At 42.8% G+C, this 104,840-nt stretch overlaps 1 protein-coding gene across 1 annotated transcript; it reads left to right on the top strand.

The window, feature by feature from the left end:
- The first annotated feature begins 17,071 nt into the window (after positions 1 to 17,071).
- On the top strand, positions 17,072 to 96,339 carry IBSP (integrin binding sialoprotein). Its single transcript, XM_069745725.1, has 7 exons — positions 17,072 to 17,181; positions 18,619 to 18,677; positions 19,806 to 19,856; positions 32,326 to 32,406; positions 46,509 to 46,550; positions 92,852 to 92,995; positions 95,263 to 96,339. Exons 2-7 carry the CDS (start codon positions 18,624 to 18,626, stop codon positions 95,653 to 95,655), a joined length of 765 nt encoding a protein of 254 aa, XP_069601826.1. The 5' UTR covers positions 17,072 to 17,181; positions 18,619 to 18,623; the 3' UTR covers positions 95,656 to 96,339.
- Positions 96,340 to 104,840: the final 8,501 nt, after the last annotated feature.

The following is a 104,840-nucleotide window of genomic DNA, read 5'->3' as shown; positions in this document are numbered from 1 at the left end:
ATCACCGACACTGGACCCAGGAACTACCAACATTTAATAGCAGCCCCAGAACCAAAGAGAGGCAAAGTATCTTAACCCTGACCTGACCAGGACGGAGCCAGAACCACCCTGTCGTGAGTCATGACACAATGGTCTGATGAAACCAAAGTAGAACTGTTTGGTAGAAACAAAACTTGTGTTTGGAGGAGACAGAATGCTGAATTGCATCCAAAGAACACCATACCTACTTTGAAGCATAGGGGGGGGGGGGCAACATCATGCTTTGGGGCTGTTTCTCTGCAAAGGGACCAGGACGACTGTTCCATGTACATGAAAGAATGAATGGGGCCATGTATCGTGATATTTTGAGTGCAAACCTCCTTCCATCAGCAAGGGCATTGCAGGTGAAACATGGATGGGTCTATCAGCATGATAATGATCCGAAGCACACCACCAGGGCAACGAAGGAGTGGCTTCGTACGAAGCATATGAAAGTCATGGAGTGGCCTGGACAGTCTCCAGATCTCAACCCAATAGAAAACCTTTGGAGGGAGTTGAAAGTCTGTGTTGACCAGCAACAGGCAACAAACATCACTGCTCTAGAGGAGATCTGCATGGAGGAATGAGCCAACATACCACCAACAGTGTGTGCCAACATTGTGAAGACTTACAGAAAACGTTTGACCTTTGTCATTGTCAACAAAGGATATATAACAAAATATTGAGATGAACTTTTGTTATAATAACCAAATACTTATTTTCCAACATAATTTGCAAAATAAATCTTGCCAAATCAGACAAGGTAATTTTCTGGATTTGTTTTATCATTCTGACTCTCACAGTTTTGGCCTACCTATGATGTCAATTACAGGCCTCTCTCACCTTTTTAAGTGGGAGAACTTGCACAATTGCTCGCTGACTAAATACTTTTTTCCCCACTGTATACACTTGGTCTAATGGCACGTGTTGCTTTTTATGACGTCATATGAATCGGTGTTATTATCATTTCTTGTAAGCAACCTTAAATCTACTCTTAGGCTACTTTACATAGGCTCATATCATATATTTTCCTCAACTGTGATTCTTGTCTCCCTTTTTGTCATGTAATCTTATAACCCCGCTTTTTGGATGACAGTGCATATGTGCCGACATTTTAGCAATTTAAATTCTACTCTCAGAGATCGACAACAGCATTTAAATGATTAAATAGCAGTTATCTGAGCTAGCTTCAGCCCTGCTGTTACAGGCACATGTTGGCAGTGTAACAAAGCTGGCATATACAGAGTATGGTGCTGGCTCAGTTCCTGAGCCTGTTCCATACACCCACCACGACCATATGACATAATTTTGGTAAATGTGGTTAGAAAGGGGTAATTTTGTATACCATAAAGTAATCATATGATATATGTTGTATTTCAGCAACTATGTAAGAAATACAGAGATTGTACAGGAAATGTTGCTGCTGGTAAGCTTGCAAAACTCTAATGATGAGTTCTCCTGACTGTTCTTCATAGGCCAGCATAACTGAGTGCTGATTTGATGACTATACCAAAAAGCTAATTAACCTTGAGTTTTTTGGGAAAGTAGCCTAGTGAGTCATGTCATGCCAGGAAGCAAAGAATTAGAATGATTAGTTTGTACAATGTGAAATATAACAATGCTTACAACAACCCGGTGGGATTGGTTAATCAAAGGATGACACAGAGTTTAAATTTGCACTCTTACCTGCAATAACTCTGCAGATATCTGGCACTGTGAGCAGAGCGAGTGCTGCCTATAGCACTGAATGATCAGGTATCCTATATCTGTAAAATATTTCTCATTCTAAAATACATTAATTGTACATTTTTCTTATTGGATGAGGTTATGACAAATTGTAAGATTTTATACATACATTTCATATAAACGTACATTTAGAAGACAATGCTTACATGTTAAGGGGTTTTCCATCATACTAAGTGATAGTATATATAGTACAGTAGGTACAGAAAGTATTCAGACATCTTTAAATTTTTAACTCTTTGTTTCATTGCAGCCACTTGGTAAATTCCAAAAAGTTATTTTTTTTCTCATTAATGTATACTCTGCACACGATGTTGACTGAAAAAAACAGAAATGTAGAAAAAGCACCCTCTCAAGCTAGTACAGTCATGAGTCTTCTTGGGCATGATGCAACAAGTTTTCCACACCTGGATTTGGGGATCCTCTGCCATTCTTCCTTGCAGATCCTCTCCAGTTTCTTCAGGTTGGATGGTGAACGCTGGTGGACAGCCATTTTCTTGTCTCTCCAGAGATGCTCAATTGGGTTTAGGTCAGGGCTCTGGCTGGGCCAGTCAAGAATGGTCACAGAGTTGTTCTGAACCCACTCCTTTGTTATTTTAGCTGTGTGCTTAGGGTCATTGTCTTGTTTGAAGATGAACCTTCGGCCAAGTCTGAGGTCAAGAGCACTCTGGAATAGGTTTTCATCCAGGATATCTCTGTACTTGGCCACATTCATGTTTCCTTCAATGGCAGCCAGTCGTCCTGTCCCTGCAGCTGAAAAACACAACCATAACATGATACTACCACCACCATGTTTCACTGTTAGGATTGTATTGGGCAGGTGATGAGCAGTGCCTGTTTTTTTCCACACATACCGCATAGAATTATCACCAAAAAGGTCTATCTTCGTCTCATGAGACCAGAGAATCTTATTTCTCATAGTTGGGGAATCCTTCATGTGTTTTTTTTTTAGCAAACTCTATGCGGGCTGTCATATGTCTTGCACTAAGGAGACACTTCCATCGGGCCACTCTGCTATAAAGGTCTGACTGGTAGAGGTCTGCAGTGTAAGTTGACTTTGTGGAACTTTCTCCCAACTCCCTACTGCATCTCTGGAGCTCAGCCACAGTGATCTTGGGGTTCTTCTTTATCTCTCTCACCAAGGCTCTTCTTCCATGATTGCTCAGTTTGGCTGGACAGCCAGGTCTAGGAAGACTTCTGGTGGTCCCAAACTTCTTCCATTTAAGGATTATGGAGGCCACTTTGATCTTAGGAGCCTTGAGTACTGCAGAAATTATTTTGTAACCTTGGCCAGATCTGTGCCTTGCCACAATTCTGTCTCTGAGCTCCTTGGCAAGTTCTTTTGACCTCATTATCTTCATTTGGTCTGACATGCACTGTGAGCTGTGAGGTCTTATATAGACAGGTTGTGCCTTTCCAAATCAAGTCTTATAAGTTTAATTAAACACAGCTGAACTCCAATGAAGGAGTAGAACCATCTCAAGGAGGACCACAAGGAAATGGACAGCATGTTACTTAAATATGAGTGTCTGAGCAAAGGATCTGAATACTTATAACCATGTGATATTTCAGTTTTTATTTTTTAATAAATATGCAAAAAGTTCTACATTCCTGTTTCCTTTCAGTCAAGATGGGGTGCAGAGTGTAGATTAATGAGAAATGCATGAACTTTTTTGAATTTACTAAATGGCTGCAATGAAACAAACAGTGAAAAATTTAAAGGGGTTTGAATACTTTCCGTACCCACTGTATATCAGGGGTGTCAAACTGCAATCCTCAAGGGCTGCAAACAGGTCATGTTTTTAGGATTTCCTTGTACTGCACAGGTGATAATTTAATCACCTACACACATAATGATTACAGCACCTTGTGCAAAGCTAAGGAAATCTTGAAAACACGCATGGTTTGCGGCCCTTGAGGAATGCAGTTTGACACCCCTGCTGTATATAATATACCATCACTCTCCGATTAGAAGGAGGTTCTAGTACAAAGGTTCCCATCAATCCTGAAGATAAAAGGGCCACAGCGCTGATTTAGAGCTGGTATCTGACCAGGTTACATAATATTTTAAAGAGCAATAGTAAAGGGAACAGTTGTAATTAAAATACTAAAAAATTAACTTAAACCTACATTGAAAAAAAATAAATCACATATTCCATTGTGGGATACCACAACAGAAACAGAAGTGAGGAGAAGGGAGAAGATATTAAAAAGTAATACATTTATTGAAACAAAATGTTAAAAGTAATACAAGACATTTAACATGGGGAAGGAAAAAGAAAAGGGAAGGAGGGGGTTTAAACCACCAGACTAGAGAAAACGAAACTGCACTATACCATAAAGGGTTTAAACAAATGAACCCAGTGACAATATGATGGTAGTACTAGTTCAAAAGTAGAGCAAGCTAGATATCCTAATCAAAAATAGATATCAATATAGGACAAGGTATGACCCCCGGAGGCATAAAGGTATCCTATTAATGGGTTAAATAACCAGGCACAAGGTGAGTATATGTCTATCCAAGGTACAAGGCAAGGCAAAGACCTGCTAATGTACTGGTGAATACTCCCACAATAAGGTGCAACGAAGGAAAAACTGCCAAAATAAGGATAAACCGCACCTGCACTATCATCTGCACTAGATACCACTGCATCTGATCTGTACCACAGGTAATTTATTCCCTGGCAATTTATCCTTATTTTGGCAGTTTTTCCTTCGTTGAACCTTATTGTGGGAGTATTCACCAGTACATTAGCAGGTCTTTGCCTTGTCTTGTACCTTGGATAGACATATACTCACCTTGTGCCTGGTTATTTAACCCATTAATAGGATACCTTTATGCCTCCGGGGGTCATACCTTGTCCTATATTGATATCTATTTTTGATTAGGATATCTAGCTTGCTCTACTTTTGAACTAGTACTACCATCATATTGTCACTGGGTTCATTTGTTTAAACCCTTTATGGTATAGTGCAGTTTCGTTTTCTCTAGTCTGGTGGTTTAAACCCCCTCCTTCCCTTTTCTTTTTCCTTCCCCATGTTAAATGTCTTGTATTACTTTTAATATTTTGTTTCAATAAATTTGTTACTTTTTAATATCTTCTCCCTTCTCCTCACTTCTGTTTCTGTTGTGGTATCCCACAATGGAATATGTGATTTATTTGAATTTTTGAAGTGACTTATAGCCTGTGTCTCTATAAGGACTATGGGAATATTAAACCTACATTGGCAGAACCACTGAGCCTAGTGATTGGCTGCAGCTATCTTTAATGCTGTAGTTGTAATGTCACCGCTGCAGACTGTAAATATAGACTAGAGCAACTGTAGATAGACAACTCTGGAGCAAGGGAAAGTAGGTTTGGTTTAATTTGTTGTTTTCATTCTCGAATCTCTACTACTCTATGAATTAAAAAAAAAGCCCTGGCAACCCCTTTAAAAATATTGTAAAAATTGATATATTATTTAATTTGTTTTCATAAAGCTCTTTAGTCTAAATATTTTTGAACTTTAACATGGATTTAGCCAGAAATATGCATTTTGCTTTGTTTCCAAATGACCAAGCATCCCTGGTACTTTTCCAGCACGTAAAGACCTGCCATCTTGACTCCAAAATCCCTCAAATAGAATTTACCTGAGATGTTGACAATACCATGATTTTCTATTGCAAAGTCTCTTTTTTCCCATTAGCAATGTGTTATGTTCCTAGTAACAGAAAAATAATGGACCTGCTACATCAAAGTTTTTACACGTTTATTATGGCATAAAAAGCTTTGAAATGTCACCTAATTTTTGTGCAACTGGCAGTTGAGCTAAAATTATGCAACTTTTGATGTTCTCATGCCATTTACCCCCAGATCCTAAAAATTGAGCAAAGCTGGGTTGGGAGAGCATAGCAACTACTTCTCATTAAATTCGTTACGAGCTGCATCATTCTATGTGCCACAAATATTACTCCAGCAGTTCATGAAGCAGGAGCATTTGACTCCAGCCCATCTTCTCATCAAGACTGGTGTCAGCAATGCCGGTCTTGATGAATCTGGCCCAAGGTTTTTCTTTCGTGCAAATCTGGAATTTGCAGTAGTTCGGACTGAATCTTTCTTGTTTAAGTGTTTTATTGAACTTTTAATATTTTTCAACAACGCTTTAAACTTTATTATTATAATCAGCGTAATAGTATGACATATAGGGAAAGGGAATGGGAAGGGTATAAGGAACAGAAAACATAGACAGATCTAAGACTAGTTATAAAGTAGTAATTGGCATCAAGTCTGTCTCTTTGTCATTAACTTTTATACTTCCATATTAAGAACTATATACAAAAAAAGAATCTATAACTCTAAAGAACATGGTGTCAGTTAGTCAGAGTTTTGGTATATGGTGTTCCATGTGCTCCATTTTCTATCATACTTATGCAAACAATCATTTGCAATAGAAAATTTTAGGTCAAGTGTGTTGTGCATTTTCAGCTTCTCCACAACGTCAGAGAGCTTTGGTATCTCAGTAAGAGGTGTATTATTACATATCTAGTTGAGTGATGAATGTCTTCCATATCTAAGGAGAAAAGGTTATTTGTGGAGAGAGAACAAAATCTCCATTAATAAGGTTACCAATGTATTTAGAAATCTCGTTCCATAGGCCAGTGAGTTTTGGGCATGTCCAAAAGACATGCAACAGATCTTTCCTACTTCCACATCCTCTCCAGCATAGCAGAGACGAGTCAGCTTTGAAGTGTGCGATTCTAGATGGGGTAAGGTACCATCTGGTCAGTAGCTTATAATACGTTTCATGCAGAGGTACTGAGATGTTTGAAGAGTATGAGTATTTTATAGCTTTTTCCCATTTTTTCTGTGTTGCATTAAAATGGATATCTCTCTCCCATCTGAGTATGTATCGTTTTTTTTGTGAATTCTTTATCTTTGTTAAAGGAGTTATAAATGAATTTTGTGCTCCAAAAGAAATTATGAGTCGTGTTATTAAGAAGAAGATGGACAGTCTCAGAAGTTAACGGAGCTTTGTCAATACATTTTTTTTAGGTAATCTTTGATCATATAAAGTTGCATGAAATCCGCAGATGGGATGTTACTTTTTTTTTTTTAATATCGGAGAAAGTTTTCAACTTATCATTTGTAACCAAGTCTCCCAGTTTACGAATGCCGTTGATTGACCAATTTTCCGATATGGAAATTCCAAAGATGGCAGTAATCAGTGTTAGGACTGAATCTTTCTAATCCAACTGAAACAATTGTTTTTGTGAACCTTTTGGAAAACAGTATCCATCCATGGTAGCTACTTTCAGCTTCAAAATGTTGTCGCTTCGTTGTTGAGGTCGAAATGTAGCCAGGGAAAATGATCCCACCATAGTTGGACAACTTAAACTTTGTTAGAAATTCAGAGAAGGCTTGTTAAAGGGTCGACATTGACTTGTAGGATTGCTACCTTCCAATAGGTGGCCCTAAAGTTCTAGTTCTGTTCTTTTCTGAAGAGACAATTTGCATAAATAGCATATTTCCTAGAGGAGCATTGCGGATTTAAGTCTCCTCATCTCAGCATGCTTAGCATGTCAATCTCCACAAGAATAGAATGATACTTCTTGGATATCGGTCGGATGCCTCTCACACAGCCAAATCAGATCTCCACTTTGCACTGACGAGGGGCAGTACACCGAAACACAGTGTCTGCAAATTGAGATTCTGGTTTGGCTATTATCCTAAGTCATGTGACAAGGCTCGTTAAAGAGTGGACATTGACTTGTAGGATTGCTACCTTCTAATAGGTGGCACTAAATGTCATGAAGTGACTGTCCTGGCGTGACACGACCCTACGGGTGGTCGGTCACAAAATGGCGAAACACACACCCTATCGCCCTGCGATAGGGAGCGGGGGAAATGGACACCTTCTGAACTCTCCTAAGGATGTGCCCTAATCTTCCTGACATCCCTATACAGGTTCTTTCAACCTGTCGCCTAGGTGGATACCTCAGCCCTCACTCGCCCTGAGTAGGGAATTGGCAGGTGAGAGCACTGGTCTCACCGCTGCACTAATACAACACAGTGGAAGTTACACAACAAAGGGACAAAGAAACAATAACACCACACTTAGCTTTTTCTGCTGCAATGCACCGAACAGCAGAGGAAGGCACCAGATAAGAATATAGCTGAAGAACAACAGCACTCAGCAAGCTCCTTTTCCAGCAAGGTTGGTATCCAAAGGACCTGTATAACCAACAGTCAGCTGATGCATCAAGTCACCTTTTGAAGGATTATGGGAGTGGTCACCAACATAAGCTGACCCAGCAGTAATGCAAAGCAATTCAGTATCACCAGCGGCCACCGGGGAGGAAAACTGCATTAACCTCAGATGACCTGGAAGGAAAAAATGTTTTAATCTGAGGGAAACCAGATCTGCCACAGATCCAAACCTGGATCGTGACACTAGAGTTCTAGTTCTCGTCCTCTCTGAAAAGACAATTTGCATAATTAGCATATTTCCCAGAGGAGCATTGCAGCTTTAAGTCTCCTCATCTCGGCATGCTTAGCATGTCAATCTCCGCAAGGAGAAAACGATACTTCTTGGGATTTAGAAATTCAGAGCAATGGACCAAGTCATCCAGTTCTGAATAGATTTTATTATAGTTACATATTAACATTTGAAGACTTGTGGAGACCTATATTTTTACTTATGCTTTTTTCTGATGTAAAAATAAGATCAGATATATTAAGAATGAAGAACATGTATTTCAAAGACTTTACGATTATGCCAAGTGGGCATGCAATTTGTGGCATTGCTCTATAGTAGTTTTGACAGTACCACACACATAGTTGTTGTTGTTTTCTATTTCCAAGGATAGCCCCAGTAATTATAGACTTCTCTGTACCAGTTCTTAAAGTGACAGAAGTTCAACTTCACTATGCACACTTTGTCCAGATTTTGACCAGTGAAACACACAGAAGATGTGGTAAAAACATCTTTAATTCCATGACTAAAGAAAAAATGGAAAATGAAAAGCTTTATGACTCTGAATATTGGGTTGCAATCATTTTATCTGTAAGAAAAATACTTGCATTGTAATAAAAACACTGATTAAAATGAATGGATGGTATAAAATACTATTATAAAAGTGCTGTATTATTCTTCCTTCCCCAAAAAATTTTCAGCTCTGTGCACTTCGGCATCAGGTCAGCGGGGCTGATGATGTCAAATTTGCTGGATTAATTAATAGAGTTATAGGCATCCAATAATGATACCACTGAAAAATAGAACTCTTCTTACTAAAGAAAGTTGACAGAAAAATGAATGGTTCTTTCAAATCAAATCAAATTTGGGTCTTGAACTCCCAAAATAGGCCAATCCTGAATGGGTTAAAGAGGGATAACATTCTGTACAAGTTACTTCATAAAGTGTTCTCTTTTTCTTTAACACAACCATAGTCGTTTTAATTGTATAAAGATATTTATGTTTAGCTGCTCTAGGCACTTTTAGCAGTCACGTCCCTTACTGGAAAGTCAGACAAAGGGTATGTGCACACTAAGTCTATGTCAAGCAGTTTGGCTCTGGAGCTCGCTAAAAAAGAACAAAATAAATGCTAAAAAGAATAAACACATACACTGGAGTGTAAAAATGACTTTACAATGTTCAGTGCTTTGAGCTTCTTTTAATAGCTTCAGGTTTCCAAAGCCATTGACTGCAATGTCAGGTTAGCCCCCGGAAAATACAATTGTGTCATATGAAACTGTCATTCCCAGTATGTCTGTAACAATGGTAAGTGGATGATGACGTTTTTTGTTGTCATATCAGCCATCACCAGGAACCACTGTACTGATGAGACTCAGGCGATAGCACTCTTAACCCCTTCACAACATTTAACGTAACTTTACATCATAGTTGAGAAAGCGTTTCATCAAAATGCCTTAAATTTACATCTCAGTTGGCACACGAGCAGTGCCCTCATGATCGCCGCCAAGAGCTCAACTTAAGTGAAAGCTGAGGCTCAGCTAATTTTCTTCTCTTTCAGGTCGGGTTGGGGACAGGTCAGTTTGGGGCAGATATACAGCATTATAGAATCCTATATCAGCTCTGAAAGGTGATGGCCGTATCTCTTATTGGCCAAATCTGATGACAAGTTCCCTTTAAGTTCTGTAAGAATTGCAGGATAGCATAGGAAAAAAGGATCCTAACAAAAACATAAAACATATGTATGTTTTACTGTGATTAATATGCATTTTACATATATTTTTTTCAGATTCTAGCTTGAAAAATGAGAATCTTTATCTTTTATGGATACATTTTGGGGTTCACTTTTGCATCTCCGGTAAGTAACGCATAAATAAACATTGTCTTTTTATTTCCAAGATTTTTGACAAATTGGACAAACAAAGCATTTTGCACATTTAGATCGGTACCCTGCATTTAAGAGCATTTGCTACCAAATTTCTTCTTTTCTGTATAGGACTATAATATTATTTTAGATGCTTAAACTGCAGTTATAATAGTTATAATATACAATATACAATGTAGATAATCTAGCAAAACAAAGTTCTGCCCCTGTTCATTCCTCTCTTTCACCAGACACAAGTCAACTCTTTTGAATCATTCACTTGAAGGGGTCATCCCTTTTAGAAAATCTTGGTACCCTGGAGACATTTTTTATAAAAAAGAACCCCAAACCACACTTTACTCACCGTCTCAAAGTTCAGCTCTGAGTCCCTGTTACTGCTCTTGGTGTCACTGCGCCAGGGTAGCAGCCAATCACCGAGTTTATCAGCTCTACTGCTGAAGATTGAATGCCCTGGTAATTGCCTGTTGCACTGTTGATGGGATGTCAGCGCTGCGTTCAATATTTGACACAGGGAGAATCAGCAGAGACCCAACATCAGTCCCCTTGGATGGCGAGTAAGGGCGTGGGTTTTTTTTTGTTTATCAAACTGTGTACAAGGACCAAGATTTTTTCAAAAGGGATAACCCCTTTAATGTACAGAAAGTAACTAAAAACTGAAAAATGACTCAAGGAGACATTAATAAAGTAATGGATGTGATGTAATTGAATATCCACAAGAGAGTATATCATTAACTAATATTCCTTGCACCCCAAAAATGGTGGCAGATAAACTTTAAGAGTTTGTGAAAACTGCTGCATAACAGATTGGTGCTGTATACAGTATCAGACTGGGGTGCCAAGGGTCCACCAGTAACCAACTCCAGGGCACCACTTTTCAATTACATGCAAATGTAAAATGATCCTCAGTCACAAATTTGTAAAACAATGAACGGGGTAGATCATTGAATGAATCAGATACTGCCTTTGTCTGTACATAGTGATTCAATTACATTGTGCCAAGCACTGCTCATATGAGAGGGTGGTGGCCCACTCCTGCACAGGGGCCCACCGGAGAATACTCATGTTCTCCTGTGTGCCAGTCCAAGCCTGACTGTATAAATATGTAATTTGGAAAACATAGCCTGTTACGTGTCCATAATCTACCTCCATCTAGCTCTACAGTATTGTATGCTATATTATGGAATATTCTCCCTTCGAAGCACTGAATTCAGTGCCTAAACATCTGTCTAAAAGAACCATTTTCCATCAAAACATATTAAGAATTCTGAAATAATGTGCTATAGATATTCTACTTGGCAATATTTTAGTGTCTTTATGATAAATTCTATACATAAAAACTTATTTTTAAGATCACAAGATTTCCAAAATGTAAAGAAGGCCTGAAAAGGATCGACAATGCTGACAAAAATGGAGCTCACCAAGAAGAAACTGCGTGCAAAGAAGTACAGTTACATACTGCAGAGATACTAAAAATTACTCCCAAAATACAGTCAACACTAAATTACACTGGTGTGCAAGGAAAATTAAATGAGACAAGGATTAAAAAACAGACTTCAAGCAATGAGATGCACAGGAATTCCATGATAAAGTATCGACATAGAAGAGATCTGAGTCAACTGATACAAAAACATCCAAAAAGGAAAACTGGAGGAAAGAAACAAAGGCCACAGAAAACCAATAAAATAATTCAAAGTCATAATCTTTACAATAAATCAAGAAAGCTAAAAGTAAATGACATGTTAAAACACAAACTAGAAAAAGGAACCATCGTAAAACAATTACAGAAAAGAAGTAACAACTTTGAAGACATCACCAATGAGATTCCTTACCATTCTCCAGACATTTCCTATGATTGGGACATGCAAGAAGACTTCAATAATGACCCAGAAGAACTGAATGTATCTGCCAGGATAAATAAAAAAACTGAAGATTTCACCTTAGATATAATAAATGAAAATAGTGAGTACACTGACTCTAGGGAATCATATCCTATTAGTTCAAGTGAATCAAGGAACATCTTAGGTTCCTTTGAAATTAACAACCCTATGGAGCCAAATATATCAAATAGTTCAAATGAATTTAGCTACAGTTCTAAATCAGAGGAATCCATCAGTGATGTCAGGTCAGAGGAATCCATCAGTGATGTCAGGTCAGAGGACTTCATCAGTGATGATGTTAGGTCAGAGGACTTCATCAGTGATGTTAGGTCAGAGGAATCCATCAGTGATGTCAGGTCAGAGGACTTCATCAGTGATGTTAGGTCAGAGGACTTCATCAGTGATGTCAGGTCAGAGGACTTCATCAGTGATGTCAGGTCAGAGGACTTCATCAGTGATGTCAGTTATAAGCCAATTATTTTAAAAGAATCTAGTAACTCCCAAGAATCTTCTGAGCTAAATGTTCAAAACGGTCCTATCACTATTCCAGTCTCTGACACCAGGGATGGACTTAGTGAGTCTATGCTTTCAAGTGATTTTTGGAGTCAAGAAAACTCATCTCAAATCAATGGACATGGTGAATCTAGTAATTCATGTGATGCCATTGATTCTAGTTCCAATGAATCCAGTAATTCATGCACTTCTAATGATTCCAATCATTCCACAGAGTCCACTGTATATGATGTGGGGAGCACAGAACACGATAGTTGGTACATAGTAGACACTGTAATTACAGATAACATTGAAGCAAATAAGGTACATACTTGACTTGTTCTCTTAACCATCTCATGGGTGTTACCAATAAGTGGAAGAGGTAGGATCAGAAAACAAAGCTTCAACCACAGCTGTATTGGAGCACAGCACACCAGTTGTTAGATGGTAGAGCAACATTTTGTAAGCCTATACTCATTATATGTATTTTATAACACTGCACTCTATGCATAACATGTATCAATTTCAATAAAAACATCCAATAATGTTTGTCTGCTGCTGAGCTCTTTGCAGTTTACAATTTGTACACATGGGAGTTCATGTTTCTTTTTATAAACTAACTCACTATGAAACAATCTGTGTATGTACTGTAGATAGTATTTGATTTTCTTTCAAATGTTTAAAAGCAATATTCCATTAAAAATCAACTACTGTTTAAACCATGTTTGTTTGTTAATCATATTTATTAAGACATTTTGATTATTTTTATTTTACATTTTCCATGACACAATCTACAAAAAGTTTTGAACTCTTGCAGTTTTTGCTCTAAACACTGAGCCTCACAATAGGCTGACACTTCTGGTTTTGCAGCGATTTATTTCAACATTCATATCATTATCAACACAGGCAGAAACACAATTAAATATACATTATATGGGCAAACATTGGGACGCACGTCTTAATAACTCAATTCAGATTTTTCATTTAGTCTCATTGCTAAAGTTATATAGAATCCAAACCCTAGCCATGCAGTCTGCCTTTACTAGTATATGTGAAAGATTGAGTAGTGTAAAGATCTCATTGAATTAAAGTGAGGTTCTATTATAGGTGACCGCCATTGAGACAAAGCAGTTCATAAAATTTCTTCTCTTGTAAATATTCAACGATCAACTGTGAGTGGCATTGTTGAAAAGTGAAAGCATTAAAGAACCACAGCAAATCAGCCATGAAGTAGTAGATCATGTAAAGTTATAGTGCTGGTCACCCTGTGCTGAAGTGCAAAGTTACCATGGCTCTGCTGACTCAATAACTGCAAGTTTCAAACCTCCTCTGGCATTACCATGAGTTCAAAAAATTGTGTTCTGACAGCTTCGTCACGTGGGTGTCTATAGCTAATCAGCTGCATGCTAACCTTACATTATCAACCACAAAGCATCAGACAGAGTGGAGAAAGCAGGCTGACACTGAACTCTGGAGCAGTGGAAATACAGTATGTTCTGGGTAGTGATGAATCACGATTCTCTTTCTGGCAGTCTGATGGATGAGTCTGTGTTTGGTAAATGCCAGGAGAAGTGGACCTGCCTGACTGCATTGTTTCAACTGTAATTGAGGTAATGATATGGGTTTTATTTTTTAGTTCCAGTGAAGATAAATGTTAATAGTTTAACATTACAAGGCAATTTGGACAATTGTCCCAACTTTGTGGGAACAGTTTGGGAAAGGCCTTTTACTTTTCCAGCATGACTGTGCCTGAGTGTTCAAAGCAAGTCCCATGAAGGCATGGTTGGGTAAGTTTGGTGTGGAATACATTTACTTACAAAGCCTTGACCTGAACCCCATCTATTACCTTTGATATGAACTTGAAAGGATATTGAGAGCCTGTCCTCCTCATCAAACATCAGTTCCTGGCTTCACACACGACATGGTTGCATGATTGGAGAACTAAAATGCAATCAGATAGTATTTAAGGCACCGGTATGGTAAGATAAATGTCAATTTTAGCACTTGTGAAGCCAAATACAATTCAGAAAATATAGAGAATAGCCACTATATAAATAAATTATATGGATCCAGCAAATCTTCAACTTATTGGATTTTAATATATTTTGAATTAACAATAAACATATTGTTAGGTGTCGAGTTCCCACCTCTGCACAGGGGGAATCTCGAACCATCTCTGCAGCGGTCTCCCATTCTTCTCCAGCCACAGTGGAGTCTGCTCAGCGGAGACGTCGGTCCCAGCGTCTTGCTCAGTCTCACTCGTCTCACTCAGTCTCACTAGGGTTACTGCTGCTTTTCCAGCTTCTGCCATTGAAGCCAGTGCTGGGCAGCAGCGAGCAGACACTTCTGGGACTAAGTCCTACTTTGCACACACTGAGCATGCCCAGGGCAAGATCTCTCAGTGGAGATCTAGGGTCACATGCTCAGGTACTGCAGCGACTTCCATTGGTCCTTCTCACGGAAGGTCCTGTAGGTACTAGGACTAAGTTCTGCTTTGCACACTGAGCATGCCCAGGGCAAGATCTCTCAGTGGAGATCTAGGGTCACATGCTCAGGTACTGCAGCAATTCCATTGGTCCTTCTTTGAAAGGTCCTATACGTGCTGCAGCTATTTAAGGCTCGCATGGCCCCATGGCCATGCGCTAGTGTACATTTGTAAACGTGTGTGTTGTGAGTGAAAGTCGCTCTTTAAATAACCCTCCCTATTGGATGACTGCTCGCGGAAGGTGTATGATTGCTATCTAGCTCCTGACTTACCCAACAGCACGTTACACACTAATACAGCATCTAGTTGCTGTGTTCGCCAGTGCGGCGCCATGCGCTTTCACAGCGCTTTCCTGACCCAAGCCTGGGTGGTTAGTGGCGTCCGCCAGTGCGGCACCGCACGCACTCTTGTGCATTCCTTTGTTATTATTTTGGTTACGCTGACACCCCAGTTGCGGTGTCGACCGCAAGTAGTCTACACAGACTCAGATCCGAAGTCTTAGGACTGAGCTCGGAGACTCCTTGCTTGTGCTCTTCTGTGCGGCACTGCGGCCCTGTGACTTAACAGGGTTCGCTTCCTTCACACAGGGTGAAGTTAACCCGTGTGTATTCACATTGTACCGCCATATAGCCATTACAGTTGGAATTTGAGATAACTCTCATTTAACAACAAGTTTAACCTTTAGGTTTGCAAGGCAGCTGAATGAATGGTCTCTAACACAATAAAAGATAATAAAAAAGTCATATGTACTTCAAAATGGCATTAACAAGAATTACAAACCAAAACAATAAAGCCCTCACACAACGTTATAAAAAAAAATGCTGCAGCATGAAAACAATTATTTAAGTAAAGGGAACAATTTTTCAAAAGCTTTCATGCCAGAAAGCTTTGAAAACATGCAAAGTTTATGCACAAGTCAAAGTTGTGTCTAAATCTTGGATCTGTTGGCTTTTTCATGGCAGTCTCTCAAAGCTCTGACAAAATGGTTGGAGCTGGAGAAGGACGGGGGCATGATGGGAGGCATGACAAGCTGTGGCATTCCTTATTCCAGTTATCTCATTCTAGTACCTGAATGGAGTGAAATGTCTGGCATTGCACACAGAGGCGCATGCCACTCATCAGCTGCTCCAGATTCACTTCTGACTCCAGCACACCTCCTCATCAAGAATGATGCAGAAAACGCTGGTCTTGATGAATCAGGCCCAAAGTGTTTGTATTGTACAAAGATTGAAAAACATAAAGGCTATGTAAATTTGTTTTCATCATAATCCTAATGACTCATGGAGAAACACGTATCATGTTGGTTATACTTCGTGGTGAACGCGAGAAATAAAACCAGAAAATAACAATGAAATTACTGTGTCTTCTGCCAGCACAGAAAATTCCTTGTAGGCATACCATGATGTACAATGGTACATTAAATTCATTCTAAAATATCGCCAGTTCAAAATTTATTTTGTCCAACTAAATATAGTACAAGTACTCATATGGATATGCTAAGAGAAAAATATAGTGAATAATGACTTCTGAAAATTATTGACAGGTCCAAATGTACCAAATTCTGTTGTGTCTTTAAGTGGTTAAAGGCAGCCAAGAAAGTTAAACAATAAAGAAAGTAAATGTATTTCAAATTAACATGATTAATTGTGGAGCATTTTTTATATACTGTATATATAGATTTGTCAAAAACTCATATCATATGTAAGGAAACCTACAGCAACAAAATCCAAGTAAAAAATGTATAATACAAAAATAATGTGCTGCTTATATTATTTCTATGAAATGGGCTGTTTGCCTGAGAACCTAAGTATTTAGGTCTCAACATACAATGATAACCATTTTGCAAGCTTGCTTCATAAAAGCTCCTTGCTTAAAAATAGTTTTGGAGGGAAAAAGCTAGATGAAAGGCTTTTTATTGCACTGTACTATACTCTGAAACATCATTATATGTTGGTATTGGTGACCAAACCCTTCCAGTAAACTTAGACCTTCAATTATATGGAACGAAACAAACATGCTGGCATTGTAGGGACGTTTTTCTGTAAACTGTGTGGCCATCGTAAGTGTTGATATTACAGGTTCTTCTGGAGAAAACGCACTTGGTGATGTCATTCCTGTGGTTTGATTGGCTAGAGACAAATAATGAAGGAGTTTATATTGCCACATGTCCAACATACCCGTCAGGCTAAATCTGTGCTCTTCACTCTAAACTTCAGAACATTTTGAAAACGGTAAGAAGGACTTTGTTCCATTTCTAGAATTTATACACTTTTCTTCTATTTGCCTTTTAATCTGCTAGATATTGCATCCTTATATAGATTTTTGCTATTAATTATGTGAGAAAAGCTTAACTATGAGTACATATTTGGATTGAATAGTCTTTGGATACCAAATGTGTCCAACTCTATTGCCTTTCTGCAATGTCTTTCAATGTTTGTCCTTTATAGGGATGTCAAGTTGCTCTATAGACTGAAAACCTTATGTCTAAAAAGTGTTAGCCTTATTTTATTGAACAACTAATGTGTTTGTTACAGCTTTGATGTTTTATGTTATTAAAATTATAATGGACCGTTGAAGAAAAATCTTTGAAGGCTTCTATAGACCAAGGACCATTGGAATACAAACTTCTCATCCCAAGCTAGAGAGCTGGCTATAACTAACATTTTAAGGGGAAATAAACCCAAACTTCAATGAAAGGAATCATGTATGCAATCCATATTGGATAGCCACAATTTTCATTCTAAGGCTGTAGCAAACTTTAGAGTCCTAAAAAAACCTATTATAAAATATAACGTATGCAACCCTATAGGAGCAGGGCTATGAAAATCAAGTGTATCACTACAATGGGGAAACGTATTCCTTCCATCTTATTCTACCAGTATGATTCTTAGCATGTGCATTCTTAATTTTCAGTTCACAATTTAAAAGGTAGTGGATTTCATAATAATTAATCATTACTCTTCTTAGAAAGAAAATAGGTGATACATTTACCCAAAAAAATGTTGTTTAAACTTTTTTTGTGATCACTAACATTAACCAAAAAAGTCACTACTGAAATTAATCTATCGTAAGTAGTGTCTACTATTTATTAATACTGGATATATGAAATTCAATATTGTTTCTAAAGTAAGGTAGCCCCATATCGAAGAATAAAATTGAGCCCATTTGGTGCTGGTTGTCACCATTATTCATCTAACCATCTAAAACTTGATTATTTTTTTTCATTCTCTTTCTCCCGCCATGCTGTTTGGTTTAATGCCCCAGAGCCCTGTTTGCTAATGTTTATTGTCAATGGGGAGATCTCCGTACAGATTCTCACAACCTATGAAAATTAGGGATTCAGGCAGCCTGGACCAGGCCCTGTTTCTCCAAGGAAACAATAGCAGTCACATGTGCTATGCTAAACATGCCACTGTATATGGGATTTCTAAGCAAATTGTGTAACACAATGCGAGTATCTTTTCCATAAAGCCATATACACATTGTGATGCTTCATAATAAATCCTAAAACTCAACAAATGAGTTTCAATAGTCCTTATTAGAATATCAATTTTACAAGGTGGATTTCCAGTTATACTCTAGGAAATATAATGATTTCCCCAAACTGCCTATTTATGTCGTCCGTATCATAATCTTTCCACCCATATGTATTTATGTTCCATTGACAGGAAAAATGAAGGCAGCACTCATATTTATCGTTCTTTGGGGTCTCAGCAATGCATTTTACGTAAGTACTTTTAAGTGGGAAATGATTTATATGGCTGGTGCCATCATTTATCATTACTTAGTTTTAAAAAAAAAAAGAAAAACGAAAATGTGTTATATTACATTCGGGCATTTTACTATTACACTTTTTGCTCAAACTGTTTGGATGTTCTAGGTTAACTTCCCCCTGCTAACAAACCTACTGTCTCTGACATTGCGTTTTTCTTCATTTCATGTGTCCTCCTGAAGCAAAGGGGTAAACATCACTTTTCTGTGCCAAGGGCAGAGTCCAAAATGTTTTATTCGTATTCAGCATCTTACAGTAAATACGTATTTATTTTTTAAAAATAATAACAATATATACTGTGTATATATATATATATAATATTATTATTATTACATATATATTATCTCGAAGTTGATAGTGGATACTGGGTCATGGTGACATCACTCCCCATGAACACTGATGTAATCACACTAGTGAACAAATGTAAAAATGTTTTGTCCTTGATAGGTTTAAAATGCTTTTAGAATATATCATGATCGGCACTGTTTCCAGGAAAAACATACCATACACCAGGGGTGTCAAACTGCATTCCTTGAGGGCTGCAAACAGGTCATGTTTTCAGGATTTCCTTGTACTGCACAGGTGATAATTTCATCACCTACACAAATAATGAGTTGGTGATTAAAGTATCACCTGTGCAGTACAAGGAAATCCTGAAAACATGACCTGTTTGCAGCCCTCGAGGAATGCAGTTTGACACCACTGCCATACACGTTTTTCCAATTTCATTCAGCCCCTTCAAGTTAACTATGCAGTTGCAATTAGAATGATTTCAACCCCCATATTGCAAATATAAAGTTTATTAGCAACATTTACCATCTTTCTGCTGCTATTTAAATTTCACTTATTTCTACGGTTTCTTGCAAACAACATAATGTTTATAGATTTTTTTTTTAATAAACCTAATTTGCCACAGGGGGGAGAGTAATTTTGATTGCAACTGTAGTGGTGATTGGGATTGTAGCGGTAATCTAATTGTTACCCTGCATAAAATGCTCAACTGTATATACAGTAGTTGTAAAGCTGCAAAAATTCTGCAGAAAAAATTAGGTTTCTATGAACAAATTGTTTATTTTTATTAAGATAAACCGTTTCCAAAGAAAATGGAAAGGAGATGATTCTGAAGAAAAAGGGGTAAGCAATTGTTTGTTTGTTTTTCTGAGCTATCATAACATTAATATGTTAATTGTGTTTTGAATCAAACTCATAGAGATGCCTTCATTCCATTAAAGCTAGAACTATATTACGCAGCAAATTGGGGAAGGTAGAGGTACATGTAGTTCCATGTGCAGTACTGTATCTTAGACATTGTTTTATAGTTTAGATCTTCGGTTTGGACAATTGCTATTCACACTGACCTCCCCACCTCACAGTATATACATATATGTACAGCATAGTATATATATATATATATATATATATATATATATATATATACAGTGGGGCAAAAAAGTATTTAGTCAGTCAGCAATAGTGCAAGTTCCACCACTTAAAAAGATGAGAGGCGTCTGTAATTTACATCATAGGTAGACCTCAACTATGGGAGACAAACTGAGAAAAAAAAATCCAGAAAATCACATTGTCTGTTTTTTTATAATTTTTTTTGCATTTTATGGTGGAAAATAAGTATTTGGTCAGAAACAAAATTTCATCTCAATACTTTGTAATATATCCTTTGTTGGCAATGACAGAGGTCAAACGTTTTCTGTAAGTCTTCACAAGGTTGCCACACACTGTTGTTGGTATGTTGGCCCATTCCTCCATGCAGATCTCCTCTAGAGCAGTGATGTTTTTGGCTTTTCGCTTGGCAACACAGACTTTCAACTCCCTCCAAAGGTTTTCTATAGGTTTGAGATCTGGAGACTGGCTAGGCCACTCCAGGACCTTGAAATGCTTCTTACGAAGCCACTCCTTCGTTGCCCTGGCGGTGTGCTTTGGATCATTGTCATGTTGAAAGACCCAGCCACGTTTCATCTTCAATGCCCTTGCTGATGGAAGAAGGTTTGCACTCAAAATCTCACGATACATGGCCCCATTCATTCTTTCATGTACCCGGATCAGTCGTCCTGGCCCCTTTGCAGAGAAACAGCCCCAAAGCATGATGTTTCCACCACCATGCTTTACAGTAGGTATGGTGTTTGATGGATGCAACTCAGTATTCTTTTTCCTCCAAACACGACAAGTTGTGTTTCTACCAAACAGTTCCAGTTTGGTTTCATCAGACCATAGGACATTCTCCCAAAACTCCTCTGGATCATCCAAATGCTCTCTAGCAAACTTCAGACGGGCCCGGACATGTACTGGCTTAAGCAGTGGGACACGTCTGGCACTGCAGGATCTGAGTCCATGGAGGCGTAGTGTGTTACTTATGGTAGGCCTTGTTACATTGGTCCTAGCTCTCTGCAGTTCATTCACTAGGTCCCCCCGCGTGGTTCTGGGATTTTTGCTCACCGTTCTTGTGATCATTCTGACCCCACGGGGTGGGATTTTGCGTGGAGCCCCAGATCGAGGGAGATTATCAGTGGTCTTGTATGACTTCCATTTTCTAATTATTGCTCCCACTGTTGATTTCTTCACTCCAAGCTGGTTGGCTATTGCAGATTCAGTCTTCCCAGCCTGGTGCAGGGCTACAATTTTGTTTCTGGTGTCCTTTGACGGCTCTTTGGTCTTCACCATAGTGGAGTTTGGAGTCAGACTGTTTGAGGGTGTGCAAAGGTGTCTTTTAATACTGATAAGTTTAAACAGGTGCCATTACTACAGGTAATGAGTGGAGGAAAGAGGAGACTCTTAAAGAAGAAGTTACAGGTCTGTGAGAGCCAGAAATCTTGATTGTTTGTTTCTGACCAAATACTTATTTTCCACCATAAAATGCAAAAAAAATGATAAAAAAACAGACAATGTGATTTTCTGGATTTTTTTTTCTCAGTTTGTCTCCCATAGTTGAGGTCTACCTATGATGTAAATTACAGACGCCTGTCATCTTTTTAAGTGGTGGAACTTGCACTATTGCTGACTGACTAAATACTTTTTTGCCCCACTGTATATATATATATCGTATAAGCCGACCCGAGTATAAGCCAACCCCCCTAAATTGCCACAAAAAACTGGGAAAACTTAATGACTCGAGTATAAGCCTAGGGTGGAAAATGCAGCAGCTACTGGTAAATCTAAAAAATAACAATAGATACCAATAAAAGTAAAATTAATTGAGACATCAGTAGTTTAAGTGTTTTTGAATATCCATATTGAATCGGGAGCCCCATATAATGCTCCATACAGTTCATGATGGCCCCATAAGATGCTCCATACAAAATACGCCCCATATAATGCTCCATACAGTTTATGATGAGCTCCATAATATGCTCCATATTAAAATGTGCCCATATAATGCTGCACAAATGCTGATTATGGCCCCATAAGATGCTCCATAGACACATTTGCCCCGTATAATGCTCTACAAATGTGGAATATGGCCCCATAAGATGCTCCATAGAGATATTTGCCAAATATAATGCTGCACATGGCCACATACAGATATTTTCCCCATATAATGCTGCACATGGCCCCATAAGATGCTCCATACAGATATTTGCCAAATATAATGCTGCACATGGCCACATAACATGCTCCATACAGATAATTGCCCCATATAATGCTGCACATGGCCCCATAACATGCTCCATACAGATAATTGCCCCATATAATGCTGCACATGGCCCTATAACATGCTCCATGCAGATATTTGCCCCATATAATGCTGCACATGGCCCCATACAGATATTTGCCCCATATAATGCTGCACATGGCCCCATAAGATGCTCCATACAGATATTTGCCCCATATAATGCTGCACATGGCCCCATAAGATTCTCCATACAGATGTTTGCCCCATATAATGCTGCACATAGCCCCATAACATGCTCCATAAAGATAATTGCCCCATATAATGCTGCACATGGCCCCATAAGATGCTCCATACAGATATTTGCCCCATATAATGTTGCACATGGCCCCATACAGATATTTGCCCCATATAATGCTGCAAATGGCCCCATAAGATGCTCCATACAGATATTTGCCCCATATGCTGTTGCTGCGATTAAAAAAAATCACATACTCCCCTCTCAGGCCCCCAGCACTTGCTATATTCACCTGCTCCCCGTTCCACCGCTGACTGCCGCTGTGTCTTCCGTCCTCTGCACTGATGTTCAGGCAGAGGGCGGCACGCACTAATCACGTCATCACACTCTCTGACCTGAGCATCACTGCGGAAGATGCAGCGGCGCCGACGGTGGAACGGGGAGCAGGTGAATATCGCGCACTACGTTATACTCACCTGCTCCTGGCATGGTCCTTGCATGTCTGTTCCCTGGCATCGGCAGCTTCTTCCTGTAGTGAGCGGTCACATGGTACCACTCATTACAGTAATGAATATACAGCTCCACCGCAATGGGAGTCCATATTCATTACTGTAATGAGCGGTACCATGTGATCGCTCACTGAAGGAAGAAGTTCCCGGCGCCGGGAGGAAAAAACATGCAGGGACCGCACCAGGAGCAGGTGAGTATTATTACACAGCTCCGCTCCCCCTCCTCTGCCGACCCCTGGGTATGACTTGAGTATAACCTGAGAGGGTTACTTTCAGCCCAAAAAAGTGGGCTGAAAATCTCTGTTTATACTCAAGTATATACGGTATATATATTTCTATGTGTATAAATTATATACTCAGCTGGTGAGTGTAAGTTTTGGGAACATCCAATGTATAAGGCCACCACATTAAATCTTCCTATATTATACACCATGTTTCAAATTATTAAGCAAATTATATTTTTCTCGGATTTTCCTAAATGGTCGGTGCAAATGACAGTCAGTCTAATAAAATTCATCACCCGTTAGAGTATACATTGAATTTTATTGGAGAAACCTCCCAATGATAACAGTATCATCTCCAAAATGAATAATAACTCAAAATGCACTGTTCCAAATTATTAGGCACAGAAGAATTTCTAAACATTTGATATGTTTTAAAAAACTGAAAATGCTGATTTGTTGAATTTGCAGCATTAGGAGGTCACATTCACTGAACAAAAAAGCTATTTAACTTCAAAACATCCTAACAAGCCAAGTTACATGTTAAGATAGGACCCTTTCTTTGATATCACCTTCACAATTCTTGCATCCATTGAACTGAATCCATTGAGTATATACATATATACAGTGGGGCAAAAAAGTATTTAGTCAGTCAGCAATAGTGCAAGTTCCACCACTTAAAAAGATGACAGGCGTCTGTAATTTACATCATAGGTAGACCTCAACTATGGGAGACAAACTGAGAAAAAAAAATGCAGAAAATCACATTGTCTGTTTTTTTATCATGTTTTTTGCATATTATGGTGGAAAATAAGTATTTGGTCAGAAACAAACAATCAAGATTTCTGACTCTCACAGACCTGTAACTTCTTCTTTAAGAGTCTCCTCTTTCCACCACTCATTACCTGTAGTAATGGCACCTGTTTAAACTTGTTATCAGTATAAAAAGACAGCTGTGCACACCCTCAAACAATCTGACTCCAAACTCCACTATGGTGAAGACCAAAGAGCTGTCAAAGGACACCAGAAACAAAATTGTAGCCCTGCACCAGGCTGGGAAGACTGAATCTGCAATAGCCAACCAGCTTGGAGTGAAGAAATCAACAGTGGGAGCAATAATTAGAAAATGGAAGACATACAAGACCACTGATAATCTCCCTCGATCTGGGGCTCCACGCAAAATCCCACCCCGTGGGGTCAGAATGATCACAAGAACGGTGAGCAAAAATCCCAGAACCACGCGGGGGGACCTAGTGAATGAACTGCAGAGAGCTGGGACCAATGTAACAAGACCTACCATAAGTAACACACTACGCCACCATGGACTCAGATCCTGCAGTGCCAGACGTGTCCCACTGCTTAAGCCAGTACATGTCCGGGCCCGTCTGAAGTTTGCTAGAGAGCATTTGGATGATCCAGAGGAGTTTTGGGAGAATGTCCTATGGTCTGATGAAACCAAACTGGAACTGTTTGGTAGAAACACAACTTGTCGTGTTTGGAGGAAAAAGAATACTGAGTTGCATCCATCAAACACCATACCTACTGTAAAGCATGGTGGTGGAAACATCATGCTTTGGGGCTGTTTCTCTGCAAAGGGGCCAGGACGACTGATCCCGGTACATGAAAGAATGAATGGGGCCATGTATCGTGAGATTTTGAGTGCAAACCTCCTTCCATCAGCAAGGGCATTGAAGATGAAATGTGGCTGGGTCTTTCAACATGACAATGATCCAAAGCACACCGCCAGGGCAACGAAGGAGTGGCTTCGTAAGAAGCATTTCAAGGTCCTGGAGTGGCCTAGCCAGTCTCCAGATCTCAACCCTATAGAAAACCTTTGGAGGGAGTTGAAAGTCCGTGTTGCCAAGCGAAAAGCCAAAAACATCACTGCTCTAGAGGAGATCTGCATGGAGGAATTGGCCAACATACCAACAACAGTGTGTGACAACCTTGTGAAGACTTACAGAAAACGTTTGACCTCTGTCATTGCCAACAAAGGATATATTACAAAGTATTGAGATGAAATTTTGTTTCTGACCAAATACTTATTTTCCACCATAATGTGCAAATAAAATGTTAAAAAAACAGACAATGTGATTTTCTGGATTTTTTTTTCTCAGCTTGTCTCCCATAGTTGAGGTCTACCTATGATGTAAATTACAGATGCCTCTCAACTTTTTAAGTGGTGGAACTTGCACTATTGCTGACTGACTAAATACTTTTTTGCCCCACTGTATATGTATATATGTATATATATGTATATATACAGGGGTGGATTAAGGGTAGCCAGGGCCCCGGGCTGTTCACACACTGTGGGCCCCCCCGGTCATGTGACGGGGGTCATGTGACGGGGGTCATGTGACGGGGGTCATGTGACGGGGGTCATGATATACCCGAACCAGATTATTCCAGAAAAAGGGCCGGGCCCTACTCTACTGTAACCTATTAAAGGGAACCTGTCACCCCGTTTTTTCAGATTGAGCTATAAATACTGTTAAATAGGGCCTGCGCTGTGCGTTACTATAGTGTATGTAGTGTACCCTGATTCCCCACCTATGCTGAGAAATACATTACCAAAGTCGCCGTTTTCGCCTGTCAATCAGGCTGGTCAGGTCGGGTGGGCGTGTTCACAGCGCTCTTTTCTTCCCCAGCTTTCAGTTGGTGGCGTAGTGGTGTGCGCATGTCCAAGTTCCGAATTCCCTGCGCCCACGTGAAGACACAGCGCGCGATCTGCGCTGTCATCCCTTTCATCGGTGGGGGCGGCCATCTTCCTGGGGCCGCGCGTGCGCAGATGGAGTGCTCTGCTGCACGGGGCTTCAGGAAAATGGCCGCGGGATGCCGCGCGTGCGCACAAGAGATCGCGGCGGCCATTTTCCCAAAGCCGAGTTTGCATCTCGGCTTTGGGAAAATGGCCGCCGCGATCTCTTCTGCGCGTGACAGGTTCCCTTTAAATATTTGTTAAAATCTGCAATACAATTTAGGTATATCTTGACCAATAATATCACATACAAGGAACAAATACCACCGCACCATGACCAGACTACAAATTACAACCACAGTGATCGAATAATATCACATAAAAGGAACAAATACCACCGCACCATGACCAGACCACAAATTACAACCACAGTGATCGAATAATATCACATACAAGGAACAAATACCACCGTACCATGTCAAGACCACACATTACCACTTGGTGACCAAATAGCACATACAAGGAACAAATACCACCGCACCATGTCAAGACCACATATTACCACTTGGTGACCAAATAGCACATACAAGGGACAAATACCACAACACCATTTCCAGACCACATATTACCACCATATAGTGACTAAATACTACAATACTGATCAGTAATAAAATTAAAAAAAAAAACACAATACTATCACCATAAGTGCCAGTATTCACAGGAGATCTGTACTTAGTATGCAGTGTCTGTGTAGAGGTAATACAGTGATCACTGGTGACATTGTACACAGGACCTCTGTATATAGTATACAGTGTATAGTGTCAGTGTATAGGTAACACTGACTCACCAGTGACGTCTCTAGGTGAAGTCCTTCATTTTTCATCCAGCACAGACCGCCATCATTTCTTCCAGCCAGGACTCGTTTCTGCAGGAAATAACACAGTTACCTCGAGCTCCGCTTGCAGAACACATTACATAATTTTTCACAACTTCTAAATTACACCACATGAAGAAAAAAAGGCGATATAGTGTCACTCTGCACAGTAACAGGACCGCCCCCCCCCCATTTAAAACAGTATACTCAAAAAATAAAATAAATACATCACTGCAGTAATAATATCCCTTAATTAGCCCCTATGGTAATAATATTCCCCATCCTGGCCCCGTGTGTCTCATTCCTGGCTCCAGCCATATGTTCTCCCATCCTGCACTCATGAGTATCCATTCTACACCATATGATCTCCCCATCCTGCCCCATCTGTCTCCATCGTATCCATCCTGCCCCATGATCCAATCCTGCCCCATGTCTTTCATTCTACCCTGTATCTCCATTCTGCCCATGCCTCCAGTCCTGCCCCCAGTGTGTCCAGCATATTACCCCCAGTGTGTCCAGCATATTACCCCCAGTGTGTCCAGCAATCTGCCCCAGTATGTCCAGCATATTGCCCCCGCACAGTGTGTCCTGCAATCTGCCCCAGTGTGTCCAGCATATTACCCCCAGTGTGCCCAGCAATCTGCCCCAGTGTCTCCAGCATTGTCCCAGTGTCTCCAGCATTGCCCCAGTGTCTCCAGCAATCTGCCCCACTGTCTCCAGCAATCTGCCCCACTGTCTCCAGCAATCTGCCCCACTGTCTCCAGCATTGCCCCCAGTGTGTCCTCCAGCAATCTGCCCCACTGTCTCCAGCATTGCCCCACTGTCTCCAGCACTGCCCCACTGTCTCCAGCAATCTGCCCCACTGTCTCCAGCAATCTGCCCCACTGTCTCCAGCAATCTGCCCCACTGTCTCCAGCATTGCCCCACTGTCTCCAGCAATCTGCCCCACTGTCTCCAGCAATCTGCCCCAGTGTCTCCAGCATTGCCCCCAGTGTGTCCTCCAGCAATCTGCCCCACTGTCTCCAGCATTGCCCCACTGTCTCCAGCATTGCCCCACTGTCTCCAGCATTGCCCCCACTGTCTCCAGCATTGCCCCCACTGTCTCCAGCATTGCCCCCACTGTCTCCAGCATTGCCCCACTATCTCCAACAATCTGCCCCAGTGTCTCCAGCATTGCCCCAGTGTGTCCTTCAGCATTGCCCCAGTGTGTCCTCCAGCATTGCCCCACTGTCTCCAGCATTGCCCCACTGTCTCCAGCATTGCCCCACTGTCTCCAGCAATCTGCCCCACTGTCTCCAGCAATCTGCCCCACTGTCTCCAGCATTGCCCCAGTGTGTCCTCCAGCATTGCCCCACTGTCTCCAGCATTGCCCCACTGTCTCCAGCAATCTGCCCCACTGTCTCCAGCAATCTGCCCCACTGTCTCCAGCAATCTGCCCCACTGTCTCCAGCATTGCCCCCAGTGTGTCCTCCAGCAATCTGCCCCACTGTCTCCAGCATTGCCCCACTGTCTCCAGCAATCTGCCCCACTGTCTCTAGCAATCTGCCCTAGTGTCTCCAGCATTGGCCCCAGTGTGTCCTCCAGCAATCTGCCCCACTGTCTCCAGCATTGCCCCACTGTCTCCAGCATTGCCCCACTGTCTCCAGCAATCTGCCCCAGTGTCTCCAGCAATCTGCCCCACTGTCTCCTCCAGCAATCTGCCCCACTGTCTCCAGCATTGCCCCACTGTTTCCAACAATCTGCCCCAGTGTCTCCAGCATTGCCCCCAGTGTGTCCTCCAGCAATCTGCCCCACTGTCTCCAGCATTGCCCCACTGTCTCCAGCATTGCCCCACTGTCTCCAACAATCTGCCCCAGTGTCTCCAGCAATCTGCCCCAGTGTCTCCAGCAATCTGCCCCAGTGTCTCCAGCATTGCCCCCAGTGTGTCCTCCAGCAATCTGCCCCACTGTCTCCAGCATTGCCCCACTGTCTCCAGCATTGCCCCACTGTCTCCAGCATTGCCCCACTGTCTCCAACAATCTGCCCCACTGTCTCTAGCAATCTGCCCCAGTGTCTCCAGCATTGCTCCCAGACCAGTGTGTCCTCCAGCAATCTGCCCCAGTGTCTCCAGCATTGCCCCAGTGTGTCCTCCAGCATTGCCCCCCAGTGTGTCCACCGTTAACTGATAAAAAAAACAAAAAAAAAAAACAAACAGTCTCCTCACCTGTCCGCGCTCCAGGCGGTGAGCTCCCTTCAGCAGCGCACACTCGCCGGCGACTGACAATGACGTCAGACGCCGGCGACGTGTGCGCTGCGGCCGACATCAGCTGCCAGCCTCCAATTGGCTGGCGGCTGTTGTTGTTAACTATTGACGTGCGGGCACGTGTCCGCACGTCAATTGAAAACCGCCGCAGCGCCGGAAAGGGCCCGGTGAGCAGATGAGAAGGGGCCCAATGCGGGCCCCCTCTCTCTGCCCACCGGGTACGGCGGGGGCACATAAATGCCGGCGGGCATTCAGACGATTAGCGGAGGGTCAATCTGTGTGGTAGCCCAGGGCCCCCCCAGACCACTGGGCCCTGGGCTACCGCCCATATTGACCCTCTGATAATCCGCCCCTGTATATATATATATATATATATATATATATATATATATAATCTGTGCCACTAACATATATATATATATCTATATATATATATATATAGATATATATATATATATATATATATAGACTGTGCATATGTTTTCACAAATATTTGAGCCCATGAATCCATTATATGTCCACTTTGCAAGGGGGCGAGAAAATCTCGCCATACGGAGGACACATGGATACTTTTTTGAGAAAAAATTGCATCCTTGCACTGCACAAGGATGACTGTTCATGAAACATTTGTGCAATTCTCGTCCATGTTAAACAGACCGATTTTTTTTTTATACACTGTTTGTGATGCCGACCTTATAGACATGCTACTCACATAGAAATGATGAAGAGATGGAAGCAAAATTTTCAACTCATCTCAATTTATTCAGTATCATCTATAAGCACGACATACTGAAATACACACATTTCCACATCACACATGTTGTCATTGAGGTTATTAATGGTTGTCTGAGTAATGTTCTGTTATGCTTATCCATCCTATGATTTCAATAATTCTATAACTTTTCCTTCTCGACTTTGCAATTTTATTATTGAGGAATGTATATATATATATATATATATATATATATATATATATATATATATATATACTGTATATACAGTACAGACTAAACGTTTGGACACACCTTCTCATTTAAAGATTTTTCTGTATTTTCATGACTATGAAAATTGTAAATTCACACTGAAGGCATCAAAACTATGAATTAAGACATGTGGAATTGTATACTTAACAAAAAAGTGTGGAACAACTGAAAATATGTCTTATATTCTAGGTTCTTCAAAGTAGCCACCTTTTGCTTTGATGACTGCTTTGCACACTCTTGGCATTCTCTTGATGAGCTTCAAGAGGTAGTCACCGGAAATGGTTTTCACTTCACAGGTGTGCCCTGTCAGGTTTAATAGGAGGGATTTCTTGCCTTATACAGTCATGGCCAAAAGTATTGACACCCCTGCAATTCTGTCAGATAATACTCATTTTCTTCCTGAAAATGATTGCAAACACAAATTCTTTGGTATTATTATGTTCATTTAATTTGTCTTAAATGAAAAAACACAAAAGAGAATGAAGCAAAAAGCAAAACATTGATCATTTCACACAAAACTCCAAAAATGGGCCAGACAAAAGTATTGGCACCCTCAGCCTAATACTTGGTTGCACAACCTTTAGCCAAAATAACTGCGACCAACCGCTTCCGGTAACCATCAATGAGTTTGTTACAATGATCTGCTGGAATTTTAGACCATTTGGCAAACTGCTCCAGGTCCCTGATATTTGAAGGGTGCCTTCTCCAAACTGCCATTTTTAGATCTCTCCACAGGTGTTCTATGGGATTCAGGTCTGGACCAGTGGAAATCTGTGCTTTGGTCTGATGAGTCCAAATTTGAGATCTTCGGTTCCAACCACCGAGTCTTTTTGCGGAGCTGAACAGGTGAACGGATGGACTCTACATGCCTGGTTCCCACCGTGAAGAATGGAGGAGGAGGTGTGATGGTGCTTTGCTGGTGACACTGTTGGGGATTTATTAAAAAATTGAAGGCATACTGAACCAGCATGGCTACCACAGCATCTTGCAGCGGCATGCTATTACATCCGGTTTGCGTTTCGTTGGACCATCATTTATTTTTCAACAGGACAATGACCCCAAACACACCTCCAGGCTGTGTAAGGGCTATTTGATCAAGAAGGAGAGTGATGGGGTGCTACGCCAGATGACCTGGCTTCCACAGTCACCAGACCTGAACCCAATCGAGATGGTTTGGGGTGAGCTGGACCGCAGAGTGAAGGCAAAAGGGCCAACAAGTGCATCTCTGGGACCTCTTGAAGCTCATCAAGAGAATACCAAGAGTGTGCAAAGCAGTCATCAAAGCAAAAGGTGGCTGCTTCGAAGAACCTAGAATATAATACATATTTTCAGTTGTTTCACACTTTTTTGTTAAGTATATAATTCCACATGTGTTAATTCATAGTTTTGATGCCTTCAGTGTGAATTTACAATTTACACAGTCATGAAAATGCAGAAAAATCTTTAAATGAGAAGGTGTGTCCAAACTTTTGGTCTGTACTGTGTATATATATATATATATATATATATATATATATATATATATATTTATATATATACATATCTACAGTAGCCAGTGAATGTGAGCTTAGCAATAAACAGGAGAAATGTTATTTTTAGACCAGTGGAACAAATGCTGTGAGCGTGGGTATGTGTGGGATCACTGACCATATGTCTTTTGGCAGAGGATGCTTACAATTACATAATTATAGGGAGCACCACATTCACCTCCTGTACTTTGGAAGTCACACAGTGAGTGATCGTTAAGGTGAACACATAGCCCACTAAAGACGTGATAGAGCTTATTTTACAGGCACACAAAATCCATTTTAAAAGCTGAGCCTTTTTTTGATGGAATAGACCTTTATTTGACCCAAACAGTTGCTTAGCCTCCTATATAATTTGTGTAGGTAATATGGTTGGATACATGACCCCTTTTCTCTCCATAGCCTTCTGATGTTTGTATCATTATATTAGAAATGTCATGAATCTGATCTCTGAATGTGACACCAGGTGAACAGTAGAAATGAACCTTTATCGCACCCTCAGTCATACACAGGACACATTTACCAGGAGAATCACCCATTTCGTTTAGATTCAATTATATAGTATTCTCTCCACCATATGATTTACCTACATAAATTAAGGGGCAACATCCCTTTACAAAAGTAAAACATGTACCTTTTAATGTACTATCAAATGAAAAAAATCTTCAACTGTGTTTTTTTTCTGTCCTTCAGGCATCAAGACATAGATATAGCAACAACTTTTTCAGACGTGTGTACTTTCAGGCTCCTCCTAAATACATAACTTATGCTAAGGTAAGAACATGCTCTTCTATTTGTTTAATGTGTCTATTATTCACCACTAGTGTTGAGCCACCTCTCTAGCGTTCGGGTTCGGTTCGTCGAACAGGGATGTGTTCGACGAAACCAATGGCAGGCAAACACAAACACATACAAACACATAGAAAACACATAGAAAACACCTTAAAAGGTGTCCAAAAGCTGACAAACTGCTCAGAAGACACAACAAACACATGGAAAAGTCACAACTACATATAGTCATGCGAAAAGAAAAGAGGTGGAGGAGTAAAAGGAGGAGGAGACAAAGATATAGGCATGTCATGCCCTTCTAAAATCAAGAAAGGCTGGAGTAAAAATCTAAACTCACTCTACCAACTCCCAGACGTCTTGACAAAAAAAATAAGAAAAAAAATATCTTTAGGTAGAATGGTGGCGGGTCCATTCAGAACACTTTCCTTAGAAGATGTAGTGGTACCCCCGTTGGGAGTTGTGCCAAAAAATGAACTCAATGCATTCAGACTAATCCACCATTTGTCATATCAAAGAGGCAGGTCAGTAAACGACAACATCGACGCGGAACCAAGTACAGTACTATGTACTGTACCTCCTTTGACGAGGCAATCAGGCGGGTTAAGAAGATGGTAAGGGGCACCCTAATGGCCAAAACAGACATTGAGGGGGCGTTCCGGTTACTACCTGTACCTCTGAATAGTGTCCTCCCATTGGGCTGCTTCTGTGAAGGAGCATACTACATAGATCGCTGTTTGCCCATGGGGTGCTCCATAACCTGCTCACTATTTGAGGCGTTTAGTTGCTTCCTCGAATGTGTCGTCATGTACGTTTGTAAGGCGGCACATATTATTCATTACCTCAACGACTTGTTATGCCTGTGCCCAAAAGATTCGCCACAGTGTGAAAACATGCGGTAGCCCACCTGTGAGAAGGAGAGAGCTGGAGGGAGAGTGGACACCCCAGAGCCGAGGGGTTAGATTGAGAAAGGAAGAAGGCGGTGTAGCTTGCTTCATGGGTGGGGTACTCTGCTGAGTAGCAGAAATTGCTACTAGGCCCCAAAGCATTTCCTGGGCCAGATGCCATTACAAAATAGTACTTAGGTAAACAGGCGGTGTAGCTTGCTTCATGGGTGGGGTACGTTGTTGAGTAGCACTAAATTCTACTAGGCCCAAACGGATTTCCTGGGTTAGATGCCGTTACAAAATAGTAGTTAGGTAAACAGGCGGTGTAGCTTGCTTTATGGGTGCGGTACGCTGCTGAGTAGCACTAAATTCTACTTGGCCCAAAAGGATTTCCTGGCTAGATGCCGTTACAAAATAGTAGTTAGGTAAACAGGCAGTGTAGCTTGCTTCATGGGTGGGGTACGCTGCTGAGTAGCACTAAATTCTACTAGGCCCAAAAGGATTTCCTGGGCCCGATGCCATTACAAAATAGTAGTTACGTAAACAGGCGGTGTAGCATGCTTCATGGGTGGGGTACGCTGCTGAGTAGCACTAAATTCTACTAGGCCCAAAAGGACTTCCTGGGCTAGATGCCGCTACAAAATAGTAGTTAGGTAAGTAGGCGGTGCAGATTGCTTCATGGGTGAAGTACGCTGCTGAGTAGCACCAAATTCTATTAGGCCCAAAAGGATTTCTTGGGCTAGATGCCATTACAAAATAGTAGTTAGGTAAACAGGTGGTGTAGCTTGCTTCATGGGTGTGGTATGCTGCAGAGTAGCACCAAATTCTACTAGGCCCAGAAGGATTTCCTGGGCCAGAGGCCATTAAAAATAGTACTTAGGTAAACAGGTGGTGGGTGGCTGGGCTACTCTGTTGACTAGCAGACACTGAAGCTTTGGAGCAGACCTCTGAATCCCAGGCCATAGTATGAGTAAACAACTCTGCGGATGACCCCACCCACCTGGAATTGACGATGGCAACGTCATGTAAAACTCAGCAAGGGGACTAAATAAAGAGTCTCCAATTTTTCCAAAAATTCGGCCACAGACACCACTTAAGTGCCATCAATTTCGCCAGAGTTTTTTAAAAGGTTCGTGAGGTGATTTTCAAAAATCATCAAGCTTTTAATCTCCCCAAGATGACACAAGGGTAGAAAAGTCCTTGCGGATCCAGGATTTGTTCATCTTGATGAACATTAGTCTGTCTACATTGTCACTGGACAGCCGCGTGTGCTTATCTGTCAGCACACCACCAGCAGCGATGAACACACGTTCAGCGAGAACGCTGGCTGTGGGGCACGACAAGATCTCCAAGGCATGAGTGGTGAGCTCAGGCCATTTTTCAAGATTGGAAGCCCAAGATGAGCAAGGGTCCAGTTCCACAGTGATGGCATCGATGTTAACTTGGATATACTCTTGTACCATCCTCTCTAGGCATTGGCTGTGCATCAGACTTCTTGTCTCCTGTGGCCTTGCAAAGGATGGTCTAAAAAAATCTTGAAACAATTGGAAAAAATTGCTGTTGCCACCAGATACGATGTTACTGTTACGGTTTGAGTGATGACTCGATAGTCCAACGGTTGGCAAGTTAGAACTCAGAGATTCACTACGTGCACCACTGGTGTTTTGTGGAAAAGCAGATGTTAGATTCTGTAACAGTCTCTGCTGATACTCCTGCATGCGTGAATCCCTTTCTATAGCAGGAATTATTTCGCCAAATTTGCTTTTGTACCGGGGATCTAAGAGTGTGGCAACCCAGTAGTCGGCATTACTTCGGATTCTGACAATCCGAGGGTCGTGTTGCAGGTAGTGCAGCAAGAAGGCACTCATGTGTCTTGCGCATCCAGGAGGACCAAGTCCTTGTTGTCTTGGTGGTGGCGAGGTGAGAATCATGCTTCCTTCGTCTGCCCTCTCCCCCCAACCTCGCACAACAGAAATTTGATCAAGGTCTCCCTCATCTGATGAGTCTTCCATGCCCAGTGCCAGTTCGTCCTCCACTTCTTCCTTGCCTCCTGCACCTTCCTCAACAGTTTGGCTGCTACCATGCGCCCTCGGTAATCCCTCTCCCCCAGCCTCCAATGCCAGCCGCCTTGGTGCTGCCAACCTTCTTGACCTTGGAGATATGATCCCTTCCGCATACGACTCCTCCTGTTCCTCCTCCTCTTGTTCCACCACCTGACTCCGAACACTGTGTAAGGTGTGCTCCAGCATGTAAAACACTGGAATGGTCATGCTGATAATGGCATCATCAGCACTAAACATCTTTGTTGCTATTTCAAAACTGTGCAGAAGGGTGCATAGATCTCTGATCTGAGACCACTCCTGCAGCGTGATTTGCCCCACCTCTTGATCTCGTTGGCCCAGGCTATACGTCATAACGTATTGCACCAGGGCTCGTTGGTGCTGTCACAGTCGCTGCAACATGTGCAGAGTTGAATTCCACCATGTGGGCACATCGCATTTCAGCCAGTGAACTGGAAGGCCCAGCGACTTCTGTAGAGATGCAAGTCGTCGAGCTGCGGGATGCGAACGGTGGAAGTGAGCACACAGCGACTGTGCCCTCTGCAGAAGACCATCTAGTCCGGGATAGTGGGATAAAAATTGCTGGACAACCAGGTTCAAAACGTGAGCCATATAAGGCATGTGTGTGACATTGCCCCAGCGAAGGGCCACACCCAGGTTTGCAGCATTGTCGCACACAGTGCGGAGACAACCATTGATGGAACACGGTCTCCAGAGCTGACCACAACTCCTCAGCTGTGTGACTCACATTTCCCAGACATTTCAATGTAAACACTGCCTGATGCCATTGAACCCTGGTGACAGCATAGTGAGGAGGTGTGCAGGATTCCTTCTGCGCAGTTACAATGCGGGTGGCATTACCAGACAGGCTTTGGGTGCAGGTGGAGTACCGAGAGGAGGTTGTGGAGGCAGAAGCAGTGGAGGGAATTTTAGATACAGAGGATTGACGAGCAACTCGTGGGATGGCAAGACTTGGACAGCAGCCCCTTCTCTTGATGTCGCCGTAGTTACCCAGTGCCCAGTCACCGACACGTAACGCCCCTGTCCCTGTCTACTCATCCAAGTGTCTGTGGTGAAATGCAGAGTTTCTCAAGGAAGCGGTGATGTTGTGTGCGACATGCTGGTGTAGCGCAGGCACAGCTTTCTTTGAGAAGTAGTGGCGACTGGGCATCTGGTACTGGGGCACTGCAACGGACATAAGGTCTCGAAAATTCTCTGTGTCCACCAGGTGGAAAGGCAGCATTTCTGTAGCCAACAGCTTGCAGATGGAGAAATTCAACCACTTAGCTTTGTCATGGCTAGGAGGAAATGGTCTTTTACTTGTCCACATCTGAGGGACTGAGGGCTGGCTGCCGTGCTTAGACGGAGTTGAGTAGGGTGCCCCCGGCAAACTGCTGGTCTGTGAGGAAGGTACAGGCGGAGATGTTATGTTGCCTTGATCAAAATGTGGTGTCGATGTCGGAGAGCGCTCAACACCAGCAGGTGTTTCCACTTGTAAATGTCCTGATGGCCTGCCAATCACACTGGCTGTTGCGGGCAAAGAGGTGGAAGGTCGGCATCCAAAACCATGTGCGACTGCTGTCCCCACAGTCACAGAGGATGAAGAGGATGCAGATGCACTTGATGGGGCAGAGGATGGTTGACCCGGCCCACTAGGCTGCATTGTAACACAGTGAGCTTCCCAATGCAACTTATGCCTCATATCCATGTGACGATTTATGCATGAAGTACTCAAGCTAGTGATTTTTTTGGCCTCTACTGAGATTTTGTTGACCAATCTTACAGACAACATGAGTCGGGTCATCCTTTGCGATGTCAAAAAATGCCCAGGCTATGCAAGGCTTAGAGCCCATGCGACCTGAAGAGCCACCACAACTTCAGGTCTGAGGCACAGTTGGGGTTGAGGATGCAGTTGTTGATGTGCTTCCAGTACTCTGTCTCTGTCCAGGAAGGCGCACCGTTACCTCGTCGTCAGACTCGTCACTAGCTTCCTCCTCCACCTCCTCTGCTGACCTCATGGACTGGTGGACTGGGGGTGGCCAGTAAGTGGGGTCTACAACCTCGTCATCATCATCCTGTGTGTTCTCACACCCGTCGTCCTCAGAGCCAACCTCTTCCTGCCCCGACCGAAAAGTCAAATTTTCGTTCAAATCAGGTATCTCAGTCTCATCATCATCTTCCTCATTGTCTCCACCAACAGGAGTTACAGTTTGGGAACGAGGGTCTACATTATGCTCAGAACCTTCTGCATCTGGGCCTGGATCCGACTCACAAAAATTCTGGGCATCAGTGCAGATCATTTCCTCGTCTGGATTCACAGAAGCTCTGGAGCAGACCTCTGATTCCCAGGCTATAGTATGCGCAAACAGCTCTACAGACTCAACCATGTGTGTTACCCCATGCTCAGATGGGCAGCTGGAGACTTGGGAGCTGTGAGGAAGCAAGTGCGATTGGGGTGACAACTCTGAGGACTGGAGAAGTTGTGATGTTGAAGTTGACATGGAGGAGAGCCCATTTGAACGATTACTTGATATCCGTTCAAGCACCTGCTGTTTTTGTGCCTCATCTGGAATTTTTAGTGATTCTTGTAGCGATGGTCGTAAGAAAGGGATCATATCTGGAGGAAAGAAGGTTTAAGCATAATAACAGACGCGGATTATTTACTGTAAGAGCAGTGAGACTATGGAACTCTCTGCCGTATGATGTTGTAATGAGTGATTCATTACTTAAATTTAAGAGGGGACTGGATACCTTTCTGGAAAAGTATAATGTTACAGGGTATATACACTAGATTCCTTGATAGGGCGTTGATCCAGAGAATTAGTCTGATTGCCGTATGTGGAGTCGGGAAGGAATTTTTTCCCCCAATGTGGAGCTTACTCTTTGCCACATGGGTTTTTTTTGCCTTCCTCTGGATCAACATGTTAGGGCATGTTAGGTTAGGCTATGGGTTGAACTAGATGGACTTAAAGTCTTCCTTCAACCTTAATAACTATGTATATCAGATTGTCCACGAAAAGAAGTAGACATCTTACTTTGGCTGGAAGATGGTTTTTCTTCTGCAGATGTTACTGTTGCTTTACCACCTACCCCACGGACACAACCTTTTTTTCCCTTTCCAACACGCCTATTCCCCTTTCCACCAGCAGAAGGCCTTTTGCCACTCATTTTAGTGCTTAACTAATTGGCAACTCTGTATCTGTAGTTGTTGGCACAACAACCGATGGATGAAAACCGAGCAGAACTGAGTGGCCAAACTGTGGTACTAGGCCCAAAACTATTAACTGGATTAGATGCAGTAAAAATTGAGATACACAGGCGGTGTAGCTAGCTTCACAGGCGGGCTACTTAGATGACTATCAGACAATGCTACTTGCCCAAAAGGATTGGCTGAGCTAGATTACACCAAATGCTGTGACAAACACTGGCACAGCACTGGCACAGACCTGCCTGGCAAACAGTGCTATGAACTGCTGTAACCTACCCTGAAAAGGGCTGATATTACAACTAGTCCCGCCTCCTCCAAACTCCCTAAACCTATCTCTCTGACAACTAGCTCCAAAAAACACTCTTAGTCTGTATAGCGCCCACAGCAGCAGCGGTGCCGTCTAACACTAAGCTGCAGCAGTGAGGAAATGGTGGAGACGGGACAAATGGCTGGTTCTTATATGGCAAGGAAATGTGACATACACAGCCAATGACACATGCCCTTGCTTATGTGCATCACATGCACATTGCTGTGTGTGTGTGCACTGCTTATAGGCTGAGAGACTGCACCGCCCCACTGTAAATGCGGGAAAGAAAACAAAATGGAGATCGGCATTATTTCAGCACAGATCTATCCCCCCCCCACCCACTATACACTGAAACAGTCTATTAACAATGGTAAACAGTTTTAATGTGCAAATCAAGCTAGGCTTTTGGTGAACGAACAGTTATCGAACAGAAACTCGAACAGCCGAATTTTAAGCAAATTGTTCGGGTTTGTCGAACGACTCGGGTGTGCCCAAAACAGATTGAATTTGAAATTGGCGAACAGTTCGACTCGAACACCGCTCATCTCTATTCACCAGTGCTGTCCAATTATTTGCCAAAGCAGAAAACTAGATGAGCACACCGTTGTAGGCATCCATCATCACATACGTTTCTGAGATCTAGAAAGCCCCTCAGCCTAGGCAATTGAGTCCAATATAAGAGAGAAAAAAATGGCCTCTCTGGTAAAATATTGGCAGATTTATTACATTTCCATTAAAAACAGGTCACAAAGAGGACAGTGTTCTGGTGTTGATGCGTTTTGACTTTAGCAGTCTTAGGCTGCGTTTTTAACGCTACGTTTTTAAACGCAAATGTGAAACCAGCCTTAATTGTAACAAAAATGATATTTAACCCCTTAACGACCAGAGGTACTTTTGATTTTGCATGTTCATTTTTTGCTTCCCTTCTTCCCAGAGCCATACATTTTTTTATTTTTGGTCAAAATGGCCATCTGAGGAAAAAATGTAAAGTGCGGAGAAATTGCAAAATAATAATGCAATCCCAAAGTTGTTTTTTGTTTTGCTTTTTTGCTGGGTTCACTAAATGCTAAAACTGACCTGCCATTATGATTCTCCAGGTCATTACGAGTACATAGACACCAAACATGTCTAGGTTGTTTTTTATTTGGTGGTGAAAAAAAATTCCAAAGTTTGTTAAAAAAAATTGCACCATTTCCGAAACCTGTAGCGTCTCCATTTCTCGTGATCTCCGGTTGGGTGAGGGCTAATTTTTTGCTGCCATTTTTAATGATATCATTTTGGTTCAGATATGATCACCCGTTTTAATTTTAATGCAATGTCGGGCGACCAAAAAACGTAATTCTGTTTTGACTTTTTTCTCGCTACGCCGTTTAGTGATCAGGTTAATCCTTGATAGATCGGGTGATTTTGAAAGCGGCGATACCAAATATGTGTATATTTGATTCTTGTTTCATTTTGAATGGGGCGAAAGGGGGGTGATTTTTACTTTTATATTTTTTAATTTTTTTTAATATTTTTAAAAACATTTTTTCACTTTTGGCATGCTTCAATAATCTCCATGGGAGACTAGAAGCTGCTATAACCCTATCTGCTCTGCTACATAGAGGCGATGATCAGATCGCATGTCTGTAGCAGAATTACTCACTTGCTGTGAGCGCCGACCACTGGGCGGCGCTCATAGCAATCTGGTAGTGATAACCTGTTATGACCTGGTGGTTAGGAGCACCCAAAAAGACCTGATGGTTAAACCAACAAAGGACAAGCTCTGGGAAGTGGGAGCTCTGCTGACCGCAACCCCTAATCCTATCACACACACTAGAAATAGCCGTGGAGCGTTCCTGACTCTCCCTAGACGCCGCAAATCAGGGGAGATGGCAGACAAAATTACCCCCTCTTTGAGAATACCCGCCGGCTCAGGAACACCCGGAGAGTCAGGGCATCAGCCTTCACATTCTTAGAGCCCGGAAGGTACGAAACCACAAAATTAAAACGGGAGAAAAACAGCGACCATCGAGCCTGTCTAGGATTCAATCGTTTGGCAGACTCGAGATAAGTCAAATTCTTGTCAACTCCTGAAAAGCCTCTACAGCCGCAGAGGACCAATTGACCACATCAGCACCTTTCTTGGTCAAATCAGTCAACGGTTTAGCCACACTAGAAAAATTAGCGATGAAGCGACGGTAAAAATTAGCAAAGCCCAGGAACTTCTGCAGGCTCTTCACAGATGTCGGCTGAGTCCAATCATAAATGGCCTGAACTTTAACAGGGTCCAGCTCGATAGTAGAAGGAGAAAAAATGAAACCCAAAAATGAAACCTTCTGAACTCCGAAGAGACATTTAGACCCTTTCACAAACAAGGAATTTGCGCGAAGGACCTGGAACACCATTCTGACCTGCTTTACATGAGACTCCCAATCATCCGAAAAGACCAAAATATCATCCAAATATACAATTATGAATCTATCCAGGTACTCTCAGAAGATGTCATGCATAAAGGACTGAAATACAGATGTAGCATTAGAAAGCCCGAATGGCATAACCAGGTACTCAAAATGGCCCTCGGGCGTATTAAATGCTGTTTTCCATTCATCGCCCTGTTTAATACGCACAAGATTATACGCCCCTCGAAGATCTATCTTGGTGAACCAACTAGCCCCCTTAATCCGAGCAAACAAATCAGACAGCAGCGGCAAAGGGTACTGAAATTTGACTGTGATCTTAAGATCCTAAGAAGGCGGTAATCAATACAAGGTCTCAAAGAACCATCCTTCTTGGCCACAAAAAAGAACCCTGCTCCCAATGGTGATGACGACGGGCGAATAAGACCTTTCTCCAAGGATTCCTTTATATAACTCCGCATAGCGGCGTGCTCTGGCACAGATAAATTGAACAGTCAGCCCTTAGGAAACTTACTACCAGGAATCAAATTAATAGCACAATCGCAATCCCTATGAGGAGGTAGGGCACTGGATTTGGGCTCATCAAATACATCCCGGTAATCCGACAAAAATTCAGGGACTTCAGAAGGAGTGGAAGGCGAAATTGACAGCAATGGAACATCACCATGTACCCCTTGACAACCCCAGCTGGACACAGACATAGATTTCCAATCCAATACTAGATTATGGACCTGTAGCCATGGCAACCCCAAAACGACCACATCATGCAGATTATGCAACACCAAAAAGCGAATATCCTCCTGATGTGCAGGAGCCATGCACATGGTCAATTGAGTCCAGTACTGAGGCTTATTCTTGGCCAAAGGCGTAGCATCAATTCCTCTCAATGGAATAGGATACTGCAAGGGCTCCAAGAAAAAACCACAGCGCCTGGCAAACTCCAAGTCCATCAAATTCAGGGCAGCGCCTGAATCCACAAATGCCATAACAGACGACAAAGAGCAAATCAGAGTAACGGACAAAAGAAATTTAGACTGTACCATACCAATGGTGGCAGACCTAGCGAACCGCTTAGTGCGCTTAGGACAATCGGAGATAGCATGAGTGGAGTCACCACAGTAAAAACACAGCCCATTCTGACGTCTGTGTTCTTGCCGCTCAGTTCTGGTCAAAGTCCTATCACATTGCATAGGCTCAGGCCTATGCTCAGAGAATACCGCCAAATGGTGCACAGCTTTGCGCTCCCGCAAGCGCCGATCGATCTGAATGGCCAAGGACATAGACTCATTCAGACCAGCAGGCGTGGGAAATCCCACCATGACATCCTTAAGGGTTTTAGAAAGACCCTTTCTGAAAATTGCCGCCAGGGCACACTCATTCCACTGAGTAAGCACAGACCACTTTCTAAACTTCTGACAATATACCTCCGCTTCATCCTGACCCTGACACAAAGCCAGCAAGATTTTCTCTGCCTGATCCACTGAATTTGGTTCATCATAAAGCAATCCAAGCGCCAGAAAAAAACGCATCTACATCACGCAATTCAGGATCTCCTGGCGCAAGGGAAAATGCCCAGTCTTGAGGGTCACCACGCAACAAAGAAAAAATGATTTTTACTTGTTGAACGGGGTCACCAGAGGAGCGGGGTTTCAAAGCAAGAAACAGTTTACAATTATTTTTGAAATTCAGGAACTTAGATCTATCCCCAGAAAACAAATCTGGAATTGGAATTCTAGGCTCTAACATCGGATTCTGAACCACAAAATCTTGAATATTTTGTACCCTTGCAGTGAGATGATCCACACAAGAGGACAGACCTTGAATGTCCATATCTACACCTGTGTCCTGAACCACCCAGAGGTTAAGGGGAAAAGAAAGACAAAACACACTGCAGAGAAAAAAAAATGGTCTCAGAACTTCTCTTATCCCTCTATTGAGATGCATTAATACTTTGGGTTGGGCCAGCTGTACTGTTATGACCTGGTGGTTAGGAGCACCCGAAAAGACCTGATGGTTAAACCAACAAAGGACAAGCTCTGGGAAGTGGGAGCTCTGCTGACCGCAACCCCTAATCCTATCACACACACTAGAAATAGCGTTCCTGACTCTCCCTAGACGCCTCTTCACAGCCTAAGAGCTAACTAGCCCTAGCGATAGAAAATAAAGCCTACCTTGCCTCAGAGAAATTCCCCAAAGAAAAAGGCAGCCCCCCACATATATTGACTGTGAGTTAGGATGAAAGTCACAAACACAGAAATGAAACAGGTTTCAGCAAAGGGAGGCCAGACTTACTAAACAGACAGAGGATAGGAAAGGTAACTTTGCGGTCAGCACAAAAAACTACAAAAAGACCATGCACAGTGTGCAAAAAGACCTCCGCACCGACTCATGGTGCGGAGGTGCCACTCTGCATCCCAGAGCTTCCAGCTAGCAAAGCAAAATCATGATAGCAAGCTGGACAAGAAAACAAAGAACAAATAATAAACTAGCAAGGACTTAGCTTCTGCTGGAGTAGACAGGACACCCGACAGATCCAAGAGCGAACTGAACCAGTACAAGAACATTGACAGCTGGCATGGAGTAACGATCTGAGTGGAGTTAAATAGAGCAGCCAGCCAAAGAATAAACTACGTCACCTGTGGAAGGAACCTCAGAAGCAGCAGCTCCACTCACAGCCACCAGAGGGAGTCCATGGACAGAACTCGCCGAAGTACCATTCATGACCACAGGAGGGAGTTCGATAACAGAATTCACAACAACAACCATAGAGGTCTCCAGGAGTCCTCTGGTTGTCATGCCAACCCATCGGTGACCCACGATCACATGACGGGGGTCACCGATGGGCGGATTTCCAGTGCGATTGCCAGAAGTGCATGTTAAATGCCACAGTCAGCATATGACAGCAGCATTTAACAGGTTAATAGCCGAGGGTGGATCGCGATTGAAATAGCTGTCATGTGCCGAGAAAGATGTTGGCTCACCGCCGGAGCCCACATCAAAGGGAGGGAGTCCGATATTGGTGTACTATTACACCCGATGTCGCAAAGGGGTTAACCATTGCTAACAACATTGTGGCAGAGTCACTGGAAAATTGCTGCTTGAGGGCGTCTACCCTCAACTATGCACATTCGTTTCCACAGACCATGTGACTGGCCCATTATAGTCAATTGATGACAATGTAGCATTTGTCTGGTTTCATTCATCTGGTCAGTGTTTGGTATAATGGTCTAAAATTATTGGCACTTATCATCTTAAAGGATTCCTGTCAGCAAGTTTTTGTATCCACATTAATATGAACTACGTTAAGTTCCTGTAATGCTGAATAAATTCATAGCTTTGCTCTAGCAATCCATTTCTCCACTTCAGAGAAATCCTAGGCCTTACGGCTCATGCACCTCCCTGTAAATTATAGTGCTTGTGCAAGATTTCGGGCATGGCAGCAGGTCACTGAGAGGATAATGACATGACAGTCAGTGATGAGAGGCCTCGGATGGCGGGGAAAGACAAAGAGGAACTCTAAGTCTATGGCCAATCCACATGCACATGGGATCTCTTTAAAATAGAAACACAAATTGCTAAAATGAAGGTATGGATTTATTCAATAATTCAGTGACATGATATAAATTATATTAGTCTAGGGTACAAAAAGCCGATGACTGGTTCAAATTTCATAGCAAAAAAGGTCATTATCTCATAGGTTTCCTTTATTATTACCTTCTACTGTATGAGCGGTCACGTGGGGCCGCCGATTACAATCATGAATATGCGGCTCCACCTCCCATAGGAAACTCTCCTTCAGGCCCTGGGATCCATCTTAATGTAAAAAATAAAGAATAAAAATAAAAAATATGGCTATTACTCACCCCTCCGAAGGACCCTGGCTGTCACCGCTGCAAGCGTCCGCCTCCGTTCCTGAGAATTGCAGAGAGTGAAGGACCTTCAATGATGTCGCTGTCACCACTCACGTGACCGCTCACCTGACCGCGACGTCATCAAAGGTCCTTCACTCACTACATTCTCAGGAACCGAGGCGGACGCTCGCAGCGGTGACAGCCAGGGTTCGCCGGAGGGGTAAGTATAGCCATATTTTTTATTTTTATTCTTTATTTTTTACATTAATATGGATCCCAGGGCCTGAAGGAGAGTTTCCTCTCCTCCAGACCCTTGGAACCATACGCACCGCACACTCCGATACCGATTTCCGATATCACAAAAATATCGGAACTTGGTATCGGAATTCCGATACAGCAAATATCGGCCGATACCTGATACTTGCAGTATCGGAATGCTCAACACTATTTATAACTCAACCCTGACTTCTCAGCAACTTTGTCCCCGACTTGGAGAGCTTCATGGTGTTTGGTTAGTGGTGCCTCTTCTATGGTGCTGCAGCGTCTGTGGCCTTTCAGAAAAGGTGTGTATATACTGACAGACCATGTGACGCTTAGATTGCACACAGGTGGGCTTCCTCTCACTAAGCATGGAACTTATAAAGGTAATTGCTTGCACCAGAAATTTTTAGGGGGTTCATAGCAAAAGGAGTAAATACATATGCACATGACACATTTTTTATTTGATCCCATAAATTAAATTTATGCCAATACTTTTACAAGCCACTGTATTTGTTATTATCTTCAAAAAATGCATCTAGGCCCTTTTTTAAATCATCAACGGTTTCCAGTGTGACCAGTTCCTGTGGTAGACTGTCTTATAGATTAAGGGCTCGTTCACACGAGTGTATAATGGTCTGTGGAAAAAATCACGACATGCAACAAGTGGCTCCAGAATTGGGATCATGTGCACCCATAAAAGTATATGGGTGTGTGTAAACTTCAAACAGCACCTGAATGTCACCAGAGTGCAATTCGACATCCGTGTACCAGGACAATGGAGAAGATGGACAAATTAAGTTCTCCATCTTCTCCACACCTATGCTCCAAATCTTGCATGCAAGGGAATTGGATCACAGTAAACTGTCAGAGTTTGAGCCGAGTGTCATTGGCATAATCGAGCCGATTTTCTTGCACGAGATAATCTATGCTCGTGTGACCCCAACCTAATATTTCTCATGGTAAAGAAGGTCTGTTTCCTCTGGAGATTGAAACTTTTTTTCTCTTGAAGAAGATCATACCCTCTTATCTTATGAGGGGGTTTACATGAAACTGCTTTTAACCATATTTTTTATATGGGCTATTTTTATAGTTGCACATATTATGATTTATCTTCCAGGCAAGCGATTCTTCAGAAGAAAATGAAGATAGCTCTGACGAGGTATGTGTATGCGATCTATTTTTACTTATTAATGTACAAATATACATGTAAAAATTTATTTTTGTACTAAAAAAATCATTGACAATATTTTCTTTTCATAAAGCAAAGTATTACTGCTCATCACTATAATGAGACCTCTCTCCATAGTTAACATAAAATTACGATTCTAGAGCATTTTTCCAATAATTTTGCATTGAACTGTTCTTCTGTTATTTTGTCCTACAAATTAATAAATGCATTTTCAACTGAGGGTGATGAGTTGGAGGTCTGTCTCTCCACTCTCCGACATGGGCCAACCAGCTCACAGTGGCAGGCTGTGTAAGGCCGGCTTCACACTTGCGAGTTTTACGGACGTAAGAGCGCAGAAACTACGTCCGTAAAACTCGCAAAAAATACGGCACAATTATTCTCTATGCCCCTGCTCCTATCTGCCGTATTTTACTGATCAGTATTATACGGCTTTCTACGGCCGTACAAAATCGCAGCATGCTGCGTTTGTCACCGTACTGCGCAAGAAATACGCCAATGAAAGTCTATGGAAGCGTGAAAAATACGGATTTCACACGGACAAGCAGTGTGACTTGCGAGAAATACGCAGCGCTGTTAGAGAGAAAAGCCGGTAATTCAGTGCGGTGTACAGTAAAATCACACTGACAGCTTACAGTCCAATAGGTAGAATAAATGTGTACACATAGAATAGGTATATATATATATATATGTCAGTGAGACACATATATGTATATATATTAATATTTATTCCAGCGCTATACAGCTTGAAAGCCGGTAATTCAATTACCGGCTTTTTCTTTCTCCTTCCTAAAACCCGACATGATTTGAGACATGGTTTACATACAGTAAACCATGTCTTCTCTCCATTTTTTTTGCAGATTCCATACTACTAATGTCAGTAGTGTGTATCTGCAAAATTTGGCCGTTCTAGCTCTTAAAATAAAGGGTTAAATGGCGGAAAAAATTGGCGTGGGCTCCCGCGCAATTTTCTCCGCCAGAGTAGTAAAGCCAGTGACTGAGGGCAGATATTAATAGCCTGGAGAGGGTCCATGGTTATTGGCCCCCCCCAGCTAAAAATATCTGCCCCCAGCCACCCCAGAAAAGGCACATCTGGAAGATGCGCCTATTCTGGCACTTGGCCACTCTCTTCCCATTCCCGTGTAGCGGTGGGATATGGGGTAATGAAGGGTTAATGCCACCTTGCTATTGTAAGGTGACATTAAGCCTAATTAATAATGGAGAGGCGTCAATTATGACACCTATCCATTATTAATCCAATTGAATGAAAGGGTTAAATAAAACACAAACACATTATTTAAAATTATTTTAATGAAATAAAAACAATGGTTGTTGGAGTATTTTATTCTACGCCCAATCCAATCACTGAAGACCCTCGTTCTGTGAAAGAAAAAACATAATAAACCAACAATATACTTACCCTCCGCAGATCTGTAACGTCCAACGATGTAAATCCTTCTGAAGGGGTTAAAACATTTTGCAGCAAGGAGCTTTGCTAATGCAATGCTACTCCTCGCTGCAAAACCCCGGAGAATGAGTCTAAATATAGATCAATGAGCTATATTTAGCTTCATTTGCGGTGAGGCGCCCTCTGCTGGCTGTTTATAGATCATGGGAACTTGCCTAGAAAGCCTGGGAGCTTTCTAGGAAATTTCCCACGATCTATGAACATCCAGCAGAGGGCGCCTCACCGCAAATGAAGCTAAATATAGCTCATTGATCTATATTTAGACTCATTCCCCGGGGTTTTGCAGCGAGGAGTAGCATTGCATTAGCAAAGCTCCTTGCTGCAAAATGTTTTAACCCCTTCAGAAGGATTTACATCGTTGGACGTTACAGATCTGCGGAGGGTAAGTATATTGTTGGTTTATTATGTTTTTTCTTTCACAGAACGAGGGTCTTCAGTGATTGGATTGGGCGTAGAATAAAATACTCCAACAACCATTGTTTTTATTTCATTAAAATAATTTTAAATAATGTGTTTGTGTTTTATTTAACCCTTTCATTCAATTGGATTAATAATGGATAGGTGTCATAATTGACGCCTCTCCATTATTAATTAGGCTTAATGTCACCTTACAATAGCAAGGTGGCATTAACCCTTCATTACCCCATATCCCACCGCTACACGGGAATGGGAAGAGAGTGGCCAAGTGCCAGAGTAGGCGCATCTTCCAGATGTGCCTTTTCTGGGGTGGCTGGGGGCAGATATTTTTAGCCAGGGGGGGGGGCCAATAACCATGGACCCTCTCCAGGCTATTAATATCTGCCCTCAGTCACTGGCTTTACTACTCTGGCGGAGAAAATTGCGCGGGAGCCCACGCCAATTTTTTCCGCCATTTAACCCTTTATTTTAAGAGCTAGAACGGCCAAATTTTGCAGATACACACTACTGACATTAGTAGTGTGGAATCTGCAAAAAAAAATGGAGAGAAGACATGGTTTACTGTATGTAAACCATGTCTCAAATCATGTCGGGTTTTAAGAAGGAGAAAGAAAAAGCCGGTAATTGAATTACCGGCTTTCAAGCTGTATAGCGCTGGAATAAATATTAATATATATACATATATGTGTCTAATGACATATATATATATATATATATATATATATATATATAGACAGTATATATATATATTTTTTTCTTTTTGGGACACATGGATCATTTCTATAGCGGTATGTTGGTTTTGCAAGCCTGCGAGAAAACCACGCAGTACGGATGCCATACGGATTACATACGGAGGATGCCATGCGCAAAAAACGCTGACACACCCTGCCTACGGAGGAGCTACGGACCACTATTTTCGGGACGTTTCAGCGTATTACGGCCGTAATATACGGACCGTATTTTCATACGCTGAGTGTGAAGCCGGCCTAAAGACGCATCTAACAAGGTGGATGCTAACACCCAGTTGTCAATATATTCATAAACATTCAGGAGGAAACAGAGGAATGGCACAGGCACAGATTAATGAGAAAAATCACTCCCATTGTTGTTTCATGGGAAATTCAAGCATTTGCCAAAACAGACATTTAGTGCTAAAGTAGCAACTATTCTTAGGGCTACATTTCTATTTTGATGTTGCAGAATTTCTGCACCATTTGTGAATCTATTAAGTAAATTAAGTTCATTTAATTTTTTTCACTATGTTTTGTTTGCAATTTTTCCATACATTTTTATTGCGTTTTTGATGCTTTGTTTTTCTGCTTTTTGTTTGTGTGTCATGTATTTTTTTTTTTTAAATTGCTGCTGTTTTTTATTCTTCTGGATATTTGGCAAGATTTTATTGACATAGAGTAATGTGCAGATAACATATGAATGAAGCAGAAACGCACGTGTGTTTTTCACTTGAAGATGTTCTGAATCTAGTGCAAGTCTCATAAAACTCAGCATACCAGCAAGAGAAACTGACATGTGGCAGATCTGAATCTTGCACCACAGATCAGTTTACACTAAGTAAAAAAAAAAAGGAAGCACGGAGGGCATGAGATTTCTATAAATCCCAACCACTTTGAGAGGATGCGTTTTTGACGCAGTGAAAATATAGTGTCAAAAACTGAAAAAAACCTCATACTCATTGTGGGCACATAGTCGTCACTAGTGTTGAGCGATACCTTCTGATATCGGGAAATATCGGATCGGATTGGATTGGACTGATACCCAAAAATATCGGATATCGCCGATACCGATACCGGAAACCAATGCAAGTCAATGGGACACAAATATCGGAATGAAAATAAACCTTTTCTTTCCTTGCACATCCAGTTCCGGAGGGGAGAAGAGTGTGGGCGGTGCGTGGGCAGAGACTGCGTGTCTGTGTGGGATCGTGGAGGGTCTGTGTGGGCCTGCTGGGGTCTGTACGGGCCTCTCAGCAGTCTGTGCAGGCTGCCGGGGATCTGTATGGGCCTCTCGGGGGTCTGTGCGGGCTGTCAGGGGTCTGTGCGGCTTGCCGGGGGTCTGTACGGACCTCTAGGGGGTCTGTGTGGGCCTCTCGGGGGTCTTTGTGTCTGTGTGCAGGCATCGTCCTATGGGACTACAAGTCCCATCGGGCTATGCCTGCTACAATGGCAGTGATTGACACATTAATGGCTTTAAAATAGGGGGACCCCCCAAAAAATGACGAGTAGTCCCCTATATTTTATTGCCAGAAAGGCTACGCAGACAGCTGCGGGCTGATATTCATAGCCTAGAGAAGGGCCATGGATATTGGCCGCCCCTGGCTACAAATACCAGTCCGCAGCTGCCCTAGAAATGGTGCATCTGTAAGAGTTGCCAATTCTGGCACTTAGCCCCTCTCTTCCCACTCCAGTGTAGTGGTGGGCTATGGGGTAATAAGGGGTTAATGTCACCTTGCTATTGTAAGGTGACATTAAGCCGGGTTAATAATGGAGAGGCGTCAATAAGACACCTATCCATTATTAATCCTAGGGTAGTGAAAGAGTTAAAAAAATAAAGACACAGCCAGAAAAATGTATTTTAATATTCTTTATTTAACCATACTTACCATTCTTCAGCGTCTTCAAAAAATGTAAAATAATAAACCGCATACTACCTGTCCGCCGTAGTCCAATTAATAACTAGTGTCCCACGACGATCTCCCCTATAGAACAGTGACATCGGGTGATGTCACTGCTTCATAGGACATTCAGTGACACACTGACAGGAGACAATGACTCCTGCAGTGCATCACTGAGAGGTTACCTTAGTTCAGAGTCTCACTTTATGGAATTTGTTGCGTGGGAAATTTCTCACACAGTAATGCCAAAAGTGGGCAGCACGGTGGCGTAGTGGTTAGCACTGCAGCCTTGCAGCACTGGGGTCCTGGGTTCTAATCCCACCCAGCACAACATCTGCAAAGAGTTTGTATGTTCTCTCTGTGCTTGCATGGGTTTCCTCCGGGCACTCCGGTTTCCCCCCACATTCCAAAGATATACTGATAGGGATTCTAGATTGTGAGCCCCATCGGGGACAGTGATGATAATGTGTGCAAAACTGTAAAGCGCTGCGGAATATGTTAGCGCTATATAAAAAATAAAGATTATTAAGTGAGACTAAGGACTATTTTTTTTACAGCGGCGGAGGAATACAGTGTGGAAGGATACCTTCCCCCGTCATTGTATTCCTGGAACCCCTAGAGAGCGGTCGCATCAGCTGATGCTGCTGTTCTCCACTGGAGATCGTCGTGCGACACTCATGGATTTCTGCGGATCAGGGAGTATATTGGTTGTTTATTTTAATATTTTTTTACAGATGACACTGGCTTCGGGGAACAAAGTGACAAATGATGGTGAGTATGTACTCTATGTTATATGTACTGTATGTCTATATGTATGTATTGTATGTAATGTATGAATGTATTGTATGTAGTATGTTGTACGTTGTATGTATGTATGTAGTATTTATGTATGTAGTATGTATGTAGTATTTATGTTGTTTGTATGTTGTATGTATGTAGTATGTATGTATGTATTATGTTGTATGTAGTATGTATGTAGTATGTATGTAGTATGTTGTATGTAGGGGCTGTGGCACCATCTCTTGAGCTCTGGTAAGTTTCTGCTATTTACTAATATTAGGCCTTAGGACTGCTGTGCATGCTTTTCCTGCTGATCATTAGATTTTGTATATAACAAACTTTGATGTGCCACTGCGGCTTAAAAAGACATCCTGTGAGGTGTAGTGTGCACTCTGGCAGGGACCCAGCTTTGTGTTATTACACCATACTATGATTTATTGGTCTTTTGCCAGTTGCTCAGGAGTGGTGCCATTTTTGATCTTTTGTTTGGCTCATTTCTACCTGTGGGTAATACTTTTTACTAGTATGTTTTTATTCTAATAAAGATTGTTTATATACAGTTCGTTAATACGCCTCAGTCTCTATATGATTTAATCTATGTTTGCGTAGAACGGGGGCATATGTAGGATTGGTTTGGAGGTTACGTTATAATATAACTACTCTAACGATTCTTTCCAATCATGGGAGTACTGTTTTGATTCTTATGTTGTATGTATGTAGTATGTATGTAGTATGTTGTATGTATGTTGTATGTATGTATGTCATATGTAGTATGTATGTAGTATATAGTATGTTGTATGTATGTGTGCATGTATGTATGTATGTGGTATGTATGTAGTATGGATGTTTTTTTTTGTTTTTTTACATTCAACACATTAGCCGGATGATGGGACTACTACTGTCCCATCATTGGCTAGTGTGTCAATCACTGTCATTGTAGCAGGCATAGCCCGATGGGTCTTGTAGTCCCATCGGACGATGCCTACACACAGACACAAAGACCCTGGCAGGCCCACACAGACCCCCGAGAGGCCCGTACAGACCCCCGGCAGGCCGCACAGACCCCCGGGAGGCCCGTACAGACCCCGGCAGGCCGCACAGACCCCCAAGAGGCCTGTACAGACCCCCGGCAGGCTCGCACAGACACGCAGTCTCCGCCATGCACCGCCCACCACCGACATCATTTCAGCAGCCAATCACAGCCATGCCATTAGTTAACATGGCTAACATGCCTAACAGGATGTGCCCACACTTCTTAGGATCCTCATTGGCTGAATAGAATAAAACTGTCTCATTGCATTAGGGGAACTTCCGATTCCGGTATTCGAAATTGTAAAATTATCGGAACTCAGTATCGGAACTCCGATACAGCGAATATCGGCCCATACCCGATATTTACAGTATTGGAATGCTCAACACTAGTCGTCACACATCCTGTTGATTCCTGTACTGGAAAAAACAGTAATGCTGAGATTTGTGGTCCCTGTCCGTATGTCATCCATGAGTATGCGTGCTGTCCATGTGTTTAGAAAACATGCAAAAATCTGTGTTTCTTTCCTCCAACTGAATGAAAGTGCATCAAGTTTTGTCTACTTAAATGTACCTCAGTGTTCACATTATACAATAGTAACTTACGCACAGCGTCGGACTGGAGCACCTTGGGCCCACCAGAGAAAATCATTCTTGGTGCTCACTATGTAGTTACATAGAAATAAATACAAGACCACTAATTATGTGGTAAAACGTGCTAATATCAGCATATAATATAAGGTAGTACACATCTTAATTATGTAGCATGGATCGGGGTAGCCCCCTCATAGAATATAATGTAGCCCCCAAATAGAATATACATAATGTAGCCCCCTCATAGAATATAAAGTAGCCCCCTCATAGAATATAATGCAGCCTCCCTCATGGAATATAATGTAGCCCCCTCACAGAATATTATGCAGCCCCCTCATAGAATATAGTGCAGCCCCCCACAAAATATAATGCAACCCCCTCATAAGGTATAATGCAACCCCCATAGAATATAATGTAGCACCCTCATAGAGTATAATGCAGCCCCCCTCATATAGTATAATGCAGGCCCTCCACAGAATATAATGTAGCCCCCTCAGAGTATACTGTAACCCCCTCATAAGGTATAATGCAGCCCCCCCATAGAATATACTGTAGCCCCCCTCATGGGACATAATGCAGCTTCCCTCATATAGTATGTTGTAGCCCCCCCAAATATATTGTAGCCACCTGAGAGAATAATGCAGCCTCCCTCATAGGGTATAATGCAGCTCCCCTCCACCTCCATCCTTGTCCCCATCACCACTTCTATCATTGCCTTCTCACCCACCACCTTTATCATTGCCCTTTCCACCACCCCCATCATTGCTTTCTCCCCCACCACCCCATCATTCCGCATTCCACTACCTCCATCATTGCCTCCTCCCCCACAACCACCATTGTCCTTTCCACCACTACCATCATTTTCTTTCCACCACTACCATCATTTTCTTTCCACCACAACCGTCATTGCTTTCTCCCACACCACCCACATCATTTCCCATTCCAACACCTCCATCATTGCTTCCCCCCACTATCATCACCATCATTGTCCTTTTCATCACAACCATCATTGACTTCTCCCCTACCACCCCATCATCCTTTACACCACCACCAACATTGCCTTCTCCCCAACCATCCCAATGACGGCTCTCTCTATCACCCACATCATTACCAATTCCCAATACACACACCTCCAATACACACACAGCACCGTACACACAGCACCGCACCACACACATGCACATATAGCACCTCACCGCACCACATACATGCATGCAGGCAGACAGACACCTTACCTCTCCGCACATTCCCCGCAGCTGCAGCCCATCCTGGCAGCATCTTTGTCACTGGCAGTTTCTCTCTGAAACAGCCGCGCTGAATGAAGACATCATCCAGTCGTGCTGTGTCAGACAGGAAGCGCCAGGCAGCAGGCAGGAAGCAGGATGGCATCAGATCCCTGCAGCCCCGCTTCACTTCCAAGCTGCAGGGATCGCTTCCTGCCTGTTGATTGTCCTCAGGGTTAGCTGCCCTGCAGGGGTCCACATCCAGGGCCCTCATGCAGCAGCAACGGCTTTACATGTGGGCTATGTTAGCCTTATCCTGCAGCTAACACTGACTGGTATTAAAGTGAAATGAATACCCACTCCTCTCCACACCCATGGAAGCATGGGGAAGCGTGAATATTAATTTCCCTTTTAGCAGTTGGGACAGGCTCCTGTCTCCAGCTGCTGCTCAGCTGGCATCAGGCAGGCCACAGTGACTCAGGGGCCCCATAGCTGCTGGGTGTTCTGCTATTAGTGACATACCACTGGCTGGGGGCCCCTGGAGCAGTGTGGGCCCTAGGCAGCTGCTGGCCAGTATATCAGCCATCCCAATTCCTGTGAATTTTGCATTGAAAAGTCAAATGGCGCTCCTTCCCTTCCGAGCTCTGCCATGCGCTCAAACTGTGGTTTACCCCCACATATGAGGTATCGGCATACTCAGGACAAATTGTACAACAACTTTTGGGGTCCATTTTCTCCTGTTACCCTTGGTAAAATAAATCAAATTGGAGCTGAAGTAAATTTTGTGTGAAAAAAGTTAAATGTTCATTTTTATTGAAACATTCCAAAAATTCCTGTGAAACACCTGAAGGGTGAATAAACTTCTTGAATGTGGTTTTGAGCACCTTGAAGGGGGCAGTTTTTAGAATGGTGTCACACTTGGTTATTTTCTATCATATAGACCCCTCAAATTGACTTCAAATGAGATGTGGTCCCTAAAAAAAATGGTATTGTAAAAATGAGAAATTGCTGGTCAAAGTTTAACCCTTATGACTCCCTAACAAAAAATTTTGGTTCCACAATTGTGCTGATGTAAAGTAGACATGTGGGAAATGTTACTTACTAAGTAATTTTTGTGACATATCTCTGTGATTTAAGGGCATAAAAATGCGAAATTGGAAAATTGCGAAATTTTCTAAATTTTCGCCAAATTTCCATTTTTTTCACAAATAAATGCAAGTCTTATCGAAGAAATTTTACCACTGTCATGAAGTACAATATGTCACAAGAAAACAGTGTCAGAATCATCAGGATCGGTTGAAGCATTCCAGAGTTATAACCTCATAAAGGGACAGTGGTCAGAATTGTAAAAATTGGCCAGGTCATTAGCATGCAAACCACCCTTGGGGCTTAAGGGGTTAATATCAGTTCACAGCTTTTTGCTTAGCCTTTACTGGTTAGTTTGTAGGAGAACCCCTCAAAAATTGACATGGAGTCCCCCTATAAAGTCAAACCAGCAAAGGCTAGGCAGACAGCTGCGGGCTGATATTAATAACCTGGGAAGGGGCCATGGTTATTGATCCCCACCCAGGCTAAAAACATCAGCTCTCCGTCGCCGCAGATATGGTCCATCTATAAGATTCTAGCACATAGCCTCACTCTTCCCACTTGCCCTGTAACGGTGGCAAGTATGGTTCATATTTGTGGGGTTGATGTCACCTTTGTATTGTCGGGTGACATCATGCCCACAGGTTAGTAATGGAGAGGCGTCTATAAGGCACCTATCCATTACTAACCCCATAGTGATATTGTAGAAAAACACAGACACTCAGAATAAAGTTCTTTATTTGAAATAATCACATAGACTCCTTTATTAAATCTAAATTTACTATAATTACTGAATGCCTAATCCCGGACCCCCTTGTCTCCTGCAACAATCAAAAAATAATAAACCAAGATATAATACTATCCTGTCCAACGTAGTCTACTTAATACCGAGTGTCCCACGGTGATCTCACATGTAGAACAGTCACATCAGGAGATGTGACTGCTCTACCCGGCCTCTGGCGATACACTGACAGGAGATAATTGCTCCTGCCGTGTATCTCTGAGCTGCCATGAGAGTTCACCAGAGATCATCAGCTTCGATGCTCTCACGACACTTCCGCTGTGTGAGAACTTTCTCACGTAGTGGTGCCATAAGTGAGAGCACCGGAGCTGATCAGCTGATGATCCCCGTTGAACTCTCATGGCGGGTCAGTGATACACTGCAGGAGCGATTACATCCTGTCAGTTTATCGCCGGCGGCCAGGTGAGATCGACATGGGACACTCGGTATTAAATGGACTACGGCGGAAAGGTGAGTATATGTTGGTTTATTATTTTTGATTGTTTACAGGAGACACGGGCATCAGGGATTAGCCATTTGGTGAGTATGTATTGTGTATGTGAATATGTAGACACGTGGTCAAAATTGTAGGTACTCCTCGTTAAATGACAGAAAAACCCACAATGGTCACAGAAATAACTTGAATCTGACATAAGTAATACATTAAAATAAAACTCATGAAATAGGCCTGGACAGAAATGATGGTACCCCTAAAAAGAATGTGACAAAAGGGACATGTTAAATCACAGTGTGTAGCATCACAGGTGTCTACAATTTTGGAATAATTGAGTGGGCCTGTATATAGGGCTACAGATACTCATTGTGCTGTTTGATGACATGGTGTGTATCACACTCAACATGGAACAGAGGAAGCGAAAGAAAGAGTTGTCTCAGGAGATTAAAAAGATTCGAAAATTATAGACAAACATGTTAAAGGTAACAGTTATATGACCATCTCCAAGCAGCTTGATGTTCCTGTTACTACAGTTGCACATATTATTCAGAAATTTAAGATCCATGGGACTGTAGCCAACCTCCCTGAACGTGGCCGCAGGAGGAAAATTGATGACAAATCAAAGAGCGACAGAACCAAGCTAGGCCCAAGAATACAAGAAGATCCAAAAATATGACTAACTGAAAAAAAGCGGGTTCCTATATAAAACTAAAATATAACCTTTATTCTATATCAATTAAAAAGAAGGTGCAAACATCTAGTGCTGACAAAGGTGCAAAGTGCATACGTACAACATGAAGACACATATAAAAATATATGAGCATATAACCGCAAAGGAAGATATTATCTAGTATGCAGAAAACACACTAGTATCTTAAACAGAAACAGGCCAGAGACTATGAATCCGTATACCTCTAGATCTCACGTCTCTACTACCACAACTGTTTTACTATGGCAGGATACCGTTCCAGCAGGCTATGTCTATAATCCATTATCAGCCTCTAGATAACTGCTGTTGCAGTGTAGACGTATCCCTACCCAGCGGTATATCACTCTTCCTAATGCTCTGCAAATCGCGGTGACCCTGTTGTCATCCAAATGCCCTCCACTGGCAACATATTGGGGCAAAGACGTATATAGAGTCATATGCGTTTTTTAACCAGTGATACTCATCTGTCTTCTGCTGGTCATGCTTAAGGGACCTGGTGCAGTGTTGAGTATCAGTGGCCCATGGTATCGGTCATTCCACTTCCAACCGCATTATTCCCTGTGGGCTCTTTTTCTTGTACAGTGCTTCCCAACGCGTTTCATATGGATCATACTCATCAGGGGATCATGTCACATATACAAATAATGCGTGAGCATAGAGCTATGGCGGACCCACCGCCGCCTCCTTTTATATGTGGCTACCTGGCGTCTCCTCGTCTCGGGTTTCCGGACGCCGGGCGCCTCACTTCCGGTGTAACCGAAGACTCAGCACCCTGGAACAAGGGGGAATGCAAACTCCGTTCCGGATATCCCGACGTCGGCGCATCATGCCGTAACGTCATATCCGGTGGGCGGGCATAACATGCGTCTCGCCCACAGGACGGCGCCTGCTAGCGCTTAGCGCTTTTTTAGGTGCAAAAAGCAGAGGAAATCCATCTCTCTGACCTCTTCTGTACCTCTATATCCATGAGGGGAAAATCAAAATACCCAGAGGCCTTTGAAAAAGGTGTACATACAGGCTTACACTACCAAAATAAGCTAATGATAACCCCATGGTATGGGGTGTACAGGACCTCGGATTACAGTATGTTTCACCCAGAAAACCATAATAAAATATACATACACAAGTCCAGATGATGGTATAAATCACCACAGAACCGTGTAAATCACAGAAAAATAGAATAAATGACATGACATGCTTAAAAGAAAACCGCAAAAAATATATATGAGGAGAACATACGTAGGCAACACAACGGACCCTCACAGAAAGACAGAACAGGGTGCAGTGTTGTGAATTCTGTGGCTGAGTTCACTTCTGTGGTCACAAGTGGTATTGCAGTCTCTGGGCTTCCTCCCTCAGGTGTTTTGGTGAGCTCGTTGGCTGCCTTGCTATTTAGCTCCACCTGAGTCTGTCTTCCTTGCTCCTTGTCAATGTTCCAGTGTTGGATCTGAGCTACTGCATCTTTCCTTGGGCCTGCTGCTCTGCTAGATAAGTGCTTCTAGTTTGTTTTCTGTTTTTTCTGTCCAGCTTGCTATTAACTTTTTCTGGAAGCTCTGAGAAGCAAAGGGGTGCACCGCCGTGCTGTTAGTTCGGCACGGTGGGTCTTTTTGCCCCTTTGCGTGGTTTTCGTTTTAGGGTTTTTTGTAGACTGCATAGTTCTCTTTGCTATCCTCGCTCTGTCTAGAATATCGGGCCTCACTTTGCTGAATCTATTTCATTCCTACGTTTGTCTTTTCATCTTGCTAACAGTCATTATATGTGGTGGGTACAAAAGATTCAAGATACTATTGATCAGAAATCGATGCTAGAACCAAGAATTCCGATTCCTGATTTGTTTTTTGGTGACAGAACTAAGTTCCTGAGCTTCAGAAATAATTGTAAGCTATTTTTGGCCTTGAAACCTCATTCTTCTGGTAATCCTATTCAACAGGTTTTGATTATTATTTCTTTTTTGCGCGGCGACCCACAGGACTGGGCGTTTTCTCTTGCACCAGGAGATTCTGCATTGAGTAATGTTGATGCATTTTTCCAGGCGCTGGGATTGCTTTACGATGAGCCTAATTCAGTGGATCAAGCTGAGAAAAATCTGCTGGCTTTATGCCAGGGTCAGGATGATGTAGAAGTATATTGTCAGAAATTTAGGAAATTGTCAGTACTCACTCTGTGGAATGAATCTGCACTAGCGGCTTTGTTCAGAAAGGGTCTCTCTGAAGCTCTTAAGGATGTAATGGTGGGATTTCCTATGCCTGCTGGTTTGAATGAGTCTATGTCCTTGGCCATTCAGATCGGTCGTCGCTTGCGCGAGCGTAAATCTGTGCACCATCTGGCGGTATTGTCTGAGAGTAAGCCTGAGCCTATGCAGTGCGACAGGACTATGACTAAAGTAGAACGGCACGAACACAGACGTCTGAACAGACTGTGTTTCTATTGTGGTGATTCTACTCATGCTATTTCTAATTGTCCTAAACGCACTAGGCGGTTCGATAGCTCTGCCGTTATTGGTACTGTACAGTCCAAATTCCTTTTGTCCATTACCTTAATGTGCTCTTTGTCATCATATTCTGTCATGGCGTTTGTGGATTCAGGCGCTGCCCTGAATCTGATGGATTTGGATTATGCTAAACGTTGTGGATTTTTCTTGGAGCCTTTGCGGTGTCCTATTCCGTTGAGAGGAATTGATGCTACACCTTTGGCCAAGAATAAGCCTCAGTACTGGGCCCAGCTGACCATGTGCATGGCTCCTGCACATCAGGAAGTTATTCGCTTTTTGGTACTGCATAATTTGCATGATGTGGTCGTGTTGGGGTTGCCATGGCTACAAACCCATAATCCAGTATTGGATTGGAACTCTATGTCGGTAACCAGCTGGGGTTGTCAGGGAGTACATGGTGATGTTCCATTTTTGTCTATTTCGTCATCCATTCCTTCTGACATCCCAGAGTTCTTGTCGGACTTTCAGGATGTATTTGAAGAGTCCAAGTCTGATGCCCTACCTCCGCATAGGAATTGTGATTGTGCTATCGATTTGATTCCTGGTAGTAAATTCCCTAAGGGTCGTTTATTTAATTTGTCCATACCTGAACACACCGCTATGCGCAGTTATGTGAAGGAGTCCCTGGAGAAGGGACATATTCGCCCATCGTCGTCACCATTGGGAGCAGGGTTCTTTTTTGTAGCCAAGAAGGATGGTTCGCTAAGACCGTGTATTGATTACCGCCTTCTTAATAAGATCACTGTTAAGTTTCAGTATCCCTTGCCATTGATTTCTGACTTGTTTGCTCGGATTAAGGGGGCTAGTTGGTTTACTAAGATTGATCTTCGTGGTGCGTATAATCTGGTGAGAATCAGGCAGGGAGATGAATGGAAAACGGCATTTAATATGCCCGAGGGTCATTTTGAGTATCTGGTGATGCCGTTCGGACTTGCCAATGCTCCATCTGTTTTTCAGTCTTTTATGCTTGACATTTTCCGTGAGTATCTGGATAAATTCTTGATTGTTTACTTGGATGACATTTTGATCTTCTCAGATGATTGGGAGTCTCATGTGAAGCAAGTCAGAATGGTTTTCCAGGTACTGCGTGCTAATTCCTTGTTCGTGAAGGGATCAAAGTGTCTCTTCGGTGTGCAGAAAGTTTCATTTTTGGGGTTCATCTTTTCCCCTTCTACTATCGAGATGGATCCGGTTAAGGTTCAGGCCATCCAGGATTGGACTCAGCCGACATCTCTAAAAAGTCTGCAGAAATTCCTGGGCTTTGCTAATTTTTATCGTCGCTTCATCTGTAATTTTTCTAGCATTGCCAGACCATTGACCGATTTGACCAAGAAGGGTGCTGATTTGGTTAATTGGTCTTCTGCTGCCGTGGAAGCTTTTCAGGAGTTGAAGCGTCGTTTTTGCTGTGCCCCTGTGTTGTGTCAACCTGATGTTTCTCTTCCGTTCCAGGTCGAGGTTGATGCTTCTGAGATTGGTGCAGGGGCGGTTTTGTCACAGAGAGGTTCTGGTTGCTCAGTGTTCAAACCATGTGCTTTCTTTTCCAGGAAATTTTCTGCTGCTGAGCGTAATTATGATGTGGGCAACCGAGAGTTGCTGGCCATGAAGTGGGCATTCGAGGAGTGGCGTCATTGGCTTGAGGGTGCTAAGCATCGCGTGGTGGTTTTGACTGATCATAAGAATCTTACTTATCTTGAGTCTGCCAAGCGCTTGAATCCTAGACAGGCCCGTTGGTCGTTATTTTTTGCTCGTTTTGATTTTGTGATTTCATACCTTCCGGGCTCTAAAAATGTGAAGGCGGATGCTCTGTCTAGGAGTTTTGTGCCCGACTCTCCGGGGTTATCTGAGCCGGCGAGTATCCTCAAGGAAGGAGTCATTGTGTCTGCCATCTCCCCTGATTTGCGGAGAGTGTTGCAGAAATTTCAGGCTAATAAACCTGATCGTTGTCCGGCCGAGAAACTGTTCGTCCCTGATAGGTGGACTAGTAAAGTTATCTCTGAACTTCATTGTTCGGTGCTGGCCGGTCATCCAGGAATCTTTGGTACCAGGGAGTTGGTTGCTAGATCCTTCTGGTGGCCATCTCTGTCACGGGATGTGCGTGCTTTTGTGCAGTCCTGTGGAATTTGTGCTAGGGCTAAGCCCTGCTGTTCACGTGCCAGTGGGTTGCTTTTGCCCTTGCCGGTCCCGAAGAGGCCTTGGACACATATTTCGATGGATTTCATTTCTGACCTTCCCGTTTCTCAAAAAATGTCGGTCATTTGGGTGGTCTGTGATCGCTTTTCTAAAATGGTCCATCTGGTGCCCTTGGTTAAATTGCCTTCCTCCTCTGATTTGGTGCCTTTGTTCTTCCAGCATGTGGTTCGTTTACATGGCATTCCTGAGAATATTGTTTCTGACAGAGGTTCCCAGTTTGTCTCGAGGTTCTGGCGAGCCTTTTGTGGTAGGATGGGCATTGACCTATCTTTTTCCTCGGCCTTCCATCCTCAGACTAATGGCCAGACCGAACGAACCAATCAGACCTTGGAAACATATCTGAGATGTTTTGTTTCCGCTGACCAGGATGATTGGGTGTCATTTTTGCCGTTGGCTGAGTTCGCCCTTAATAATCGGGCCAGCTCGGCTACCTTGGTCTCTCCATTTTTCTGCAATTCTGGGTTCCATCCTCGTTTCTCTTCAGGACAGGTTGAGTCTTCGGACTGTCCTGGTGTGGATTATGTGGTGGACAGGTTGCAGCAGATCTGGACTCAGGTAGTGGACAATTTGACCTTGTCCCAGGAGAAGGCTCAGCTTTTCGCTAATCGCAGACGCCGTGTGGGACCCCGACTTCGTGTTGGGGATCTGGTTTGGTTATCTTCTCGTCATATACCTATGAAGGTTTCCTCTCCTAAATTTAAACCTCGTTTTATTGGTCCGTATAGGATTTCTGAGATTCTCAATCCGGTGTCTTTTCGTCTGACCCTCCCAGACTCCTTTTCCATACATAATGTATTCCATAGGTCGTTGTTGAGGAGATACGTGGCACCTATGGTTCCATCTGTGGAGCCTCCTGCCCCTGTTTTGGTGGAGGGGGAATTGGAGTATATTGTGGAGAAGATTTTGGATTCTCGTGTCTCTAGACGGAAACTCCAGTATCTGGTCAAATGGAAGGGTTATGCTCAGGAAGATAATTCCTGGGTTTTTGCCTCTGATGTCCATGCCCCAGATCTTGTTCGTGCCTTTCATGTGGCTCATCCTGGTCGGCCTGGGGGTTCTGGTGAGGGTTCGGGGACCCCTCCTCAAGGGGGGGGTACTGTTGTGAATTCTGTGGCTGAGTTCACTTCTGTGGTCACAAGTGGTATTGCAGTCTCTGGGCTTCCTCCCTCAGGTGTTTTGGTGAGCTCGTTGGCTGCCTTGCTATTTAGCTCCACCTGAGTCTGTCTTCCTTGCTCCTTGTCAATGTTCCAGTGTTGGATCTGAGCTACTGCATCTTTCCTTGGGCCTGCTGCTCTGCTAGATAAGTGCTTCTAGTTTGTTTTCTGTTTTTTCTGTCCAGCTTGCTATTAACTTTTTCTGGAAGCTCTGAGAAGCAAAGGGGTGCACCGCCGTGCTGTTAGTTCGGCACGGTGGGTCTTTTTGCCCCTTTGCGTGGTTTTCGTTTTAGGGTTTTTTGTAGACTGCATAGTTCTCTTTGCTATCCTCGCTCTGTCTAGAATATCGGGCCTCACTTTGCTGAATCTATTTCATTCCTACGTTTGTCTTTTCATCTTGCTAACAGTCATTATATGTGGGGGGCTGCCTATTCCTTTGGGGTATTTCTCTGAGGTAAGTCAGGCTTGTATTTCTATCTTCAGGCTAGTCAGCTCCTCAGGCAGTGCCGAGTTGCATAGGTAGTTGATAGGCGCAATCCACTGCTGCTTACAGTTGTGTGAGGATAGATCAGGTACTGCGGTCTACAGAGATTCCACGTCTCAGAGCTCGTCCTATTGTTTTTGGTTATTGCCAGATCTCTGTATGTGCGCTGATTACTGCATGCTGTGTTGCCTGATTGCCAGCCATAACAGTGCAGCTAACCAAAATCCCTATGCATACCCTCTCTATTCTGGTCCCTGCCTATCGCGGAGGTTGGCACCCTAGACCTGCGCAGTGGCGCCCCCACTCGACGGCAGCTGCCCCTATTGCTAGGATACCCTATGGACCCCTGTTACTACAGGAAGGAAGAAAAGCCTACGTGGTCATTCAGACCATATGGTGTAGTGGTTTGAAGGCGGAAAATCCACCTACTTTCCCTCTGCAATATATTCCTGTCCCAATCTCCACCTCTCTGAGACTGGTAGACTCTGTCTATACCCATAAATTTAATCATTTTCAGATCACCTTGGTGGATCTTATTGATGTGATTAGCAACCGGGGTAACTCTTTTGTTAATAGTGTCACAGTGGTGTTCTCCGACTCTTCTTCTCAGTTCCCTACTTGTTTTGCCAATATATTCCAGTCTGCAATTACATGTCATTTTATAGATCACTCCCTTCGTTTTGCAGTTTATAAAGTGGTTGACGTGAAAGACCTTCCCTGTTACATTGCTCGTAAATGTTCTGCCTTGTTGTATGGACTGACAGTATTTACAGTCCCCGCATCTGTAGTGTTATGGCTGGTAATTCAGTACCACAATGGACATAGAAGTCAGAGCACATACAGTGATCTGACAATAACCCAAAAACATAGAACGAGCTCTGAGACGTGGGAACTCTGCTGACCGCAATCCCTAATCCTCTCCAACCACACTAGAGGCAGCCGTGGATTGCGCCTAACGCTCCCTATGCAACTCGGCACAGCCTGAGAAACTAGCTAGCCTGAAGATAGAAAATAAGCCTACCTTGCCTCAGAGAAATACCCCAAAGGAAAAGGCAGCCCCCCACATATAATGACTGTGAGTTAAGATGAAAAGACAAATGTAGAGATGAAATAGATTTAGCAAAGTGAGGCCCGACTTTCTGAACAGAGCGAGGATAGGAAAGGTAACTTTGCGGTCAACACAAAACCCTACAAACAACCACGCAAAGGGGGCAAAAAGACCCTCCGTACCGACTAACGGCACAGAGGTACACCCTCTGCGTCCCAGAGCTTCCAGCAAGCAAGAAAAACCAAATAAACAAGCTGGACAGAAAAAACAGCAAACAAAAATAACACAAGAGCAACTTAGCTATGCAGAGCAGCAGGCCACAGGAACGATCCAGGAGGAAGCAAGTCCAATATTAGAACATTGACTGGAGGCCAGGATCAAAGCACTAGGTGGAGTTAAATAGAGCAGCACCTAATGACTTCACCACATCACCTGAGGAAGGAAACTCAGAAGCCGCAGTACCACTCTCCTCCACCAACGGAAGCTCATAGAGAGAATCAGCCGAAGTACCACTTGTGACCACAGGAGGGAGCTCTGCCACAGAATTCACAACAGTACCCCCCCCTTGAGGAGGGGTCACCGAACCCTCACCAGAGCCCCCAGGATGACCAGGATGAGCCATATGAAGGCACGGACAAGATCGGGAGCATGGACATCAGAGGCAAAGACCCAGGAATTATCTTCCTGAGCATAACTCTTCCACTTAACCAGATACTGGAGTTTCCGTCTTGAAACACGAGAATCCAAAATCTTCTCCACAATATACTCCAACTCCCCCTCCACCAAAACCGGGGCAGGAGGATCAACAGATGGAACCATAGGTGCCACGTATCTCCGCAACAATGACCTATGGAATACGTTATGGATGGAAAAAGGATCTGGAAGGGTCAAACGAAAAGACACAGGATTAAGAACCTCAGAAATCCTATACGGACCAATAAAAAGAGGTTTAAACTTAGGAGAGGAAACCTTCATAGGAATATGACGAGAAGACAACCAAACCAAATCCCCAACACGAAGTCAGGGACCCACACAGCGTCTGCGATTAGCAAAATGTTGAGCCTTCTCCTGGGACAAGGTCAAATTGTCCACTACATGAGTCCAAATCTGCTGCAACCTGTCCACCACCGTATCCACACCAGGACAGTCCGAAGACTCAACCTGCCCTGAAGAGAAACGAGGATGGAACCCAGAGTTGCAGAAAAACGGCGAAACCAAGGTAGCCGAGCTGGCCCGATTATTAAAGGGACTCTGTCACCTGAATTTGGCGGGACTGGTTTTGGGTCATATGGGCGGAGTTTTCGGGTGTTTGATTCACCCTTTCCTTACCCGCTGGCTGCATGCTGGCTGCAATATTGGATTGAAGTTCATTCTCTGTCCTCCGTAGTACATGCCTGCGCAAAGCAATCTTGCCTTGTGCAGGCGTGTACTATGGAGGACAGAGAATGAACTTCAATCCAATATTGCAGTCAGCATGCAGCCAGCGGGTAAAGAAAGGGTGAATCAAACACCCAAAAACTCCGCCCATATGACCCAAAACCAGTCCCGCCAAATTCAGGTGACAGGTTCCCTTTAAGGGCGAACTCAGCCAAAGGCAAAAAGGACACCCAGTCATCCTGATCAGCAGAAACAAAGCATCTCAGATATGTTTCCAAGGTCTGATTGGTTCGTTCGGTCTGGCCATTAGTCTGAGGATGGAAAGCCGAGGAAAAAGACAAGTCAATGCCCATCCTTGCACAAAAGGCTCGCCAAAACCTCGAAACAAACTGGGAACCTCTGTCAGAAACGATATTCTCTGGAATGCCATGTAAACAAACCACATGCTGGAAGAACAATGGCACCAAATCAGAGGAGGAAGGTAATTTGGACAAGGGTACTAAATGGACCATCTTAGAGAAGCGATCACAAACCACCCAAATGACTGACATTTTTTGAGAGAAGGGAAGATCTGAAATAAAATCCATAGAGATATGTGTCCAAGGCCTCTTCGGGACCGGCAAGGGCAAAAGCAACCCACTGGCACGAGAACAGCAGGGCTTAGCCCGAGCACAAATCCCACAGGACTGCACAAAAGAACGCACATCCCGCGACAGAGATGGCCACCAAAAGGATCTAGCCACTAACTCTCTGGTACCAAAGATTCCAGGATGACCAGCCAACACCGAACAATGAACCTCAGAGATAACTTTATTCGTCCACCTATCAGGGACAAACAGTTTCTCCGCTGGGCAACGATCAGGTTTATTAGCCTGAAATTTTTGCAGCACCCGCCGCAAATCAGGGGAGATGGCAGACACAATTACTCCCTCTTTGAGAATACCCGCCGGCTCAGATAAACCCGGAGAGTCGGGCACAAAACTCCTAGACAGGGCATCCGCCTTCACATTTTTAGAGCCCGGAAGGTACGAAACCACAAAGTCAAAACGGGCAAAAAACAGCGACCAACGAGCCTGTCTAGGATTCAACCGCTTGGCAGACTCGAGATAAGTCAAGTTCTTATGATCAGTCAAGACCACCACACGATGCTTAGCTCCTTCAAGCCAATGACGCCACTCCTCGAATGCCCACTTCATGGCCAGCAACTCTCGATTGCCAACATCATAATTTCGCTCTGCAGGCGAAAACTTCCTGGAAAAGAAGGCGCATGGTTTCATCACCGAGCAATCAGAACTTCTCTGCGACAAAACAGCCCCTGCTCCAATCTCAGAAGCATCAACCTCGACCTGGAATGGAAGCGAAACATCTGGTTGACACAACACAGGGGCAGAAGAAAACCAACGCTTCAACTCTTGAAAAGCTTCCACAGCAGCAGAAGACCAATTGACCACATCAGCACCCTTCTTGGTCAAATCGGTCAATGGTTTAGCAATACTAGAAAAATTGCAGATGAAGCGATGATAAAAATTAGCAAAGCCCAGGAACTTTTGCAGACTTTTTAGAGATGTCGGCTGAGTCCAATCATGTATGGCTTGGACCTTGACAGGGTCCATCTCGATAGTAGAACGGGAAAAAATGAACCCCAAAAATGAAACCTTCTGAACACCAAAGAGACACTTAGATCCCTTCACAAACAAAGAATTAGCACGCAGGACCTGAAACACCGTTCTGACCTGCTTTACATGAGACTCCCAATCATCCGAGAAGATCAAAACATCATCTAAGTATACAATCAGGAATTTATCCAGGTACTCTCGGAAGATGTCATGCATAGAGGACTGAAACACTGATGGAGCATTGGCAAGTCCGAATGGCATTACTAGATACTCAAAATGACCCTCGGGCGTATTAAATGCAGTTTTCCATTCATCGCCTCGCTTAATACGCACAAGATTATACGCACCACGAAGATCTATCTTGGTGAACCAACTAGCCCCCTTAATCCGAGCAAACAAATCAGATAACAGCGGCAAAGGGTACTGAAATTTAACCGTGATCTTATTTAGAAGGCGGTAATCTATACAAGGTCTCAGCGAACCATCCTTCTTGGCCACAAAAAAGAACCCTGCTCCTAATGGCGACGATGACGGGCGAATATGCCCCTTCTCCAAGGACTCCTTCACATAACTCCGCATAGCGGCGTGCTCAGGCACAGATAAATTAAACAGTCGACCTTTTGGGAATTTACTACCAGGAATCAAATCGATAGCACAATCACAATCCCTATGCGGAGGTAGGGTATCGGACTTGGGCTCATCAAATACATCCCGGTAATCAGACAAGAACTCTGGAACCTCAGAAGGGGTGGATGACGAAATAGACAGAAATGGGACATCACCATGTACCCCCTGACAACCCCAGCTGGATACAGACATGGATTTCCAATCTAATACTGGATTATGGACTTGTAGCCATGGCAACCCCAACACGACCACATCATGCAGATTATGCAACACCAGAAAGCGAATAACCTCCTGATGTGCAGGAGCCATGCACATGGTCAGCTGGGTCCAGTATTGAGGCTTATTCTTGGCCAAAGGCGTAGCATCAATTCCTCTCAATGGAATAGGACACTGCAAGGGCTCCAAGAAAAACCCACAATGCCTAGCATACTCCAAGTCCATCAAATTCAGGGCAGCGCCTGAATCCATAAATGCCATGACAGAATAAGATGACAAAGAGCAGATCAAGGTAACGAACAAAAGAAATTTTGACTGTACCGTACCAATGGTGGCAGACCTAGCGAACCGCTTAGTGCGCTTAAGACAATCAGTGATAGCATGAGTGGAATCACCACAGTAGAAACACAGCCCATTCTGACGTCTGTGTTCTTGCCGTTCAACTCTGGTCAAAGTCCTATCACACTGCATAGGCTCAGGTTTATGCTCAGATAATACCGCCAAATGGTGCACAGATTTACGCTCACGCAAGCTTCGACCGATCTGAATGGCCAAAGACATAGACTCATTCAGACCAGCAGGCATAGGAAATCCCACCATGACATCCTTAAGGGCTTCAGAGAGACCCTTTCTGAAAATAGCTGCGAGCGCACCTTCATTCCATTGAGTGAGTACGGACCACTTTCTAAATTTCTGACAATATACCTCTATCTCATCCTGACCCTGACACAGAGCCAGCAAATTTTTCTCTGCCAGATCCGCTGAATTAGGTTCATCGTACAGCAATCCGAGCGCCAGGAAAAACGCATCAATATTACTTAATGCAGGATCTCCTGGTGCAAGAGAAAATGCCCAGTCCTGAGGGTCGCCACGTAAAAAAGAAATAATGATCCTAACTTGTTGAACTGGGTCACCAGAGGAGCGAGGTTTCAAAGCCAGAAATAGTTTACAATTATTTTTGAAACTCAGAAATTTAGTTCTATCTCCAAAAAACAAATCAGGAATAGGAATTCTTGGTTCTAACATAGAATTCTGAACCACAAAGTCTTGAATATTTTGTACTCTTGCCGTGAGCTGATCCACACATGAAGACAGACCTTTAATGTCCATCGCTACACCTGTGTCCTGAACCACCCAAATATCTAGGGGAAAAAAAAGGCAAAACACAGTGCAGAGAAAAAAAAATGGTCTCAGAACTTCTTTTTTCCCTCTATTGGGAATCATTAGTACTTTTGGCCTCCAGTACTGTTATGGCTGGTAATTCAGTACCACAATGGACATAGAAGTCAGAGCACATACAGTGATCTGACAATAACCCAAAAACATAGAACGAGCTCTGAGACGTGGGAACTCTGCTGACCGCAATCCCTAATCCTCTCCAACCACACTAGAGGCAGCCGTGGATTGCGCCTAACGCTCCCTATGCAACTCGGCACAGCCTGAGAAACTAGCTAGCCTGAAGATAGAAAATAAGCCTACCTTGCCTCAGAGAAATACCCCAAAGGAAAAGGCAGCCCCCCACATATAATGACTGTGAGTTAAGATGAAAAGACAAACGTAGAGATGAAATAGATTTAGCAAAGTGAGACCCGACTTTCTGAATAGAGCGAGGATAGGAAAGGTAACTTTGCGGTCAACACAAAACCCTACAAACAACCACGCAAAGGGGGCAAAAAGACCCTCCGTACCGACTAACGGCATGGAGGTACACCCTCTGCGTCCCAGAGCTTCCAGCAAGCAAGAAAAACCAAATAAACAAGCTGGACAGAAAAAACAGCAAACAAAAATAACACAAGAGCAACTTAGCTATGCAGAGCAGCAGGCCACAGGAACGATCCAGGAGGAAGCAAGTCCAATATTAGAACATTGACTGGAGGCCAGGATCAAAGCACTAGGTGGAGTTAAATAGAGCAGCACCTAACGACTACACCACATCACCTGAGGAAGGAAACTCAGAAGCCGCAGTACCACTCTCCTCCACCAACGGAAGCTCATAGAGAGAATCAGCCGAAGTACCACTTGTGACCACAGGAGGGAGCTCTGCCACAGAATTCACAACACTGTAGCAACCCTTAGTTTTCCCACCTAACCAGGTTGTTTGTGATTGAGGAGGGGCGAAGTGGCTGTGGACCAACCTATCTTTTAGTGAGCGACCTTTTCTGAAAGTGATCTGCGGGGCCGGGGTTAAAATATCCTTAAGATCATTGTCCATCTGTAATATAGACCAGTGTTTCTTTATGATCTCACGTAGGTCCCCCGCCCCGTTTGTGTATTTAGTAATCAGTCTTAGACTGTGTTCGTTTTCTTTTTTAGGGGTAGGTGTCAAAAGATCCCTTCTTGGTTTCTTAAGGGATGACTTAAATGCTTCACTCAAGATCTTATTAGGGTACCCCCTCTCCAGAAACCGCTCCTTTAGGTCTTTTGCCTGCTCTAGATATCTGATATTTTCCGAGCAGTTCTTTCGTATCCGGAGGTATTGGCCCTTGGGTATTCCTCTCTTGAGTGGTATCGGATGGTTAGATTCCCATCTCAAGAGAGAATTTGTTGCCGTGGGTTTCCTGAAGGTGCTTGTTGACAGTTGCTCCTTTTCACCCCTCTCTATCAGAATATCCAAAAAAGGCAATTTTGACCAATTGGACTCGAAGGTAAATTGTAGACCCAGCTCATTGTGGTTCAATTCTCCCACAAAATTGGTGAAGCTCGTTTCATCCCCCTTCCAGATAACAAACACGTCATCAATATACCTTAGCCAAAGTATGACGTTACTCTCAGATGTCATGTTCTCTTTGAAGACGATATTCTCCTCCCACCAGCCCAGGAGCAAATTAGCATAGGAGGGGGCACAAGGGCTCCCCATCGCGGTGCCCCTGAGCTGGTGGAAGTACCTACCGTCATACATGAAATAGTTTTTAGTAAGGCAGGGGCACCGCGATGGGGAGCCCTTGTGCCCCCTGGGTCTACAATTTACCTTCGAGTCCAATTGGTCAAAATTGCCTTTTTTGGATATTCTGATAGAGAGGGGTGAAAAGGGGCAACTGTCAACAAGCACCTTCAGGAAACCCACGGCAACAAATTCTCTCTTGAGATGGGAATCTAACCATCCGATACCACTCAAGAGAGGAATACCCAAGGGCCAATACCTCCGGATACGAAGGAACTGCTCGGATAATATCAGATATCTAGAGCAGGCAAAAGACCTAAAGGAGCGGTTTCTGGAGAGGGGGTACCCTAATAAGATCTTGAGTGAAGCATTTAAGTCATCCCTTAAAAAACCAAGAAGGGATCTTTTGACACCTACCCCTAAAAAAGAAAACGAACACAGTCTAAGACTGATTACTAAATACACAAACGGGGCGGGGGACCTACGTGAGATCATAAAGAAACACTGGTCTATATTACAGATGGACAATGATCTTAAGGATATTTTAACCCCAGCCCCGCAGATTACTTTCAGAAAAGGTCGCTCACTAAAAGATAGGTTGGTCCACAGCCACTTCGCCCCTCCTCAATCACAAACAACTTGGTTAGGTGGGAAAACTAAGGGTTGCTACAGATGCGGGGACTGTAAATACTGTCAGTCCATACAACAAGGCAGAACATTTACGAGCAATGTAACAGGGAAGGTATTTCACGTCAACCACTTTATAAACTGCAAAACGAAGGGAGTGATCTATAAAATGACATGTAATTGCGGACTGGAATATATTGGCAAAACAAGTAGGGAACTGAGAAGAAGAGTCGGAGAACACCACTGTGACACTATTAACAAAAGAGATACCCCGGTTGCTAATCACATCAATAAGATCCACCAAGGTGATCTGAAAATGATTAAATTTATGGGTATAGACAGAGTCTACCAGTCTCAGAGAGGTGGAGATTGGGACAGGAATATATTGCAGGGGGAAAGTAGGTGGATTTTCCGCCTTCAAACCACTACACCATATGGTCTGAATGACCACGTAGGCTTTTCTTCCTTCCTGTAGTAACAGGGGTCCATAGGGTATCCTGGCAATAGGGGCAGCCGCCGTCGAGTGGGGGCGCCACTGCGCAAGTCTAGGGTGCCAACCTCCGCGATAGGCAGGGACCAGAATAGAGAGGGTATGCATAGGGATTTTGGTTAGCTGCACCCTGTTCTGTCTTTCTGTGAGGGTCCGTTGTGTTGCCTACGTATGTTCTCCTCATATATATTTTTTGCGGTTTTCTTTTAAGCATGTCATGTCATTTATTCTATTTTTCTGTGATTTACACGGTTCTGTGGTGATTTATACCATCATCTGGACTTGTGTATGTATATTTTATTATGGTTTTCTGGGTGAAACATACTGTAATCCGAGGTCCTGTACACCCCATACCATGGGGTTATCATTAGCTTATTTTGGTAGTGTAAGCCTGTATGTACACCTTTTTCAAAGGGCTCTGGGGTATTTTGATTTTCCCCTCATGGATATAGAGGTACAGAAGAGGTCAGAGAGATGGATTTCCTCTGCTTTTTGCACCTAAAAAAGCGCTAAGCGCTAGCAGGCGCCGTCCTGTGGGCGAGACGCATGTTATGCCCGCCCACCGGATATGACGTTACGGCATGATGCGCCGACGTCGGGATATCCGGAACGGAGTTTGCGTTCCCCCTTGTTCCAGGGTGCTGAGTCTTCGGTTACACCGGAAGTGAGGCGCCCGGCGTCCGGAAACCCGAGACGAGGAGACGCCAGGTAGCCACATATAAAAGGAGGCGGCGGTGGGTCCGCCATAGCTCTATGCTCACGCATTATTTGTATATGTGACATGATCCCCTGATGAGTATGATCCATATGAAACGCGTTGGGAAGCACTGTACAAGAAAAAGAGCCCACAGGGAATAATGCGGTTGGAAGTGGAATGACCGATACCATGGGCCACTGATACTCAACACTGCACCAGGTCACTTAAGCATGACCAGCAGAAGACAGATGAGTATCACTGGTTAAAAAACGCATATGACTCTATATACGTCTTTGCCCCAATATGTTGCCAGTGGAGGGCATTTGGATGACAACAGGGTCACCGCGGTTTGCAGAGCATTAGGAAGAGTGATATACCGCTGGGTAGGGATACGTCTACACTGCAACAGCAGTTATCTAGAGGCTGATAATGGATTATAGACATAGCCTGCTGGAACGGTATCCTGCCATAGTAAAACAGTTGTGGTAGTAGAGACGTGAGATCTAGAGGTATACGGATTCATAGTCTCTGGCCTGTTTCTGTTTAAGATACTAGTGTGTTTTCTGCATACTAGATAATATCTTCCTTTGCGGTTATATGCTCATATATTTTTATATGTGTCTTCATGTTGTACGTATGCACTTTGCACCTTTGTCAGCACTAGATGTTTGCACCTTCTTCTTAATTGATATAGAATAAAGGTTATATTTTAGTTTTATATAGGAACCCGCTTTTTTTCAGTTAGACAAATCAAAGAGATAGATAAAACGAATGGTAACAAAAGAGCCCAGGAAAACTTCTAAACAGATTAAAGGTGAACTTCAAGCTCAAGGAACTTCAGTGTCAGATGGCACCATCCATCGTTGTATGAGCCAAAGTGGACTTCATGGAAGACGACTAGGAGGACAAGATTATTGAAAAAAATCATAAAAAAGCCAGACTGGAATTCGCCAAACTACATGTTGACAAGCCATAAAGCTTCTGGGAGAATGTCCTATGGACAGATGAGACAAAAATGGAACTTTTTGGCAAGGCACATCAGCTCTATGTTCACAGACGGAAAAATGAAGCATATCAAGAAAAGAACACTGTCCCTACTGTGAAACATTAAGGAGGTGTTCTGGGGTTGCTTTTCTGCTTCAGGCACAGGGTGTCTAGAATCTGTGAGGGGTTCAATGAAATCTCAAGACTATCAAAAGATTCTAGAGAGAAATGTGCTGACCAGTGTCAGAAAGCTTGGTCGCAGTCGCAGGTCATGGGTCTTGCAACAGGATAATGACGTAAAACACACAGCTAAAAACGCACAAGAATGGCTAAGAGGAAAATATTGGACTATTCTGAAGTGGACTTCTATGATCCCTGACCTAAATCCTATTGGGCATCTTTGGAAAGAGCTGAAACATGCCGTCTGGACAACCTTCAAACACAAGACAACTGGAGCAGTTTGCTCTTGAAGAGTGGGTCAAAATACCTGTCGAGAGGTGCCGAAGTCTCATTGAGAGCTACTGGAATCGTTGGATTGCAGTGATTGCCTCAAAAGGTTGTGCAACAAAATATTAAGTTAAGAGTACCATCATTTCTGTCCAGGCCTATTTCATTAGTTTTATTTTATATTTTTTAAATTCTGTGGAAGCATGGTTAAAAGAAGCAATTTATGACTTTCATTTGTTCATTTTCATAGATTTTTAATGTATTACTTTTGTCAGATTCAAGTTATTTCTGTGGCCATTGTAGGTTTTTCTGTCATTAAACGAGGAATACCAACAATTTTGACCTCGTGTGTATGTAATTAAGTAAATGTTTTGATATTTTTTTACAATTGAACACAGGCGCCGGATGATGAGACTATTTTCCCATCATCGGCTCATGCTGTCTCTGTCATATGTGACAAAAGACTTAGCCGGATGGGAGTAGTAGTCCCATCAGATGATGCCTGGGTACACACGTCGCATGGGTAGACACACACAGACAGACACACAGAGACACACTCACATATTCTCCACCCACACACAGAGACACACGCATATACTTTCCACCCACACACAGACGCCGACACCTATTCTCTGCCCACACACAGAGACACACACACACATATTAGTAACATAGTAACATAGTTATTAAGGTTGAAGGAAGACTTTAAGTCCATCTAGTTTAACCCATAGCCTAACCTAACATGCCCTAACATGTTGATCCAGAGGAAGGCAAAAAAACCCATGTGGCAAATAGTAAGCTCCACTTTGGGGAAAAAAATTCCTTCCCGACTCCACATACGGCAATCAGACTAGTTCCCTGGATCAACGCCCTATCAAGGAATCTAGTATATATACCCTGCAACATTATACTTTTCAAGAAAGGTATCCAATCCCCTCTTAAATTTAAGTAATGAATCACTCATTACAACATCATACGGCAGAGAGTTCCATAGTCTCACTGCTCTTACAGTAAAGAACCAAAGTCTGTTATTATGCCTAAACCTTCTTTCCTCCAGACATAGAGGATGCCCCCTTGTTCCTGTCTCAGGTCTATGATTAAAAAGATCATCAGAAAGGTCTTTGTACTGTCCCCTCATATATTTATACATTAAAATAAGATCACCCCTTAGTCTTCGTTTTTCCAAACTAAATAGCCCCAAGTGTAATAACCTATCTTGGTATTGCAGACCCCCCAGTCCTCTAATAACCTTGGTCGCTCTTCTCTTCACCCGCTCCAGTTCAGCTATGTCTTTCTTAAACACCGGAGACCAGAACTGTGCACAGTATTCTAAGTGTGGTCGAACTAGTGACTTGTATAGAGGTAAAATTATGTTCTTCTCATGTGCATCTAGGCCTCTTTTAATGCATCCTATTATTTTATTTGCCTTTGTAGCAGCTGCCTGACACTGGCCACTGAGCATGAGTTTGTCATCCACCCATACACCCAGGTCTTTTTATTGACGGTTTTGCCCAGAGTTTTAGAATTAAGCGCATAGTTATACATCTTATTACTTCTACCCAAGTGCATGACCTTACATTTATCCCCATTAAAGCTCATTTGCCATTTATCAGCCCAAGCTTGTAGTTTACATAAATCATCCTGTAATATAAAATTGTCCTCCTCTGTATTGATTACCCTGCAGAGTTTAGTGTCATCTGCAAATATTGAAATTCCGCTCTGAATGCCCCCTACAAGGTCATTAATAAAGATGTTAAAAAGAAGAGGGCCCAATACTGACCCCTGTGGTACCCCACTGCTAACCGCTACCCAGTCCGAGTGTGCTCCATTAATAACCACCCTTTGTTTCCTATCCCTGAGCCAGCTCTTAACCCACTTACACATATTTTCCCCTCTCCCCATTATTCTCATTTTATGTATCAACCTTTTTGTATGGCACCATATCAAAAGCTTTTAAAAAGTCCATATACACCACGTCCACTGGGTTCCCTTGGTCCAGTCCGGAACTTACCTCTTCATAGAAGTTGATCAGATTAGTCTGACATGAACGGTCCCTAGTAAACCCGTGCTGATACTGGGTCATGAGGTTATTCCTCTTCAGATACTCCAGTATAGCATCCCTTAGAATTCCCTCCAGGATTTTACTCACAGTAGAGGTTAAGCTTACTGGCCTATAATTTCCGAGTTCAGTTTTTGTCCCCTTTTTGAATATTGGCACCACATTTGCTATACGCCAGTCCTGTGGTACAGAGCCTGTTATTATGGAGTCTTTAAAGATTAAAAATAATGGTCTATCAATGACTGTACTTAATTCCTGCAGTACTCAGGGGTGTACTGCCATGGGATTTTCTCATCTTGACTCATCTTGTCTGCCATGGGATTTTCTTGTGTAAATACTGATGAAAAAAGTCATTTAGCATATTGGCTTTTTCATCATATTCTCCGCCCCCACACAGAGACACACACATATTCTCCGCCAACACACTCTTCCTCCTTCTGACATCATTTCCTTTGACAATTTGCAGCATTTTTGGCAGAAAATCTGCAGCAAGTAAGCAGCAAATACGCAAACCTTTTTACACCTGCATTTTTGCTGCAGATTTTATTGACTCAATTGAAGTTAATGAGTCAAAAATGCTGCAAAAATGCAAAAAGAATTGATATGCTGCAGAAAATAAAACGCTGCAAATACGGACTGAAATTTACTGATCTTGTGCACAGCATTTCAGGATTGTCATTGTGTTACCTTGCATAAATATTTCATTGCATTTTTTGGATCATTTCCGTGTGGAAAAAAGCGGATCAAAAATGCATCATGTGCACATAGCCTTATTCTGAGATGTATCACTTTTTTATTTTTCTGCTGATAGTGCTGTATGGCTGCTTGTTTTTTGCGGGGTAAGATAACGTTTTCAGCTATACCATTTCTCTTTGCATTTGTCTTTTCATTGTGTTTTGTTCCACTTTTTTGGGGTGCAGTATGATGAAAAATCATAATTTTGATTTTATTTTACCTTTTTTTTTTCGATGTTCACCGAAGGAGTTAACTTGTGTGACAGTTTTATAAGTCATGTCATTCCGGACACGGGCGATACCAAACGTGCACTTTTTTTGTTTCTTTTTTATCACGTAAAAATATTAATGGGTAAAATACAGTTGTGTGAAAGTGTTTGCCCCTTCCTGATCTCCTATTCTTCCACTTAAATGTTTCAGATCACCAAACAAATGTCAAAATTAGACAAAAATAACATAAGTTAACACAAAAGGCAGTTTTTAAATGAATGTCTTTATCATTAAGGAAAAAAAATCCAAGCCTACAGGTTCCAGTGTGAAAAAGTGATTGCTCTCCCCTCCTAAAACATAAATTAACCCCTAAGGGTATGTTCTCACGGTCAGTAATTGGCAGCGTTTTGGGCGCAGCACATGTCCGCTGCATCCAAAACGCTGCCGGCTTTTCAACACAGGTGAATCTGCTTATGTTCATTAACGTCACATTGGACGGGTGAAATTTATCTTGTGGAGACACACGTCTCCGAAAGATAAATTGACATGCCGCGGTCTGGAAAGACGCCCCACATGTCTGTCTGTGCAGATAAGCAGCGGGCATTGGTGCACACATAGTGGACATGGGATTTCTTGAAATCCCCTCCACTATGCTGTAACATCTGCACGCTGCGGGTTGGACGCTGCAGATGTATGCAGCATCCAACCCGCAGCGTTTACTGACCGTGCAAATTTACTCTTAGAGACCAGGCCAATTTTTTTAAATCTGACCAACGTCACCTTATGTAGCAAAAACTCTGAAATGCTTCAACATATCCCATTGATTGCGAGAATGTTTTTTTGTGACATAGTATACTTTATGATAATGGAAATCTTAGGTTGATATGTTTTGCTTTATTTTATAAAAATATTAGAAATTTGACAAAAATTTTAAAAAATCAGCAATTTTCAAAGTTTGAATGATTATCCCTTTAATCCAGATAGTCATACCACACAAAAACATTAATAAGTGAAATTTCCCTCATGTCTGTTTTACATCAGCACCATTTGTAAAATGTTGTTTTATTTCGTTAGTGTTTTAGAAGGTTTAAAACTGTAGCAGTAATTTTTCATTTTTTTAAGGAAATTTACAAAACTTACTTTTACAGGGAACAATTCAGTTTTAAAGTGACTTTGGGGGTCCTATATATTGGAAATTCCCAAAAGTGATACCATTTAAAAAAACGCATCTCTTAACATGTTCAAAATTGCTCTCAGATAGTTCATTAACCCTGCATGTGCTTTTCAGAAATTAATGCAAAGTAACATAACAAGAATGAAGAAATTTATTTTTACCAACTAAATGTCGCTAGCTTTTGAGCAGGTTACTACAGCCAGGAGACTCTAAGGCCACTATTTGGTTGTGAACTTCCAAGGGAAACATCAGGACCACACAATCATAATCTTAGGGCGCTGATGCGGTTAAAGAGGGAGCCCTCATGCTCTGTTAACCTTTTAGGTACTGTGATCACTATTGACAGCAGCATTTAATGGGTTAAACGGCCAAGGTTAGTGCCAACACTGATTGTGGCTGATGCACCAAGTTGTCAGCTATAGTGTACAGCTGACAGCTGCTGGATTGTCACCTGTATGGGAATGCTAGTCTCTTAAATCTCAGGTCAGTAAAAAGACGCATTGGTGGTCATTAAGGGGTTAACTGTGGTTGATCACATCTTTGGGAAGCTGAGTTCAAAGTCCCTAGCCATACCTGGGCCTAATTATTTGTACATCTGTTTTCAATCAAGAAATCACTTAAATAAAACCTAGCTGACACAGTGAAGTAGACCAAAAGATCCTCAAAAGCTAGACATACCGCAACCCAAAAAAATTCTTGAATAAATGAGAAACAAAGTAAATGAGATCAATCAGTCTAGAAAATGTTCTAAAATCATTTATAAAGCTTTGGGACTCCAGTGAACCACATTAAGAGCCTTTATTCACAAATAGCGAAAACATTGAGCAGTTGTGAGCCTTTCCAGGACTGGCCAGCCAACCAAAATTACCCCAAAAGGATTAATCCAAGAGGTCACAAAAGACCCCACAACAACATTTGGAGAACTGCTGACATCACTTGCCTCAGTTAAGTTCAATGTTCATGACTCCACTATAAGGAGGAGACTGGGCGAAAATGGCCTGAATGGCAGAGTTCCAAGATGAAAACAACTGCTGATCAATAAGAACATAAAGGCTTGTCTAAGTTTTTTCAGAAAACATCTTGATGATCCCCAAGACTTTTGGGAGAATACTCTGTAGACTGACTGTAGGTGATGCACACATGTTGATGATGTCACACAGCCATTTGGCCTTCCATGCGTGCACCACTGTGATGGCTGCAGGCGGTAGTGTTACTGATGGTGTGGGCAGCAGCATCCATGCTCCAATTACACTGGCACCTGTGGGATCCTTATAAATGTAGGATAGGACACTTTCATTTACACCTCCCCTTAAGAAAGCTGCACGCGAAAAGTGCGTCGGGGCCATGCTGGTGGGCTTATACTGAGCCTCCCTTATCATGGGTAAGCAATACTTTACATGATCTATTGGTTTCTGCTCTATTTTATATCTATGATATACAGTATGTTGATATTATTTCCTTTAATATATATCAGCCTAACTACATGGGTACATAGCATATTATTTGTTGCTTTACTTGCTGAATCTACCTCTTGCCCTCCTCTAGTTTTTCCTCCTTTTGTTGGCATATTTGTAAACTGATGGTATTTATCATTTTTTCTAATTTTTCTTTCAACAATTTTTTTTTACTTTTTGGTGGTTTGTGGCTACTCCATTTTTCTCTTGATCAGTATTACAGTTATGTATGTTTTATTCTGAAACACTACAGATTGACAGAGAAAACCTGGGTTTCCCAGTGGACTCAGGCAGGTCCCTGGGGGCTTCTCCCTGCCTGAGTCCACTTACCTAAGGAATTATGCAGATGTCCATGCATCCGAGATTGGCCCCTATCTCCTCCATCTCATGTCCTGATTCTGCACTGAAACATTACAATGAAACCCTGCAAAGTGCCCTGGATGAAACTGCACCTCCTATACATAGAGCAATTCGGCACAGACGGCGACAACCGTGGAACACGCTGCAAACACATTTCATGCAGCGGTGCTCCAGGTGCGCCAAACTTCTGTGGAGAAAATCTAATCTACCTGAAGATTTCATCCATTATAAGTTCATGCTTAAAACATATAACTCTGCCCTTCACCTCTCCAAACAAACCTATTTTAACGTTCTCATCACCTCCCTGTCCAATAACTTTAAGCATCTCTTTGACACTTTGCAGTCCCTACTAAACCAAGGAGTGCAGGCCCCAACTGAGCTGATGATCTGGCCAATTACTTCAAAAAAAAAAATTGACCACATTCGACAGGAAATTATCTCCCAATCCCCTCAGACCATGCACACTCCTCTCTCCCCCACTACATCTCGTTCACTCTCTGACTTTGAACCAGTTACAGAAGAAGTAATCAGGCTCCTTGCATCTTCTCGCCCAACCACTTACACCAGTGACCCCCATTCCATCACGTCCCTTTCCCCGGCTGTCACCTCTCACCTAACAAAAATATTCAACCTTTCTCTCTCTTCCGGTATCTTTCCCTCCTCATTTAAGCATGCCATCATACATCCACTACTTAAAAAACCATCCCTTGATCAAAACTGTGCCACTAATTATAGACCTGTCTCTATTCTTCCCTTCATCTCTAAACTCCTCGAACGCTTGGTCCACTCCCGTCATACCCGCTATCTCTCAGAAAACTCTCTTCTTGACCCTCTTCAATCTGGTTTCTACTCTTTACACTCTACTGAAACTGCCCTCTCTAAAGTCTCTAATGATCTACTAACAGCTAAATCTATTGGTCACTACTCCATGCTAATTCTCTTGGATCTCTCTGCAGCATTCAATACTGTGGATCATCAGCTCCTCCTCACTATGCTCTGCTCCATCGGCCTCAAGGACACCGTTCTCTCCTGGTTCTCCTCCTATCTCTCTGATCGCTCCTTCACTGCATCTTTTGCTGGTTCCTCCTCCTCTCACCTTCCCATTTCTGTTGGGATTCCTCAAGGATCAGTCCTAGGCCCCCTACTCTTCTCTTTGTATACTGCCCCTATTGGACAAACAATCAGTAGATTTGGGTTCCAGTACCATCTCTGTGCTGATGACACTCAATTATACACTTCTGCTCCTGATCTTACGCCTGCCTTTTTTTTTCTTACCGCTGTCGCTAACATCATGTCCTCCCTCTATCTGAAAGTGAACCTGTCAAAAATTGAACTCCTCGTGTTCTCTCCCTCTACTAACCTATCTTTGCCTGACATTGCCATCTCTGTGTGTGGTTCCACCATTACTCCCAAGCAACATGCCAGCTGCTTTATGGTCATACTTGATTCCGAGCTTTCCTTCATCCCCCACATCCGATCATTGGCTCGCTCTTCTTATCTGCATCTCAAAAACATTTCTAGAATTCGCCCTTTTCTGACTTTCAACTCTGCAAAAACTCTTACTGTTTCACTCATTCATTCTTTTCTGGACTATTGTAACTCTCTCCTAAACAGCCTTCCTCTTACCAAATTCTCCCCTCTACAATCTGTCCTGAATGCTGCAGCCAGGATCATATTCCTCACCAACCGTTACACCAATGCCTCTACCCTGTGCCAGTCATTACACTGGCTACCCATCCACTGCAGAATCCAGTGTAAAACTATTACCCTCATTCACAAAGCGCTCCATGGCTCAGCACCACCCTACATCTCCTCCCTGGTCTCAGCCTACCACCCTACCCGTGCCCTCCGTTCTGCTAATGACCTGAGGTTAACATCCTCAATAATCAGAACCTACCACTTTCGTCTCCAAGACTTTTCACGTGCTTCGCCAATTCTTTGGAATGCACTACCCATGTTAATATGATTAATCCCCAATCCCCACAGTTTTAAGTTTTAAGCGTGCCCTAAAAACGCATTGGTTCAGACTGGCTTACCGCCTCAACGCATTAACCTAATTATCCCTGTGTGGCCCATTCATATAAGTTAAACCAAAATCAGGTTCCTCGCATCAAGTCTCATACACTTTATGCAGTTAATAGCCCTCTGTGTCTGTACTGTTACATACTTAGGCTGTTAACTGGTTCATGCAGCTTTACATGAACACCCAATCCTTACACTACGGCTGGTCCGAACAACGAAAGCAATTGTTACCATCCACCTCTCGTGTCTCCCCTTTTTCCTCATAGTTTGTAAGCTTGCGAGCAGGGCCCTCACTCCTCTTGGTATCTGTTTTGAACTGTGATTTTTGTTATGCTGTAATGTCTATTGTCTGTACAAATCCCCTCTCTATTTTGTAAAGCGCTGCGGAATATGTTGGCACTATATAAATAAAATTGTTATTACTATTATCCAAAATCAGATTGCAATGCGCATACTGTCTGCAGCTCTCCCGCTGTAAAGCAGAGCACAGCGGTGACGTCACCGCTGTTACTGCCGGCGCTGACACAGAAAGTGCAGGGAAGCTGACGGCGGGGGACGTGACAGACATCAGAATGTGAGTATGTAGTGTTTTTTTTTTTTTTTACTTTTACAATGGTAACCAGGGTAAATATCGGCTTACTAAGCGCGGCCCTGCACTTAGTAACCCGATGTTTACCCTGGTTACCCGGGTGCTGCAGGGGGACTTCGGCATCGTTGAAGACAGTTTCAACGATGCCGAAGTCATTCCCCTGATCGTTGGTCGCTGGAGAGAGCTATCTGTGTGACAGCTCCCCAGCGACCACACAACGACTTACCAACGATCACGGCCAGGTCGTATCGCTGGTCGTGATCGTTGGTAAGTCGCTTGGTGTAACAGTACCTTTAAGTCTGTCATACAGCACAGCCAATCAGAACCCGCTTTGGGAAGGGTCTGATAAGATAAATGTCAGTCAAGCAATAAAGTAACAGTGTAGCATAACAGTGCAGTATACTGAAGTTGTACTGTGTATTATCAATGCGACCATGAGATAACATTTTAAATTTCCTTTGGGGGACTATTAAATATTGTAAAAAAAAATCCCAGTTCTTCCCCACAAAATAATGTTTTTATCTGGAAAAAATAAATGTAGCTAAAAACATGACATATTTGGTGCGGCTGCATTCACAATAACACGCAGTGTAAAATTATATCATTATTTATCCCAAAACTTTATCATTGCAAAATTAAATGAAAAAACAATGCCATTTTTTTCAGCCTGTCTCACAAAACAAAAAAAAAGTGATTAAAAAAGATTTATGCATTCAAAAATGTTCACGATACAGCACTGTAAACAAAAAATAACTTTATGGCTCTCAGAACATGATGCAAATTAAAAAAATATTTTATAAAAAATTTATTTTCTTGTGCAAAAGAGGTAAAATGTAAAACAAATCACTGTAAATGTCTCTACTCATTTTATAAATTAATATTATTTAATGGCCTTCAGCTTGATCTCGAGCCATGGAGACATGATGAATAAACACTCGCTATGAAGATCCATCTTGTGCATGCCCAGATGGGTCCACCAGGGTCTTCTCTGTTATCACAGGTGCATCTCACAAAATTAGAATATCATCAAAACGTTAATTTATTTCAGTTCTTCAATACAAAAAGTGAAACTCATATATTATATAGAGTCATTACAAACAGAGTGATTTATTTCAAGTGTTTATTTCTGTTAATGTTGATGATTATGGCTTACAGCTAGTGAAAACCCCAAAGTCATCATCTGAGTAAGTTAGAATACTTTATAACACCAGCTTGAAAAAATGATTTTAACCTTCGTCCGGCTGAGTAGGTTCAATTGTAACTATTCCGTTTTAAAATTGCAATAACTTTTTTTTTAAAAGCCGTAGAGGGCTGAAATTTCGTGACATCTCTGCAGTTGTGGTCCAGAATATATTGGCCAAATTTCAATAAAATATATATGAAGGTACAATTGTACCTCTGCAGCCTGTTAACGTTGTAAAATTATGTAGCCTGACGAAGGTTAAAATCCAAATTCTTGGTCTACTGAAATCTATGTTCAGTAAATGCACTTAATACTTGTTTGGGCCTCCTTTAGCATAAATTACTGCATCAATGCGACATGACATGGAGGCGATCAGCCTGTGGCACTGCTGAGGTGTTGTGGAAGCCCAGGTCATGGAAGGACTGTTGTTTTTAGATCAGGTATTCGTACTTTTGTCAGTGTGGAGAGGTGCCAAGTCCTGCTGGAGAATTAAATTTCCATCTCCAAAAAGCTTGTCGGCAGAGGGAAGCATGAAGTGCTCTAAAATTTCCTGGTATACGGCTGCGCTGACTTTGGTCTAGATAAAACACAGTAGACTTAAGGTACCTTCACACATAACGATATTGTTAACGATATCGTTGCTATTTGTGACGTAGCAACGATATCGTTAATGAAATCGTTATGTGTGACAGCGACCAACGATCAGGCCCCTGCTGGGAGATCGTTGGTCGCTGAATAAAGTCCAGAACTTTATTTCGTCGCTGGACTCCTGCTGACATCGCTGGATCGGCGTGTGTGACACCGATCCAGCGATGTCTTCACTGGTAACCAGGGTAAACATTGGGTAACTAAGCGCAGGGCCGCGCTTAGTAACCCGATGTTTACCCTGGTTACCATGCTAAAAGTAAAAAAAAACAAACACTACATACTTACCTACAGCCGTCTGTCCTCCAGCGCTGTGCTCTGCACTCCTCCTGTACTGGCTGTGAGCTGGAAAGCAGAGCGGTGACGTCACCGCTCTGCTTTCCGGCTCACAGACAGTACAGGAGGAGAGCAGAGAAGCAGAGCGCAGCGCCGGAGGACAGACGGCTGTAGGTAAGTATGTAGTGTTTGTTTTTTTTTACTTTTAGCATGGTAACCAGGGTAAACATCGGGTTACTAAGCGCGGCCATGCGCTTAGTAACCCGATGTTTACCCTGGTTACCGGCATCGTTGGTCGCTGGAGAGCGGTCTGTGTGACAGCTCTCCAGCGACCAAACAGCGACGCTGCAGCGATCCGGATCGTTGTCGGTATCGCTGCAGCGTCGCTTAATGTGAAGGGGCCTTTACACTAGCAGATGACATGGTTCCTGAAACCATCGTTGATTGTGGATACTTCACACTAGACCTTGGAAATCAAGGTCCCAGAGTCTGGAGGAAGAGTGGAGTAGCACACAACCTAAGCTGCTTGAGGTCTAGTGTGAAGTTTCCACAATCAGTGATAGTTTGAGAAGCCATGTCATCTGCTGGTATAGGTACACTGTGTTTTATCAAGACCAAAGTCAGCACAGTCGTCTACCAGGAACTTTTAGAGCACTTCAATCTTACCTCTGCTGACAAGCTTTTTGGAGATGGAAATTTATTTCTCCAACGGGACTTGGAACCTGTCCACACTGCCAAAAGTACCAATACCTGGTTTAATAACAACAGTATCACTGTGCTTGATTGGCCAGCAAACTCGCCTGACCTTAACCCCATAGAGAATCTATGGGGTATTGTCAAGAGGAAGATGAGACACCAGACTCAACAATGCAGACAAGCTGAAGGCTGCTATCAAAGCAACCTGGGTTTCCATAACACCTCAGCAGTGCCACAGGCTGATCGCCTCCATGCCATGCCGCATTGATGCAGGAATTGATGCCAAAAGAGCCCCAACCAAGTATTGAGTGCATTTACTAAATAAACATTTCAGCAGGCCAACATTTCGGATTTTAAAATCATTTTTCAATCTGGTGTTATAAAGTATTCTAATTTACTGAGATAATGACATTTGGGTTTTCATAGGCTGTAAGCCATAATCATCAACATTAAGGCTATAGGCCATGTTGCAGATTCTAAGCACAATTTTCCTCATCAAAAACGGACTCCCTTGCCAGGAAATGCACTCGCGGTTTTCTAGCATTTTTTTGCGTTTTTATAACGTATTTGTCACGTTTTTATTGTGGTTTTCATGTGTTTTTTTCCATGCGTCCCAATACAATTATATAGCAGCCAAATTGCTGCGATTCCGCAAAATTAATGAACATGCTGCTTTTTTGCTGCGATGCGTTTCTGCTGCGGAAAAAAAACGCAGCATGGGCATAACAATTGCGGAATGCCATTAAAAACAATGGGATGCATTTTGTAAGCGTTTTTTAAGCGTTTCCGCAGCGGAAAAACTCAGTAAAAATGCTAAAACGCAATGTAAGCACATAGCCTTACAGAAATAAACACTTGAAATAGATCACTCTGTTTGTAATGACTCTATCTAATATATGAGTTTCACTTTTTGTTTTGAAGAACTGAAATTAGTGATAGAAAGCAGAGGGTGGTTATAAATGGTATAGTCTCTAACTGGGTCGCTGTGACCAGTGGGGTACCGCAGGGGTCAGTATTGGGACCTGTTCTCTTCAACATATTCATTAATGATCTGGTAGAAGGTTTACACAGTAAAATATCGATATTTGCAGATGATACAAAACTATGTAAAGCAGTTAATACAAGAGAAGATAATATTCTGCTACAGATGGATCTGGATAAGTTGGAAACTTGGGCTGAAAGGTGGCAGATGAGGTTTAACAATGATAAATGTAAGGTTATACACATGGGAAGAGGGAATCAATATCACCATTACACACTGAACGGGAAACCACTGGGTAAATCTGACAGGGAGAAGGACTTGGGGATCCTAGTTAATGATAAACTTACCTGGAGCAGCCAGTGCCAGGCAGCAGCTGCCAAGGCAAACAGGATCATGGGGTGCATTAAAAGAGGTCTGGATACACATGATGAGAGCATTATACTGCCTCTGTACAAATCCCTAGTTAGACCGCACATGGAGTACTGTGTCCAGTTTTGGGCACCGGTGCTCAGGAAGGATATAATGGAACTAGAGAGAGTACAAAGGAGGGCAACAAAATTAATAAAGGGGATGGGAGAACTACAATACCCAGATAGATTAGCGAAATTAGGATTATTTAGTCTAGAAAAAAGACGACTGAGGGGCGATCTAATAACCATGTATAAGTATATAAGGGGACAATACAAATATCTCGCTGAGGATCTGTTTATACCAAGGAAGGTGACGGGCACAAGGGGGCATTCTTTGCGTCTGGAGGAGAGAAGGTTTTTCCACCAACATAGAAGAGGATTCTTTACTGTTAGGGCAGTGAGAATCTGGAATTGCTTGCCTGAGGAGGTGGTGATGGCGAACTCAGTCGAGGGGTTCAAGAGAGGCCTGGATGTCTTCCTGGAGCAGAACAATATTGTATCATACAATTATTAGGTTCTGTAGAAGGACGTAGATCTGGGTATTTATTATGATGGAATATAGGCTGAACTGGATGGACAAATGTCTTTTTTCGGCCTTACTAACTATGTTACTATGTTACTATGTTACTATGTAAATAAATTAACTTTTTGATAATATTCTAATTTTGTGAGCTGCACCTGTATCTTGATAATATCAAGCCATCGGGGTTTCCTCTTCACCTTGTTCCTTCTATTCTTCTGACCATTATACCCTTCTCTAGTGATTGCTGTCTTCGCATGATGTGTCCAAAGTAGGCTAGTTGTAGCTTTGTGATCCTTGTTTCGAGTGACATGTCTGGCTTGACTTGTTTGTTCTACTTGCATATTGTAATACTATAATATTATTTATCACATACTGTTCAGCCATAAAAGAACAAAAATCAAAAACAATACAAGAATTGCTTAAGATTGCTCACCCATCATCTCAAAAAATTAATTTCAAAGTGATCAAAAATTGTATGTGCTCAGAAATGGCACCAGTTCAAACTACAGCTTGCTACACAAAAAATAAGCACTCATATAATAATAATAATTTTATTTATATAGCGCCAACATATTCCGCACACTGAGATGGCAATGTCAGGCATAGGCACATTAGTAGAGGGAGGAAACACAAGGAGTTTAGTTTTTGACAAGTTCAGTTTCAGATAGAGGGAGGACATGATGATAGACACAGCGGTAAGACACTTTCTGGTGTTTTCTAAAAAGGCAGGCGTGATATCAGGAGAAGAAGTGTATAATTGGGTGTCATCAGCATAGAGATGGTACTGGAAACCAAATCTACTGATTGTTTGTCCAAAAGGGGTGGTATACAAGGAGAAGAGGAGGGGGCCTAGGACCGATCCTTGAGGAACCCCAACAGTAAGGGGAAGATGAGATGAGGAGCCAGCAAAAGATACAGTGAAGGAGCGGTCAGAGAGGTAGGAGGAGAACCAAGAGAGAACGGTGTCCTTGAGGCCGATGGAACGGAGCATAGTGAGGAGGAGCTGATGATCCACAGTGTTGAATGCTGCGGAGAAATCCAAGAGAATTAGCATGAAGTAGTGACCATTAGATTTAGCTGTTAGTAGATCATTAGAGACTTTAGTGAGGGCAGTTTCAGTAGAGTGTAAAGAGCGGAAACCAGATTGAGGAGGGTCGAGAAGAGAGTTATCTGAGAGACAGCGGATGAGACAGGAGTGGACCAAGCATTCGGGGAGTTTAGAGATGAAGGCAAGATTGGAGACAGGTCTATATAACTTTGTCCACAAAAACATAAAAAATGTTTGGGTCTAGGAATATGGTGATCCAAGTCCCCACCCCTCCCCCAAAAAAAGATTTTTGGGGTAAAAATATTTTCTTTTGTGTGAGCAGTAAAACATAACTACAAAAATAATTTCAATGGGGTATCATTATTGCTATTATCATATTGACCTGTGGTATTAAAGCTAAAGATAATCTGTCAGCAGGTTTTTGCTATGTAATCTGAGGACAGCATGAGATAAGGTTTAAAATACAGATTTCAAAGATATGTGACATGTCAGGCTGTGTGCTTTTGTTTACTTATTCTGAAGGTTTGATCACCTGGTGGTTATCATGGTTTGGACTATCAGCTACAGCAGTATGTGCATGCTAGTCTGACTCCCCCCTTCCAATGCAGTAAGCAGCTCACTGTTTTTAGAATGTGTACATAGAAACCCTCGTGGGGGCAGGGGGAAGTTTTTATTTTTAGATCTGCTGCATTGCTAAATCTAAAAACTCCTTGAAATCCCAGGTGCTTTGCAACATTGAGAAGTGAAAAAAAAATTTTTTTTCCCACAAAAATGTATTCTAGCTCCAAATTTTGCACTTTTGTAAGGGTAACAGGAGAATTTGCACCATAAAATTTCTCCTAAGTTTGATACCCAACATGTGGAGAAAAAGTACCGTTTGGATGCACGGGCTTGGAAGTGAAGGAGCATCATTTAACCTTTTGAATGCAAAATTTGCTGGAATAATTATCAGGTGCCATGATGCATTTGGAGAGCCCCTGATGTGCCTAAACAGTGGAACCCCCCACAATTGTCACCATTTTGGAAACTAAACCCCTCAGGGAACTTATCTAGATGTGTCTTGAGCACCTTGAACCTTCAGGTGCTTCACAGCAATTTATAACGTTGAAATAAAAAAATCTAATTTTTACCTCAAAAATGTTTTCTAGCCCCAAATGTTGTATTTTCACAAAGATATCAGAAGAAAATGGACCCCAAAATATGTTGTGCAATTTCTCTTGAGTTCACTGATACCCAATATGTTGTCGAAAACTACTTTTGAGGCACAGTGTAAAGCTCAGAAGGGAAGGAGCGCAATGTTACAGTTCAGATTTTACTGCACTGGTTTGAGGAGGCCATGTCATACTGGCAGAGCCCCTGAGGTGCCAGAAGAGCAGAACCCCTCATAAGTGACCCCATTTTACAAACTAAATCTCTCAATGAATTCACCTAGGGGTGCAGTGATCATATTGACACCACAGGTGTGTCATAGAAATGTATTCCACTGGGCAGTGAAGAAAAAATAATTTACATTTTTACCAACAAGATTGCATGTTATCCCCAATTATAGATTTTCATGCTGGGAAATGGGTAAAAATGGTACCAAATTTTGACCCACAATTTCTGCTAAATGTAGAAAAAACCTATATACGGCTGTACAGTACCCCTTAGCCACATGGTGAGACTCTTGAAGGACAGAGTGCTATTTGCCTCCTGAACCACAGATATTATTAAAATAGTTTCCAGACTCCATATACAGAGCCTCTAAGTGCTGAAGAACAGAATCCCTCCCTCAAGTGACCTCATTTTGGAAATTATACCCCTTTGGGAATTTATCTACAGGTTTAGTGACGATTTTGACTCCATGGGTGTTTTTCAAAGCAGTAGTGAATGTTGCTGAGTGAAAATTCCAAACTGCCATTTAGTGATCAGTATGTAGGAGTGACCAGTATATTGTCATGACTAGGGATGGGCGAACCCAAACTGTAAAGTTCTGGACCCGTACCGCAGATCACAAGGTCCCGAACACGGGTTTCCATGGGAAACCCGTGTCACAGTTCGGGTCCAGTTCGGGTCCAGGGCCTGTAAAAGAAAGCATAAAATATTAATAATAAACATAATTATACTTACCTGTCCAGCGACACGTCCTCCAGTCCCGCTGTCTCGCGGCCGCATCTGCGTCCGGGGCTGCTCACTCGGCAGTCTTCGGCTTCTTCTGGCAGTGTTCGTGTGGTGACGTAACGGGAGTAGATTTAAGAGCTTTGCTACATGCTACATCTAAAAATGTTGTGCTACAACTGCTGCACCCAGTAATCTAAGTGATATAGGGCATCTATCTGTACATTAGGCAGTTCACAGATGACGTAGCAAAAACTTGGTGACAGATTCCCTTAAAAGTGTTAACCCCATTCTGACATCAGATGTAATGATGATCCATCCATGTGGCCTGGGCCTATTTGACCTTGGACCGATTATTATGTCTGTACGATCGCGCACATGGATGGTGTGTGGGCGATCGCCGCCGGGTGTCAGCTGATTCTCACAGCTGACACCAAGCATTAAGTGCCAGGAGCAGTCACAGAAAGTGCTCCCAGCACTTTAACCCCCAAAATGCTGCAATCAAACACGAACGCAGCATTCCGGGTGCCAGCAGAGGGCTGACAGCTCCTCTGCCTTTGGATCGGAGACGCGGGGCCCCGATCATTGCCATGGTGACTGGATGTCTTCAAGACAAAAAAAATTAGGTTCCAAAATTGTGCTGATGTAAAGTAGACATGAGGCAAATGTTATTTATTAACTATTTTGTGTGACATATCTCTGTGATTTAAGGGCCAGAAACTTAAAAGTTTGAAAATTACAAAATTATCCAAATTTCCCCAAATTTCCGTGTTTTTCACAAATAAACACAAATCATACCAAAGAAATGTTACCACAATCATGAAGTACAATATGTCAGGACCTCATGAATTAACAGTGGTCAGACTTGCAAAAATTGGCCTGGTCATTAACGTGCAAACCACCCTCAGGGATAAAGGGGTTAAAGTGTGAATATGTCATCTCCTACCCATGATAAAGTTTTTAAAATGAAAATTTTCAATTTACAAAATTTGTTCTTCTAGAATACAAAATAGTGTGCAATCTTCTATCCTGTTTTTAAATCTTGTGGTTTTATGAGTCATTATAAGGCTCTCTTCCCAGCAATGTATTCTTGCCTCCAAACCACCATAGAGGTTAACCTCAAACACAACAAAAGGCCGAGATACACAGTCTTGGCTGAATACATTCCAGATGACTTTTCTAGGAATGAAGACAGAATCCTCACTAAATACTTGGAGAAAGGTTGATGTAAGCAGGAGTAAACAAATTTGGTAAAATAAAGACATTCACATTTTTCTAGCTTAATATCAGGTTAATAATTAATCTTATTACAGCAGGAGGAATCCGTGGATGTTGGTAAAAATGGAAACAATGCTGCTTCAGAAGAAACAGGAGCAGGGGAATCAGAAGGAAATGGGGCAGAAGAAGAAGCTGACTCTGAAGGTGCCGAGGAGAACGGAGGAACCTCTGCTCCAGAGGTGACAAACAATCATTATATTCATTTGGCAGGCAGTTAACGATAACAACTAAACTGGCTGACTCTTTGATTGGCCTCTAAAAGAATCTGGCCCATTGCTTTCGCTGCTTTGATTGGCTGGCCATTTTCATCTTGTACTACTTTTATTAACTGTCCCTCATTGTCTTAAGGTATAGATGTATACTGTTTTTTTGTCACCACATTCATATTTATTCTCATCAGGACCACGTGAAATATTATTTGTAATAAAAATATCAATAATAATAAAGCAGCAGATGGCGATAGGTTAAGGACTTATATCATATCATCCATGGTCGTTGTTGGCAAGGGTACCACATGTGACCTCTCAAATGTTCTTCTAGTGATGCTGTTGAATATTATGGGGTACTGCTAAATTAATACTCATCACAACTTTTAGAAGAATGTATCTTTTTTTTGGCTTTTTGGTGAATTTTCTGTTGCCTTTTAAGACATTTTTTCGTGCTGTTTTTTTCCTATATTCCATACATCACATAATGGCCAGAACGATGAACCAATCACTTCTTTTAGCTTCTCCACAGCTTTCAAAGTCTTAGTGTTTAAAAGAAGTGCCAAAAGACGGCACATACGCAGAACAGGTCATTTGTTGTGCATATGTCCATTCCTTTTGGCATTTTTTTAGGCAGCATCCATATGAAAAAGACGTCGTTTGCATTTACCATTATACGTTTGAGCCTTATCTTTATTACTTTTTTTTTAACAGAATAGCTTTTAACTTCTTAAAGAAGCAGTCCCATGATTTTTTTTTACTATATCTGTGTATATCGATGTAGTGTAGTGTGAGTGTATTAATATACCCATCAACCTCCACCTTCTCCAGGATCCCGTGCCGTTCTTCTCCTCTTCTCAGTGACATCACCAAACTTCAGGCTCTCCAGGTCACACTGAACTCTACATGACTCCGAAGTGGCTTTTACAATGTAAGCCTATGAAATGTTAGAACGCGGCTCGATAGACTTACATTGTAACAGAGAATCCTGGCTCACGCATAAAGTGTACAGTGATATGGATAGTCTTAAGATTGATGATGTCACTGAGATGAACAGGCAATCTAGAAACAGGATCAAGGGGAACAGGGCGACAGGTGAATATATTAACACATTCACACTAAACTATATGCACATGTGCACAGATTTAGCACAAAAAAATCATGGTAGTGTTTTTCAATGCAAATTGACAGCAGTAATTGCACCATAATTACCAGTGGGGGAAGCACCTTCTCATGCTTTAAGGGTACCGTCACACTGAAACGACGCTGCAGCGATACGACAACGATGTCGATCGCTGCAGCGTCGCTGTTTGGTCGCTGGAGAGCTGCCACACAGACAGCTCTCCAGCGACCAACGATCCCGCCAGCGTAAACGTAAAAAAACAAACACTACATACTTACCTTCCGTGTCTGTCCTCCAGCGCTATGCTTTCCTCTGCACTGTCAGCGCCGGTCAGCCATAAAGCAGAGCGGTGACGTCACCGCTGTGCTGCGCTTTCCGGCTGGCCGGCGCTCACAGCCAGTGCAGAGAAGCACAGCGCCGGAGGACAGACACGGAAGGTAAGTATGTAGTGTTTGTTTTTTTACGTTTACGCTGGTAACCAGGGTAAACATCGGGTTACTAAGCGCGGCCCTGCGCTTAGTAACCCAATGTTTACCCTGGTTACCAGTGAAGACATCGCTGAATCGGCATCACACACGCCGATTCAGCGATGTCAGCGGGAGATCCAGCGACGAAATAAAGTTTCAAACGATCTGCTACGACGTACGATTCTCAGCGGGGTCCCTGATCACAGTAGCGTGTCAGACACAGCGAGATCGTAACGATATCGCTGGAACGTCACGGATCGTGCCATCCTAGCGATCAAAGTGCCACTGTGTGACAGTACCCTAAGACCAGGATCATATAGAACTCTGATTTTGCAGTTTAAGCCTGATAGGTAATACATGCTGCCCAATCCACAGGCAGCACATATCAGGCTCCGGCTGTATAATCTCAGCCAGGTTTGTTTGACTCTGAAATGTTGTTTCAGAGAAAAACAAACTTTATCAGTCTCAGGGGAGTGAGTAACGCTGGATACAAGTCGGACAGGCAGGTCCCCGACTACTTCTCCTCTCCGGCTGCCTTGATAGGTTTCTGCCAACGAGCTGGAAGTTAAATTTTAACGAGCAAAGGGCGTTCATACTTGACGATATTGAGCAATGTGACTATATTGTGTCATGTTTTTTTCTCTTAATAGGTGGAAGATAGTACTGCAAGCCAGAATGAGACCACAACTGATGACGCACAGTCAAGCACAGCCCAGGAGAGCAGTACTGAAGTGCAGCCCACACAAGCTGGTACCATTGAACCTGCAACTCAACAACTTAAGGAAACAGCTGACAATCCCACTGAACTCACTAAGAGCAGTGATTATGATAACCTAGGTGGTGAGGAAGGTAGCAATGCTCATGTATATGAACCTGACAATAATGGCTACTATAATGAAAATGGCTATTATTACCATGAGAATGAAATTGATCCTAGAGGAGTAAAAGGTGATAATTATGGAAGGTATGATGATGATTATCACTACAGAAACCACCTCTATCAGCTCTACGCTCGACAGTATCAGCAATATTATAATCAATAGATGGAAAGCAAGGAGAGTGAACGCATTTTATCGTGGGATTTATAATATGTTAATATGTTTGTTTTAATTGTTGAATAACTATAAATTTAACACTTATGAAAGGTCAAAAGCTTTGATCATTCAATAAAACTATTCTGCTAACCATACTGGTAAATATTCAATGGATTGGTCTTATGGGATTTTCCAACTCAGGTATCTTCTTTTACTTTTTTTGAGAGTATTATAGGTTCTTCTATTACTGGAAGAGCTCACAGAAATGAGAAAGAAATATGTATTACATATGTAACTTTAATAGATAACCTCAGTATATGGATATTTTTCCCCAGAAAATGATACAAGGATTTTTAGAGTTTTCCTTGGGATACAGACAGAAAATAGAAAACATGACTTCTGTATAACAAAGAAATTTGACAATATGAAGAATCACATATCGATGGCAAATCGACAATTTTTTGTGATATTTTGATGGTGAACTTTTCTTAGCCATAATCATTAGCAAAAACAAGAAATTATATGTTTCTGAAAGATGTCTGCATATCTATGGGTAACGTAAAGCCCAGAGTGACAATGTCTTCATCAAGTTAAAATCTAATGAAGTGCTATCTGAACATAGAAACTTACATTTGTTGCTTCAAATGTATTACTTAGAATATGTAAAAATCATAATAAAATATTTGCTTTCTATTCAAGAGTTTTGTTCTTTTAGTTGGTCATTAAAAAAGTTGACTATGCCACAGTGTGCTTTAACAGAAAGTGATGAAACTTGTGAGTACGTATAGTTAAAGGGTAGCACGGTGGCTTATTGGTTAGTACTATTGCTTTGCAGCACATGGGTATTGGGTTCAAATCCAACTCAGGGATTTGATGATGTAGTAGCGCTCCGAATGCTGATCTGTGTATAATCCCACCCACACCCTGTATTGGAAAGTTCCTGTGTACACAGATTTGTCAGCAAGCTGTTTATGAGTGGTGGGGCAGATTCTCTGGAATGCCTGGTATGTGACAGGTAGTCCTCTAATGATAATCTCCTGCTGAAGAAAACACTGCTGATTTGAAACTACAGCAAGCCACTGAGCAAGTAACAAATCCCTGCATTGCGGTTCTCTGCCCCTACATTATTCTGCTCTCAGATCAAATGGCAAAATCTAGCCAATAGATTCCCTTTAGCCCCTTCACTCCTAAGCCTGTTTTCACCTTCCTGACCAAGAATGGGACATCATTGTATAGTGACAGACTGGTCATCTGATATTCTGCAATGCTTCTGCACTGCAGGGCATTAGACCAGTGCCTCGCAGGCAGGGGAGGAGGCGTGTCAGCTCCTGCAAGTGCTCACAGGCCTTTTTCCCTGAAAGACCCCATGGCCATCTTTTGGCCTGGGGTTTCCATGGACACTGTCAACACTATCATAGTGATGCAAATTTCCCAGTTTTATAAAAACTCAGCCTCCTCTAATGTTGTGCCAAGAAACAGCAGTGTCATGAACTGGTGGCCTAGGAGCAACATGAGACGTTCTCTGGAGAAGGTGGCACCTGTACTGACCGCAGACCTGAACTTAATGCCACAACTAGCAGTAGCCGTGGAATGTACCTAATGCTCCCTAGACATCTCGACACAGCCGGAGGACTAATTAACCCTAGAGATAGAAAAGGGAAAACTATCTTGCCTCAGAGAAAATCCCAAAAGAATAGACAGCCCCCCACAAATATTGACTGTGAGAGAAGAGGAAAATAACATACGCAGACTGAAATCAGGTTTTAGCAAAGGAGGCCATTCTAGCTAGATAGAAAGGACAGGACAGAGAGCTATGCGGTCAGTATTAAAACACTAGAAAATATCCACCACAGAAAATACAAAAATCTCCACAACTACCTAAAGGCATGGAGGGTATATCTGCATCTCCAGAAATACCAGCTTGGATAAACAAATCCTTATACAGACCAAGCTGGACAAAACACAAAACATGAGGAAGCACTGAACAATAAGGCCCACAGCATGTGGACTGCAAAAATCAAGGCCAGAACTTAGCTTAAATGAAATGAACAGCAAGCAGCAGAGACCAGGCAGGGATGTGAATCCTCCAGGAACAATGGACAACTGGCACAAACTGAAGGGTAAAGCAAGACTAAATAGCCCAGTTAGAATTACCATAAGTGGACACACCTGATGGCTGCTGCGATCCAAAAACAGCAGCGCTACCACTTATAACCACCGGAGGGAGCCCGAGAGCAGAATTCACAACAGTACCCCCCCCTTGAGGAGGGGTCACCGAACCCTCATCAGAGCCCCCAGGCCGATCAGGACGAGCCAAATGAAAGGCACGTACCAAATCGTCAGCATGAACATCGGAGGCAACAACCCAAGAATTATCCTCCTGGCCATAACCCTTCCATTTGACATGATACTGAAGCTTCCGCCTCGAAAAACGAGAATCCAAAATCTTCTCAACCACATACTCCAACTCCCCATCAATCAACACCGGGGCAGGAGGATCAGCAGAGGGAACAACGGGCTCCACATATTTCCGCAACAAAGATCTATGAAAAACATTATGGATGGAAAAAGAGGCTGGAAGGGCCAATAAACCGAGGCTTAAACTTAGGGGAAGAAACCTTCATAGGCACATGACGGGAAGACAGCCAGACCAATTCCCCAACCCGAAGCCGGGAACCAACACGCCGGCGACGGTTAGCAAAACGCTGGGCCTCCTCCTGAGACAACACCAAATTGTCAACAACATGAGCCCAAATTTGCTGCAGCCTGTCCACCACAGAGTCCACCCCAGGACAATCAGAAGGCTCAACCTGTCCCGAAGAAAAACGAGGATGAAAACCAGAATTACAAAAGAAGGGTGAAACCAAGGTAGCAGAACTAGCCCGATTATTAAGGGCAAACTCGGCCAATGGCAAGAAGGCCACCCAATCATCTTGATCAGCAGAGACAAAGCATCTCAAATATGTTTCCAAAGTTTGATTAGTTCGCTCGGTTTGGCCATTTGTCTGAGGATGAAAGGAGGAAGAAAAAGACAAATCGATGCCCAGCTTGGCACAAAAGGCCCGCCAAAACCTGGAAACAAACTGGGAGCCTCTATCGGACACAATATTCTCCGGAATGCCATGTAAACGAACCACATGCTGAAAGAACAATGGCACCAAATCAGAAGAGGAAGACAATTTAGGCAAAGGTACCAAATGAACCATCTTAGAAAACCGGTCACAAACCACCCAGATAACAGACATCTTCTTGGGAAACCGGAAGATCTGAAATAAAATCCATAGAAATATGCGTCCAAGGCCTCTCAGGGACCGGCAAAGGCAAAAGCAACCCACTAGCGCGGGAACAGCAAGGCTTGGCCCGCGCACAAGTCCCACAGGACTGCCCAAAAGAACGCACATCCCGTGAAAAGGAAGGCCACCAAAAGGACCTACCAACCAAGTCTCTGGTACCGAAAATCCCCGGATGACCAGCCAACACAGAACAATGAACCTCAGAAATCACTTTATTAGTCCATCTATCAGGAACAAACAGTTTCCCCACTGGACAGCGGTCAGGTTTATCAGCCTGAAATTCCTGAAGAACCCGTCGCAAATCAGGGGAGATGGCAGAAAGAATCACCCCCTCCTTCAGAATGCCGACCGGCTCAAGGACCCCAGGAGAATCAGGCAAAAAGCTCCTAGAGAGGGCATCCGCCTTAACATTCTTAGAACCCGGAAGATACGAGACCACAAAATCAAAACGGGAGAAAATCAGGGACCATCGGGCCTGTCTAGGATTCAGCCGTTTGGCAGACTCGAGATAAATCAGATTCTTATGATCGGTCAAGACCACAATACGGTGCTTAGCCCCCTCAAGCCAATGTCGCCATTCCTCAAATGGCCACTTCATAGCCAACAACTCACGATTGCCGACATCATAATTGCATTCCGCAGGCGAAAACTTTCGAGAAAAGAAGGCACACGGTTTCATCACGGAACCATCAGAATTCCTCTGAGACAAAACAGCCCCTGCTCCAATCACAGAAGCGTCAACCTAAACCTGAAATGGAAGAGAAACATCAGGCTGACGCAACACAGGGGCACAAGTAAACCGGCGTTTAAGCTCATGAAAGGCAGAAACAGCCGCAGAGGACCAATTCGTCACATCAGCGCCTTTCTTGGTCAAATTGGTCAGGGGTTTAACCACACTAGAGAAGTTGGCAATGAAACGGCGATAAAAATTATTATTATTATTATTTATTGTTATAGCGCCATTTATTCCATGGCGCTTTACATGTGTGGAGGGGTATACATAATAAAAACAAGTACAATAATCTTAAACAATACAAGTCATAACTGGTACAGGAGGAATGAGGACCCTGCCCGCGAAGGCTCACAATCTACAAGGGATGGGTGAGAATACAGTAGGTGAGGGTAGAGCTGGTCATGCAGCTCTACCCTCACCTAAAAATTAGCAAAGCCCAAAAATTTCTGAAGGCTTTTCATGGATGTGGGCTGGATCCAATCATGAATGGCCTGGACCTTAACCGGATCCATTTCTATAGATGAGGGAGAAAAAATGAAGCCCAAGAAAGAAACCTTCTGTACTCCAAAGAGGCACTTAGACCCCTTCACAAACAAAGCATTATCACGAAGGATCTGAAATACCATCCTGACTTGTTTCACATGAGACTCCCAATCATCTGAAAAAATCAAAATATCATCCAAATATACGATCATGAATTTATCAAGATAATTCCGAAAGATATCATGCATGAAGGACTGAAACACAGATGGAGCATTAGAGAGCCCGAATGGCATCACAAGGTATTCAAAATGGCCTTCGGGCGTATTAAACGCAGTTTTCCATTCGTCACCCTGCTTAATACGAACAAGATTATATGCCCCTCGAAGGTCAATCTTAGTAAACCAACTAGCCCCCTTAATCCTAGCAAACAGATCAGAAAGCAAAGGTAAAGGGTATTGGAATTTGACCGTGATCTTATTCAAGAGGCGATAATCAATACAGGGTCTCAAGGAACCATCCTTCTTGGCAACAAAAAAAAACCTGCTCCCAATGGTGAAGAAGATGGCCGAATATGCCCTTTCTCCAAAGACTCCTTAACATAGCTCCGCATGGCGGCATGTTCTGGCACAGACAGATTGAAAAGTCGGCCCTTAGGGAACTTACAGCCTGGAATCAAGTCAATCGCACAATCACAGTCCCTGTGCGGTGGGAGGGAACTGGACTTGGGTTCATCAAATACATCCTGAAAATCAAACAAAAACTCAGGAATTTCAGAAGAGGGGGAGGAGGCAATTGACATCAAAGGAACGTCACCATGAACCCCCTGACAACCCCAACTAGTCACAGACATACATTTCCAATCCAATACCGGATTATACATCTGTAACCATGGGAAACCCAGCACAACAGCATCATGCAAATTATGCAACACCAGAAAACGACAATCTTCCTGATGGGCTGGCGCCATGCACATGGTCAGCTGTGTCCAAAACTGAGGTTTATTCTTAGCCAAAGGTGTAGCATCAATGCCCCTCAAAGGAATAGGATTCTGCAAAGGCTGCAAGGGAAAACCACAACGTCTGGCAAATTCTAAGTCCATCAAGTTTAAAGCGGCTCCTGAATCCACAAATGCCATGACAGAAAAAGACGATAATGAGCAGATCTGGGTCACAGACAACAGAAATTTAGGTTGTACAGTACTGATGGTAACGGAACTAGCGATTCTCCTGGTACGCTTAGGGCAATCAGAAATAACATGAGCAGAATCGCCGCAGTAAAAACACAACCTATTCTGACGTCTGAATCCTTGTCGTTCAGCTCTAGACACAGTCCTATCACACTGCATAGGCTCAGGACTCTGCTCGGAAGACAACGACACAGTATGCGCAACTCTGCGCTCGCGCAAGCGCCGATCAATGTGAATGGCCAAAGACATAGAATCACTCAAACCAGCCGGCGTGGGGAACCCCACCATAACATCTTTAACGGATTCAGAAAGACCCTTTCTGAAAATTGCCGCCAAGGCATCCTCATTCCATTTAGTCAGTACAGACCATTTTCTAAATTTCTGGCAATATGATTCTGCCGCTTCTTGACCCTGACTCAGGGCCAACAAGGTCTTCTCAGCATGATCCACTGAATTAGGTTCATCTGTTGTGAGTTCTGTTTTTGGGCTCCCTCTGGTGGTTACTGATGGTACTGGGTGACTTGTCTTTCCTGGGTTTCTGGGTTCCACCTGTTCCATCAGCATATGGGAGTTTCCTATTTAACCTGGCTTTGCTGGCATTTCCTCGCCGGTTATCAATGTATCCAGTGTGTCTTGTTACCTCTGCTCCCTGCTCCTAGAACCTTCTGGACAAGCTAAGTTTGGATTTTCCTGTTTTGTGTTTTGCTTAATTTGGTTTTTAGTCCAGCCTGCAGATATGTGATTCTCTGCTGCTGGTTGCTCTAGTGGGCTGAAATTGCTTTTCATGTACCATGAGTTGGCACATGAGTTCAAGTAATTTCAGGATGGTTTTTTGAAGGGTTTTTCGCTGACCGCGCAGTTCACTTTTGTATCCTCTGCTATCTAGCTTTAGCGGGCCTCATTTTGCTGAAACTGTTTTCATACTACGTATGTGCTTTCCTCTCATTTCACCGTCATTATATGTGGGGGGCTGCTATTTGCTGTGGGGTATTTCTCTGGAGGCAAGAGAGGTCTGTGTTTCTTCTGATAGGGGAAGTTAGATCTTCGGCTGGAGCGAGACGTCTAGGATCATCGTAGGCACGTTCACCGGCTACTTTTATTTGTGTGTTAGGTTCAGGGTCGCGGTCAGCTCAGGTTCCATCGCCCTAGAGCTTGTTTGTATCTGTGCTTGTCCTTTTTGTGATCCCCTGCCATTGGGATCATGACAGTATAACCGGCCCACAAAGTGTTAATTGTATTGGCTGAAGTAGGAGGATAAGTAGTCTGAGGAAGTTTTTTTTTTTTTTTTCCCCTCAGAGTTTGCTGCCTAGCCTTATTGCAGCCTGGCTACTTCCTCCTCCTCTTAATCTTTGAATGGCTCTGATCTCAGCTGTTTATCATGGACGTCCAGAGTTTGACTTCCAGCCTGAATAATCTTGCCACTAAGGTTCAAAATATACAGGATTTTGTTGTACATGCTGCTATGTCTGAACCTAGAATTCCTGTCCCAGAGTTTTTTTCTGGAGATAGATCTCGTTTTCTGAATTTTAGGAACAATTGCAAGTTGTTTCTTTCTTTGAAATCTCGCTCCTCTGGAGACCCTGCTCAGCAAGTCAAGATAATTATATCTTTCCTGCGGGGTGACCCTCAGGATTGGGCATTTGCATTGGCACCAGGGGACCCTGCGTTGCTTAATGCAGATGCGTTTTTTCTGGCATTGGGTTTGCTCTATGAGGAACCTAACCAAGAGATTCAGGCTGAAAAAGCTTTGTTGGCCCTCTCTCAGGGGCAAGATGAAGCAGAAATTTATTGTCAAAAATTTCGGAGGTGGTCGGTACTTACTCAGTGGAATGAGTGCGCTCTGGCTGCAAAGTTTAGAGATGGCCTTTCTGAGGCCATTAAAGATGTTATGGTGGGGTTCCCTGCGCCTGCTGGTCTGAATGAGTCTATGACTATGGCTGTTCAGATTGATCGGCGTTTACGGGAGCGCAAACCTGTGCATCATTTGGCGGTGTCGTCTGAACCGTCACCTGAGATAATGCAATGTGATAGAATTCAGTCCAGAAGTGAACGGCAAAAGTATAGGCGGAAAAAAGGGTTGTGCTTTTATTGTGGTGATTCAGCTCATGTTATATCAGCATGCTCTAAACGCACAAAAAAGGTTGATAAGTCTGTTGCCATTAGTACTTTACAGTCTAAGTTCATTCTGTCTGTGACTCTGATTTGTTCATTATCATCCATTTCCGTCGATGCCTATGTGGATTCAGGCGCTGCCCTGAGTCTTATGGATTGGTCATTTGCCAATCGCTGTGGGTTTAGTCTGGAGCCTCTGGAAGTCCCTATTCCTTTGAAGGGAATTGACTCTACACCTTTGGCTATGAATAAACCTCAGTACTGGACACAAGTGACCATGCGTATGACTCCCGTTCATCAGGAGGTGATTCGCTTCCTGGTACTGTATAATTTGCATGATGTTCTAGTACTTGGTCTGCCATGGTTACAAACTCATAATCCAGTCTTTGACTGGAAATCAGTGTCTGTGTTAAGCTGGGGTTGTCAGGGGGTTCATGATGATGCACCTCCGATTTCTATCGCTTCATCTACTCCTTCTGAGATTCCTGTGTTTTTGTCTGACTATCGGGATGTTTTTGAGGAGCCTAAGCTCAGTTCGCTTCCTCCTCACAGGGATTGCGATTGTGCTATAAATTTAATTCCGGGCAGTAAATTTCCTAAAGGTCGTTTGTTCAATCTGTCAGTGCCAGAGCATACTGCTATGCGGGATTATGTTAAGGAGTCCTTGGAAAAGGGACATATCCGTCCATCTTTGTCCCCTTTGGGAGCAGGTTTTTTTTTCGTGGCCAAGAAAGATGGTTCCTTGAGGCCTTGTATAGATTATCGTCTTTTGAATAAGATTACCGTAAAATATCAGTATCCTTTGCCATTGTTGACTGATTTGTTTGCTCACATTAAGGGGGCTAAATGGTTCACTAAGATTGATCTTCGGGGTGCGTATAATCTTATACGAATAAAGCAAGGTGATGAGTGGAAAACCGCATTTAATACGCCTGAGGGCCATTTTGAGTATTTGGTAATGCCTTTTGGACTTTCTAATGCTCCTTCAGTCTTCCAGTCCTTTATGCACGATATTTTCCGTGAATATCTGGATAAATTTATGATTGTGTATTTGGATGATATTTTGGTTTTTTCTGATGACTGGGAGTCTCATGTTCAGCAGGTCAGGAAGGTGTTTCAGGTCCTGCGGGCCAATTCCTTGTTTGTAAAAGGCTCAAAGTGTCTCTTTGGAGTTCAGAAGATTTTTTTGTTGGGGTATATTTTTTCCCCTTCTACTATTGAGATGGATCCCGTCAAGGTTCAGGCTATTTGTGACTGGACGCAGCCTACATCTCTTAAGAGTCTACAGAAGTTCTTGGGCTTTGCTAATTTCTATCGTCGTTTTATAACTAATTTTTCTAGTGTTGTTAAGCCTTTGACGGATTTGACTAAGAAGGGTGCTGATGTT

The sequence above is a fragment of the Ranitomeya imitator genome, chromosome 1, assembly GCF_032444005.1.
Source record: "Ranitomeya imitator isolate aRanImi1 chromosome 1, aRanImi1.pri, whole genome shotgun sequence".
In the NCBI taxonomy this organism is placed as follows: Eukaryota; Metazoa; Chordata; class Amphibia; order Anura; family Dendrobatidae; genus Ranitomeya; species Ranitomeya imitator.
Note: the sequence above shows the minus strand (reverse complement) of the source record. Positions and strands in the feature narration are given on the sequence as shown.

Bases quoted from the DNA above. Each gene is read 5' to 3' on its own strand.
- IBSP (XM_069745725.1), top strand. From the start codon at position 18,624: ATGAAGGCAGCACTCATATTTATCGTTCTTTGGGGTCTCAGCAATGCA. The intron at 18,678-19,805 runs GTAAGTACTTTT...ATTTTTATTAAG, and splicing joins GTCTCAGCAATGCATTTTAC to ATAAACCGTTTCCAAAGAAA. The intron at 46,551-92,851 runs GTATGTGTATGC...ATCTTATTACAG, and splicing joins ATGAAGATAGCTCTGACGAG to CAGGAGGAATCCGTGGATGT.